At 58.6% G+C, this 140,068-nt stretch overlaps 1 protein-coding gene across 3 annotated transcripts; it reads right to left on the bottom strand.

The window, feature by feature from the left end:
• Positions 1-18,485: 18,485 nt before the first annotated feature.
• LOC114081778 (probable RNA-binding protein 19) lies at positions 18,486-113,534 on the bottom strand. 3 transcript variants are annotated; one of them, XM_071616988.1, is made up of 25 exons: positions 113,400-113,534; positions 102,939-103,121; positions 101,314-101,433; positions 101,155-101,193; positions 100,733-100,925; positions 99,114-99,355; positions 98,049-98,129; positions 95,011-95,089; positions 93,197-93,268; positions 92,208-92,411; positions 90,692-90,822; positions 89,983-90,101; positions 89,540-89,636; positions 88,471-88,581; positions 87,681-87,881; positions 85,745-85,865; positions 79,991-80,157; positions 78,277-78,337; positions 75,803-75,882; positions 74,056-74,111; positions 72,498-72,614; positions 38,334-38,439; positions 29,155-29,275; positions 19,378-19,487; positions 18,486-19,007 (listed from the first exon to the last, which is right to left on the bottom strand). In XM_071616988.1, exons 1-24 carry the CDS (start codon positions 113,433-113,435, stop codon positions 19,390-19,392), a joined length of 2,835 nt encoding a protein of 944 aa, XP_071473089.1. In that variant the 5' UTR covers positions 113,436-113,534; the 3' UTR covers positions 18,486-19,007; positions 19,378-19,389. The 3 variants fall into 3 exon arrangements, with proteins under 3 accessions (XP_071473089.1, XP_071473091.1, XP_071473092.1); XM_071616990.1 differs by having other exon boundaries at positions 99,114-99,352; XM_071616991.1 differs by having other exon boundaries at positions 113,316-113,401.
• Between the last annotated feature and the right edge of the window lie 26,534 nt (positions 113,535-140,068).

Here is a 140,068-nt window from a genome sequence, read left to right as displayed (position 1 = left end):
CGGCCCTCAGCCCACCCGGCACCTCGTGCTCCCTCCCCACTTCTCCTGCCCACCGATGACAAGTGAGAATGTCGCGACCCGGGGAGAAATCACCTCCCGTCTCTTCACGGCACAGCCCCTCCCGTCCGGACAAGCTGGTGACTCTCAGCTACAAAAAAAGGGGGTGGAATTGTCATTCAGGGAAAAAGTAGAAGGTGACTCCCAGCCACAGCCACCAGAGACAGGCTGTCTCCCAGGTGAAAATGAGAATCTTCATCTTGTGAACTCGGGGGACGGGGGGGGGGCGGGGGCTTGCACCACTGCAGGGTGGAGAGTGCCAGGGGGGGGGGCCGCACCTGGCCTAGCCGGCTCGGGGGCTGGAGGCTCCCGCCAGAGATTTTTTTTCCATGGGGGGAGATCCCTAAGGTCCCCACCTGTGGGTGCCGACCTAGAGGATCCTGGGACAGAGGCAGGTACCCAGCACCCCCTGGCTCTGCAGCTGGCTGTGCCGGGGGAGCTCTTGGCGCCCAGTCTGTGGCTTTCTGGAAGTTTCCGTCCCCTCCCCCTTCACATAGGCATGTCCAGGGCCTTCCACAGGTTGGCAAAGCAGAGGTCAGTTTTGATCTACTTTCTCTTTCTGATTTAAAATTTCAAACGTTACAAGAAGCGGTTCACCAAGGACAGACCCAGCTATCTTCCCCGCTCTCTAGGTAACCACTGCTGAGGGGGTTTGGTCTCCAATTTCCCACAATTCTCCATGCAAAACCAAAATTTTAAAAATGCACATGCGCGCGCACACACATACACCCTCAGCTGTTTGATCCTCACCCAGCACATTTATTATATGGCCTTAGGCAAGTTCATTCTCTCTCTCTCTCTCTCTCTCTCTCTCTCTCTCTCTCTCTCTCTCGGAACTGGGGAGTGAACACTCAGGGACACTAGACCACTGAGTCCCATCCCCAGCCCTATTTTGTATTTTATTTACACACAGGGTCTCCCTAAGTTGCTTAGGGCCTCACTAAGTAACTGAGGCTGGCTTTGAATTCTTGATCCTCCTGCCTCAGCCTCCCGAGTTGCTGGGATTTCCTTGTCTGTAGGATGGGCTCAGTTAACCTATTGCAGCCTGCAGTAAAAATCACATAAATTAGCAAACAGTGCAATGTATCCACAGAGAGTCCAGAACATATCAGCTATTAGTTTTTGAGTAACAGACTGTGAAGTGGGGTCTCTGTTCCATTAGGGGACCTCCGGTGGAGGAGGGTGAGGGTCGGCATGCACCCTTCCTACCCCAGCATTTAATCAGACCAGGATCCTGGGCTTCACATCTTGTGAATTGTTTGGGGAAACAATTCTCCTGCTTAAAACAAAAGATACCCACACACCAGTTTTAAGCCACGAGCTCTGGGGTCTGGGCAAGGCTGGTGTTCCCAGCAAGTCCCCAGCCAGAGCGGAATTGCTGCAGTTCATGGCGGAGCCGCTGAGCATGGCCACTAGGGGGCGCCCCTTCGTGCCATCCTCCAAGGGAGCGGATTTCTTTAGTGGATCTTTTTGCACCAAAGAGAGGCACCAAATTACGGGTTTATACTGGGCAGAAAACTGGGCTGATTACAAAGGGAGAAAATGTAGACTCATGTGGGACCAGAAATGAGGCAAATAATGGCTCCTGGGCAGGAAAGAGCCTCATTGTCATCAGAGTGAGCTTGTGACATTGTTAAGACCAGAGGTCCCAAGGGAGAGCAGAGATGCCCCATGAGGAAAAGATGCCGAGAACTGTCCTCAGGGGCCACAGGAAGGCGAATACGAGTCTCCGTGGGAGGCAGTGGCCATGGGAGAGGCGGGTTCCTAGCGCAGATGCAGCCATGGATCCTGGGGCTCCCCCATGCTGGGCCCCAGGGCTGCAGGGCCGTTGGCCACAGAGGGACGAGCAAGCCACGCAGGGCTCCAGCCTCCAGCGGGAAGGGCAGCCATCAGAGGCCTCTGAGGATGGCTCCCAACCCTCAGCCCTTGCTTCCAGAACATTCTAGAACATTCCTGTGGTGCGATCTGGGCACGGTCACCGAATCTCCACCGGGAAGGACTGGTATTGAGGGTTTGATGAAGGGATGAACGTGCGCGTCCAGAGACTCCAGAGAGCAGAGCGCAGCACCTTGGGGGCTGGCGACAGCTGGTGCCATCGCTGCCTCTGCCTGGAAGAGGCCTGGGGGTTCACAGCGGAAAGGGATTAGGAAGAAACAATCCGAAAAATCTCCTTGAGGGACAGAGTTAAGAAGAAGTCTGAGAAACTTCGCTGCAGTGCAAACAGGTGGTGGGGAGCCCTGGCCCCAGCGAGGGAACCAGGGTGCAGGGCGCACTACCGTGCGTCACCGGCAGGGGCCGCACCAGCTTCTTCCGCCCGCCAGCGCCTCCTGCTGGTCACACAGGCTGAAGTTGGAAGGGTAGAGAGCAGGTCCACAGGCAGGAAAGCAGAGCCCCAGGGGCCTCCCTCCACCCAAGTGAGGTTTGAAAGTGATGTCAATCGTGATATTTGGGGAGCTCATGGTTGAACCAGAAGGCAGACATGCAGAGTGGCAGTTGATAGTTGGGGGACATAAAAAGATTGTGTGACGTCAGGAAGAGGTAGTAGATGGTCCAGGGAGGGGTCCCCCGGGGGCTGGGCTAGTCCCAGAGAGATGGCTAGCGCCCTTCGCGCCACTGAGCCCACTTGCCTCTGTGCCTCGGTTCATGCCATTCCATGCCAGATTGCTTATCCTTCCCCTCTCCACTTGATTAAGCTGGATGTCCACCTCCTCCAAAACATGCCTTTCCTTCCCTGAATGAGGTCTACACCGACTCTTTTCTTGACATTTCCTAGCTCTAGAGATGCTGTCAAGTGGGACGGTGACATTACTAGCTTCTGTGGCTGGGCCACTGCATGGAGGGGACCACGCTGTGCTTTACACAAAACACACATGGGTTTGCCACAGAGCACCCTGGGCCACCCCCTTCCCCCCGGCAGCTCCTGGCTGCAGGCCTCCCTCTCAGGACACCTCCCTGAGGAGGTCATTTCCACCAGTCTTTCCTCTTTGCCAGCTCGGGACGTCTCTCTCCCAGACCCCTGCAAACCCTCCTTTACTCCATTTTTGCCTCTGGAATATTCTGGGCTTGGAGCGCGTCAGTTACACAGGAAGGAAGAACTGAGGGGGTGGGAGTGTGTGGAGCGGTAAGCTGGGGCCAGTCTCTGCAAAGGTGCTGTGAGAATCCCCTCCAGGGCCTCTGGGCAAAGCCCACGCAGTTCTCCACCCCATATCCTCCTGGGCCACCCCAAGCAGCAGGCTGGTGTCCTTCCTGTCTATGCACAAGGACAGACCAGCCTTCTCCTCTTGGTGATGCAAGATCGGTGGACCCAGGCATTTAACCCAGGGCACTCGACCCCTGAGCCGCATGCCCAGCCCTGTTTTGGATTTTATTTGGAGACAGGGTCTCACTGAGTTGCTTAGGGCCTCGCTTTGCTGAGGCTGGCTTTGAACTCGCGTTCCTTCTGCCTCAGCCTCCCCAGCCGCTGGGATCACAGGTGTGCGCCAACACGCCCAGCTCACGCTTGCTCCTCAGAAGCTGTCCTCATCCAGGTTCTTCTCCAGCCCCACCTCTGAGCATCCAGGAGGTCATGGCCACCTCCAGCCCTCGGGGGTGGGGAGTTTCTGGGTGCAGAGGGCAGCTGTCAGGCACTGCAGAAGCAGCTTGCTCTGCACAAGGGCAGGACCCGCCTCTGCAGCAGGTCTGGTGGCCCCAGGGGACGCCCGTGGGTGATGGGTGATGCCTGGGCGCACCAGCTCCGGGGATCCATCCCGGCCTTGGCCAGAGCCTGGGAAGCCAGAGCCTTTTCTCTGCAGAGGTGCAACCTCAAAACCAAAGGAAGAATCGGAAGAAGAGGAGCGAGGACCAGCGCCTCCCCCGCCGTCGACAGGAGAGGTGTCCGTGGTGGTCGCTGTGGTACAACCTGTTCCTGTAAGAGAAGGTCCTTGGGGAGAGGGGCCAGCGGTTTATCAGCTGCCTACACGTGTAAGCAAGTGAACTGAAAGGCAGGGCCCACTCCAGGGAAGGGCGGGGCGGTGGGCGGGACCTCGTCTCCCAGGGTCACCTCGGGAAGCACAGGGACAGGGACCTCAGACCCATCAGCAGGAAAGGCTTCGTGGGGGCGGTCTGGGTACAGAGCTTAGAAGGCATTTTTTCTTTTTTTGCATTTAGAAATAGGAATTGGATCTACACACAATAGCTTAGAAATGAACAGGGAAGAGTTCAAGCCATGCAGGAATGGGTGACTCCAGAGAGGGGACCCACGTTTCTCACCCAGGGGCCACGTCCCACTTGGGGCTTGGATATCATTCTGCTTCTGCAGGATCCCAGCAGGTCTGGCTTCCTCTGGGCTGAAGACCCCATTGTCCTCCTTGAGGTGGGAGGGGCCGGCGGCTGTGTCAGTGTTCAATGTGCAAACACGCCTTGGCTCTGGGCAGCCTTCTTCAGGGACCTAAAGTATGGAGGGGCCAAACATTCGCTGTCCCCAAGAGTGGAGTGATGTCCCTGGCCTTGCAGATAGTCACCAGCCCGCCCGCCCAGGGACAGTAAAAACCACCAGCCAGGTGGGTCCTGCAGGAGGGGCCTGACTGGTGTACCTTGCTTGTGACACTGGCTGGGGACAATGTGCAGGGGGCGGGGGGACACCAGCCATACACGGGGTGCAGGAGAGAGGCCTTCTGCAGGCTCCTGGTCTGAGAGTACATGGCCAAAGGCGGCGGCCTGGTGGTCAGACGGACAGAGGGGACTTTGCAACAGCTCTGCCCAACTCCTGGGTCCTGTAAGCTCACTCAGAAGTTTGTGAGACCAAAAAAAGAAAAGAGAGAGAGACAGAGAGAGAGAGAGAGAGAGAGAGAGAGAGAGAGAGAGAGAAGGAGGGAGGGAGGGTCGGAGAGAGGAGGAGAGGAGAGAGGTGAGAACGCGGGAGCCCATCTGGGCTGTGCATCACATTGAAATTGCCCCGCATTAAAAATTCACCAGCCAGTGAATTTCCAAGGGATTTGTAGTAATTAGATGACAAAATGCTGGAAATCTCGAGCTTGCCAAAGATGTTACTCAGGGGTCAGAGACTCGACACTTTCGGCTGGGTAATTTGTAAGTGTCAATCACTGGGGCCATCAGAGAGAAGGCAGGATCTCAGCCTGCCTTCCACAAAGCCAGGCCCTGCCGCCAGCACAGCCCAGGCCCCGCGGCCACCAGCCCTTCCTGCTCGGCGTGGGTGGCGGCCAGAGACCCCGCAGCAGCGCAGCGCACCCCGACTTCTGCCCAACTTTCTTCCCTTTAATCTTGTTTTGCAGGCAATGCTTCCTGCCACTCTCCAGCCGTCCCTCCTTCCTGGAGGATGGCCCTGTCACTCCAGGGGCCCTGGGGACTCTGTGCAAGGTGTCCCTGTGGTGGACGATTGGTCCTCCTCCCTGCTGACCGAGGGGTGCTGGGCCCGTCGGGCCTCGGTGTTCTCCTCTGTGAAGTGGGGGCAAGATGACGCCCCTCACAGGGCTCTGGTGGCCCAGGGTGGGGAGTGTGGGCTCTGTCACTCTGAGTCTGGGTCAGCCAGGACCAAGGTAACACACCACCCTCATGGAACCTTCTAGCTGGTGGAGGGATGAAGGGACCATAAACAAATCAACACAGAGGACTCTGGGGGGTGCGTGCTGGGGAGGAGATGGGGCGTCAGGGAGCCGGACTGAGGAGGAAGACGCGGCTTCTGTGGAGTCTCGGTGCCTTTGATCTTCTGAGGCTCCCAGGAGCTGGGCTTGGTCAGACCAAGGAGCCCCAGAGGGAAGGGGAAGCACCCAGAGGGGCCACCCACAGGCTGGGCGGGGCAGGACCTCTCTCCTGGATCCTGGTGCTGATTGACAGCAGTGGGGCTGGAGAGCCCAAGGGAAGCTGATGTCACAACAGCCACAGCTCATCAGAGAGCCTTCTGGAAAGAGCACTGGCTTTGTGATCACACAGATTTAGAGCCTGAAATCTGCCATTTTGGGGCTGTCTGACCCTGGGCAAGTCACCATCCCTCTCCGAGCCTCAGTTTTGATCCTGGAGAACGGGCACAGAGCCACCCACATGTCACGGATGGGCTTTGTCCCGGGGAATTCGGGCAAGGGAGGCTCCGGGTCTCCCACAGCCCCCGGTGGTGGGGGGGCCCTGGTAGCACCCCAGAGGACAAAGGAACTCCAAGGCTGAACCACACCCCACATTTCAGGGAACCACCCGGGGACAGACCTCTGTGGGAACAGGGCGTCTGTGCAGTTTGCTGCCCCGTTTCCCAGACAGGAGTCTCGGGGGGCTGCTGGGGCTGTGTGCCCCCGTGTTTGGTGACACTCCTTCCGGCTCCCAGGCCACAGCCAGGGCCAGCGTGGCAAACCCACCCTCTCTCTGGTGGGGGCAGGGCAGGGAAGGTCCGGGTCCCCTCTGCTCCTGGGCCTGCTCTCATTCTGCGTCCTCGCTGCGGGTTGAAGGGGCCGTGAAACCACTCGAGGGGAAAATGAGAAACTGCCCACTGTCACACAGGCGGCCCCAGCTCAGTGCGCAACCTTCACCGTTTGCGGCCACAGAACACGAGGACACGGAGGGACACTTAGGGGAACAGGATCAGACCAGCAGGCAGGGGGCAGTGCCCGGGGTCCTGGCTGAGCCTCCCCAGGGCACGGGGCCACAGTCCCCTGGAGGTCACGTCCACAGGAGCAGGAGTGGCAGGTGGCTCGAGGGTGTCCAGGGCCTCAGAGCTGCCACCTTGGCCATCTGCCTGGTGCCTCTGGCTGACGCAGCGCCGGCCCAAGCACTGATGGGAGAACAGAGAACAGCGCCAACAGCCCGGCTGCACAGGCTGCGTGTATTAAGCACTTACTGTGTGCACGCACCATGCGGATAGGCCCTTGGCAAGCTTCCTCTTGGCTTGTTCTTACAGAGCACAATGACATCGGTGGCACGACTGTCCCCACACCACCGAGGCTGTCCTCTAGCGTCCAGAGCCTCTCTCAGCCTCTTCACGTAGATCTTACTGGATGTCTGCCTCCTTACTGGATGTTTGTCACACTGGGGTGTGACAGGGACCTGCTCTGTCCCCACTGCCTGGTGGCCCTCAGTAGTCACTAATTCAGCGGATCCCCACTCTCAGAAGCTGGACATGGTCACCAGCTCCCAGGGGCAGGCGGGGCAGGCCGCAGCCAGGTCCTCGGGCTTCCCTGCTGAGCTTGGCCTGTCCCTCCATGTTTACATTTGGTCAGGAAAGAGGACACTGGCCCACGTCCTTCCCCCCAGATGGAGCTGGCCCCTCTGGCCAGCTCATCCTTCCGGAGCGGGAGCCTGCTGTCCCTCAGGCCGCTCTACCTCTGAGCCACACCCTGGCCCTTTCTGTCTTTTGAGACAGGGTCTTGCTGAGGCTGGCCTCAAACTTGCAATCCTCCTGCCTCAGCCTCCCGGGTGGCTGGAATTACACATCTGTGCCATGGCATCCAACTGAATCCTATTACTTGATGGGCTCTAAAACCGAGGGACAGATCAGGGCTCCCTTGGGAGGATGCACAGGCGTGTGATGCCACATCAGTGTCACCATGTGGTGGTCCAGGGCAAGGGCTTGGGAGCGACTTCTCCAGCTCTAATCCCCATCCTGCCCAGGGGAGCTGTGTGGTCTTGGAAGTGGCACAGCACCTCTCTGTGCTATCTCTGTCTAGGACACCACCATCTGCCTCCCACGGTGGTGGTGACAGTAGATGGGTCCATCTCTGTGAAGGGAGCACAGGCCCAGAATGTCCTCACAGGGTGAGGGAGATGCCACTGCATGGTGCAGGAGGGAGAGGCCGGGCCACCTGAACTGACCACAGCATGACCTGGGCCCCAAAACCGGCCTCACCTGAGTCCAAACACCACTGTGGCATTTCCCAGGGGCCACTCGTGGGGTCACACCTGGCCCACTGTGTGACCACCCTCCCACACATGGAAACCCAGCTCAGAGAGGCACAGCGTCTGGCGGGGGCCACACAGCCATGTGGTCATCCCAGTGACTCCCGAGATGGCTGTTCCCCAACTCATTGTACATAAGGGGAAACTGAGGCACGGTAGCTCTTCAGAGGCTGCAGAGCTGGTAAGCAGCAGTGCTGGGGTCCAGCTGTCTAATGGCAGCCCTCAGGTCCCCTGCGGTCCTGGCTGTGGGGAGGATGAGGGGGCCCAGGGTCCTGGCCCAGGCAGCCCACCTCTCCTGGGGTGGCAGGTCGGGCGAGCAGCTGTGGTCAGGAGGAGCTTGGAGAGGTGACCCTGGCCCTTGGCTGGGGTGGGGAGGACCCTGCAGGGATCCCCCATGGCACACGCCAGCCAGACCCCAGGTTGGGCACCAAGCATCCCCCAGAGGCCGCCCCCCCACCTCTGCCTAGATGGCGCTGCCCTTCCCCCCAGGAACCCCGTGCCCTCCGTCCCCCTCGCAGGCAGGACCGAGTTGAAGGCTTCCCTTGGCTCCGCCTGCCTGTGGGACCCTGCTCCCCAAGCTGCCTGGTGGTCCCCAGGCAAGTACAGGCGTGGCCACGGGCCTCCTTGTGGCGGGCAGCTCCCGGGGGGCTTCCCATTCTGGTCACGTCGTGCCCACAACTGGCGGCTGCCCAGTGCTGCTGCTCCCCTTCCCCAGACCCAGTTTGGGGTGAAAGCTTTGCTTATTAGTCAGTCTGGGTCCCCTGGCTGGGCATGGCGGCCTGATTGATATTCAGGAGTGGATTCAGCCAAGCCCCAGTCGTGAGCGTCCCCGCCTCGGGATGCCGGCCGAGGACAGGGGACGGGCAGCCTCACACACGGCCTGGGGCCTCAGGGGGGTCTCAATGGGAGCAGCCCTGGCTGATGGCGCTCCTCTCCTGCAGGTGCCAGCAGGGTTCTGCCGCAGGGTGGGGAGAGAGCAGAGGGGCTGGGGCTCCTGGCTGTGTCCCCTGCAGGAACTGCGTCTCCCCCGCAGCAAGAACATTGCTTCCCGGAGCTTCCTCATCACCTGCTCTGGAGGAGGCCCAGCCCCTCCTCCATGGCACACAGCACTGTCCCTGCCCACACCACACAGTGTCACCACGGGTCTGGGGATGGGTCCACGGGGCCTGGACTTCAGCAAATCCATGGGACAGGGGTTCAGATGCTCCCCACGGAGCTCAGTGCACAGCCCCGGGTCCTTGTAAAGGCCCCAGGAGGGCCGGTGTCATTCCCTCAGGTGCGAAGACTCATGGGAACCCAGGGGCCAGATCCCAGGCAGGGCAGAGTTCCCAGCCTGTGCTTCCGGGTTGAAGGGCAGAGCCTCATCTCTCACCCAGGGACTTAGGTTCCTCAGGGGTGATCTTGTCTGGGGGGCTGCTGGCTTTGGCTCTAGAAGCCGAGATTTTCAGATGAGACGCGACCCAAGCATCTGGGGTCAACTGAAATGTCGGCTCTGGCTGGGCCCCATCTCCTGACCCCTCTGCATTGGAACTCGGCTGGGGCCAGCAGAGGCAGGAGAGAACAAGCGTGTGCAGGCCCCAGAAGGCCCGCCTGAGCCAGGGGAGCGACTGGGAATTGGGGCTGCTTTTCAGACACTGGAGGCTAGTGGCTTCTGGGGGTTGGAATGAGGAGGAGCCGGTGTTCCCAGGTCCCCCCAGGAATGAGGCAGCCAGGCAGCCACCGCTGGGGGTGGGGGCCAGGCAGGGCAGTGGGCCTCCCTGATTTAGCACTCAGAGCGAGGGCAGCTGGCCTGGGGGACTGGAGAGGAACCAGGACGCTGAGAAATGAGGCTAAATCCAAAACTCAGGTTTCTCAATTCAAAGGTTTCCCAGGGAAAATGGGGTTTGAAACGACGGAGTCGAGAGGATTGGGATGAACCAGATCCAGCTGCCGTGGAACCTGGGGCACCTCTTAAGCTGGGGACAGGCACGTATCCAGTCCGCAGAGAATCTGGGCAGGCTGGGGTGGGGAGGCGAGTGGGCAGGAGCACATGGGCTGCCCGGGGTCACCAACTGGCCTGGCAGGGAGGGCTCAGCCTGGGTTGCTGGCCTGGCCACTGCCTGTCAGAGGGACTCTGTGACCTGCAGGTAGTTCCAGGTCCACTCAGAAGCAGTAACCAAGCAGGGTGGCCAGAGAGCACAGGCCCTTCTGCCTTCATGTCACGGTCACTCTGAGGAGCACCATCTGGGTCACCTCGCAGTACGCATGCTCCTGCAGAGGACAGGTCATGGGGGAGGCTGGGCTCTCTCTCACCCAGAATCTTCCTGGTTTTGGGGGTGAAAAGCCTCTGAATACCTTGTTTCTCAAGGGGACAGGTGAGGGGCTACCAAGGGGCCAGCAAAGATAGGCTCCTACCCTCCAGGAGCCAACAGCTGGTGACAGTCCAGGGGCCACAGTGCAGGGAGGAGGTGCCTAGTGGTGCTAGACCCGGCAGAGGCCAGAGGGAGGGCACCTGGGTCTTGGGGGTCCAGTGGAGACCACTCAGAGTGGGGTTGAGACCTGAAGGGCCAACAGGCGGTAACTAGAGGAGAGGGGCAGAGAAGCACCCTCTAGGTGACAGGTGCAGCCAGGTCAGCCATGGAGTAGCCCCGAGATGGGGACAGGCCCAGCCAAGGCGCAAATCTGCCTCATTAGCCCAAGGCTGAAGCATGAGTGGCCAAGCTGGGGACTCCACCCACCTCCACAGTCCTGACTGAACACAGCCTGGAACCACAGGGTGCGATTTTTAAGCAACACTATTGTGGCAACACATAACACACAGAAGATGAACTAGAAGTCTCAGGTAGATATTTAAGGGACTATGAATTTGCCTCTAGGCATAGCTTTGGCTACTCTCCAAAGCGTCGGTGCCGGCCTTAGCCTCCTGAACAGCTGGGATTAGATGTGCATCCCTGCACCTGACTTCAGGGTTTATTTATTGTGTTACCATTTTCCTATTTTTAATTTTTCCACATTTTTAAATTGGCACATTAGAATTATACATCATAGTGGAAACCTGTTGTTAATTTCACTTTTTGACTCAAAATTTTTGAGGAAAATGTTTCTACAATGACTATTTTGAAGTAAGTATATTCAATGCTTACAGCAAACAGTTTGATGACCTAAGGCAGAACATACACGTCTGCTTCATAAAAGTGTACCCAAAACCAGGACACAAAGACCAGGGGTGGGGACAGGAACGGGACGCTTGGTTCCATGCAGAATTTTGTCTTGACTCCATCAAAACGAATCCAGTTGGCACATGTGGCCTGGTGTCTGTACCTGGGCAAGGTCACCACCTCTCTGAGCCTGTTTCCTCCTCTGTCACATGGGGATATCAGCCCATGGCTTCCAGCTGTTGTGAGGGCCACCTGGTTTCTGGTACCTGGTTCAAGCACGTCTCCTAACAGTGACGGCCACTGCCGGGACGGATTTCCTGTTTCCTCTAGTGCAGATAAATGCTGGAACCAGTCCCCTGCTTGAGAAGCAGACACCTAACTTTCTGTCTCTCACTACATAACTAGAAGTGACAGCGCAAGTGAGCGCCACGCCCCCTCAGTCCTGGGTCAAGGCCTCCCGGGTTTGCACACTGATCACTTAGGCTCAAACATTAGGCAAGGATTCTGCAGCACAGACTGGCCAGGGCTGTGCTCTGCCAGGCGGGGTCCCTGCTGAGGGCTGCCCACGGTGGGTGGGAGGAGCGCCCCTGGATGTCAGGGTGTGGAGCAGTAGGCAGATTCCCCGGCAGCTGGGCACTGCTGCTCTCCTGCCTGTGGACCTTAGGGGGCTCCCGCTGCCCTGGGGTAAAGCCTTCCCTCAGTGTGGCCACTACTGACCTACTGGGACTTGGTGTAGAAGTCACCTGAGAAGCCCTCCCTGACCTTCCTCTTGGATCTACAGCCACTGGCACGTCCCTTTCTTCTCGGCACCCTCATCACCTGGTCCTTGACCCTGGGTGGGCTGTGCACCATGAGGGCAGGGGCCACTCTGCTGTGCCCATCACAAGTTTTCCAGCCACCGGCTCAGGGCTGGCGGACAGGAGGCCCATGCAGGAAGCTCAGCAAGCCCAGGGTGACTACAGTGGCTCGAATGATGACCCCTCCAGAGATATGGACCTTTACCAAAATCATCTTATTTGGAGAATAAAAGGGTCTCCTTTGATGAGATTAAGTCAAGGCCCTGGGTCACGGTGCCTCCTGGGGTGAGGCACATCCTTATGAGGGGAGGGTGAGGGAGGTGGAGGGACGCCGTGGGGGCCACAGAAGACAGAGACAGGGGCGGGAGCAGTGTGCACACAGGCCAAGGGACACCTGGAGTGGAGGAGGCAGCTCACCTCTGACTGTCACCTGGGGGAGGACCCCTACCCTGTGAACGCCCCCTGATGTTGGGGTCTGCACAGGCGGGAAGAGGCAGGGCGGGTCCTCCCTGGAGCCTGCTGATGACCTGACTCCACACTTCTGGCCTCCTGACTGGGAGAGAATTTCTGTTGTTTGAAGCCACTGGGGTGGAGTCATTTGTTCCTGTGGTCATAGAAGATGGACACACTCACCTAGTGCAGGCCCTTCTGATCATCCAAGGACAGCAAAGGCTGTGCAGGGGACACCCCGAGGTGCACTGGCCGCTGCGATGGAGCCGGCAGTGCAGGTGAACTTGGGCCTTGCTCCTCAGCTCTCGGGGGACCCCTGGCTCCCTGTGTTCGCAGGATCCACACACAACCCTGGGGTTCACCATGGACCAGCTCTGGCTCTGGGGGATCAGACGGTTGGGAACTGCTGACTGCATTGGACTTCTAGAACCTGCTTCTGCGGCTAAATCCTGAAGTCAGCTCAAGAGGTGGAAATCAAGGTCAGGTTGACCTTGAAAGCGCCCAGAAGAGCCCAGGCAGTGGAGGGGGCCCGCCCCAATGCTGCTCTCCTGCTCACTCTGCAGCCCCAGGAGCTCCCGACAGCGGACCCACGTCCTCCGGGTGTCGTCTCTACTTCCCACCATCTCCTGCAGCTCTGCTTGGCCATGTGACCACGTCCTGGCCATAGGGCAGTGGGCAAGAGCCACGTGAGGATGTCCCTGCTGTGTCCCGAAAGGTACGGCTCATGTGTCCCTCCCCCTGGTGCTGGCTGGCAGGCAGCCTCTGGGTCGTGTAGGGAGACCAACTTTTGTGTCCCATGACACAGCCCTGTCAGACCAGGCATGCTCCCCTCCTGAGTGTCCCCTGGGGGAGAACCCCCTACCCTGTGCACACCCCCTGGGTCTGCACAGCAGCTGAGTGCACCCTGACCTACCTGCTGTCTCCCTGGGGGCCACCACCCAGGGTCCCCGGCTCAGAGCAACCCGCTGTTGTCAGAGACCCGCCTTCTGGTTGCATTTCCTGGGACCTTGGTCCGGGGGACCGCTCATTTCCTGGAGCCTCAGTTTCCTCACCTGTGCAAAGGGAGAGTCAGCCCTGTCTCACGACCTTGCCAAGACTTAATCGAGGGAGAGACTGCCGTGGGGCTGCTTTGTGTGGCGGGGGTGGGAGACCACGTGGGACCCTGAGGCCCGACAGTTCCCAGGATGCAGGAGCAGCTGCTGCCTGAAAATCTGCGCAGGAGGAGGAAGATCTGCTGCTGGCGCGAGCCCAGGGCTGGGGCGCAGTGGCCCCAGCGGATCGTTTTCATGAAAGCTGCAATTAGGGGAAGTGGGGTTCATTAAGGGAGCGGGAGGGACGAGGCCCTGGCTGCTGGCGAGGCCATAATGAGACGGTCTCTTCTGTTGGGCTGCAGATTCAGAAGACCCTGGCCTGGGTCTCGAGCTGGAATGTTCCAGCCTCCCAGGGGCCAGGGGAGGTGGGGGGAGATGAGGAGAGTCTGCCTGGAGGTGGGGCACAGCCTTGGTGCGGGGGTGTGGGTGACAGCAGCCCAGTAGAGCTCCCACGTGGCAGGCACCTCCCCAGGTCCTCGGTGTCCCACCCACTCAATGCCCCAACCCCAGTGCACCACAGAGAGGACCTAGGCACAGAGAGGTCGTGGAGCAGGTCAAGGTCAGGCTGCAGAGTGGCCCTGCTGGTGGGTGAGCAGCGAGGAGGCCCGAGGTGAGCTGGCAGCCAGGAGGCAAGAGCCAGAGAGAAGCTCAGCTGCAGCGACCTCGGACAGGCACCTGACATTTCGGGGTCTGGCTTTCCAATCTGTCAAACTTGAGGCTGAGACAGGGCCCAACCTTGGATGCAAAGGGCCGGGGGGATGTCTGGCAGGCTGTGCGTCCTGCCTCTGCTGGACCATTCGATCCGCCATGCGGCAACCTGCCTCAGACAGTGCGTCACCAATAAGCACGGCTGCATCCTAACAAGTCACAAAGACTGCAGCTCATCTGGCCGGTGGGTAGTGCTTGCTGCCCCAGGACTTCAGTCAGGCTCCTTTGTTCCTTTGTCTGGTTATAGTCACATTCCTAATGCTCCCCCCAGTTCACTGGCACTCCCTGGAGCGGGGGACGGCCACGGACCGGATGAGCCAGCCATGGATCTGCACTTGGGGCAATCGGGAAAACGAGCTCCTAAATGACTTTCTGTTTTGAAAAAGGGCTCGCAGTCCCTCTGAGGGCTTGGAGGCTGGGTTGCAGCTCAGAGGCAGGGTGCTTGGCATGCACGAGGCCCCGGCCTCCATCCCCAGCGCGGCAAAGAATACTAGCGAATAAACCACGAAGACCTTGAAACCCAGCTGGGTGGCCTATGAGGGCCGAGTCCCCCACTCCGCCTCTTAGTTCTTAAAGCAGAAGGACAGCTTCCCCTTGTGCCCTCCTTCCAGGCTCCGCACCTGACTCTCACCTGCCCAAGGCTCCCCACCTGATGGCCCTGGTCGCCTCCAACCCACAGTAGTTAAAGCCCAGAGCTAGCCTCCAGCGTTGCCTGCTGCTGCTCCCCAGTGCTCTCCGGGTGGGGGTGCTGGCCTCAGCCCTGCTCCCCTGGCCCAGCCTTCAGCCCACGCCCTGGGCTCCTCTTCGTCTGTCCAGGTCTGGCCACCCCTCGCCCACAGGCACCTCCCCGAGAGCCACTGCCGTCTGGTTCTCTCCTGGTTCCTGCAGGTGGAAGCTATCTCCTGCCACAGGCCACAGGCCCAGCACCCATGGCGGAGCCTGCACAGGGGACCCCCTGCCAGCACCAGGTCTGCCCTCTGCGGCGTTGGGTGGGAAGACCACCACTTCTCAAAGCTGCTCTACCTGTCCAACCGACTTGCCCCCCATAGCTCCTGGGAGACGGGACCTGCACAGTCACGGGCACTGCCATGCCAGGGCCTATCTACATCAGGGGGATGGGACAGATGATATAACAGGATCTGGAGGTAGCAAGGGGGTACCAGGTGTCACCAGAGCATCTAAGGGGCCAGGCATGTCCCATGCGGAGCTTGGGAAGATCACCTGCAGCGAGGTGCCCACTTCAACATCCAGGGCAGTGTGGGGGACAGGCCACCAGGAAGCAAGGCTGTGCCAGGCTTTCATCACAGATGTGGCTGGAAGACGACCAGATGCTCTAAGTGGATCCCAGCAGGCAGACGGACGGTGTGCCCACGGGAAGGAGGGGCGCGCCTTTCCCACAAGGTGCACCAAAGGGTTAAAGTCGTTTTCATTAAAATTTAAATTTCAGCAGGCGCCCTCTCCCTTCCCTGCTTTGAAGGTCTGACTGGCAGCCATTTCCTATTCCACTCTCGGCAGAACAAATTGAATTAGGTGCTGAAACCGAGCTCAGCTCTGCTCACCAAGGCCTGAGCACCCAGCCAGGGTAATCCCGTCCTGTCCTGACGATGCCGAGCGAGGGCCGCTGAGGACAGCTCCCGCCTGACTCACGGGGGACCTGCAGCCAAGACGGACCTGTGTCCACCCAGCAAGGAGACTCACCGAGGCGGGCGGGGTGACCTCAAGTCCCTGCACACAGGGGCCATCTGGCCAGGGTGGAATGATGGAGCCCAGGGTGAGGATGGCTCCGCCCACCTGTGCCAGCCTCCCACCTGCAGGTGGCTGGGGCTGTCCTCCCCCTGCTGCATCCCGTGGGCCTGTGCTCATGACCTCTGCCCGGGGCACGGCCGGCCTGTGCGCGTGCTGGGGAGAAGGCAGGAGACTCCCTCCTGGGCTCGCCCAGTGCCTGCCCGCCCCCTTTACATGTGCCCCTGCAGGCTGGCCCACAGCGCTGACCCAGTGTGCCCGAGTTAGGCAACCAAGACAACGCTGCCCCCGTCCCCTGTGACACTCGGCCTTAAGACTGGGACACAGCAACGCGAGGGCACCTGCTCCCAGGGGCTGGGCCCACCTGGGGCTGGGAGCGGGCTCTGTGCAAGAAGCAAGCGGGTGCCGAGAGCTGGTCTGCTGCCCTGGGCTGGGGCACCTCCTCCAGGCACTGCAGACACTGGCTCCTCCAGGGCACATGGCCCTGCCCCGCCTCTGCACCAGCACAGCCCGTCACTCACAAGCCAGAAGGGACAGTCTCCGGGACTTGCTCAACAGTAACTTAACATCAACAACAGTAACTAATAACCACCCCCCACCAGGTAGCACTCCCGAGGCCTGTCGTCCACCACGGTCTCCTCTTTATCCTTCAGCAAGTGCCCTCGGCCTGGGATTTTTATGCCTATTTGAGCCCCTGGACATTGTGACTGGCGTCTTCTAAATCAGGGCTCGTCTGCTCTGCCCCCCCGCCCCCAGCGGGGCTGCCACTGTCCCAACCCTGCCCTTCCCCAAGCCCCTGCCCAACCACCTGTCTCCCTCCCGCAGATGGGCTGAGGGTCTTGAACGGAAAGCCGGGGCCACGCCACTGCCTGGCCCTGCCCCCCAGACTTCCAGCCGCTCCCCTCTGGGGCCCTCTCTGGTGCCCATGTGCCCAGGCGACCACTGGCTACCCTCCAGCTCCACCTCCGTCACCGCCACAGCAGGGGAGTTGCTGTGAAGCAGGTGGATGGGCTGAGAGCCGGTGGCTCACGGGTGACAACGGCAGGAAGGAGCTGGGAGCGGTGGTGGCACTAGAGACCAGGGCTGCCCCTCAGGACAGGGTGGCCAGTCCCCCACTGGGCAGACCTGAGGCTCACATGGGGGAGGGAGGGACACAGCTGTCCCAGCCCCCAGCTCTCTCCTGCTCTCCAAGGCCGCTGGCCCTCACCTCCCAGGGACAGTAGGGTTGTCTTCCCTGCTCCCCGCTGACCTCTGGAGGTCACAGGCCCCTGACGGAGGAACGACCCTCTCCTGTCCTGCACTGGTCACCTCGGGCTCAGGAGGCCCCGCAGCTGCTCCAGCCCAGCCCTGCCCAGCTGCCACCCTGGGCTTCCCCTCAGGGCTTTCTCCCTCCACTGTCCCGCTGTCCCTCCAACTCCACCCAGCCCCCCCGGGAGACTCCCTGACCTGCTCCCAGGGACAGCAGTACTGACCCCTCCTGCCACATGGCCGAGCCTCCCCACCCAACAGCACCCACTGGACGAGGCAGGCTCCTGGCCCTGGCCCCTCGGGAGGGTGAGGAAGCCCCTCCTCTTGGCAGGGGGACCCTGGCCCGGCTCCCCCTCACACTGGCTCTGCGACTCCATTCCAGTGACCCCGGCAATGGGGACCAAAGCCACAACCATCCGGGACTTCCTAATTGCCGGAGCACGTGTTTCAGGGCCCCGGCCCAGGGTCACTCAGGCCCCTGTTCAGAATCAAGGCTGTCCCCGGCACAGAGAGCTGTGGCTTGGGAACCAGGCCCGGGGACAGAGGTGGGGCTGAGGCTGGGCTGGAGGGGCTATCCATGCTGGTGCCATCTAGATGGGCTCTGGGGAACAGGAACAACGTGGGTGGATGGGGACCCCAGGCAGGGCCTGGGCCTGGGCAGGAGGTGACCTCACTCGTGGGGGGAGGCCAGGGGGGTCAGACTGGGTCGGCCTGGTCCAGAGCGCGGTGCCAGCAGGTCACGCTGGCCGCCTGCAGAGGGGGGTCTGCGTGGGTTATGGAGTCCGGGGGCCCGGCAGCCTGGGGCCTCCGTGGGGAGTGAATTCCTGTTTGTCTAGGGGTCTGTCCCCACTGGCAGAGTGAGGCCGGGAGGCAGGGCCTGGGCCAGGCCGAGGACAGTGTCCAGCATGGCCACTGCCCCCGCGGCTCTGAGCAGGCCTGGTCAGGGCCGCGCTCTCCTTGCTCTGCTCCTGTCTCGGGGTCACTCAGGCCTGGCCTGCGTCCTGCCAGCAGCCCTCACTCGCACTGGGACCCTGGACAGGCGCCCGGCACTCTCTGGCCTCCACGACGGGGCTGCCGTCCCCATTGTCCTCCTTCAGCAGCAAGAAGGGGACGAGGGGGCGGTGGCGCTGGGCAGGAGCTGCCCTGGGTTCAGTGTCCAACCTGCGCCCAGGGCCGAGCCAGACCGCTGAGCGGAGCCCACGCCCGGGAAGGGAGCTGAGTGCTGGGGAGCCCTCCTCGGGACCCAGGCCACCTTAGACACTGGACAAGGACAGGAACCTCGTCCCCACAAATGTACAGAGCAAGCTGATGAGAGCCCGAGGGGCCCTGGGCTCATCGGGGTCCCCACCCAGCGGCCCTGATTAGGAAGCAGACAGAAGCGCGGGAACGTCCTGAGCTTTACTCCTCGGCTCGCTGACCGTGGTCAACCCCAATGACAGAGCAACGACCGCGGCTCCAGGGTGCCCGGGCCTGTGGTCGCGGGCCGGGGTGGCTGCTGGGACTCAGGTGCAGGCTGCGGCCTGGCCGTCTCTGCTGGGCAGCGTCTCGCCCGCTGGCCGATGCTGGTGCTGCCCTGCCACGGGAGCTCCCCTCAGGCTGCAGCAGGAGTGGACGTGCTACACGCAGGTGCCCGGCTCTGGGCAAAGCCTGGGGTCGCTTCTGGCCAGGAGTGAGGTTTGTGATGTGTCCACAGCCCTGCTTGGGAGTGGACGCTGCTGGCGCTGGTGACAGGCTCGGCTTGGAGCCCGAGGCCTCAGTAGCTGCTCGGGGGTGTCCCTGGAAGAATCTGGGGTTCCTGGTTCCACTGATGCGGACATCTCTGGGCTGCCTGCTCTGTTAGTCCTTCTGCTATTCTAACTGCTCACTGGACAGACACAGGTGGGGATTCTCGCACGGCAGCCCTGGCGGGAGGAAGGACAGAGGTTCCTACCTGTTCAGCCCGTGGCTGACCCTTTCATGGGCCGCCACCAGGGAACGAGGTGGCATCGGGGTCAGGGGGGCGAGGGAACTAGGAGGGGTCCTCCCAACTGAGCTGGGGATGCAGGGTCCTGGCTTTGTGTGGCTGTGACCCCTGCATGGCTGCTCCCGCCTCTGCTCCCGGGGCACAGTGTAGCTGTGGGCTCAGTGTCACCCGCGAGGCACCTGCCACCAGGATGCCCAGGTGTGGGCATCAGGCCCTGGCCCGAGGCTTTATCCCCCTCCACCCTGGACCTGTGAGGTGGGGCACACAGGGGTGGGGGCGCTGTCCCAGCCCGGCCCCTGACCACCTACCTCTGTGCCAGCTCACAGCTGAAGTGTCTGCTCCTCGCTGTCACGGTCACTGTCCTCCAGCTGCTCCAGGATCCCGTCCAACACCACAGACCGCTTCTTCTTCGGGGGCTCTGTGGGAGCCCAGATGGCGCGAGAGGAGGACGCGGGGGCGGGGAGACGCAGGTCCAGGAGGACAGAGACAGAGGGGACATGTGCAGGGAGGAGCAGGGGAGGCGAGGGAGGGGACATGGGGAAGGAAGGAGGGGAGAGGGAAGGCGGCATGAGGAGAGGGAAGGGCAGGCGGTCTCTGGCCCCGGCCTCCTCAGCCTCCACTGCCTCCCCACTCCCCACCCCGTGGGCCTCCTCCTCTCCCAGCAGGTCCCAGGCCAGCCAAGCACGCGCCAGGGCTGAGGAGACGAGCAGAAGCCACTCCTCTGACTGGAGGCCAGATGCCAATGGCGTAGGAAGTGGCTGGCACACAGTAGGAGCTCAATAAAGCTGGGTGCACAGCTGTAGAACCCAGGGACCCCAAGGGCAGTGCAGAGTGACAATGAGGAGCGGCTCTGGAGAAGGGGGACACCTGGCTTGGGCTTTGATGCAGGCTCCCCCTGACAGAGCACCTACTGCGTGCCACGGCCCTGCTCCTCTCAACGTCCCACAGTAGGTGTGCTGGGGGGGGAGTGAACCAGACGGGATATCTAAGTCTGTCCAACTAGGAAGTGGCAGAGCATGGACCTGACCTCGAGTCACACTTAAGTCACGTCCTCTCTGCTTCTCACGACTCTGGTTCTGGCCAGAGAAGAGCCAGGAGACCACAGCAGTCGGAGCAGGGGTGCTGGTTCCCTGGCCCTCCAGTTAGGAAACGGGGCAGGGAAGCTGGGCTCTGGGCTGCCTGCTCTGTTAGTCCTTCTGCTAGTCTAACCACTCATTAGTGGGCAGCCTCACTCAATTTAAGGCTTTCTTTGTACAGAGGCAGCCTGAAGAACCTCATGTGCTCCCACTCCTCCTCCTCCTCCTCCTCCTCCTGAGTCTGCAGGTGCCTCGTCCCCCCAGAGCCCTGGCCTCCTTCCATACTGGCCTGGGGACTCCCCAAGGGTGGTGTCACAGTGCTTGGCCCAGGGTGGAACGTCTCGGTGCCCTTCTGGGGGCCCAGGGGGACTGACTGAGCCACCTCCCCCGTCTTACTGTCCGTCACTAAAGGGGACATGGCCCTTCCTGTCCTCTCCACACTTAAGCCCCTGTCACCTTCTCTCTGGGAACCCCAACCTCCTGGGACCCCTCTGAACATGTGCCCCAGACATCTGTGACCTAAGAGACCCCACGTCCTCTGGGCATCGCCTGAGCTGGTGCAGGCTGCGGCAGGTGCCCACCTGGAGCCCTCGTCCAGCTCCCTGCCCACCCTGCCCAGCCCGCCCACCAATGCGACAGCCTCCTTTGTCCTGTGCACCTCTGTGTCCCCAGCCAGCGCCTGGCACTGGGTGGGCTCCCGAGTTCCCTGGGGTGAGCAAGTGGGCTCAGGGTGGGGACACGCTGAGCTGCCCACGGGGAGGCGGAGGAGGGCCCAGCGGCTGCACCGTCACTGTTGGCCAAGAGGGACAGGGGACAGGATGCGGGGCTGGCGGCCTCCTCCCCCTACCTGCCGCTGCTCAAGGCCAGGGCCCCGCTGATCGCCAGCCTCCGAGGTGCACAATGGCCTCTGAGATTGGATCCGTGGGCAGGTAACGGGCACCAGGAAATGGAAGGTGATGACACAGGCTGCGGCTGCTGCCCACGCTCGTGGCTGCTGGGGGCCGAGGGTGCCTGGGCCTGCTCTCCTGGCCAGGCCGGGCCAGGGGTCCCAGAGCTGCAGCAGTGGGCACCGACTTCGCCTCCCCAGTGTCTTCTGTTCTCTCGGCCTGAGCCCGGCAGTAGTGGCAGGGACAGTCCCCCTCTGTGCGTCAGCTCCTTTCCCCCGCAGCCCTGGTCCAGCAGGGTTCCTCTGCTATACCAGCCCCAAGGGGTGAGGTAGGGGAGGTGGCGGGGCCAGACTTCAGGCTGGGACATGCACCCCAGTCCTCAGACTCAGGGGCCTGCCATCCTGACTATGGGGGCCATCGGCAGCCTGCAATCCCCGCCCCTGGGGAAACTGGGCACGGGGACACGAGGTGTGGTGCTGTGGGCCAGGCACCCATGCTGTCTGGTCAGGAGGCTGGCTGGCCACCCCTCAGTGCGGTGCTCTGCCGGGTCCCTCTCTGGTTCAACCCTGCAGCCCCCCTAGGTGGGTCCTCCAGGGGCCTGGAGCAGGAGCAAGTTCCTGTCTGTTCAGGGGACAGCACCTGCTCTGCTGGTCTCCCGGGCCCCCTTTAGTTGGCCACGGCAGGCATTTATTATTGAGCACTTGCTGAGTACCAGGCTCATGCTGGGGACAGGGCAGGGAGCAAGTGGAACCACTGGCCTGGGGCCATGCAGGGTCTCAGGGAGCTGGCGCAGGGCAGCTGAGCTCTGCCCCCTAGTGGTCCCTATCTTTTCTGCCCCACCTGGATGACTCCTGCAGTGATGGACCCGTAACAATACTTCCTACAAAGGACTCAATGACAGATGGAAAGGCCCTGAGGCCAGGGCAGCTCCAGGAGGTGCTGAGGAAATGTTAAATGTAAAACCAAGGGGACCCGCAAGGCCACTTAGGGGTTATGCAGCACCCAGCAAGGGACCCAGCTGCCCAAATTAAGGCTGCAGGGTGCAGAACAGGACCAAGCCCCCCAGGTACCCGCGGTCTCTGTGTGACTTTCCCGTAGAAATCCCATGAGCTGGTGACCACTTTTCAGATAAGGAGGCAGTGCTCTAGGCTCTGGGGAAGTCATGTGACTGCAGGCCCTTCTCCCCCACCAAGCCCAAGGATGTGCCCTGTGGCAGTCTGCACCCCCACGGGGTGGAGTCAGTGGGGAGCCAGGCTGCCTGCGTCCTGATCCTGGGGGTGGGCAACGGGGGTCACGAGGCCACAAGCACGGCCATTGCTACCTGGGTGTGAGGGGCTCTGGCTCCTCGGCCCAGCATGGCCTGGTGAGCTTGCTTGGGACATCCTGGGAAGCAGGGGTTTGGGACGCTGGACTGGCCACCAAGAGACCGGTGCTCAAAGGTGGGTGGAGGCGCCCAGCCTGGATCACCAAGAGCTTATCCCGAGGCAGGGCAGGGGGCGCGGGCCAAGCCTGGGGCCTTTGGGCTTGGTCCCCTGGGCATTCGCAACAGCGACAGGGCTGGGAGCTTCCCCGTGACGGGCGCTTGTGCAGGGGGCAAGGAAGGTGGGCCAGGAGAGGCTGGAGGGCACCCGCCACCTGCTCAGGCCTTGGGGTCCTTCAGGGCTCAGGGCTCATCAGCCTGGGTCAACGTCCGCTGCCCCTGCAGGCCCTGGGTGGGAGCAGGAGATGGCAGATCTCCCTGGGGGCCAGGTGGTGGGGCGGTGGAGTCAGACAGCCCGGGGCGGCTACAGGGAGTACTGAGGACTGAGGCCAAGGGGAGGCTCACACTTTCCACCAATGGGGGGCCCCTCTGCAGGCCGAGTGCCCTATGGGGGACCAGGTGGCCAGACTCAATTTTCCAATACAGGCCAGAATCTTGGTTTTCAGGCCAAATCTCTCAAGAGTAAAATACTGGTCATTAATTCAAAGTCTTTCTGGCTTTTCTACCTGTAGGTGAGATTCAGATTTGTGGGGGCCCTCGGCTGGGACCATCCGGCAGCTCCTGACCCGGAAGGTCACTACGTAGTCATAAAACCCGTTTTCCGTGGTTTTGTCCCTCTTGGCCTGGCCAGCTTGCAGTCCAGATCCCTGTCCCCCACCCCCCAGTGGCCAAACCTCCTTCCCACCCCGTTTCCAGCGTTCTGGTCCCCAGGCTCCCAAACCCCCGTCCAATCCCGGCTGGTCCCCTGCCCCTCCCGGCCGCCCGCAGTCCTCCTGTCAGTTTAATTCTGTGATCGATGAGGAGGAGCAGAAGAGATGGCCCGGCACAGCTGGCTTCCCCGTTAGCCCTAGCAGGGACCCTGGCCTCGCCGGCGACGGCTGAGTGAAATGTTTGCGGAGCGCAGAGAACACAAGTCAATAACAATTTAGCTGGATTGGGAGCAGGCACCTCGCTGCACGGACAGGAGCTCCCGGGGGAGGGCGGAGCGTGCCCAGGATACTGCAGAAGCGCCTGGAAATATTTCCCAAACACCACCCAGCGAGGCTCAGGGCTGGGGGTGGGTGGCTGTGCGCACCTGCTCCAGCTGGCCTCTGGGCCCCCAGAGTCCCCACGGCCAGCCAGACACCCTGCCTAGGCGCTGCCTCGACCCAAACAATTCCTCTCTGATTTTCCTGATTCTGCCTCCAGCGGCCGCGGTGGCCACAGGAGTGGGGACAGCCCAGGTCTCCTGCTGGTCTCGCCCTCCTTGCCTGGGAGGGTCCCCTCTGCCCTCCTCCTGCGGGGCCGCGCCAAGGCCTGAAAGCGGCGGCTCTCAGGAAGCCTGTCCCCAGGTGGCTGGGTGAGCCACGACACAGGGATCTTTTGAATAATAAATTCTGTGACTTCACATACTTGCTAGAAATTTCCTGACCATGATTTTAAAGCCTGATGATTATGTCTCCATGGTCAAGATCAAGGAGGCTTATCTGCGAGGGCTGGCGTGAGGACACCAGGCTTTCTTGGTCCTAGCCTTCTGAAAGCGTGCTGTCCTGTGGGTGACTGGTTCTGGGAGGGCGTGCGGGAGCTGCTGGGGCTCCACATGTCCCCTCCATGCTGTCGGCTCCACATTCATCCCTCAGCCCCGACTTCCTGTGAGCTCTGACTCGCACGTCTCTGGTGATACCCAAGGTGGCCAAACAGGTGCCTGGAACCCAGCTGGCTCAGAAACCCACCACACACCTGTTCTTCCCAGCTTCCCAGGGGCTCCTCTCGTGGGCCCATGGTGCTGGGGGACTCGGAGCCAAGACCTGGGCATGTCCTTTGCTCTCCCTCTTGCCCTAGGAGCCTGTCGGCGATGCTACCTTCTCCAGAAACGCACAGTCCACCTGCTTCTCCTGACCCCCGGCCCTGCTCTGGTTACTGTCCTCACTCCGACCTGCACCCTGTGCCTCTCTAACACCACCCCACACAGCGAGGAGGAGGTCTGACCGTGTGAGCCTGGCCCTGATACGCGCCTCCCTTCTCAGACTTTCCCACTGCACCCTGAGTGAAAGCCAGGCCGTTCCTACCACTTCCCACGCTGGGCCTGCTCTCCAGCTACTAAGGCCTGCTCTGAACAGGCTCCTGCCTCAGGGCCTTTGCATCTGTGGTTCCCTCTGCCTGGCATGCTTCTTGCCCCCAGATCTCTGCTGCCTGGTCCCTTCCAATCAGAGAAATGGCGCCTCCCTGGAAGGTTTCTGTAAGCCCCCCAGGGAACAGAGTGAATCATGCCAGATCCCTGTCCCCGCACACGACTTGGTCACTATGGTAATCACATCTCTCTGTCCTGCTCCAGGGTCAGCTCTGTGCCCACAAGTACCGGGACAACCAGGTGGGTAGAGTGAGAAGCAGAGCCAGGGGCCTGGGGCTGGGCAGGGCAGGGCAGGCAGGTAGGAAGCTCCAGAATTACATGCGGAGGAAGGACGGTCATTTTAGGAGGAATTGGCCACCAGGGGCCTTTGGATAAAGCAAGGGCAGCCAGCTCACAAAGCCTCGGGGCTGCAAACTTCCAGTGAGGGGCCAGGCAGCGAGGACCCGAGGCTTCGTGGGCAACAGGTCTCTGCCACAACTGCTCACTGCCCCTGCAGTTGAGAGCACTGATGTGCAGGGCTGCCTTCCAATAAAACTTTATTGGAAGGGGAGCCAAACTCTCAACTGCTTCCCTACTGGACTGGGAGCCCGGGTTTGCCAGAGCAGGGCACTTGGAATTTAAGGCATGCTGAGAAGGGTTATCTGCTCCACTGGGTCCAGAGCTGTGTGCCCTCAAGCAAGCCGGGAGACCTCTCTGGGCCTCAGTTTGCACCTATGTAAAACTGGAACAGCACCTCTCTCTAGGGAGTTGTGAGGCTCACATCTGAGATGCAGAATGTAAAACCGCTGTGGGTTCCTCTCTGCACATAGTAGGTCCTTGACAAAGGCCTCTACTAAGAAGTCACACGTACATGCCAGTAATCCCAGTGCCTTGGGAGGCGGAGGCAGGACTGTAAGGTCGAGACCAGCCTGGACAAGAGGCTGAGAGACCCCATCTCCAGAGAGCAATGGGAAGCGCTGGGGACGCAGCCGAGTGGTACAGAGAGCTCCGGGTTCAATCCCCAGGACGAGAGCGAACGGAAACAGAACGTCCGGTGGCCACCTCTGTTCAGGTCGGTGCAGCTTCAAGGCACAGGCAGGAGCACCTGGCTTCAGCCCAAACGGCTCCAGTGCCAGCTGCGAGGCCGAGGGAGCCCGGGCTGGGTGCCCCTGGCACGAGGGGGGCATCACTGGGTGGTGCCAGCACATGCCAGTGCTGGACTTGGTTGCCCCGCGCTGGCCTGGTGCCCATCCACCCCACGCCAGCAGCCCTGCAGCATGGGAGCTGTGCTGGACACAGGGCCCACAGACAGGGCCTCGACCCCAGAGGGAGGGCAGACTGGGACGCTGGGGGACGATGAGGCTGGTGTGGGAGTCCCCTCCCTGGCTCTGTGCTGGAGGCCAAGGCCTGGCCAGGACAGCCTCCCCAGTGCCCCAGGGAAGCGCTGGGTCTCCAGCCTGGCTGGCCCAGCCTGCTCGGGCGGGCGGGGAGGCACTGGCCACTTGCCACGTGGGTCATGTATGCGCTCCTGGCTCCGGAGGGGAAAGGCACAGTGCTGACCGCAGCCCATCGGTCTCCCCAGTTGGAGTAAGACAACTCGGAGGCCCAGCCTCACTCCCGGCCAAATAAAAGCCTGTTTGCCTCCCCAGCTGGGGTGTCCCCCACCATTATGTTATCTTACAGGTACCACGGCCTGCAGAGGGAGGCCCTGGAAGCTTCTCGATGCCGCGACCCTGCTGGCTTGGGACACACTTGGGAAGAAAAGGACACAGCAGCGGCGGGCTCTCCTCTGACTGCCTCCCTGCCCCCACCCCCGCCCCCACCCCTGAGGTCTGAAGAGCCGCACTTCACCCAGTGGGTGAGAGGTCGGGGAGGGAAGAGGGACAGGGACGGTGGTGAGGCGGGGTGTCCCTGGAAGGGCGGGTCGGGTGGAAACTGGCCCCCCTTGTCACCCAAGGCAGCCTGGTCTGAGCTCTGGGTCTCCCCCAAGCTGATGATGAGGCAGGACAGCGGCCACTCCACCTGACCAGTCCTGCTGCGTACGGAGCTCCTACTCTGCACCAGGCTCGGCTGCTGGCTCCACGCAGGTGGCCAGGTGGAGTGCCAGCCTGAGCACCACTCCCTGCTGTCTACCCCGCTGCCCTCCAGGCGAGGACGCAGGACTCCTCCCGCGTCTCGCCCTCTGCCCACAGTCGGCCTGGCTGGGCGGGAGGTGGGGAAAGCGGGAGTGGCCATGAGGGGAGCAGCGCAGCTGAGCGTCCTCACCTTTCCCTCCAAGCCCCTGGCGAGGGCCACCTACGCCCTTACACAGACAGCAAAGATGAGCACGCTGGGTCAGGGGACAGGCATGAGGACCCGCGACCAAGGCTCAGTTAGCAGGTGGCTCAGAGCCAGGCTTGAATCCTGACTGCCATCAGCTGCTGGGGGCCCTGAGAAAGTGACTTGCCCTCTCTGTGCCTTGGCTTCCCCACCTCACACGGGAAACACCAGGGTCGTGAGGGCTGATGCCCGTGGAGGCACACAGCCAGCCCCCGGGCCCATGTCAGGCCCGACAGGCCAGTTGCCCAGCAGTGACCACGAGCATCACACAGCTTGCCAATCAGGTGCCGGCCTTCACCTGGGCTCCTCGGGGACCAGTGAGGCTGGTCAGGGGGGGCTGCATGCTCCGGGCCCTCAGGTTTTCTGTCCCCACAACGCCACCCAGGTCAGCGGCTGGGCTGAGAAACGGAAGCCCAGGGAAGGGCAGACTCGGGTGCCTCAGGCTGGCCGCATGGGCTGCAGTGAGGACCCCACTCGTCTGCTCTGGCCACCCACTATCCCCGAGGACTGCTCGCCGGCCCCAGTGTCAGTGCTGCACCCGCCTTCCGCTCCCTCCACGGGAGTCCTCTGTCTAGCCTCTGCTCGGCAGCCTCCCCCTGAGCTCTGAGTACCTTCCTGGCAGACCTCAGGCCAAAGCCAGGGCCAGGGAGGGAACTGGGCATGGATCCCGCCTGCCCAGAGCCTGCCAGAGCCTGCAGGCTCCGAACAATGTGACTTTAACACAATGAGCTGGGTATTTTTTCCCACAGGAAAGGGCACAGAGGGAACATGGCCCTGCCGGGAGGGCAGAGGCCTGCGGCCCTGTCCAGACAGGCCAGCTGCCGCGGGTGCCTCAGGGGCCCCGAGAGGGGAGGGCTGTCGCCAGGCTCCACACAGCACACACCCTGCCTGGCAGTGGCCTGCGCCTGGGACCCCAGTGCCCGAGTCGGGCGGGGAACTGAAGGTCCCAGGGGTCACAGTCACCTTGCGGGTGGGTGACCCCAGTTTTCCCATCTGCAAAACGGGCTGAGCTCGCCCACTTCAGAGGCCGTGGAGGGCGGGGACCGCATCCCGCAGGGTTCACGGCAGGGCTGTGACCGGCCCCTATGGCTAAGCCACCCCCAGGGCTGATCCCAGGGGCGCTTCCGGCAGAGCCTCCCACTGGGGAGGGGGCTATCCGTGGACCTCAGCTTACTAACCGGGCTTCTCTCCCACCAGGGCAGTAGTGGGGGCAGGGGAGGGACAGTCCCTTACACAAACATTTGCCGAGGGTGCATTCGGGCCTGTCAATGCCTGTCGATAGGGACGCGTTCCTTTTCTGCACGTCAGGACTTGGGGACTTACTGAGATCGAGGTTATCTGCTGGCCTCTGTGTCTCTGGTTTCACATTCGCCCTGGCTCAAATGTCCCCAGCGGGGAACCCGAGACCCACAAAGATGGGCACAACAGCCCCACGTGGCCGGCGTGGGTTCCGTGAGGACAATGAACCACAGAGGCCAACACAACAGGGCGAGAGACAAGAGGGACGGGGAGGGCAGGCGTCCAGGATAAAGAGGGACCAAGGGGCAAGACATCATGGTACAGAGGACAGAGCGGCACAGTCAGGCCCTGCCCGGGTCTGGGAAACAGAGTGGGGGAGCAGCGGAGCAGGGCAGCCAGGGTGGGCAGGGCGGCCTCTGTAGGCCTGGCAGGTGGGCCACACCCGAGGCCTCCGGCTGCCGCTGGGTTCCGAGGACGTTCTGGGGTCCAGCGGGCTGTCAGAGGCCCTGCTCTCCAGCCCCAGCTTCCCTGGCCAGCAGCAAACAACTGCTCCTGGCTCCAGGTCCCCTTGGCCCTCAGATGCCCCCCAGGATGGGCCTGAACGACAGGCAGAGACACAGGAAGGCACGTGCCCCAGGACAAGGAGGAAGATTGCAGGCACCTCAGCACCATGGTCGGCCACAGGAGGGACTGTCCTGGCCCCATCCTGGAGCCTGGCTCCCCAGGCAGATGGGAGAGGGTCTGCACTCCCTGCCAGATGACCCGTCCAACAGACCAGGAGGGGAAAGAGAGCTGGCACCTGTCCTCTGTCACCTGGCCCCAAAGCAAAGGCACCCGAGAGGGAAAGGAGGCCTCCAGGGGCCAGCCTCCTGCCACGGGGACAGGAGGGTGCTGCCCGGCACTGGGTGCGGGGGGCCTTGGTGGTGCTCTTGGGGCCCAGCCCCTCCTGCCTTCCAGGAAGCCCCGGTTGAGGCCCAGTCCCCACGCCCTCTTACCGTGGAAGTGCTCGGCCGTCTTCCGCCGCAGGGCCTGCAGGGTCACCTCGGAGTCTGCCCACTCCAGGACTAGCCTTCGGCCGTACAAGTGGGTGCTGTGACACAGGGCATTGAAGGCTCTCTGAAAGGGGACAAGAGACAAGGCAGTGCTTGAGACTGAGGCCTGATGATGCGGGGCTTGGGGCCGGTCTGTCCATGAGTCGTTGTTTACAGGTACGCCGCGAGGGTCCGAGCACCATCACAGCCTGCGTGGGCCGGCCGCCTGGCTAGGGCCTCACTCCTGTGTTACGCCCACTACGCACAAGGTGCTCCATTAGCAGGCCCCCCGCCCCCCACCCATCAGCCACAGGAAGCCCAGCTCCATCTTTCCCCCGCATGACAACTGTGCAGCCCTGTGTCACTTGGTGCCACTCTCCTTTGCTGGCCCCAGTGGCCCTGTCTTCCACATTGTTCTTCAGTAAGTCCCCTGTGGTTTCTGCTGACTCCTTGTGAGTCCCCTGCCCTTCCGCTGCCCGTGTCCAGCCCTGGCCCTGCAGCTGGGGGCCTGGCACACGCTCCTCCTCTCCCTCCTTGCTGTTCGGACCTCCACACTCGGCCCAGTTCCCTGTCTTTACGTGCGGGATTGCGTCAGGAAGGCTTCCTGTAGGGTTTCTGCTTTTTGGGTCCTGGGAACTGAACCTAGGGGTGCTTCACCACTGAGCCTGTTGACTTTTTATTGTGAGACAGGGTCTCATTAAGTTGCTCAGGGCCTCGCTAAATTGTGAGGCTGGCTGTGAACTTGTGATTCTCCTGCCTCAGCCTCCAGAGCTGCTGGGACTGCAGGCGTGAGCCACAGCTTCATGATCCGGGCGATCGAATCCCTGTCTCTGGATGGGAACGTCAGTGTGAGCCAGTGCGGAGCTCGGGGGAGACAGAAGAGGTGATGTGAACAGTCCCAGGACAGGGTGGGGCTCACAGGGGTGGTCCCAGGGCCAGTTCTCTGTGCCCCTGATGTCACCTCACCCTTTTCTCGGCAGAGATAAGGGAGGTGCTGGGTTTGAAGAGGCCCAGGCCCAGGTGTCCCCGACAGGGTTGGAGAGCGAGAGGGGCCTGTGCTCTGCACTGGGTCCTGGACAGCAGCCCTGGGACTGGACGAGGAGCGGGTTCTGTCCCTCCTGCTCCCCTGAGCCGAGATGCCTGGAAGCCGGGAAGGCCTTGGCTCTCACCCACGAGGAGTCTGGACAGTTGACCTGTGTCGGGGCCACCCCAGGGCTCAGATGACTGAACTAGGAGGAGGCAGCCCGGGTGAGGGGACAGTGGAGGAGGGTGGGCGCTCATCTGGCAGGAGCCGTGCCACCAGGGGTCCGCTGCATGGAGACAGGCTGAGTGACGAGGCCACAAGCCGAGGATGCCAGGCACTGTGGCTGTCTTGGAGGTCCTCCAAGGACCGGCCCTGCTGACCTCCACTGTGGACGCACAGCCTCTGGGGCCCACAGAGGGTGCCCTGAGGTTGCTGGAGCTGCCTGGGGCAGGCACCTCGTCCCACAGTCCCAGGAAGCAAGTGGTGACACCACCGGACCTCGCCCCGCCCTGGTCACCTGGTCACCTCTGTGAAGGGGCTGAGGGCAGAACTCACCCAGGACACCCAGTGCCCACCCGGGAGAGGGAGGGACGGGAGGGGTGGAACATAGCCCTGAGCACAAGTGGCCAACGGAGGGATGGTACGGTTCTGAAGAGGGCCAGGTGCGGGGAACCGCGTCTTCCCTTTTTTTTTAACTTTAATTTTAAAAACCCTCCTGGCAGCCAGCAGAGCCTCTGCGCTTTTTCCAGGCGGATATAAAAATGCATCTGGACTCGGAGCCGAAATGGCCCATTCCGAGCTCTAAACACACGCGCTCTCAGCTGGCGAGGAAGAGAAACGGCCTGGTGGGGGAGCGGGGCTTGGAGGGGGGAGAGGAGCTGGTGGGGAGCCTGGCATGGCGGCAGTGCCATCCTGGTGCCAGCGTCGCTGAGGAGCGTGTCCGGGATATGGGGGTGGGGGCGGCCGAGAGCAGCATCTGCTGGATTCTCGGCCTCAACCTGGAAGAAGGCGAGGAAGCCGGGGAGGCGGCCCCCACCGGCCCAGCCTCTGCCTCCTGTGGCCTCCCGTGTGCGCGCCTTACCCTGGGAAACAGTTCTCACTCCTGGGCCTGGAGAATTGGTGTGGGTCCCTAAACCATCTCCTGGCTCCCCGATGTTGCCCCTGATCCTTTCCATCTCCTCTGTGCTCCTCCGACACTTAATAACGGCCTCTCTTTGAAAGGCTTTCAGGCTCACGGAGGGGTGACGGTCAGCCTGGGATGGGCTCTGTGGCTGGCTAGCTGGGTTCAAATCCCTGTTCACTGTGTGATGTTGGGCAAACTGCTTAACGTCTCTGAGCCTCAGCTTCTGCCCGTGGAAAGGAAAGGCAGCAGCAGTGAATGGGGAGGGTCCTGCTGCAGGCCGCTGTTGTTGTGCGTTGGACTTTTCACTCCCACCACAGAACAGGGGCAATGGTAGGTTGACACACAGCTCTGTGTGACAGTTACCACACAGCATGTGGCTCTCCAAAAATAGCAGAACCACCCTCCAGTTCCATCTCCGCAGGTTAATGGGAAGTCAGGCTGCGTTCCCGGGTGCCCACGGCCTTGGTGGCTGGAATCTGGTGGCCTCAAAATGTCGCAGGCAGCAGGGAGGACACTGATTCCAGGCTAAATCTGGCCTTGGATAATCCAGAGTGACTGGGCTTCATTGAAGAAGCGTAATGAGAACGTGTTGGGTGGCAGCTTGTGGGGGCGAGGGGGGGTGCGGAGGAAGAAGACGGCCCAGGCTCCAGGGGACACCGAGGCACAGGAAGGTGCCAGGCAGGGCGGGGGAGTGCAGGTCCCCTGTGACAGGCCAGGTCTGCCAGCTGCTTCCTCCTAGGCTGAGCCCACTGGGCCACAGCCACGTCCCCACCTTCCTAGGGTCAGCTCAGGGTGGCCTGTGCCTAGCAGCCTTGGTCCCTTGCAGGGCTCGGGGCTCCTGCGGCTCAGCTCCACTGAGGACCCCACTGAGGACCCCTTGGGCCACCTCCCGCCCTGGGCTGACGCTCTCCTAGTGTCACGATCTCTTGGCTTCGAGGAACTGCGAGCATTCGGCCCCCAGCTCAGAGAGGACTCTGTCCTTCTGTCGCAGCGAAGGGAGGGATGAAGGGGCCGGGCCCACGCAGGGTCCACACAGGCCGGCTTCCTCCTTCCTTGGGTTTCGGTGGCTCCACGTCCCACCCCTGGCTCAAGCCCTGGAAGGCCCTGCCCTTCTCCCACGGGCTGCAGCAGACGCCCGCCCAGCGCCCAGCACACCTGGCCTCCTCCCGGCAGCTGCTCCCGGGCCTGGCCTTGACCCCTGCAGGGAAGGCGCTGTGTCCCTGCCACCTCAGTGGTGCACTGTGCGCAGAAAATAAATACCCAGAGAGACCGTGGCTTCTCCTCACTGAGGGTCTCTTGCCGGCTCCCTTGCAGCCTCGCCCCTCAGCCCGCCAAGACGGGACAGGCCAGGAGCACGTCAGGACTGGGGAGCGAGTCTGGGACCCTGACTGGACACATAGCCCTGGTCTGGCACTGCACCCAACATGCGCGACTGTGGTCGGGGACTGTGACCCATGCTGCAGGATCGAGAGACCGAGCCCCCGCTGGCTTGCTGGGCAAGACTAAGGTCCAGGATGGAGCTCTGAGTCTGTAGTCATCGGCAAAGAGAAGGCCACGGGGGGGCCACCCTGTCCCTGGGAGCCCCTTCCTGTGGTTTTCTGACAGCGGATGCTGGCCATTCCCAACTACCCCCCCCACCCCCGTAGGAGGTGACTCCTGGGCACCATGGCAGGGCTCATACACGCGGGTTTCTGCTCAGGTGAAGTGATGGGGGCCCAGCTCAGAGGTGGGACGAGGTGGGCACTCCTTCCCTCTCAGCCCTCACCTTTCCTCCAAGCGTCCTTTGCCTAAGTGAGGTGACAGTTCTCTACTGTCACTGGTCCCTGGTGAGTCCCTCAGCCCTATTGGGCCCACACACCTGTCTGCCTTTGAACTGCAGCCATGTGCGTGCTTGCGTGCTCTGACCTTGACCCTGGACCTTGACTCCCTGGGCGCCTGAGCTCCTGGAGGGCAGGTGGGGCTCCTCTCCAGACAGCAACTTGAGCCCTGGGAAAACGGCAGCCCCTGGGCACACTGACCACAGCTGCCCAGAAATCCTGGCCTTGGCTCTCCTCTGAGTGGGGCACGGCCCACAGGTCTGGGGAACCAAGTCTCCCACCACCTTGTCTGAACCCCACGACGTCAGTGGTGTGGGGTGACGGTGCAGGTGGACTACGGCCATCTTGAAGAGCAGGAGGCCCTGGAAGCTGCCAGCGCCGCGGGTCTGACCTTTCCACAGCCTCCCTGGGGACACTCTCCTCCTCCCAGCAACAAAAGCCCACTGCACGCCCTTGGCAGGACTTCAGTCCCACGTGGCTGCGAGGGCTGCCTGGCTCCTGGGCAGAGCCGGGCATGGATCCTGTCCTGATGCCCAGGGTGCCCTCCAGGCCCCTCCAGCTCCCTGGGGAGCTGTCCTGGAAGAGCCCGAGGGAACACAGACCACGCCAACATGCCCCCAGCCAGCAGTGACCTGCCCCTGAGCTGGCTAAGGATCAGCCCAGGGCCACCGACTTCTGGGGGACATTGTGATGTCGCCCCCCACAGTGGGTACGGTGGGTGCTCCGGGACAGACCCATTCCCTGTGTCCCACACGCCAGGTCCTGAGAGCCACCTCTCAGCAACCCTGCAACCCCTGCCAACCGCTCCTGGTCTGCGTGGAGGGAGAAATATCTCCCGGTTTGTGGGGTCTGTGCACAACAAAGAGTGACTATGGGCCCTTCTGAGAAATGACACCATGTGGCGGAGTGCCCGTGGAAAGGAATACCCACAGGCCTGTCCCCAGCCTGTGGCTCCCAAACCATCTCCCTCCCACAGTGGACTCTAAGGTGACCAGGGCTGGGAGAAGCCTGCTCCAAGCTCCCTCGGACGGAGGCAGGCGTGGGGCCTGCGCCCTGTGGCTCCCTAGGTGCCCACCCCTGGCTGGGGGGGGGGGGGCGGCTTGTGAGAGCGCGGGAGCCGCCAGCTGGAGGACCCCACAGTCGGCCGCACCGTCTTCCACAGCGAGAGGAGGCGGCTGCCAGCGCCCGCCGCCATGGCGCTCGGCTCCCCCGCGTGTTTATTTAAGCCGACACATTGCTCTGCTAATTGGATAACATTCCATGTGAAAATAGACCTTTTAAAACAACAGCAGCGGCGGCAAATAAAAACAGCTGCAGCCGCAGAAGTACAAAGGCACGGCCGGGGAGGAGGAGGAACCTCGAGCAGCTCTTCCCCAGGCCTCCCTCCCCGTGGCCCTTTCTTCCTTCCTCCATGACCGCTTGGGGGATGGGGGCTTCTAAGAGGAATCCCAGTGGCCATTGGTGGCCACTCAGCCAATGGGGACCTGGCTGGGAGCCCTAGTACATGTGTGTTGGTTCCTGGGCTGGCCTCAGGCTTGGCCAGGGGGAGGCAGGGAGGTTGAGCCTCTGCAGGGAGGCATGAGGAATGCCACCCCTTCTCTGGGGACTGGAGAGGCTGTTCTTAGAGATGCTCCCAGGGACAGCCTCTGGCCTCTGTCAAGGTGTCCCTAAGAGGTGGCACAGAGATGGCACTGGGTTAGGGGACCCCACAGATGAGGCGGGAGGGACCACTGTGCCCAGCTGGCGAGCCCTGGCTGTGGGCCTGTGAGCAGGACGCAGGCCTCGGGGCCTCCGTGTCTCTAGGCGCAGAGGCCTCCTGCCCCGTCCTGAGTCCTGCCAGGATCAAAACAGGATGCTTATGGTATCCAGTGCTGTCCTGCTGAATGCAGGACTCTGGAAGCCCGCCAGTGTTTTCCATCAGAGACCTCCCCGTGCCTGGGGGCAGCAGTGGCCCAGGACCTGGGGAGGCCCCTGCATTCAGGTCCGGGTGGGTCCTGGGCATCCTGCGATGCCCCCTCGGCCCCTGTGTCCTGCTCCCTGGCATGACGTGGGGAGGATCTTTAAAAATGCTGGGTCTTCACACCTGGAGGTCTAGCTGACACCAGCGTTGTCGGGGGACTGGCATTCACTGCTGGGGACATCAGGGCTCCTAAGATGTCCTGGGCTGGGAGGATCTGCCAGCTCGCCATCCGCTTCCTGCGGGAAGGGCTCCGGTCACCAAGCCTGTGACAGGGGCGGATGGCCCGGGCCTGCCCGTGGCAGGGCATTAAGCAGCGGGCTGGGGCTGGGCTGCCCATCGGCCCCCAGGCTCCACGGGGCGGCTGAGCTTGGCTCGCACTCCCAGGAGTCGGGGCAGGACCCGGGGGAGGAGGAAGCTGCTGAGAGACGCCCCTGGGGTCCCAGGCGCCCTGCGTGAGGGGCCACGTCTCGTGCCGAGGTGGCACCCACAGGTGCCTGTCTGTCCCTGTCTTTCCCAGCTGCCTGGGTGCTCTGAGCTCAGCCCCTGCAGCCTTCAGGGGGCCCCTCCCCAGGGTTCTGTCCAGTCTGGGGCGTGCCTGATGGGGGAGGGGCCAACAGATCTGTCCCCTCGTGTGTGAAGTGGGACTGGGTCTCTGGAGAAGGGACAGAGGACTCAGAGTCCTTTCCTTGTTTAAGGATGACAAAGGTAGCACCTGCTCAGGGCCACTGTGGAGACTGATGTGGAGGGGAAGGGACGCCGTGGGACTTGCCTGAGGCAGGTGAGTGGACAGGCAGCTGCTGGGGGAGCGCTGACCTGGAGTTGACCCCTGGTCCCCGACAAGCCTGAGAGCTCCATGGCCTCGGCTCCAGCCCACGTGCCCACTTGTACTGGGGCTCCCATCCAGGTCCCCATTGGCTGAATGGTCACTAACGGCCACTGGGATTCCTCTTAGAAGCCCTTGTCCCCCCAGCCTGTCATGGAGGAAGAAAGAAAGGCCTGGCTTGCCCTTCCCTTCCCTCTTCTCTGATCCTCTCCCCCTGTCCGAGGATCACTTGGGACCAGCCTCTTGACATAAGAAGTGGCAGATGCCCAGTGACCACCTGCTGCCCCTCACGAAGGGCACCCGAGCCGCGCCAGCTGCAGAGGGCATGCAGTCAGGGCCTGCACACTGGCGGGGATTCTGCAGCAGGACTGGCCCCAGGGCTTCTGCTGGGAGGGCAGCTCAGGCAGTGTGGCCGGGGCGGGGCCAGGAGGCTGCTCTCGGGAGGTGACAGGGTACCTGGCTCCGAGGGCTCAGAGCCACTCCCCTTCCTCAGGCCCATGCCTGTGAGCTGGCCTGGTGTTCGGAGCATCCAGAGCACGAGGACGGAGGAGCGAGGCGGCTGTCCCCGCGAGGCAGACAGAGCGGCTGTCTCTTAAGAGCTATGGCTGGAACTTTCTGGAAGTGGTTCACTAGGTGTGGGGACGGTGAGGGCCTGTGCCGGCGCAGGGAGGGAAGGGCTACAGGTCCATGGGGGTCAGAAGCAGCTGCCTGGCGGAGGAGAGGGTGGGACGAGCCACCCCCGAGGGCCGGGGGGCCTCCCTCCTTCTTCCAGGAGCCAGAAATGGAGGCAGGGAAGGGATAATGGGGAGCAGCCGCCACCTCCAGACCCGAGTGCCGTGTCACGGTGACCCAAGCTCAGGCTAGAAGGGGGCGTCTTGCTCCCTGCCCTTTCCCTGGGTCACTCCATTGTGGCCACCCCTGCGTCACCCTCACGGCCAACAGGAGGCCGGGCTGGCCTGTTCCCGGAACACCCGGCACCCAGGCCCCAGGCCACTCTGCAAGGAACTGCCACCACGCCACAGGGGAAGGAGGCGCAAAGCGGGCCGCTGGCCCACGTTCACATGGCGGGCGATGCAGCACTGGGATGCTGACTGGCAGTCTGGCCTCGTGGTTTGTGTGCCAACCTCCCGTGCTGGCCACAGCCTGCTGGGGTGTTTCCCAGGCCCACTTGCCCGGTACGAGCAGCCGGTGGAGCCACACCTATGCCCAGCGCTGGGCTCCACAGAGGAAACCCACCCACGGCCCCCAGGCAGGGTTGGCGCGGCCATCCGTGAGCCCGCCGGGCCGTATAACTGCCCTCTGCCGCCTCCCGTGCTGCCCTGGGCCTGCTGCCCCGGGCCTGCTGCCCAAAGGGCTGTACCTCAGACCCTGACGGGAGGCACGGAAAGGCTGCCAGCCCAGGAGGGAGGAGCAGGCGTCCAGACGAGCGTGGCCACAGCCCAGGCACCTGGTGCAAGGCGTGGGGACAAAGGCTGGCAGGACCCTCCGGGGTATTCCCAGGGCCTACAGGGGCTGTGCGGTGATCCGGAGCTGCACCTTGGGCTCCGTGCCAGCTGACCCCTCACTGGGACCCTCGTGACACCGTGGTGCATTCAAGAAGCTCCTGCTTTCCTGAAGGACTCCCCGCCAGGGCAGAGGGCACAGGGCCACCAGCATGGCCTCCCTGTGGCTTCCCTTCACCTCGAGGGGGCTGAGGCCAGAGCTCCCAGAGGGAAGTCCACGGCCATGGCCCTGCAGGAACCTTTCTTCTGGAGCTCGGGGCTGAGGGTGCAGTGACCAAGGACACAGCGGGGACGCCTGCTGGTGGCAGGTGAGAACCCGGCACCCACAGCAGGGCCAACTTGTTGTACCCAAATTCGGAGCAGAGACCCCACTTCAAAAGGCCAGGGCTGGGCTCAGTGGCAGAGCCCTGCTGGCCCTTGCGAGGCCCTGGGTCGAGTCCTCAGCACCACAAACCTCTGACCAGCCAACCAAGCCTGGCGGGACGGCCACAGGGACGCGCACAGTGTGCATGTGGGGCCACCGGGGCTGCCTCCCACGTACAACCAGCACCAGCCACAGCCTGGCTGGGGTGCGAAGGTGACGGGGAGAGGTGTCCCCACGGGCCGCCCCTGGAACCTTCTGCTCTCCTCTGAGCGCCTTTCCACACAGCACATTGCCCGCCTTGGGGAGAGCTGGACGGCAGAGCCCTCTCTGGTGTGCAGAGGCCTGGGAAACCCGCAGCCTAGGCTCCTGTATGGGTGCAAGGGAGCAGCCCTGTCCCATGTCACGGACGTAAACCCAGAGCGTTCCCTCCCGAAGTGCAGCATGAATTAGCACGGTCAGGAAAAGGGACACAAGCTCGGGAGTGGCATGCGCTGCACTGAAGAGGCCTCGAGCCTTCCCCAGGTTCTCACCTTGGCATCCTGCTTTGTAAGGAAGTCCACAAAGCCGAAGCCCCTGTGCGTGCCTGTCCCGGTCATCTTCTTGGGCAAGCGGACCGTCTTCAGCTCTCCGAAGGTGCTGTGGACAGAAGCAGATGGGGTCTGAGCTCAGGGGCCTGCAGAGGGTGGGGCAGCCGGAGGACGGTCACACGTGCACCCAGGCAAACGCGGCACACCCATCAGGCCCAGGGTGGCTCACAAGGGGAGGTCATTTTCAGCTCCACTCCAAGAAGCTGCCGGCTGGGGCGCCGTGTCCTCCCCTTCCTGACGGGGAAGCCAGTCCCGGGGGGGACCCAGGCTTGTGCCCGGGTAGCCAGGCCAGAGAGGCCCCGGGTTCTGGGCGTGGGGCCTGGTCCACGTCCAGGTCCAGCTGGCTGCACGGGAGCCCCAGGCTGAGCAGGTGAGCAGGAGCGGTAGCTGCCAGGACTGGCACCTAGGAGGTGCCTTCAGAGCTTGCGCTGGATCGACACAAAGCTCCTTCCTCCACACCACGTCCCCTCCCCTGAGCTGTCCTTTGATATCTGTGAGCCAAAGCCAGGCAGCGCTCTGCCGAGAACACGGCCCTCCTGTCGCAGGGATCACACAGGTGACACGCCAACCCTGTGGCCTGCTCCCCCCAGAGACGCAGGACAAAAGGCCCAAGCTTCCTCGGGGCCTCCCTGGCCCTCTCCTCGCCTGCCCACCCCCAGCCCCCTCCTAGTGTCCGTTTATCAACTGCAGACGCACAAATTGCTGCCGATAAATATTTAACGTGCGGCTCTGCAGAGAGGGCTGGCGCATTTGAAAATCTACACACACCCGCAGCCCCCGGCTCCCACATGCCCCCGACGGTCCAGGATGCTTCAGGGCCAAAGACCGACCAGGGACAAACACAGGGAAGGCCGTCAGCCCTCCTCAAACGACATAAGCTGAATCCGAGGTGTTAACCCGCGGCCGCCGGCATGACCAGGCATCTGCCAGCCCGATTTCTGCCGGCAGGACAGCGTGCAGAAGCCGCCTTATGAGGCCTCAAAATGAATCCGCACGTCTCCTCGCAGCTCCCCGGAGCCCGGCCCCTCCTGGCACCTCCTCTGTGCAGACGAGGAATGGCACTGGCCACGAGGCCAGCTTCGCGGGGACAGGAGGAGCCAGAATGAAGTCTGTCCATCTTCCCGCTGTGAGGAGGTTCCTGTCCCTCTGCGGGGGGGGGGGGGGGGCGCGGGCTGGGGACACAGGCCAGGCAGGTGGGACAAGAAGGTGAGTCTGGAGAACAAGCAGTGCAGTCCCCAAAACCTGCTTTATCCTGCCACCTAAAGGCCAACGTGTCCCATGACAGCCAGGCGGCCTCTCAGGTCCCCGCCTCGCATGGGGCTGGTGAGGAGCTCTCTGCTGGGCCCCTTCAGATACCTGACCTTCTGGCTCCAGTTCTTCAGAGAGGCACAGGGACCCCAGGGATGATGTGTGTGGTGGCCACAAGGACTGGGGTCTGTGGGCAAGCCTGCGGGTCCAGCACTGGAGGGCCCGGTCCCTCGACCCAGCCATAGTCCCCATTAGCTCACAGCAGCCCTTTCTGATGTCCCCATGAATGGAAGCCACCTGCAAGGCCAGGGCTCGCTGTGGGGTGGACGCCTGTCTGTCTTCGGCCTCCCCGGGGCTGGAGGTCAGCCCTGCGCAGTGGGAACCACAGCATCTGCAGCAAGCTCCGCAGGGACACCTGGAGACAACCTGAGCCAGCCAACAGGAGACAGCAGCCTCCCCTCCCAGGCAGGGGACGAGGGGCACATGCAGACATGCTCATCAGCAGCCTGTCCCCAGGGTGGCAGAGCTGGAGAACGAGCGTCCAGGCCTGGACTCTGGGCCAAACAGTGTGGCCACCCTGCCAGCCACTGTCAGGAGCCAACCTGGCCAGGTTGACATGAGCAGGAGGCCCACGAGGGGGCCAGGAAAGCCCCCCACAGTTCAGTGATTGCCCAACACCAGGGGGCAAGAGGGGGGACAGCCTGAGCCTTCTGCCCTCCGGTGCCAACCCCGACTTGTGCCCGCGGGGCCCATAGCCTTCTGCCCTGTGCGGCCTCAACCTCTGCCCAGGTCTCTCAGCCCTCGTTTCTGATGAGCCAGCCTGTGAGTGTGCGAGAGAGAGAGAGAGAGAGAGAGAGAGAGAGAGAGAGAGGGAGGGAGGGAGGAAGGAAGGAGGGAGAGAGACAGGGGAAGGGAGGGGGACAGAGAGAGGGGGGACAGAGAGAGGGAGGGGGAGAGGGGAGAAAGAAAGAGGGAGCAATGGGGGAAGGGAGAGGGAAAGAGAGAGGGAGAGGTGGGAGAGAGAGAGATGGAGGGAGAGACGAAGGGAGAGGGAGAGAAGGAGAAGGGAGGGCGGAGGAGGGAGCCTGCGGCGCTCACCACCCGCCTGCAGCCCAGTGGCAGCTGGACGCCTCCTGCATGGCAAGCAGCCAGGGGTCTGGAGAGGGTGAGAGCTGGTGAGAACAGGCTGGCTAGGCTTCTGTGGCCAGTGGAAGAGGTGCTGCAGAGCTCGGCAGGGGGAACTGTGACAGAGGGATAGTCTGGGTCCACCACAGAACTCAGCTGGGGGCCTCAGGGAGCCCTGGCCTGGGGCTTCCAGACGGACCTCTGCAGGCCAATGGAAGCTGTGTCTGAAAACCCTGACAGCTTCAGGGAAGTGGCTCTGGTGAGCAGGTTCTTTCTTCTACTAACAGGACGAGAGGGAGCGGGCTAAGGTAGAGCTGGAGGATTGGAGTTAGATCTTAGAAGGAACTTTTTGAAATCTGCAGACAATTCCGGAAATGTCTGGCTTCAGCACCAAATGTACTGAGGCTTCAGCATGCCATCATTGCTGCCACGGTGCCAGCCATCAAGGAGTGCCTGCCAGGGCTGGTCTTTGAAATATACCATCTTCAGGGGTAAGGGCAACTGGGGACAACAGTGACATCACCTATTGGTTTACAAAAAAAACCAAGGGCCAGAGAGAAGGCTGTTGGCCAAGTCCTCAGGACCTGGGACCTGAGGCCCAGGACCACTCCTGTCCTGGAACAACGCAGGGACAGCAAATGGCCCTGGGCACTCGTGTGACCATGTGGGATATCCTAACACCAATGCTAATGATCACAGAGACATCGAAAGAGAATTAAAAAGAGAGAAGAAAGGTCAGGGAGAAAAATCGATGAGGCACCTTTAGCTCTGGGGAGAGAAGTGGGACGCGAACACAGGCCATTCTGAGGCTCTGGCCTGACGCCAGGTCCCAAGCCCTCGGAAGGAGCTTTAGAAGGAAGGAACCTGCCTCCCAGGGCCAAGGCCACCACTGGGGACAGGCTGGGCAGGGCCAGGTCCCAGGGGGAGGGACCTGGCAGGGCCCCCGGCCTCCTCCCCAGCCAGCCTGCTCCCCACTGTGAAGATAATAGAAACCACAAAATAGCAATTACTGTATCCGAAGCTGTGAATGAAGAGGACAGGCCGGGCCTTTAAACACGGCCTCCCTCCCCCAGCCCTCCTCCGCGCTCGCACTTCGGTAACAAACTCACACCTCACTTTTCCAATTATTTCATTCACCTCAGGTTCACCAATTACTCCCCCACGCGCACACCACCCCCTCCGCCATGCCGGGGACGCGTGATTGGTGGCGGTTCGTGGGTCTGCGACAACTGGAGTTTGTTGCCATGTTCCTAATTTCTTGTGGGGTGTGTGGGGTGGGAGGGGCCCAGGCCTGGTAAAAAGCTGGTGTGCACAACGTTTGCACACTGGCCCTGAGGCCCACACAGGTGCGTGCGCCCTGCCACAGTGGTGTGGGTTCCCCTCTGCAAGCTGCAGCCCTGACCTGCCCTGCAGCCCAGGTGCCAGTGAAGAGGGCCCTCAGAGCCGCTGTATCATCTTTCCCTGCTCTGCTGCTGCTGAAGGCCGAGCAGGCAGGCGCCAGGCAGGCCCAACCGCCTCTCCCTGTGTGCATGTGGCACTGAGCAGGGGCGCATCCCAAGGAGCCTGGGCCCTGACTCAGGACAGGCGTCCTGATCTCCCGCTGGATCTGCTGGCAGAACTGGAGCCAACTGAGTGCGAGCCACATGGGTTGCGGGTGCCCGCTCCCCACCTGCGCCAAGGCACTGCTGCGGAACAAGTCTGGGCCACCCGAGGCAGGGCAGGGAGGTGGGGTAAGGAACAGGCCGCAGGGGAGAAACCCCGGCCAGACCTCCAGGCATTAAAAGCCCTTCAAATATGCCACAGCCGCCATCTCCCAGCACACCAGAGGCACACACAACCACGCAGGCTGCCTGGCTTGTACCTTGAGGCCTGTGTGGGCCAGCGCCCGGTGGCTATGCACTGGACCCTCCTGAGTGTGGCACCATGCCCATTTCCAGGTGGAGAGAACTAAGGCAGAAGGAAGCCACATCACTGGGGAGCTGCCACTGGTCTCAGGGGTGCAGACTCGCCCGAGGACCATGTATAGCAGTGAGCAGAGCTGGGCCCAAGGTGAGTGGCTGTTCCCGGGCCCATGCACCTGCTCCCTGGGTTTACAGAGGCTGCCCAAGCGCGCCAGGTGCCAGGACAAAGTCAACGGAGGGTCAGTGCCTAGACTGGTCCCCAGGGACCCTGCGTCTGGGGGAGAGCTGCCGGCCAGACACGCTTAAGGACCCGGGTGCCCCCAATCCCACCGCCAGAGTCTAGAGTGGAAGGTTCCTGACCCTTGCTGGCCACTCCCTGTCCCCGAGAACTCGTGGGTCAATAGAAAGCTCCCCTGGGTAATGGAAGCAGTAAGCTGGCCCTTGGCAGCGTCCTGTCTCGGGGCCCCCTTTCCTTGTGGAGCCCCTATGCGGCTTGGGGCCTGGTTGGGGCAGGCAGGGAGACAGGCCAACGGGACACCTGAAGGCAAACCCACCCCTTCACCTCAGCAGGTAGCTTCTGCCGCCCTCACCCCCACCGTGGGCTCCAAGGGCTGTGCTACCTGGGCCTCCTACACTTGGGCCAGTCACCACCCAGGCTGCCTGGCTCCCAGGCCTCCTGCGCCCTTGGTGATCTCGAACTTGTCTCTTGGGACGCGGTGGTACCTGAGGTGCCCTGCCTTCTTCTCTGCCACCTCGCTCCCTCCCCTCTCACTGCGAGGACCCCGGTGATCCTCCTCCTCGGGGCCCTTCACCTGCTCTGCCCGTGACCGGGGCCTCCTTGCAGGGGCACCCCAGGGACAGCTCCTTGCCACTCCACGCTGCCTCCGTCCCGCCAGCCACCTTGTCATGTGTGATGGCTGCCTGAGCGAATTTCCCCCTCCTTCTGCCACAGAGAGGACCTTGCTGACGGCAGGGCTCCTCTACTGCTGTGGCCGCGGCACCCAGCTCTCAGACACTCTCGGACTTCCCTTGTCATGGAGCCGGGCCTGGGGTTCTCCCAAAGCATCGGGTCCCCGTCCTCTGTGCATCGCCTCATCAGGCCATGCACTGTGGAGCAGGCAGGGTCACACTAGGGGGCAGGCTGTCCAGACCTGTGCCGAGGAGGATGCTCTCTCACGGATGTGACCGACAAGCTGCTACGAGGACCTCCCCAAGTGCCTGCCTTTACTCCTCCAGTCAGAGCAAATCTCAGCAAGAATAAAGGGGCCCCCTCAACTTTCACCAGGAGCTGAGGACCGTGCCCATCTGGTGGCAGAGGACGTGGCCCATGCACACAGCCCTGGCCAGGTGTGCACGGGGCCGCTGACAGCCCCGTTAAAGAGGCGGCCCCTGCCCTGGTCCTGCTTGCCCCCTCCCGGGAAGAGCCCCTCTGAGGCTCAGTCCTCCTTCACCCACTGCTCGTGCCAGGCAGAGCCCTGCGCAGGGCCACCTGGCCACCTTCAGCCATGTTCCCTCTCATCTTTGCCTCTTGGAGGCTGAAAACGGCCTGGTTTCTGGGAAAGTGATAGAGAGGCGCAGAGGACAGTGTTCAGCTTCCCTCAACAGCCTTTCCCGGGGTCCTTGCCAGGCAAGCGTGACCCTCTCGTTTTCTAGATGAGAAGTCTCAGGGGTGAGAGTGAAACAGCATCTCTGAATCGGAGCCGGGGCTGTGTTTCAGACAGACTGAGGCTCTGGTGGAGGGGACCTGGCACTGGAAGGCGAGGCTCCTTGCCTGGCTCTGTCCAGCACCAGCTGGGTGACCCTGGGGAAGTTCTGGGTCAAGAGAAAGACAGATGTGCACAGTGGTGCAGGCCTGTGATCCCAGTGACTCGGAGGCTGAGGCAGGAGGATCACAAGTTTGAGGCCAGCCACAGCAACTTAGTGAGGCCCCAAACAACTTGGAGAGAGACTCTAAAATACAAAGGGCTGGGGATGTAGCTCAGCTCCCTAGTACAGAGCCCCTGGGTTCAGACCCCAGCCCCAGGGACAGCAGAGAAAGAACAGAGTGTGGAAGGACACTGGGCTGTTCCAGAGCAGCGAGAGGCTGGCCTTGTCCAAGGTCGAGGCTCCAAGGCCTGAGGGAAGATGAGGTGAGCCGAGGGGGACAGGGCAGGGACATGCAGGGGACAAGCAAACAGCACGAACAGCACCCGGAGCTCATCTGAGACAGCAGCTCTGGGGTGGCAACAGGCCCCAGCTGAGGGCCAGCCTCAAGGGCCACTGCTTCTCCAGGATGGGCAGGGGCCACAGGGGCTCTGGAGCAGCCCCTTTTCAGAAGTCGCCTGCAACCCAGCCTCCTTCTGGCGAGATCTCAGATGGCCGCTAAGAACCACGCCATCAAAACACGAGAAGCCACCTGCCATCTCCATGACCAAGCTCCATTCTCATGTGGCTTCTCAGGGGCTCTAAGCTCCATGAGGACACGCAGGGCTCTGCCACAGAGACCTTCTGCATGGCGCTCACACCTCTGTGGCCGGGCCTGGCTCGCACAGCAGGGACAGTGTGGTCTAGGGACTGTGGACCCTGCATGCGCCTGGCTAATACCCCAGAGCAAACCCCGTGAGCCGGCACTAAGCTCTGTGCTGGCAAGGACAGTGGGGGGCCCTGCGGGGTTGGCTGAGAGCCAGTGGCCTCCGTTTCCCGCCCGACTGGGTGCCCTCCTGGTGAGGCCGCTCAGGGCGCGCGGCTCCCCAAGGCAGACGCTTTCACAAACGTCCTGTGTGCGTGCAGCTGGCTCCCTGTCTACGCATGTCTTTAAATGTTTAGAATTAGCAGATTTAAAGGATGAGATAAAAACCTGAACAGAAACGGAAACCCTAATATCCTCCCCTGCTGCTGACTGGCTCTGCTGAGGACCTTCTCTGGGGCTGCCCTTTGGCTCCCTGAGGGCACATGTTAGGCAGGCACCGTGCCAGGTGTACCCAAGCACACTCTCAAGCCGTCCCCAGCCATCGGGAGGGAGGCCGGGGCCCATTTGGTACATAGAAAAGCCACGGCTTAGGCTGCTTAATAGGTCTGCCAGGTGCAGGCTGCTGGGTGGTGACCCTGGCGCGCCACAGCCTGTACTCCAGGGAAGAGCCCAGCCCGGGCAGAGGGTCCAGCAGCAGTGAAGGCTGAGCAAAGCCCTTGTGTGAAGACGAGCGTAAACAGTGGGTTTTGAAAATCAAAGATGATTCTTTTAAACCAGTGCTTCTCAGGCCCTCCCTGAAGGGAGTTGGCTGACCACCTGGGAAGCGGTCAGCATGGCTGACATCAGGCTCTGCGCGCGTCCCTGCCGCCCTCATCAGTCCTTCTGGCTGTGAGCAGCTGGGGTCCCCCTGGAGCAGCGAGAGGAGACGCAGCGCTCCTCAAGCTCGGCTGGCCGCAGAGCCCCACTGCCCAGAACCCCCAGCACCTCTCAGGGTACCACAGGCCCCGGGACCCAGCTTGGGGCAAGTGGGAGGTAGGAAGAAGACAGATGGCCATTCTGGCAGGCACGCACAACAAGTAAAGGGGACAGGTCTTGGTGTGGGTGGCTTTTGCAGGAGTCTGGTTCTGACCCTGAGGGGCGAGTCCCGGCAGCACTAAAAGCCCCAGAGTCTGCAGGTAACCCAGCTGCTGCCACCCCTCGGAGGCTCAGTTTCAATCACCTGTGAAAGGGGAATTGTCACCTCACTGCGCCCGGCCTCTGTCCCCTGTCAGGAGTTATGTTAGTGGGCACTGTTGTGACTGATGCCCTTAACCCTGGAAAGGTCCTGGTGCCGAGCAAGTGACACCTCCCAGGTCCTTCTGCTGGGCACAGGTGACCCCTCCTGGTGACCTCCAGGGGAGGAGCGGAGATAGAAGAGGGACACAGGCTCAAGAGGGCCAATGCGGCGACGTGACTTCTGGCCTGCTGCAGAGGGGACAGCTCTCCATCTCACGCACATGTCCTATGATTAGCAGGAACTGTCCCCAGGAGGCACGCCATGGCCCAACTCAGGGCTGAGCCAGGTCTGGGAACAGCTCCGGCTCCCTTGCTTTCCCTGGGGCAGACGGAGACCCCTGGGGCGCCCTCTCTTGTTGGTTCACCTCCGTGGCTTGAGTCAGTTTGAGACCCACACTGTGCCCCGCACCACCCTTCTTCGGGTGCCTCCAGCAGGGCTGATCCCATCACCAGAAATTAAAGCGGATGGTTCAGGCTAATGGGGCCGTTGCAAGAACGTGGCCAGCAGAGGTGGCCGTTCAGAACCGTCCCAGCGCCCTTTGGTGTTGTTACCCACCACAAGTGTCTGGGAGGAGGAAGGACAGAGATGACAAGGAAAGGTGAGAAAACTCGGCCCCTTTCTTGTTAGCTTAACCAGCTCGGGGCCTCATCGCGGCAGACGGGCCACTTCCTGTCGTCTCCACTATGCGTGGCACCTCCAGGACAATCCCAGGGACCGCGAAAGACCGGGATGTCACCAGCTGTGGCTACAACTGTCTCCACTATGCTTCCCGCTGCTCCGCCCGTCCCCTGTCTCTGCTGCCCCTGGGAGAACCTCCGAGGGCTGAGCCCCTTCGCCCAAGGCTGCTCCACACCCCCCATACCCGAAGGCCCTGACACTCGTTAGGCTGTCCCGGGGGTTGCTGCCACGAAGCGGGTCCCAGGAACGTGGAACCATGTGGTGGGTGGCAGGAGAAATGGGGTGAGCTCCCCCCAGAACAGCAGGTGGCTGCACGGAGACCGTCCGGTTTGGCCCAAACAGCGGGGCGCCTGCCCCCGGCCCCCACATCTCAGCCTGAGCCAGGCTCCCCGGGAAGGCTGGATTAGGACGGCCACACTGTCTCCGGGAATCGGCAAGCTCTGCTGGGCTCCCACTCTCTGCCTGGCACAAAGACAAAGGGCTCCTCCATTTCTCCTCTTTGGGATCCATTTCAATGCACAAAACTTGAACGTGGACCTCACGTCACTGTGGTACCATGCTGCTCCCCGTGGGCCTTACCCCTGAATTAGGCACGGCCTGTCCTGACTCCAGCTAAGGACATGGGTCTTCCCATGACCTAGATCTTCCCAACCAGGGAGTCTAGCTGGCCCGTGGATGAGTGAGGAGGATGGGAAGGGAAGCAGCCAGAGCTACAGAGGCCGAGAGCACTCTGGGAAGCATACAGAGTGTTGTAGAGTTTCTTTTTTTGGTACCAGGGTTGAACCCTGGGGCCCTCCACCACTGAGCCAAGCCCCAGCCCTTTGGAGTTTTATTTAGATACAGGGTCTCACTGAGCTGCTAGGGCCTCGCTAAGTGCTGAGGCTGGCTTTGAACTTGTGATCCTCCTGCCCCAGCCTCCCGAGGCACTGGGATCACAGGTGTGCATCGTAGGGATCTTGAAGGACACGTGTGGGCAGGCAGAGTCCCTGTCACTGACACCACCTTGCACTTCCTCTTCAGGAGGAAGGCACCTGGGAGCCCAGGGAGCCCTGACAGCAGCACGCACCTGCTGAGGTGCTGTCCTCTCTGCGGCACAGCAAGCGACACCCCAGCATCCAGACCAGTCTGCAAGGCTTCCCAGAACCCAGGGGGCAGGCCGTGGAGCAAGGCAGTCACACTGTCATCTCATGAGCTCCCACTGCCTGCCCATATGTGGCCATTGCCACCCCTGGAAGCAAAGTAACCCGGAAGGACAGAAAGGGTGACCCCGCACCAAGTCCCACACCAACTTCTGCCTGTCTCTTGCAGGGAAGCCCTGACCCTGCCCACCCCAGGCGGAAGCCCAGTTCCTGGTCCCTGTAGCGGGTCAACGTGGCAGGCGGTGGAAAGCTTCAAGAAAGGGTGACCGGCAGCCACCAGGAGACCCAGGCACACGCTTTTCCATAAAGAGTGGGACTGCAGTGAGTTTTGGCTTTGCAACTGCTCAGCGCTGCCACCGCAGCAGGACAGTGGCCAGAGGCACTATGTACATGAATGGACATGGCTATGTGCCAATAAAACTCCATTTATAAAAACAGGTGATCGGCACATAAGCTAGAGACTGCTGACCACTAAATTAGACCAAAAAAAGAAAAGAAAAGAAAACAACCCCAAAACACGATATGAAGGTACCTGGGAAAGCCCGGCAGCCCAGGGACACTGGTCCAGGGACAGGCAGGGGCCACCTCAACATTCTGACAACGCGCCTGTCCTGCAGCCTGGCCGGGTGTCCCTGCACAGGCAGGAAGGGCACTGAGCACTCTAGGGGGATTTCCACTGAACGGTTGTCATTGTCAGTGGGGACTGAGGCCTAGCAGCAAAAGTGACAAGTCACTCATGGGGGAATGTGTCCTTCAGTGGTGGGAGACGAGACACGGTGGGGACAGTAGGGCTGCCTGTGCCAGAGCCAGGGCCACACCCCTGCCCCAGGCTGGGAGACTCCTACTGAGGAGCGCAGGTGGAGGTCGCCCCCTCAGGCAGCCACCTGCAGAGGACATGCTCTATGTCGTCCTCTCTGCTTCTCCCTCGATGCCCTCGACCTGTGCTCTACTGCGTGTTGTCCTATCACCCACCGTATATCTCCCCTGGGCTACTGCAGGGCCAGTGCCCAAAACAGAGCCCATGGCGCCTGGCACGCGGCAGGTGCGGTGAGAACACCTGTCAGCATGAATGGACAGAGTGACTGAAGGCTGCTGGTCTTTCCTGGTCCCTCAGGCCCAGGTCCTCAAGGCCAGAGACAGGCGTGGGGTGCAGGGAGGGGGCGCTGTGCCTGGCACGCTGCGCTGGGTGTGCTGTCTCCTGCCTCTGTGGGGCCCAGAGCCTCCTGGGGAGGCACCAAGGGGTCTCCTCCAAGGTAGGGGCTGGAGAAGTCCCTGGCTCCCTACTTTGTGCCAGTGAGCAAGTCACTGCTTTCTGACCTTGAACTCGTGCCTTGGTCTGGTGGGAGCTGCCAGGCAAGCGGCGGGGGAGGTGGGAGAGGAGAGGAGGACACATGGATGCAGCCTCTGAGGAGCTGGCTCCTGCCAACGGCTGCCGTTAGGAGAGCACACAGCCCCCCAGGCCCTGGATGTCCCCACCTTCACCATGCGGGTCCCAGGCGGCCACCTGGCTCTGCTCACGGCTGGGAAAGGCTCACAGCCTCCAGATCTTGGTGGGAAGTCCCAGGACAGGGGTGGCCGCTTTTCCAGTCCCGTGGGGTGCAGCCTGGGGGCTGTCTCTCAGGTGCCTGGGAGGCCGCGACCCTTGAGCTTCCAGAGAGCCGGCCTGCTGCTGAGCAGGCGGTCAGGGAAGGCCTGGAGGCCCTCCTGGGGGCTTTCTGGGCGGCGCACAGCGTGATTCATGCTGCTGAGCCTGCCAAGGCGGCGGGCGGAGGGCAGCCCTCCGGTGGGGACAAACGTTATTTTTGAAAGTCTGAGAAGGAAAACAACAATAAAACAAGCAGGGCTGGGGATGGCTGGCCAGGCCTAAGGTGTGTGGAGAGGTGGAGATGGATTTGTGGGGTGGGCCATTTGTTTGGGGCCAAACCAACCGACGCAGGACTGGATTCAATGACCCCAGGGGAAAGCGGGGTCTGGGGCTGCACGGTCGGCAGAGCAGAGAGCAAAGGGCTCTTCCACCCGGCCTGTGGCAGTCTGGGTCGTGGGACAGAGGAGTGGGGCCCTGGGACCCCAGGGGCTGGAGGAGGAGGTGAGGGCACCCCATGGACGGCCAGGGTGGCCATGGCTGCAAAGGTGGGGCCTCATTTTTGACAAAAAACCCACTTGGGGCCAGGTAGGGCTTGGGGTATGGAGACCAAGGTACCGAGGTGGAGTGCAGGGAAGGTCAGCAGCGAGCGGGGTCCCTCATGGCCCTGGTGGGGCTCGAGCACCCTGGACAGAAGCTCTGGCCCAGATGTGGTGCCTGGGACCTCCATGGGAGGCACTGCTCTGACAGTGGGGCCCAGCCTGACACCTACTGGCTGGGCACACACTGGGCCAGTGGCCTACAGGAGGGACAGCCAGCCACCCTGCCTCGCTTGGCCTCGGCCTGCCCGTCTGGGAGGAGGACCGTGATGTCCACGCTCTGGATGTGCTCAGCACAACTGGCCCAGAGGGAGCACGGGCAGGCGCCTGGGCCACTGAAGGGGGTGGGGCGGGGACCCACGTGGCAAGGGGCGGCATCTCCTGGGTTCTGCCTGGCCCAGCTCCTCTGCCCACACGGTCAGCACCGCGGTGGTGACTACCATCTCACACAAGGAGGAGTGAGAAGGAGCGAGCTGCTCTCAGACCAGAGCTGGCAAACCGAGGCCAAGTCGACCCACTCAGCATGCCAGGCACATAAAATTTTACAGAGGCCTCTTTCTGTCTGTGGCTGCTCTGGGCGGCGGTGGCAGAGTATCTGGGGCAGAGGCCATGTGGCCACGAAGCGGAGCATTCTCTCCTGGCCTTGCAGAAACCATGTCCACCCCGTCCTAGCTCATCTTCTTGCTGCCCGCTCCCACTGGACTCCGGGGGCAATGCACCGACCCCGCCCGCCTGCCCAACACCCTGTGTCCTGATCCTGCTCGTGGAACCCTGGAACCCAGGTGGCCTTGGCTCCTCACTCCTGAGCGGTCACCTTCCCCTAATCGGGTACTTAGGGGGCACTGGGGAGAGGTGGGCACTTAGGGAGGCCCACAGAGAGCCTCGCCAGGCCCCTCGGCCTCGCCCTCCCAGGGTGTCATGTACCTGGGGGTCTTGAGAGGACGGGTCGGCGCTGAGCCTGGCATCGCCCACAGTGCGCCCCCACCGGCCGGCTTTTCTCCAGTGATGGGGAGCAGGGACTTCGACCTCACCCTGCCCTGTGAGTGACCAGACAGCCCAGGGCTTGGAAGGAGGGGCCCCTTGTCCCTGCCACACATGCACACCCCATGGGGGGAGAAGACACTTCCAAGAAACTGCTCCCCAGAGAGAGTGTGACACAGGGTAAAAAGAAAAAGAAAGCCAGGTGCCAGAAAGTCACCAAGGGTGTTCGGGGGCAGGGATGAACTTGGGGTGTGGGCTATCCTGTGAGGAGCTGAGGGAAGGACCCACGTGCCCCCCTTGGGCTGGACCTTGGTGCAGTGTCGCAAGGTCAGCCTCCTTGTCCCCACCTGCTCTGCCCTCCTGCCCAGAGCTCGCTCAGTCCAGGGCAGGGCAGGGCAGGGCAGGCCTCAGGGACGCTTCCCGGCTGAGCCGCCAGGGCACGGGCTTGGGACAATACTGGGTGGCATTTCTCAAATGTGCTGGCTTCCACACACACCTGAGTGGGACCTCCTTCCCAGTCCTGCTCTCCCCGCACCCTGGGGTCTCCTGCCAGGAAGCCATCTGTCCCTAAGTGAACCCCTCATGCTCCAGGTCCTGGAGACCCGGGAAGACGAACACTGAGCGCTCACTCCACAGCCCCCTTGTTCTGCACTAGGTCCCGACTTGGGTAGAATTACCACCTATATTGTGGCATTTTAGGAGAGAAAAAGACGCACTGAAGCCCCAAACACCGGGTCCCCTTCAACCCTGTTCGCGGGCTAGTCTGTCCTTTGTCCTAGAGAGCACTGCCAAGAACCACGTTCTGCCTGAACCCAGAATCCACGGCGCCCAGAACCACTTGCTTCCCTATTCCTTGGGATGCCAGGGAGCTCAGCCACACCCAGAGGAGCCATTGCTGGTCAGTTTTCTGGCACAAATCCTGATCCTTCACGCCCCACCCCCACTCACCCCAACTGCATTTGCCCTGCACCCCGACCCCCAGGTGGTGCCACACCGAGACCATGTGGGCAGGCTGCAGGGGAGCAGAGGGGAGCTGGGGGACTTCTTCCCAGGACCTCTTGCTTTGGGGCTCCCAGTAGCCCCTCCCCTGTGATAATGGTGGTTCTGACCCATCACCCCATTGTGCCCCCCACCCCTCAGGTCCCAAGGGTGGTGGCAAGGGCCACCCGATAGCATCCGAGAGGCCCAGCTGAGGCTGAGCCTTGGATGAAGGATGAGGAGCAAAGCTCCCACTCTGCAGGGAACGCTGCCCTACAGCTGGCTGTCCCCTGCTCTTCCTGGCTCTCAGGGACCCTGAGGCTGCTGGCCTCTGGGGTCCGGGGCTCGTCCTGCCCGCACCTGCAGGGTGAGCGTCCTGCTGCCTGAGGCTCCAGACTTGGGGGCGGGCAGGAGGTTGTGGCTGCTGCAAGTGGCTCCACGGTGCCACACTCACCCAGGGCTGGCCACCAAGGTCCCCTGTGTGGCTCTGCAGATGTCAGATCAAAGGCCCCTCACCACCCGCCGAGCTACACGCCCAACGTCAGGATCCGGTGATGAGCCTGTGCACTGTGACGGTCCCTGTCCCCAAATGGATGCCAGTTTTGTGACAGGAGGGTCACCAACACATCCCCTAGGGCCCTACCCTGCGGTCAGTAGTCCAAGAAATGAATGGAAGAGGGTACAAATCAGGAGGGCAGAAAGATAGGAGTCCTTTAGGCTTCGTCCCTTTCCGAAACCTCCACCCTCAACAAGTGTCCCTGACTCTGTGGACGCCAGCAGGCTGTGGGCCACACATACGCGCACCCCCATCATGCACCTACCGCCTGACCCCCCGTCTGCCTGTCACCCAGGCTCCTGCCTAGGGCACTGCCTGATGGGCCTGGGGGGCAGGAGGGGCTCAGGAGTGCTCCCGTCCAGATCCGCCTGCCCCATAATGACTTCTCTGGAGCAAGTTCCTGCAGGCCGCGGTGGCACGGGAGAGTGACAGGAGCCAGGACAGGTATGGTTGCCATGATACGGCCATCGTGGTAATTTAGCTTCAGAACTCTGCGTGCCCAGAAAAACTGAACGATCTGTCATGGGAAGGGAGGAAGGAGACAGAGCGTCCTGTGGCCTGATGTCCCCACCTCCAAAAACCCAGGTCTAAGTTCCCGTGGCTGAGGAGGCCCAGCTGGGGCGGTGGAAGGCAGACCCGCATGGAAAGCCACATCTGCTCCGTGGAAGGGAAACGGTGAGTCAGAGAAGCTGTGGGACAGCCACGGGGAACCAGCCTTCCTCCGGCCACCAGGCCCTTTCTGTAAGGGACAGCCTGCCAGAGCCTGTGGCTGGCTCCCCTTCCCTCCCAGCCCTGCGTGGACAAAACGCAGCCTCCACTGCTGAAAATGGCCAGAGGGTGGGGGGGACGGGAGGGAGCGCTGGCCAGGACCACGGAGCCCGTGTCCCGGGCGTCAGGAGGCTGCTCCTCCAGGCTGGGCCCTGCTCCCCACCACCCGCGTGGCTTCCCTGCCCCACCGACTCTTGGGAACAACTGGAGACGGGAGGCCCCTTTGGGAGGCCCTGCTGTCTCGTGGGGCAGAGGCGCCACTTTGGGCACCGGATGTGGCCCCATTGCTTCTGCTGGGAGGCAGGCACATGGTGTGTCCCTGGCGATACAGCTTGGCTCTGAGCAGCTGGGCCCTCCCACCTCAGCGTCCACATCAGAACCCCCAGGCCTCCAGGGTCCTGGCACAGACTGCTGCTGGCCTCTGTCCTCTGGGAGCCACACCTCGGATCCCCTGGGCAACTTGCTCTCCCATCTCAGGGGGACAAGTGCAGGCAGTTGGGAGGAGCAGCCAGTACATGTCCCCCCACCCCCCACCCCGCAATGCCCGGGGACTGGGTCACCCAAGGTGGTCCTGGCTCTCCACGCCCACCTGAGGCTCAGAGCTACCTCTGAAACCTGCAATGGGGCTCTGGCCTTGCGCAAGTCGCTGACCCACAGGGCCTAGCCACTCCACAGGGTGCAGGACGGGCAGACAGTAAAACACTGCACTCTTGCTAATTCTTTGCTCCAGCAACACCCGCCCCCCCATCAGAGGTGAAGAACAGAACATTTCAAAGGCGCTCTGGGCGGCTCTAGGAGGAGTCTCAAGACGGAGGTCTGCAGCAGCCTGGGGAGGCCTAGGGCTGGGGAGTGGCAGAGGCTATGGGAGGGGGAGGCCTGCGACTAGGGGGGCTCCAGGAGCAAGCCTGGGGTACCCGGGCCCCCGAAAACCTCCGAGGAAGCACATGCTTACTCACAAACGCAGCTCCCAGGAGGAACCTCAGACACCCCGCCTCCCAGTGATACCCGGGGCCACACTAGGGGGCCTTACACGGGGGCCAAGACCTGCCTGGCTCCCGCCCGAGACCCCTGGGTGGCCACACACCTTTCCTATGCAGCTCTCCTTCACTGGACAGGGAGTTAGGTGGAGCATGAAGGCCCTGGAGGACAGTGAGCCCAAAAGACGTTGGAAAAGGAGAAAGGAGGGACGGAGAGGGTGGGGGACGGAGGAGGTGGGGGGACGGAGGGGAGGAAGAGTGAGCGAGGACTTCGAGGACCAGAAAACAAAAGACAAGGGACCTTGCCCCCGCCAAAGAACACTGTGCCCAGACACCCAGAGACGTCAAGGAGGCTCCTGAGGCTGTAAAAGCCACCAATGGTGACCGTGTTGCTGTTCTGGACGGAGCCAGCCTAGGAGGGGGTGCTGTCCAGCTCAGGCAGCGCCCAGGAGAGAGGGCCACCAGGAGGGGCACCTGCAGGGCCGGCCAGCTGCGCTGCTGCAGGAGGGCGGGCAGAATGTCCCTTTCCTGTTCAGTGAAGCTACTCTCAATTTAGCAAACACATAATAAAACTGACTTAAAAAAAATGGGAAGGAACAACCCCTCTGGTCCCCGTGCGGTGCGGTGGGGTCCAGGGTCACCATGTCACTGGGCTGAGACTCACCTCGGCTCTCACGACAGATGCGCGAGGCAGGCACAAGTGTGCCTGAGGTCAGGACTGGAGATGGCAGAGCCAGCGTCCCAACAGCCTGTCTGATCCTGACCTCAGTCCTCCACCACCAGGAGGGTCGAGGTGCCCCCACGTCACCTAGGAGGAGACAAAGCACCCCAGGCCGGCAGCCAACAGGGCCGTGCGCCCGGCAGGGCTGAGCGGGGATCTGGACTGAGATCTGTCTGGTTTGAGCCTCTGCCCTCCCAGGATGCCCCTGCTGTCTGCAAGTCACCAGCTCTGGTCCAGCTGGGTCCTGGGCACGCCTGGCCAGCGCTCACAGAAACAGCTTTTCCAGAACCCTCTGCTTGTCCTTCCACGGAGGAGATTACAAGTCCGCTTCTCAAACTGGCCTTTATGAAGCGGAAGGAGGGGCAGGCTCACGGGAGGCTGGGAGGTTCCCCTGGAGGCCTGGGCGTCTCAGACAAGACCTGGAGGAGGGAAGGGTCCGGGCCGTGGTGAATCCTGAACAGGACGCGGGCTTGGGGGGACTCAGGAGAGCCACCGAGGAGCATGGCCAGGTCAAGCAGGGGTGCCCCTGGGAGCGACCAGTGCAGAGGGAGTGGTTCATTTTGGCTCCCAGGTTGGGAGGCTTCAGTCGGAGGCTTCTGGGTGACACAGAAGGCAAATGAGAGGCCAGGGTACCATGGCGCCCTTGGAGGGCACACACCCTGGTGGCTTCCACCGCCCGAGGCGCTACTCCTCAGGGTTTCCACCACCTCCTCACCTGGGGCCATGGCCTGGGGACCTCGCCTGTAACACAGGGGCCCTTGGGGCCACTTCAAATCCATATCACGGCACTCATTTTCACTGCCCACCTTCTATGTGCCAGGCATGGTGCTGGGGATGTGACGGTATAAAGGACAGACAGGTCACCACTCTCAACGGAACCCGCAGCCTTGTGTCTTTGTTGGGAACTGAGGTTTTTACAAGAGGCATGTGTACAAAGGGACAAGAAACCCAGCTTCCCAAGTTCACTGCCGACAGGCGACCAGTTCTGAGAACATCTGCACACCAGGGCGGAGCAGGGCAACGCACAGAGGATGCGCCACGGAGACGGGACTCTCCCTGACAGGGATGGGCAGGTGTGGGGAGAACCTCTGGCAACCCTGGGATGAACTGGAGGAGCCAGCGGGGCTCTTGGCTTTAATACAGAGCCACCAACACACAGCGCGTCCACACACCCCGCACACGCGTGCACACACATGAACCCCCCCGCATGCTCTGCACACGTGTGCACACACATGAACCCTCCGCACACCCCGCACACACGTTTACACACATGAACCCTCCCCCAGGATTGTCCGCTAACAGTGTCTGGTTCTCAACAAAGGGCAGCTCTGTCCCGTCCCCAGCTCCATCCCCCAGGACACCTGGCAATGTCTGCAGATGTTTCTGGTCATCACGACTGGGTAAGAGATGCAGGTGGCATTCAGGGGACACAGGAAAACACACTTGTCTGGGGCCGCAACACAGCTTCTTTCAGTATTCTCTGCAATTTTTGTTTTTTTAGGTTTTTCAGAAACATTCACCACCTGATGCCCCTGACCCAGCTCTGCCAACTGAACTAGTGACAGACCTGGACAGGTTCAGACAAGCACAGAGTCCTTACAGGACTTAAAATAACAAGTGCCCATCAAGTGCTGCACAGGGGCTTTTCTGCCCCAGCACCGACAGCCCCGCCCACCTTGGGCCTGGCCACATCGGCTCACGGCGCCTCACGGGGTCGGCACATTCGTCACTGCTGCTCCAGACCCTCCTTTGTCTTGTGTCAAGCACAGGTGCCGCCTTCCTCTGGTGGAGGCCTCATCAGGTTGGGCTAGGACGCCAGCTCTCAAGGCGAGGAACCCCAGGGGGTCCCTCTGTCTCTGCACTCAGCGTCACCCCTTGAGCCCACAGCATGTTCCTACCACATGCCGAGCACTGTCTGGGGAGGAGGGATGGCAGAGGAGCCCTGCAGGCCCACATGGGACGCTGGGCCTCAGACTCTTCATCAGCCTCGGGGGTAAGAGCAGGAGGACACTTCCCCACAGGGGAGGCTCACGGTGCTGTTTCAGTGTTGGCCTCACTGAGGGGGGGACATCTGAAGAGACCAAAAAGCCTGGGGAGGAGGACACAAGTGTATCTACATGGAAGAGATGGTTCTAGGCACAGGGAGGTGACAACTCAGGGGCACTTGGCTAGGAGGCCAGGTGGCTGGGGTGTCCTCTGATATGGGTAGATAGGGACGAGCATCAGCCAGGGCCACAAAGCCCAAGGCTGGAGGTGACTGGCATGTAAACATGCAGGGCTCGGGGCAGGACGCCTGCTTTCCTCCGAGAACCCCGTTCTGTGCTGGACGGGACAGGACGGGGCGCATGTGCGGATCACACGCAGCTGACACTGCCCAGCCCGTCTTGGCACAGCCTGCGGGGAGAGGGTGTTCACGTTTTAATGGCTGCAGAATCCCAAGAACAGTACTTTGTGACACAAGAAGATGACATCGCTGAAGGCAGAGAGGGCTGGAGCTGCCTGGCCGCTTGCTCGCCCACCGTCTTGGGTTCTGAGTGCAGAGCACGGAGCTGAGCAGCCTGGCACTGCCACCCACCACCTGGAGTCTCGCCACCTACCCTCCGTGGAGGAGCGTCCCACCCTGGGCTGCGACGTGCCTGCGTGGGTCAGCGGGGCACTGAGCGCCTAAGAAATGCCAACACCCAGGGGTTCTGATTGGGCTGGTCTGGTGGCACTGGAGCCCAAGTTTTTACAAGTCCCTGAGGCCACCTTGATGCCCAGCCAGGCTCCGAGAGACGGGGGCTGGAGGGGCGCACAGGAGGAACTGTGCTGAGACTCGGGGCTTCACTGTCAGGCTGGAGGCCTTCTGTAAGACCCGACTGTGACAGAAGACTGGGTTTGCAACCATGTTATGTCCCCAGCGTGTTCAGTGACACGACAAGCAGCGCCCACCCCGTCAGTCCAAGGACATCTGCCTCCGCTCTGTAACCCCAGATGTCAGCCCACACCCAGCCTCGATCTACCAAGTCCCCGACCCCATGGCAGCTAAGCCCACGGAAGGTGACCACAGCTTTTTACTACGCGCGCGGGTTTGACTTCTTCCAGGTACGACACCATCACAACTTCCTCGTGCCGACACCTCCCCTGGTCAGACCTCCTTCACTTGCACATGAAACACGTGTGGAACAGCAGGACTGGCATCGGGGCCCCATGACAGATAAGGAAATCCGGGCTCCCGGGGGATTAGCCACCAACAGGGATGTCACCTCTGTAAGCTTCTCTTCTCCATCTCTTAAGTGGAGGTAAGGTTCCACCTGGGGGGGCTGTCACTTACACATAAAAAGGGATGCGTGGGAACTTGGCCTGGCATTTAGCAGAGTCTCCCTGGAATAAAAAATAAATAAAGGTGGCAGGTCTTACAGGGTGGCACTGCCCGGGGGGGACCTGTGGGGCCAGTTTTGGTTGTTGCAATGACCAGGAGTACTCCTGGGTTTACCGGGCAGCAGCCGTTCCCCCCAGATGCCCTAGATGGCCCATGCCATCCGCACCCCACTCGGAACCTTGGAGCCTCAAAGCTCGCTGCTGTCCCCTCCGCTGACAAAGCCCCTTCCCACAGACTTGAGCGCCAACTTCAGCTGTCCTGCATGTCTAAGGACATTCAGCAGCACCCCTGGCTCTTGCCTAGAGGCCAGTATCCACCCCTCAAACCATGACAACCCCAATCGTCACCACATGTCCCCTGACAAGTGGCCTGGTTGACCGTGTCCCCCTTCGGCTCTCTGGTACTGACAGGCAGGAAGACCCAGGCCCAGCCCTCCCAGGCAGAGGGGCTTCAGATGGCTAGCGGACGGAGCTGCTACCAGGGACCTTCTGGGTGGAGACAAGAGCGACACATGGTCTCCTCGTGCCGTGCCGACATTCGGCTGCGTGTGCGCGGCAAAGCACCCCCACGGGCCCTCGGTCGAGGCAGAGTGTGCCCCCATCATCAGGCAGCTGCCTTCTGGTGTCGCTGACAGTTTTTTTCATACTTAAAAACAGAACGAAACCAACCAAACAAACAATGAATTTTAAGCCTCTTAGGTGAAAGGCAGCGATTCCCAGCGCCCCACAGGCCCCTGCCTGGGCGCACAGTGGCACCGTGTCTGGCAAAACGCATGGGGACGATTTATGTTATGGATAGAGAAGAATCTTCAGGGAAGGAGGGAGCAAGTGTGTCCCTCAGCACTTCAGTTAAGAAGTGGGGGAGAGGGAGAAAGGGGATGAGAGAGAGAGGGAGAGAGAGAGGGAGGGAGAGAGGGAGAGAGAGGGGCATCACTGATCGGAGCGCCCTGCTCCTGCATCCTGCTTCCCTGGCCTGAGCACCTGCTCCAGCATCCGAGCTCCTTCACCAGCGCCCAGCTCCCGCCCTGGGGGCTGCAGCCAGGCAGCTGGGAGCCGTGAGCGGTCACCTCGCTAATTCAATAAATGAACTCTGACAAGCCTAAATGGTTGTTTGGATGGATCCTCTCTCCTCCCACCTCCCCGGCTGCCTGAAACCTCAAATAAAATAAATTAAATAAAACACAAGACACAATCCCAGTCTTTTCTGGCTGCCTTCTCTAGCGGGAGTCAGAAAAATGCTAATGACACAGGGCTGGGCGGCCTGAGCTGTTTTCTTTCCCTCCTGCCTCCTCCCCCTGGCGGCAGGCTGGCCTGGCCATTATTCCTCTGGCTGCCATAGGTGTCTTCAGCCAATCGGAGGCGATGGCAGCCGCTTGCACCTTGCTGACAGCTGCTGTCAAAACACTCTCACAAGCGGCAGCTCGATAATAACTCGAAAATGAGATACAAATGAGTGGCTCCTCCTGAGTGGCCGCGCCGTCCTGCAGCCCTCTGGCTCTGGGTGCGGCGGGGACCTCAGGGATGCGCAGAGAGGCTGCAGCAACCCTGGGGACGCGAGTTGAAAACCCACAGACCAACTGGCCAGACGTGGACTACTCTGCCAGGAAGATGCCTTGTCCCTTGGAGGGGACACCGGGACTTGGGGGCTGGTCTGAGGTCATCCCCCAAGGGATGTGGCCACCCTAGGATGCAGCTGCTGAGATGAAACCTTTGCCAGGAAACAGCCGTGGGGGCCCCTGAGGGCCAGCGTGGGAGGCCCTGCCCAGGACACCCTGGCCCCGCCTGCCCCTCCCACTGCCCATGGCTGGCTGTTGGCTGTTTCCTGTCAAGCCAACTCTTTTCCAGAGTCTTGGGCTGTTTCTCCCCCAGGGAGGTCCACACTGGCACACTGTGTTCCCAAAGGCACAAAGCAGCCCCGGGAGCACGGAGCCAGCATGTCAGCATTCCTCTGCGGTTCTGGGATGGAGAGGGCTGGGCTGGAGGCAGCAGGGACTCAGGCTCAACATCATGGCTGGGCCAGGAGTGTCCGCTGGAGAGGGACGGAAGGCACAGTCCCCTGCAAACAGCAGTGGGCACTGCACACGTGCACACAGCGCCCCTCCAGGTTAAGGGACGCTAAAAAAAGTCCACTGGTGCTTTTCTCCTCTGATACGCAGATGGCTCAGGGCTGGAGGTGCTGCTGAGCCAAGGTGGTGGCTCAGGCCGGGGTGGAAAGCCACGAAGGGATGTCATGCACATTTCAGGCCACAGAGTGCAACCGTCCCAGGCTCCTGGGGCTACATCTCTTCAAAGGCCTCCCTCTTGCTCCCCCCTGGCCTCCCTGCAGGGAGCCTTGGCCCCTCCATCTCTAGGTTGGGTCAACATTCAGCTTACCTGGTTTGCGTGTGACAATGTGCATGCTGACTGACTGGGCCTACGTCACTGAGTCTACTTTACACAGTGAGCTCCCCTAAAGGACGCTGCGGGCCAGAGCCCCTTGCAGCCTGCGGCCATGGGAGCGGTCAGCTGCATGGAGAACCCCGCTCCTGAGCCAGGGCAGGAATGCAGAGTGCAGCCTGGCATAGGCTGGGCTCTCACCTCACCAGCTAGGAAACCCCGGAGACCTCCAGCGAGTCACCTCCCTCTCCCAGCGCTGTCTCCCATCTGTGAGGTGGTGACACTATCCCTGCTCCCCATGGGAAGCAGGTGGGCGGGAAGCAGGTGCTGCGCCTGCTGGGGCTGGGAGCGGTGTGGGTCCTTGTTCAACTTCCCAAACTCTCCAGCATGAGACTAGTTCCAGGAGCAGCAGAAAGGGTTCTAAAGAGCAAAACTGACTTGCTAACAGGGAAAGACTTGGGGCACTGCCGTGAGCCAGAGAGCCCTGGAATGACAGAAAGTGCCGGACCAAGTCCCGCCAGCAGGGTCCTGTCCATCCTGGATGCCTATAAAGGGCCGGCTTGGAGCTGGAGGCTGGGCTGCAAGCCTGGGGAGAGGACGCCAGGCATGGAGCAGGGCTGAGAGCCAGCCGCTGGGTCTGAGTCTGCACCACAGAGTTCAGGACACACGCCGGCCCTGGCCACCATGCTCAGGTGACACACAGCTACCCTGCCGGGAAGAAATGCTCTCCTTCTGGTGCGCATGAGTGTACTTGCTGGGGGACAGCTGCTAGAGGAGCAGTACAGGGCAGGCGAAGGGGCCCACGTGGGCTGCCTCTGGGGAGCGCTTCCCACTGGCCTCATTCCCCCAGGTGTATGCAGGTGTGCTCACCTGGTGGGCACCTCCACCACCCCGGTTCCTGTCCTGTCCCCTCTGCTGGATCGAAGCCTTTCCCCTCCTGTCACCCCACCTGAGTTACTCAGCCCCTCCGCTTCCGCGGTCGAGCACTTATGGCAACCCCTTCCCTGTCACAAAGAGCCCTTCAGGCAAGATCCCTGCGTGTGAAAAAGGCGGCCACGTCTTACTCAAGGACAAAACTCTAGAAGCAGGTGCCAGATCAGAGCATATGGGCGGCTCAAAGGGGCTTGCTGTGCTGAGGTCAGCCCCTGCCTTGCGGCCTTGGCTATGGGAATGGGGTAGCTTGTCCACTAAGGTTCAGGTGCTGGGTGCTTGGTCATAAGGTCACAGTACTGAAAGGTTGGGACTGTGAGGAGGGACTGAGTGCAGGTGACCAGATCACTGTCCTGGAGAGCAGGTTGACGCGAGAGGGAGCCTGGCTCCTCCCCATGCTCTTGCGTCCTCTCACATTTGTGTGCCTCCTGACAGCGCCCTCTCTACCCTCTGCCACGCTGGGACGTAGCCAGATGGCTCTCACCAGCATGCTGGCTGGCGCCATGCTATTTGGGCCTTATAGCCACCAGAATCATGAGCCACATAAACCTCTTTACTTTATCAAGTTATCCAGCCTTGGGTATTTTGTTATAGCAATACACAGAGCAGTAGAGAGACTCTTTAAACCCAAACTAAATTAAAACTCAGTTCCTCAGGCATAGTTGCCACATTTCAAATGCTCACGAGGCATAAGGGGCCAGTGGCCCACTGTACTGGACAGTGCAGACAGGGCCTCTCTCTAGTCACAGAGTTCTCAAGGGGCTGCTTGGTACACATGGAGAACCAGAGCACAGGGGAGGTCAGCTCAGCCTTGATGACTGGCACTGGGAATCCCACCTGCACCCAACCTGGAGCCCCCACCCTTCTCATGCCCCCTCTTCTACCACCAGACAGACAGACAGACGTACACATGCAGATACGTGTGTCTTCAGCTTCCTACGTGACCCTGTCCACGGCTCTCCATGTTCACGCCTGAATGTCCACGGGGGTATGTGGAGAGAGGGAGAAAGCAGAGTGCGAGAACCTGTGTGGGCCAGGAGCATGGCAGGGCTTCAGTACAGGGTGCAGTCACGATCGGGTTGAGCCAAAGTGCTGTTTCTGCAGCTCGGCCGCACAAGGCGGGTTCCAGAGCCCGCACCTGCAGCACCTGCTGGATGGAGCATTCCCACCCCCAAGGCGGCCCAGGCCGCAGAAGGAGATGGGGAATCCAAACAGCTAGACTGTGGGCTTGGGCCACTGCCTCCGCGGAACGGGCTTCGCAGCTCACCCGGTGCAAGGAAGGCCAGGGGCCTCCAGGAGACGGGCCAACCACGCACAGCTCTAAGGGGCCGGGGGTGTCATGGCGGGAATTGTCTGCCTCACAGGCTTAGGCCACTCAGGCTGTGGCCCCTGCAGGGGAGGAGCTGCGTCTCGCCCTGGCCCTCAGGCACGTGTGAGCATTGCAGCAAGTCACAGAACAGCCTGCGGCCTCCTGTCAGGGAGGTCCCCGACACCCCAGAAACACCTGCAAGAAGCTTGCGGGGAAATCTGCCTTCTGACATGTTGGAGATGCTTTTACAAGAGAAGGGAGGTGAAAGGCGGGTGGGAGGAACAGGAGGAACCTGGCCACCGACGGGGACGCAGCAGCAGCATGGACGTCCTCCCCTATTCATGGAGCACTGATGTGCGTCCAGCGCTAGGCCGAGGCCCCACTCCTGCTCCGTGCGTGGAGGTACTCTCGGCATCAGGGCAGCCTCCCATGGCGTCCCTCAGCCAGAGGAATACCAGCGGTGTGTGGCAGTCACAGCATCTGGAGAGATGTGGCTGTTTCCAGCATCTGAAGCGCCTGCTGCGTGGCCGTCTGGTTCTCTGCACCCAAGGTGCCGGGACACTGAGTTGGAGAACCACAGCAACAGCTAATGGCGAACCACTTAATTTTTACTCTCTTTTTTTTTTCATTTTTTTATGACCTTATTGCATCCTGCAAGCACTTACTGGGGGCACCGCTTTACAGATGCAGACACTAACAGTCAGTGTTTCAAGACTTGTCTGCCCGTGACAGCTGCAGGAGGCAAGATTCAAAACCACTGATCTGACGAACTCCCAGGGCCGCTGTGTTTGGTCATGTGGGTTGATCACTGCACAATTCCGGAGGCTGCCACTCCCACAGATGACAGCACGGAATCACCAGCTAACAGCTGGTGTTTGATTTAGCACAAAGCCTGCAGCTTTAACAGCTCCTCTCTCCAGTGAGCAACCTCTTCCTTCGACTCCTGTGATTGCACTACCAGAGCCCCTGGCCACATCCCATTGCAGGCAAACAGACTTGACAGGACATGCTAAAGAGCGCCAGAAGCTTCGTTTAACCTTCGTGGCCAACGAGCAATTTGACCAATTCCAATAGGTGAACTGCATCAGGACCGTTAGCGTTTCAACCACAAGTGCGCTTGGTGGCAAAAAAGATCTACAGGTCTAAGTGGACTTAACAAGCATCTTGGACCCAGAATCTGGACTAAGGTAGAGCCAGCCTAATAGCACAGCTTCTCTAATTAGCGCCTGCTGCCTCTCAGACACATTGGCGCACTTTGATGACATGGGTGTGAAGGTCATGGTGGGTGGGGCTGGGGATTTGCTATTTATGGTAGGTCAATTTAAAGTTCTCCATGTTTCTTTACACAGTCCAGTTTTTAACATGCATACACGTGCGTGTGTTATGACCATACTGTGAGATTTCAGTGTCTCTGCTGGGCTTGGGGAGGAGGGGGACGTCCCAGCTCAGGGCCCCTGCCAATGTGAAGACAGAGCAGCGCTGGGAACGTGCAAGCCTGGCCGAGTCACAGGCACGCTGACCTGGAGAGCATGGTGGGCCACCAAAGCACGTCTCATGGCCGGGGTGGTCTCCATAGCACGTGGAGCCCATCTTAGGGGGACAGGCTCACAACAAGATCAACCAGACGGTGGACAACGGAGCATGTCTCCCCCAACCCCAAGGGTAGCCGCTGCCCACTCACAGGTGATCCTGAGCCACCAAGCGCTGACTTGTATTTTAAGGGATCAAGATGGTTGTGTGGAGCCAGCGATGGGGCAAGACTGAGAAGAGAGGGGCCCGGTCATGCTGCCCTGGCCAGAAAGCCTCCAGCCAGTGGCACTGCCTCCCCCAGGGCTCGCTTCCCCACGCACAGGCCCCCCATTGGTGTCACCCATGAAAATCCCCCACCAGAGGATGGACCTGGACCTGAGGCCACCACGTTCCTGATACCACAGCCCACACCCGGAGTTGAGCATCTGCAGAACAACATCGTTTGTCACGCTGAAATAATGCCGTTAATTTGAATTTTATTGATTTTAAATTCTGTTTGTATTTAACTTGAAAATGTCTTTTGTGTTTATAGTCCTCAAAGAACCAAGAGGTCGGGCTGCCAGTGGACTCCGAGTTCCACATTTGTCCATGGGTGAGTAACACAATGACAAGAATAGTGACACTGTCACCGTGGGGCGGACCCCGACGGTCCTTTCCTTTAAAGGGCTCTTTCCACACTGCTCGCTGAGCTGGCCGTGGCCACAGGAGGTGCCCCAGCTCGAGTGGAGCTCCCTCCCGGAGGGACAGGGAAGCAAGGTGACTCCTGGGGGCACCCGGCCTCACTGAGGGGTGGCAAGGCTCGGCCCTGGACCTTCTAGAAGCGGGAACAGCGAGCTGTGCTCTGCCACCTCGGACCTACGGTAGCCAGACTCGGCCGCTCACCACACCACAGTCCCCAGGGAGGACTAAGTGGCGCTGACCACCTGCCCGGGCCTTGGAATCTTGTTGAAGTGAGCTGCACCCGGTGCCTACCAAGACGGCCCCTTCGCTCCCTGGAGTCTCTCCTGCTCCTGTGACCCTGAGCTGGCCCAGCCACCGTGTTAGAGATGCTCAGTGAGCCCGGCTCAGTGAGGAGTTCCTCTGTGGGTAAGAGGCCGAGGGTGGAGATCGCCTTGCCCTGGGAACCTCGAAGATGTGAGGGAGACCATGCTACTGCCACAGAGACCTCTGGCCACTGTCCTGAGCGCCGCTGCCTTCCAGCACCCAGGAGGTGGGGACAGGCCACAATGATCCGCTCCAGCAACGAGCTGCCAGCAGCCCGACAAAGCAGAGGCCTTGTACTGGAATGGGGAGGGGACAGGTGTGAAGGCCGCAGGAGCTGGAGCTGGAAAGAGGGGCAGGTGCACACGACACCCCAGCCCGGGGGACTGTGCATCTCCCAGGGTGTCCCTTCCGCTGTCTGAGCGTCTGCCGCCCACCTGGAATCAGTCTAGGTGTGGAGTCTAGGGAACGTCGGCTGCAGGGAGAGAGGCTGCCAGTTCTCCAAGGGAGAAGGGGACCAATGGCTACCGTCCTTCTCCACTCCTGGAGTCCGTTACCTGTTTTTCCAGCAGGGGAGCCAGGTTCTGCACCGACCCTGTTGGACTTGCTCCCAGTAAGCAGCGCGTGGTCAGCATCGTGGCCTGGCCTGGGTGAGCTCTGTGTCCAGCTGAGCCTCAGGGGACGGCTGAAGACAGGCACGTTCAGGGGGCTGGACAGGTGCCACCTGGCATGTGGAGTAGTGAGGACCGAGCCTTTCTCAGGGCTGAGTTGCGGGGAGGCCACCTGACCCATGGGCCCTGGGTCCCCAGGCTCCGTGGGAGAGCACACACCCCAGGGGCCTTGGCAGGAGCAAGGCAGGGGCTGTGCACACAGGCAGGATGTGCCAGTGAGGACGAGGAGCATCAGCAGTGCTCCAGGGGACACGGCGGGCCTGGCCGAGGCGCCCAGCAGCCCAGACACAGGCACATGGTGCAGAGTGCAGCCCTGGCACCGTAACCATGGCTGGTGCTGTCTGGGGTCTTACGATAGGGAGAGGGCGGATGTGGGGACAGGGACTGAGCAGCTCATGTCCTCCACGCTGACGCTTCCCTGGGGCTAGCCCATCCACTCGTGGCACATCACCCCGCTGGCTGCACAGGACACAGCATCACCCTGGTTCCTCTCCCCACCACAGCCTGGCTGAAGCCATCTGCAAATGTGCCCCCAAAGAGCCTGGCACCCCTGTACACAGCTGCGACCGGCCAAGGCCACCGTCAGCTCGGCCAGCGACTGAGGCTCTCAGGGACTGTCCTCCAGCGCTCTCGCTGACCGGAGGGGTGAGGCTGAAGGATGGCGGGAGGTGCAAAGGGTCACCGATGCCGTGACCAACGTGAGGACGATGCCAGGCGCCAGCCACCACAGAGCCAGAACAGAGGCAGGACGCAGGCCCGCACCCGCAGCCATGTGACCCCCACCTGCAGCCACATGACCCCCACCACCGTCAGTGCTGCAGGGTAGGGGAAGGTGACTTGGGAAAAAATGACGTTGAGCCGAGTGACTGCCACATGGAAAAGAATTGCCTCTGACCTCAGCTCTGCCACTCATCAGGATCCACTCAGGATGGACAGTGCAGCCACGTGGGAAGGGCCTCGGGTCTGCGGCTGGGAGGAGGCCAGGGCCTCCCAACCAGGAGACGAAATGACAGTGATGAAGTTAAAATGAAGAGTCTCCTCATCAAAGGACGCCTGGTGGCAGAAGCTGCCCACGGGACGGGACCCACGGCCTACATCCCCGGGACTGGGACCGAGGACACGTAAATCACCTTGGTAATGAGAAGATCCGAAGGAAAATGAACCAGAAAAGAGAACTCTAAAAACCGGGTGAAGGGCCTGCAAGCGTTCCACAGACCCGACGCAGGGTCCATGTGGCTCACGGCGTCTGGAAACCTCGTGAGTCACTGGCCCTCACAGAGGCATGAGCAGAGAACCACGAGTGATAAAGCCGTGCCCCCCACTCCTGGGCCAGCCTGACCCTGCTCCCCTAGGACTGCTCCCCTTCCCACACCTGCCTGGCGACGCCCGAGCCGAAGATGTGACTGAGACCTGCACATGGGCCAGGCACACTTGCCCCCGTCATCTGTTCTTGCTCCGAAATAGCCAGAAATGTGAGAGGCCAAAATGCTAGCAATGGAGACCAGAGAGGAGCCCCTGGGGCAGGGCCGAGGGCCCCTCAGACGAGCGGTGACCCACTTATGAACCACACAGACGCAGGCAAGAAGCTGGAGATCAGCCACAGTGAAGCTGTTCCTGGGGATGGGGTGGGGCGGGCACAGGTGACACCCAGCGTCGGGGTAGACACTGGCTACACCCATGCAGAATGCACACTGACTGGCGCCCGCACCTGCACCCCCTGCAGCTGTGTCAGGTGTCAACACGGAGGGCCCAGCCACGCCCGCCTCGGGACAGTGCTTCCCAAGAGACCACAGGTCTTGGGGACTCAATGCCCGGCCTCTGTGGGGCGCTGCATGACCCAAGAGCCCCGTGTTCTGTGGCTCCTCACAGGAGGATGGGCAGGGAGAGGGGAGAAATTGAGGCTAAAGGACTTAGACATGGCGGACCAGACAGGGATGTCTGGACCAAACCTACTTTCTTATTTAGCCTTGTTCTGGGCCTACAGGGGTACAGAAAAGCCCAGGTACCTGGGCTCCTGCTGTGGTCCTACAGTGACCAGCTAGTAACTGGGGATCCCAGAGTGCCCAGGCCTCAGCCTCCACATCTGTAAAATGACAGGGAAGAACACGGGGAGGACAGCAGCTGTCACCTGGCCCTTCCAATGCGGAACACTCTATAGCACCCACAACCCCACCGAGAACGCTGCCCCCTCCCAGATGCCCACAGCAAGCTGCTCCTCAGGGGCGGCCACCTGCAGCCAGGGGGACAGCCCTGTGCGGGGGCTCTGGGGCTGGCGTGCAGGCAGCAGCTCTTGGCTGGGTCTCTGCCTCCTGCTCTAGGAACGCTCCCCCTCCCTCTTCAGACAGGAGACCAAGGCCCGAGAGCTGGAAACACAGCCCAGGGCAGAGGGAATGGCTGGGGCTGGGAGCTGCGATCCTTCCAGGGCCACAGGCAGAGGTGACCAAGGGACTTACGGAGCCTGGTGCTCGGCCAGGCCCTGGTTCAAAAACGGAGGATTCCACGACGGCCGGAGCAGAACCCTAACCACAGCCTATGTGGCCATGTGGTCACCTGCCCAGGGGACAGCTGTGTCACAGAACCTCCTTCCTAGAAGAGGGAGACCACTGCCTTCCAGAAACCAGGGCTCAAAGCAAGGCCACCCTTAGGAAGGCCACTAGGGATTGAGGGCCACTAGGAACCTTTGCTGGCGCCAGGGCCTCGGCCAGAACTAGTGTCCAACAGCACTCCTAGCACGCTGGGCTGCAGGGACAATGAACGAGAGCATGGGGACATGCCCAGCCCAGCCCCGAGGCCTCCCAAGTGCCCTCAGTCTTAGCCACCTCCGTCCCAGCACCATCCCCACAAGTGCCCTGGTATGGAAGGCCACCATGTGAAACATGGGCAGAAGCGAGACCTGTCCAGTGAGCCCTTCAGCTCTGTGCACAGGGGCTGGTGCCCAAGGGCAGAGGCCCCAGAGCCTGCCCTGCACGCCCCCAGCCCACAGCCTCTCCGCTTGGGGGACTTTCAGGTGGAGACTAGGGAAGGGCACATGGCGGTCCAGACAGGGACGTCAGGACCAAACCTCCTTTCTTATTTAGGAATCTGAAGCAACGTAGGTCTCTGGGCACCTGCTGGGGGCCGAAGCCCCTTCTGCCCTGCTCTGGCTGTGGGGTGGAGTCTGCTCAAGCCACTGTGTGCTGGGGCCCTGCAGAGTCTGGGGCCCCCAGCTGTGACTAAAGTGCCTTTGAGCGGGTGGCAGGGGCAGCAGAACTGGGGGCAGGTTCCCTAGAGCCTGACCCAAGGCAGCTCAGGAGGCTACGAGGGTGGGACGTGACTAGAGAGGGAGGCAAGTGGGAAGGACTCGGTCCTGCCACCGACGGCTCTGCCTTGGATGACACTGTTGGCAGGTCCTCCCGCCTGCTGCTCCTGCCAGGTGCCTGATCTCATCTCAGCCTCTGAACAGCTCCCGGGAGGGCGGCCACGCAGTGAGGGAAGGAGCAGGGTGACAGTCTGAGGTGCCTGAGGACTGAGGGGGCAGGGCTTGGGCTCAGGAGCTGGTTTCCCTACTGGGAAATGGGGCTGAGGACAAACCACAGGCTCTGATGACCACGGGACCCGAGGACGGAAACAGCCCAGTCCCCTAGCCTGGCCCAGCACGCAGGACCACCAGGTCGCCCCTGCACCATCGGGAACCACGGCGCTTGCGTCATGAGCTCTGCACGGTCTGAAGCCAGGAGAAACCGAGGCCCAGGAAGCCAGTGACCGGGCAGGGGGTGGGGCCGCTCTGCCCAGCCTGCTCCATGGTGTGTGGACTCTGAGCTTCCCACAGCGGTCCCTGAGTCGCCCACAATGACCCCAAGGAAGTGAGGGTCCGCAGGGCCTCTGGCGCCCGTCTGGGCATCACCAAGGATGGACTACTCATGGGTGGGAGCACAGCGTGGTCAAGTGCAGAGGGCAGAGCCCTGGGGGGCCCAGCCGAGGACTTTGGGGCCGGGGAGCCTGCTGCATGGGCTCCCTCCCGAGTCTCTATAGGCTCTGGGCCGTGGAGGGCCTGGGGCTGCCTGAAACAGTGGCACGTGGTGCCCCACACGGCACCTGGTAAAAACGACGCGATGGTGGAGGCACAGCGTCCCCACTCAGACCAACCCTTCCAGATCCGGGAGGAAGACAAAGGGTGGCAGAGAGGAACCTTCCCAGCCTGGCTCTGGGTCAGACCAGCTGAAACCCTCAGCCGTCATGGTGGTGGGGTCCCAGGCAGGACTGCCCTCCTCGTCTCCAGTCTCTCTGAGGGTGTAGGGGACGGTGGCCGCTCCTCCCTCACAGGGCTGCGTGTGGCACAGGGGGACAGGTGCACAGAAGGCGCTGGGCATAGACACAATATCGAGAGCGTGCCACACGGGGGCTGGTGGTTCTTCCTACACCTGGGAGGGCAGCCTGCGGAACCAGCCTGATGCAGAGCACCAGACTGTCCCATGGTCCTGAGGTCCTCCCCTGGCAGGTGACCTTTGCTGGCCGGTGGCTTTGTCTGAGACCTGGGGCTTCCCTGGAGGAGCCTCAGTCCTTGAACAGGCTCACAGCGACCCCTGCTGTCCGCCACTCAGAACTGTCTCAAACCACCAGCCAGTGCCACCCAGGAGGCCAGGAGAGGGAGCAGGGAGAGGGAAGGGCCTGGATCCCAGGTCTGGGAAACTCCACCAGGACAATGCAGGGAGGGGACCCTGTAATTATGTTCAGGGGACACTAAGTCCTGGTCTCCTACAATAGGTGCGGAGCTTGAGATCAAAGAAGTCCTTCCCTCGCCACCCGCCTTTGTTCCCCTGGATAAGTGTCACCTACATGCACCACGGAGCCAAGAGGACATGTTCCCAGAGACATTATTTTCTGATCAACACATGCTGTTCTCAGTAGCCTGTGCTGATCCGGCGGGTCTTAAATTGGACTCTTCAAGAAGCAGAAGCAGTGGAGACACGCAGACGCACGCGCCACGGCCCTCACCATACCCACGAACTCGAGCTCCTTCCACATGCAGGGAAATAACCCCCCGAGTCGTGACCCCATCCTGCCAGGCAGGGCACCAGGACCATGGGAGACCAGCTGCCCAGACCAGCTCCAGCCAGCAGAGCCTGGAGATGAGGGAGGGTGGGCGGGAGCAGGAGTGGATTCCCACCCACAGCGGGCCCTGAGGGCACAGTCACACAGGTCACTCCTTGTCTCCTCTTGAAGGTGGTCTGCCTTGCCAGACGCTAAAGGGTGATTCTAGGAACTTTGCTCTCCTATCTTCATACAGAATGTGACCAACAGAGGCTGAAAGACGGAGGCCTGGGAAGAACACCCTACATGGTCACCCTCATGGTGCAGACCCCAAGCGCTCTTAGACCCCAGCCAAGTCTAGACGCAGGGTACACAGTGGTCACTCTCGCAGATGGCTCTGCTCTGTGCAGCATGCTAGATCCCCACAAGACTGGACGGCCGGGTCCTCCTTCCAAATGCGACAGGACCTGGTCTGAAATCCAGACTCCTGTGTGGCATCAGTGTGGGCCACCAGCGTCCCCTCAGCCCCCACCCACTTGGCCGCTATCTCCTCCCCGCCTGGCTCTGTGCTAGCAGGAGGCAGGTGGTCTGCTGCCTTTTGGGTGGGCATCCTGTGAGGACCCACTCAGCCCAGGGGTCCACTCCCGGCTAGACAGGAGGACGCCTTGAGAGCTCTGGTCAAGAGGCCAGTGTCTGGTGACCCAGCTCCGGGCAAAGCCTCAGCAGAGGTGCCTGGGGTCACCAGTGATGCTGACCTGCACCCTGCAGCTGCGGGATGGCCAGGGGGCCACTGGCTTGCCCCCCCATCCAAGAGAGATGTTTTGACTTTTCCAAGGTCACAGGACATGAATCAAGGCAATCCAGAAGATGACCTCTGAACCTCACAGTGCTGGCTCGCGGGGACAGCCCAGCTGGCGGCCGCCCTGCTCAGCCGGCCCCGACCCTCCTGTGGCGCCGCTCACCTGAAGAGCTCGCGGATCTCCCTGCGGTCAGCCTGGAAGGGGATGTTCCGCACCAGGATCTTGGATGAGGTCTGCTTCCGGGGAACCTGCTTCTTCCGGGCAGAGCTCAGGGCTGGCCTGAAGGGGAAGGGAGGGTACAGGTCACCTGGGGCCAACATTCCAGCTCTCTCCTGGACCTTGCCCTGGGGAAGACGGCCACCACGTTGGAGGGACACTCGAGCTGTCCAGGGCAGAAGCCCCAGGTGAGGGCCTAAGCCCCGTCCATGGCCCTGTGTGGACCACCTCAAAGGCCGAGTCCTGAGTGCTAGTGGGCCTTCCAGGGGCTGTGACCCAGGTGGCACCTACTGCAGCCCCAGCAGAGACCTGAGCCAGAATCCAGCAGGGCTGCCGAGCCCTGACTACAGAACCTGCTACTGCAGAAGCTGCGGGTCCCAGGGTGTCCGTCACGCAGCAAGGGATGACCAGTGCACTTCGCCATCCGCCACGCGTGGCAAACGACTCCAGGCCAGATACAGGACTCGGGGCACCTCCAAGGCAGGAGGTTCTAGCAGCAGTGTCCCTAGGATGCAAATCCCACAAGCAAACGCCACCCAGGGCCAAAAGCGTCTGGGGAACAGGGCTCGACACAGCTTTGAATAAAAATGACTGTGAACATCAGCCAGGCTGCAGCAGCTGGCGAGGCTGCATCGGGCTGGCCCTGGGGACGAGGCACTGGCCACCCGGCTGGGTGCTCACAGGCAAGGCGCGTGCTGGAGGCGCCACCTGGGGGTATCACGTTGTACTCTACAGGCCAAGTCCCCTACCCATGTAGCGGGTCCCTGGATAAGAACCTGAGGCTCTGGGCTCCAGATCTGGGCTCCCACGTCCCCCTCAGGAACCCTGCGAGCCTCCTGGGCCCCGACCCAACCCTCCTCTGGCTAAAGAGGCCCAGCACAGGCGTCCACAATAAACAACCAACTTGCTGGAAATCACCAAATAAATGCCTTCCCCCAGCTCCAGACTGCTGGCAGCAGTAGGTTTTACACTGGAGGCAGGTGGGTGACACTGATGATAATGGCTCGCAGGGGCACATGACACGTGCCACCTCCGTCAGGAGCCACAGAGCGCGCTGGCTCACTGGGACGTGTGCCCCGGACGCCCAGGAGCAGACCTCGCCCTCCGGATACCTGGGTCACTGGGCCAACCCGTCTGTCTCCACCTGCCACCTGCTGAACTGCTGAGGCCTCTGGCACCGCTGTGCAGCCCGAGGAAGGCCACCCCAGAGCACAGAAGGGCGAGGGCCACGGCCTCCAGAGAGGTTTGGCCAACCTCCAGTGGCGCGTAATCCCCGGGGTTCAAAGAAGGTGCATAAGACATCCCCCAAGTCACCAGCACTGCCCCAGCTCAGCAGGGAGCAGGTGTGGCGAAGACCCCCAACCCCAATCAGGAAGAACCCTAGAGGGCGGGGGGGCAGGTGGAAGGGACGTGGGACGTGGAGGGCTGAGACACCCTCGGGGGCCAGCTCCAGGGACAGAAAGAACAGGGGCGTCATAGGAAAGGGGAGGCACTGAAGACTCACTTGGTGGCTCGTTCTGAGATCCGCACTTCCACCTTGTGGCCGTCCACGATGTGACCCTGGGGAGAGGAGACAGCACGGCTCATCCCCTGTTCTCACTGTTCACCGTGTCCCTGCCTGTCCCCAAAGCAGGGCCGTGGCTAGAGGGTGGGAGACCGCCTGCTCCCTGGCAGAGGGGTGGTGATGGCAGGCACAGAGGGCCTCCCCAAAATGGCTCAGCAGCTGGCGGCCACAGAGACCCAGGCTCATGATGTCTCCTGCGCCGAGTGGCAGCCCTGACCTTTACAGCACTCAAGGGCACAGGGCCTATCCGCTTGCTGTGTCCACAGCCCTGAAAACCCAGCCCCAGCACCTGCACCTGAAGCAGTGCGGCTTTCATCCCTGAAGGCGGAGCTGGCGCCTGAGCAAGACCACCCTGCAAGTCCTCAAGTCTCCCAGGAAACAGCCCACACAGCTCTGTGGACATGATCCCCGGTGGCCAGGTGCACACGTGTGCTCACGGCTGGGGCCGAGCAGTGTGCGTCTGTGGGCCACAGAGCCGAGCAGAACCTCAGGAACTGCGAGAGGAAGGAGGATCTGGGTCTGAGGCGCCGAGTCCAAGGTAAGACAAGGTGGGCGCTCCCTGTCCCAAACAAGGAGCAGGACAAGGGCCAGGAAGTGCTGTTCCGGGTCCCGGCCCTGGCACGTGGGCCTCAGCGAAGGAGCTGTGGTCACTGCCAGCGACAGCGGCTCCCCAGGGGGTGGCAAAGATCCCAGGCCATGTGCTCCCTGCGGCCACAGCTCCTTCCTCCTGCCAAGGGTTCCATTTACCCCAGGACTTGGGCCCAGGCGGTGGCACAGGATGTGGATCTGTCCAAACTCTCTCAGCCCCTTCCACCACCTTTGCTGCCCCCACCCTGGTCCAGGCTACAGAGCTCTGGTGACCTCAGGGTTGCCTGCTCCCCTTCTTCTCATCCCATCTGCACACAGTAGCTGGAGACCGTCCTAGAGGACAAACGAGACCCTTCTCCGTGTGCTCCAAACCCTCCAGAGTCTTGCTCAGCCTTCAGGTTGGATTCCAGTACTTTAAGAGGGCCTGTGAACCTAGTCCTGGACACCTCTCACCTCACCTGACCCCACCACACACTCTGCCTACTCTAACCTCAGAGTCCATGCCACAGGCCCTTTGCACTTGCTGTTCTCGGCTCCTACACAGCCTTCCCTCCAGGTCTCTGTGCAGTTGACTTCATGTCAGTAGGTCAGCTCAACCATCTGCTCCTCAGAGAGGCCCCCTTCGCCCACACGACTTTAGGTAGCCCCACTTCTCAAGTTATTTTTATCCAAGCCTTTTGTGTGTGGTGCTGGGAATTGAACCCAGGGCCTTGTGCATGTGAGGCAAGCACTCTATCAACTGAGCATGTCCCCAGCCTCCCTATCCAAGCTTTTGTCACAATCTGGTCTTTTGTTTTTGTTCATGGCCCCACTGCCTGTCTCCCCCCAGAAAGGTCTCCCGAGCCTAGCCAGTGCCTGGCAGAAACCAGGCCCGCAGGGAAGGAGTGTGAGTGGAACAGATGAAGGACAGTGACTGTGGAGGGTGAGAGGCTCTTCATTCTCTTGGGCGTGGTCCCTGGAGAACCCTGAAGGACGGGCCAGCAGGACGTGAGGGCCAGCAGGACGTGAGGGCCAGCAGGACGTGAGCGCCCGCGATACCCCAGCGGCAGAGGCCAATAGCCCGAGCCGCCTGCCAAGGCCCCCATGGAGGGCCACTTACCTGCAGCTGTTTGAGGGCTCTCTGGGCTTGCTCCGGCTTCCGGTACTCCACAAATCCAAACCCCATGGAAAGCAGCACCCCTGAAAGAGGGGGAGCCCCCAGCCAGTGGGGCTCAGAGTGAGACAAGTACCTCCACTCCCCCACCCCACGGCTCCGCTCCCAGCCCGCCATCCGATTAGCTGTCCCACTGAGCCCGCCACCTGAGGCTTAGGACTATTAATTAACCGATGATTGACGTGAAGATTAACTTCATCATAGAATCCCGCCTTCGGGAGGGAGTGGGACTGACAGGGATGACCACCGTGGTGACCAGGGGGCCCTCCACCAGGACAGCCCCGCTCCACCTAGTACACGGTATGAGCCCACACGCTGTTGGGCACCCAGGGCTGCCTCCTGGCGGGGATTCTGGACCCTCCCATCTGGCTCCAGGTCTCAGATAGAAAGTTCCCCTGGGGAGGGCCAAGAGCCATGGCTCCACCTGGCTCCCCACTCCGAGGTAGGAGGGCAGGAGCACCAGCAGCCCATCCTAGCGGCATCTGCTCTGACTGTGTGTGTATGTGTGTGTGTGTGTGTGTGTGTGCGCGCGTATGTGACACACATGCGGGGTTCCAAGGGCACTGATGTACAAGGTATCCCACTGCCCCTTGACTTTCTGACACACTCCCTGCGTCTTTTCCCCCCTCCTCCCTGCACTTCACAGGGTGCTTTGTTCCTTGCACACTGCACTCTGTGGGCTGGGGCACTCTGGTGGGTCCCAAAAGGCTGGGACTCCCTGAGCCTGGCTGGCAGTTCCCACCTCGATCTCTACTGCACTGAGACCTGTGCCTGCGCTGGCATCCAGAGGGCCAGGAACCGAGGGCAGGACGTGCTAGGGGACGCCAAGAACCGCCCCAACGTGGCTCAGCACCTCGGGGACAGGCAGTATCCCTGCAGCCTGCACAGAGTGGACGGTGCGTCCAGTCTGATCTACCTGCTGCACTTCAGGGACGACTCCTCTCCTGGAATCCCCAGGCCTCAACCCTCCTACCACTAATGTGGCACTTAGCTGCCCTTCCTCGTGTCCCAACCTGGTCTCAAATGCTCAAGAACAGGGATGACAGGGGCGGAGCTGTGGGCCCCTTGGTCTTGCACTGGAGGCCTGACCCCAGGTGTCAGAATCTCACTTGAGACCAGCTCTTTGCATCAATAATCAAGTCAATCGAGGTCACTGGGGTGGGCCCTAAGCCAGAGCGACCGGTGCCCTTTAAAAGGTGTGTGGGGATCGAACCCAGGACAGGCCTATACAGGAAAGCCCCCTGTGGGCACAGGGACGCCATCACAGCCAGGGAGGGCTGGACAGGCCGCCCCTCCCCGCCCAGCCCTTGAAAGGAGCCACTGCTGCCAATGCCTGGCCTTGGGCTTCTGGCCTCCAGAACCCTAAGGCAGGCCGTCTTTGCCGATGAAGGCCCCAGGCGTGGCCCTCTGCTCCAGCAGCCTGAGCAGACGGAGGCAAGGGACTCTAACTTCTATGACACAGAAGTGTCTGCTAAAACGCTTGGTGGCTGCCCAGCAGGCCACAGTCCAAACCTCTGCCGGGCACAGAAGCCACTACTCAACGGGAGTCTGCCTCCCTTTCCAGGGCACCTCCCGCCTCAGCCTCCCACCAGGCTGCTTGGCCTCCCTGCCTCCAGTCCCCAGTCTGACTTGGAGACCACAGTCCTACCATGGCCCTCCTGCTACAGCCTCCTGCACTGAAGCCACCAGCTCACATGTCCCCCGGCTACTGCGGGTGCCTCGGGACAGGGACCGCATCTTCTCTGGTCTACTGTCCTGGGTGCCCACTGCCTGGTGGCCCAGGGCCTATTGGGAATGAAGGAGCAGCAGTCACTGTGGCCACACGCACAGGCACCCAGGACGGTATGGGGCTGACTCACACTGCACCCCACCAATTCTGCAAGGCCAAGGGCTGCTGGATGGGACTGCATGGGTGTGAAAAGGACAAAGGACTGTCCCTGCTCATGCTTTGAAGACTCAGGGCTGGACAACACGTGGGCAGAGGACAATAGCGTCAGGACAAGGTCCAGGGCTGACAGAGGGGCTAGGTGGCCTGTTCCTGCCCATTACCTACTGGTCAGAGAGATGCAGGATTACCGACATGGTGGATTGTTCTAGAAGTTCCACATCGGGGTTATTTCCCTTAGAACTAAGGGGAAAGCCCACAATCCATCCTTTTTGCTATGCCTGAGGACTTCCTGGGTGCCAAGGCATGGGAACAAGGAAGGCCTTGGGTGCTGATGGGTGCTGCTGCTGCCCTCCACGCACTCAGCTCTGGACCACCTGAGGGCCTGCGAAGGCTCTGACTCAGAGCCCGGGTCAGGGACCTCGCCAACAGCACAGCAGGGGTCTCCAGCAGAGGAAGGGCTGTTCTGCACAAGCCTGCCCCCACCCCCAGGTGTGGTCTCCCAGAACCGCATCCTTCCATGAGAACAGGGTACCTGCTTTGTTCTTCTTCCTGGAGACGGAGCAGCTCCTCACGGCCCCCACTTTGGAGAACACCTGGAAAGAGGAACACGCAGCCCCTGCACTCCCAGGCCCTCCCGCCACCCGCATAGGCGCAGCTCCTTATGGGCTGCGCGCCCATCGCAGGAACTGGGAGCAGGGGGCATGCAGACTGCCACCAGGTGCCGCTCCCGGTGCGCTGGCCTGTTCCTGGCCCCCAGCCCACCCACCCATCCAGTTACCCCAAAGGCACATTCAGCTGGGTGGCTGAAGGCCTGGGGACCTCGGCTGCCAGCCAGGCTCTGAGCCACCATGCAGCCCTGCCCAACACTGTCTTCCCAAGTTTGCCTTGTGGAGACCTGGGTCACTCTGAGGGGGTGAGTGATGGCCAGTCCCCCAGGCATCCTGAGGTGGCAGCTAGGCTGGTTCTTGCTCCACTTATAGAAGGAAGAACTGGGGCACGGAGCCGTTGAGGGGTTTGCTGCAGAAGCCGGGTGTCAGTCTGGACACGTGGAGCCTACTGACCCCAGGCCTGACCTCACTGCCCTCTGCTTAAAGCCAAAATAATTAAAAAAACCCTCTAAGTCACATCCCACCCTGTATTTCCCTTTCCCTTCTGTCTCCCTGGGGCCTGGCTGGGGCCAGTCCCACGTGGCTCTGCCTGCATCTTGAGGACCAAAGACAGGAGGCCCTCAGTACCGTCCACCAGGCGAGCGACTGGGAGCAGAAGGAGTGGGGACCCCAATGCACACACTCGCAGCAGACAGGTGCGTCAAGCATGGGGCCCTGTACTGCAGGGTCTCACTGTCCCAGTCAGACCTTCAAACCACCCAAAGGGAACCTTCTACTCATGTCTCATGACCTAGGCACAGACAGACTGCAGGAGTCGCCCACTGGCAGGAGTGAGGCCAGGATCCAGGCCCGAGAGGACTGACCCCAATCACGGCTCTACACTCAGGTGCTGGGACAGGAGTCCTGTGCGCTGGGTGTGCTTCTAATGAGCTGTGTGACCTCAGGACAGTGAAGCAGCCTCTCTGAAGCTCAGTCTCCAATCTGAACTAGATGGTCCTGGCTGGGCCTTCAGCTCCAGGGCCTTTAATTCTGAGGATGCTGGAGCTGCTGTTTGCACATCTCTGAGAAATGCTGATCCCTGATGTCTCACACCACGCCGGGAGTGACTGTGACATCACAAGGACCACAGCTGGCCCGAGAGATTCAAGACCACCTGCCTGAGACGCTGCTAGCTGCACCTCTAGAGGCGAAGCCAGGCGTGGATATTGGTGGCTGAGAGGCGGACTGCGGCCCCTCTGACGCTGCCTGCTTAGGCCTGGCCTCTCTGCCGCCATGGCTGACCTCCTAACTGGCCCAGGGACAGTCACGGCAGGAGGCTGACCTGGTGGACACTGCTTAAACCTCCACAGATTTCACAGCTCAAAGGACCTTTTGAAAGGAACAGAACCAATTATCTCCGTCCTCTGGCCGACATCCTTTCCAGGACAAGTTCCCGGCTATGAGCCAGCTGCCAGCCGTTCCTTAAAGGGAATCTGGGGAGCATCTGCCCTGTGCCAGGTGCGGTTTGCCAGGGTGGCATGCAGAAGGGCTGGCGTCCCGCCCCCAGCGCTGTGCCTACAGCAGGACGGACCTAGCGCCTGCATCTGCAGATGGGAGCTGCCCACCACCCGCTTCCGCCCTCGTCTGGCAGACACTCACTTGCTGCAGTGTCTCCTCCGTGGTGCTGAAGTTGAGGTTTTTAATGAACAGAGTGCACCCGGGAAGGCTCTCCTCGTCCTCCTCTTCCTCTTCTTCTGTCTTGGCTGTGGGGGCCTCTGCTCCTTCCTCCGCTGGCTTCTCACCGTCTGGGGCCTCACCATCAGTCACTGACCCCAACAACAAACAAACAGCCCAGTGAGCCACGTCTGCCCAGCAGAGCCAGGGCCAAAGCACAGGACCTGCTGGACCAAGGGGTCGTGCTCCGTGGGCGCTGCAGGAGGGACTGTGCCAGTTTCAGCAACGAGAGCGCGAGGGGAAACAATGTCCTGTGTCTGCCCCGTTTCATTTTATTACTTTGTGGATACTGGGGATTGAACTCAGGGGTACTCGACCACTGAGCCACATCCCCAACACGTGTTTTTGTATTTCATTTAGAGACAGAGTCTCACGGAATTGCTCAGGGCCTCACTAAGTTGCTGAGGCTGGCTTTGAACTTGAGATCCTCCTGCCTCAGCCTTTTAAGCCACTGGGGTCACAAGCGTGCACCACCGCACTTGGTTCCTGCCCGTTTTAAAGAGAATATGAAACGCAAATCCAAAACTATGAGCCCTAGATAGGACTAGGCCACCCTAACTTGAACTTCAAAATATACTGTTATGGAAACTATGTTCTTGAACCATGAACCTAATCAAGATGCTATTTTTACTTTAAAAAACAGCACCTAGTGAACTTTCAAACTAAACTGCATCTTGAAGCTTTTCAAGAATTACAGAATGGGAAACTCAGAGGATTCTAAAACCCCTTGAAAGTGGGTTTAAAATACCCCTTGATCATACATGCACATAAGAGGGGTTTCATCCATATGCGAGGAATTCAGAGTACTTTGTGATTGTGAAAAACAGGAGGGCCCACTACACAGTCACAAACAGGACACTACTAAGGCCACCGGAGGCTGAGATAATATGTCATCATTTAAAACCATGTTGCTGAGGATGCTGAAGGACACAGAAGATGCCTGTGACCTAAAAATCAAGACAATCGAGAAGGCACAGCGTGATACCAGTCAGATCTGTCCAGCGCTGACGAGAACACCCGTGAGCTCGCGCAGACGCACGCGCAGAAGCAGGGTCAGACTCCAGAACGGCTGCTGGTCACCACAGCACCAGATTCTGGGTGGCTGTCGCCTGGGCCTGGCACCACTGCCCTTCTTGGCAATTGCCAGCTTGTGCCACCTGGGGAGGTCAACTCAGTACGGCTGAGGCTCAGACTTTCCAAGACAAGTGGAAAGTTCAGAATAACATGGGAAACCCTGTGTGCGATCTTGGCCACCCAATGGCACATGGCTCCTGTACCAGGCAGGAGCTGGTGCCTTCTCTGTTCAGAGACCTCGGCAAAGACTCACGACCCTTCCCCCTCTGTCCCAGGGGCCTGCCTGGTTCCAGGCACTGGGAGCCTCACAGGGACAACCTGAGGAGCCCAGGGCCCTCGGCACGGCTGAGTAGACTCCTCCTGAGGCCTGGCCCAGGAGCAGCAGCTGGTTGGCTTCTAAGGGCTCAGCAAGATGGTCACAGGCACCGCCCGGGGCATGATGCTAGGGTTTAGTGACAGAGCTGAGATGCAGGCTGGGGTCAGTCAGCACCTCAGGAAGGGACACTCAGGAATGGTCCCTCCCCTGGCAGGTCAGCTGCCCTCAGCCCCAGCCCAGGAGGGGACTCTGAGGCTGGCTATTGTCTGCCCCCTGGGCCAGTGCGGCTCGCCTGGCCTGGGCCTCCACCACCTTCTAAAAAGTGGACAAACACTCCTGCCTGACCCTGGGAAGAGCAGCTGGTGGGAGATGAAGGCCAGCCTCCACATGCCCGGCCTTTCCCAACACACAGGCCCAGCCAGTTCCAGGGACGTCCACTCCCTCCCTGAACCTTCATGCCCACAATGACATCCCTGCCCATGGAACTGCCCCAGAGTCTGGAAGAGCTACAAGAGCGCCTCACAGTCTTTAGAGATCTGCTGAAAAACAGGGCCTAGAAAAGAGGAGGCGGGGCCTAGAGACAGCAGGGGCGGGGCCTAGAGAGGAGGTGGGGCGACACGGGCTGGCAAGGCAAGCAGGGAAGAAAGCACAGTGAGCTGCACTGGCCACACCCTGCTGTCACTACCTACACAGCCTGGGCTGGTGGTGGAGCTGCGCTGCCTTCGCACCCTTTCCTACAACTTGGAGTAGAAGCACACACTCACACACATGCACATGCACACACACACACACACTCATTAACACACCCCTGCACTATGCTGAGCTGTTAAATACAAGTGTCCACTACTTCACTCTCATGCCTGGCTACAATCACCTGCCACTGGACAACAGAGTGGCTTCCTTGACAGTGGCCCCTCAGTCCTGCTCCTTGAACCTCATCCCTGACCCATCTCCTCTGCCCCACTCTATATCGACCTCAATGGCCTCTACCGATTGCCAAGCCTGCCAGACCCATGCTGACCACAGGGCCTTTGCACTCGCTCCCTCTGTCCTTCCAGGCCTAGTTCCTGCTTGCCAGGTACCAGCCCAAACATCCTGCCCTCAGACAGCTCTTCCTGGGCACACTAGTTCAAGTAGCCACCATGGCCCCCTGGAGTCCTCTTTCCAGAGCCCCTAGCCTATCCCGAAACCACTTTCCTTACTGGTTGCATCTGGGTCTCCAACTATAAGGGGAGCTCACTGAAGGTAGGACCCAGTCTGACCCAGTCACCCATGCCACCCCAGGACTGGCTCAGAGTGGACACTCCTCACGCCGCAGGGCTCAGAGCCTTGGGGCACATCCCAGCTCTCTCCATGGGCTTGGCTTTGGGAGGTCACTAACCTCTGGGTTTCCTTTCTCCACATATGAATGAGGCCAGCCCCAAGTGCCTGCTCGCAGGATGACCATCAGCACTAATACGGAGGCCACCGCGACAGCACCTGGACCTGAGTGACACCTGAGAAGCGATGCTCCATTGTGAACATCAACCCTTCCGCCCATGCTGCGAGCCAGGGGAAACTGCAGTCCCCGACTCTGAGCGGGAAGTCGGCGGGGAGCCCTGCCCCCCTCCCCTGCAGGCCAGCAACCTTGCCCTCTGTATGCTGTGAATAGTGGCCCTGTTGGCCACCTGTGGTTCCCGAGCCACCAGGCCAAACCCCACTGCAGGCCACACTGGGGGCCAGGGAGGTGCAGAGATGGCCCAGGGCCGAGCACAAAGCCGAAGGTCTTTGAACAAAGCACTTCTGCTCCTGGCCTCGAGCAGGAGACGGAAGAAAAGGAAAAAATAAGTGGCTTTGAGCTCAAGCAGATGTCTGCTGTCGCTGTCACCAGGAGCCTGTGCAGGAAGGGAGCTGAGGGGCGGGGACACGGTGCAGGGCAGGGGCAGGATGGGAGCTCCACCAGCAGGAGCCTCCAGCAGAGGCGCACAGGCAGATCCAGGGCTCAGGCTTCATTACAATCAGGCGAGAATGTGCGTGCTGCCCCCTCCGGGCTTCCGCGGCTGCCTGTGGGGCTGTTATCAGTCACCAGCAGCTTTCCAGGACCCCCCCTCCCCCGACCCGAACCCGGAGCCCTTTATCTGGAGGTGCGGGTCTTGGTGGTGGGAAGATAACACTGCCGCCTCCCTGGAGACCAGAACAGAGAGCTGAGCAGAGCTGAGACAGCTGCCCTCCTGTCCCGCCCAGCCCAAGACATGGCACCTGGTCCCCCTCCTGTCATCCTGGGGAAGATGACATCTGGAACAACAGGCAGAGAGCGGGGTGGGGAGTGGCAGGGGAGAAGGCACAGCTCAGGGGACCAGGACGGGGGGGGGTCGTGTAGGCAACATGGTCAGAAGAGAAAGACGGGCTCAGGGCGCTGACCCAGGAGGTGACGTGAGCCCAGTGGGTGGATGTCGCACCACGTCCTGGAGCAGATCCAGGCTGAGGCCTCCTCTGTAAGCCAGTGAGCAGAAGCCAGCCCCTCCAATGGTTGGACACTGTCAGGACACTCAACACTGACCTGGGGACAGGGGACAGGACCTCAAAACCAACTGGGGGACCGGGGACAGAGGAGCATTCTGAGAGGGTCTGCACATGGGTGCCAAGAAGCCACTGTTCATGCTCTAGAGCCCGTCTGCCCCCAGGGCCCACCTCTGACACCACCTGTGACCAGCCGAGAGATGCTGGGGACAGTCGTGCCACGCCTGTCTTGGTCACCCTGGGCAGCAGCCATCGGTTACAGACGGGTGTTCCCACCATGTGGGGGTGTTGGTGGCCAGCAGGCTGCATCTCCCGCATCCTCAGGAGGGTGCATGGGCAACACTCTCTCTGTCAGGATCAGAAACAACCTGAGAGGACGCAGCCGGCCCAGTCCCAGAGCGGGGGCCGAGGACGGCACTGCCCACGTCACCAGCATGGCGGCCAGTTCCCCAGCAGTGGCACCTGAGTGGAAGGACGTGGAGGGCAGGCCAGCAGGCAGGGAGCAGGTGCCACTCTGCTCTCTGTCACTCCCGGGATCTGACACTCCGCAGGGTGCTGTGGTCAGCAAGGCAGATGCTGCTGTGGAGTGGACCCTCTGGTGGGAACAAACTCAGGCAGCAGCCAGCCGCGAGGGGCGGTCACCTCACGCGGCACAGACGGCCAGTCCTAAAGACCCACAGGGAGTGGACATGAGCCACGGGCATGCGGAAGGCCTGTGCTCAGAGAAGGCCGCGGAATCCAACCGACACTGGCTGACCAGAGACGACTCCTCCTCTACTTTTTTTTTTTTTAAGCCGTAAAACACTTTAATTTTTTGTAAATATACGAGAACAACGAGGGTGGTAAACAAGAGACGGTCTATCTTTAAGAGGAAAATCCTTATCCTAGTAAACTGAGCAACTGGAAGCCCTGTGTGGGGGGTGGGCCGAAGGTAAAATCTGAACATCTGGGTCAAACAACCCAGTCCTCAGAACCTCCCTCCAGGTGTCTATTCTAAGACGTGGTCGTGGTCTCCAGACTACGTGGTTCCATGGGAAGCTGCCTGTCTCCTAGGGGCAGCTGGGGGACGGGGAGGGACTCAGGTTTTGGCATCCTGAGGGGCGAGGGCCAGGGCCAAGCCATGACCTGCAGTGTGCACCACAGTCCTGAAGGAAAACCTCATCCTGCCTCAAATGCCCCACTGTGAGGGGGAACCCAGGGGGCTGGCACCCCTGTGGCTGGGGACACACATTGGTCTTTCCTTTCCTGCCTGGGCAGTCGCTGGACACAGGGGGCACTAAGTCACTCCAAGAATACTCCCCCCACCCAGCCCCTCAGCCACCTATGGAGCTAGGAGCTTTCATGGGCTCTTCTGGGTATGAAGAGATCTAGGTTTTCTTCCCTTAACCGTTAGCTGACAAACTAAAAATATGCTACATTACGTTGCACTCGTAATTCTGATCTCTTTTTTTTTTTTTTTTTGGTACCAGGAACTGCAATCAGGGGTGCTTCACCACTGAGCCCCAGCCCAGCCCTATTCTGTATTGTATTTAGAGACAGGGTCTCACTGAGGCTGCCTTTGAACTCAGGATCCTCCTGCCTCAGCCTCCTGAGCTGCTGGGGTGACAGGCGTGGGCCTCATCACCCGGCTCTGATGCTGTTTTTCAGGGATGTTTTAACACTTGCATAATCAGAGACCGAGACCCGCTGGTCTGTGGATGAACAAAGCCGTAAAGCAGCGGTCTGCTGAACAGCTCCTGGGTCTCCGCCCATCCCTCACCTGCCCGCCCAGGACATTGACCTGTTCTTACCGGTTTCTGGCTCCACCATGTTCTTTTCCGCAGATGCTTTTTGAGGTTCTTTCCCCTGAGGGGCTGTGCTGGAGAAGACGCCAACTGGAGCCCACTCGAGATACAGGGGGACATGGTGGAACTGTAGAGGCAAAGGTGCCAACACTGTGGGTCCCTGTCACGGGACACAGCTGAGAGGGACTCAGTCCCATGTGCAGATGACACGCCCCAGGGTTGAGAAGATGGGTGCTCGGCAGGGCAGAGGAGCCAGGAGACGCGCAGCCCAGAACCCCAAGTGCTCTGGGTGCCTGAGGAAAACACTCGGGCCCAGGCTGAGAGGCAAAGGCCACGTCTCTGTCGCCTTGACCTGCTGTGGGTTCCTGGTGCCCTGGGCGCTTTCTCTAGTCAGAGGATGAAATGGGGACTGTGACAAGGGGAGGAACTGCTGGCACAGAGCAGCTCCAGGGCAAGTCAATGTGTCGCAAAGTCAAGAGCGTTCCTGTTGCTGTTCAGAGGTGACCTGTGTGCCAGGGGTTTCCTAAAAAAGGTTGAGACAGCCACTGCTAATAGCCACCTCAGTAGAAGGCCCCTGGGTAGCTACAGGGCAGGGTGGGAGGGAGACTTGTCATCTTACACCCTTTGGGACTCTTCAAATTTCATACTGCATTCAAGCCTCAAAGATTAATTATGTCCAGGAAAAAAAGAAACAAGCAGCCAGGCGCGGTGGCGCACACCTGTAATCCCAGCAGCTTGGGAGGCTGAGGCAGGAGGATAGCAAGTTTGAGGTTAGCAAGTTCGAGGCCAGCCTCTGCAACTTGGTGAGACCTTAAGCAACTTAGTGAGACCCTGTCTCAAAATAAAATATAAAAAAGGGCTGGGGACGTAGCTCAGTGGGTAAACACTCCCGGGTTCAATCCTTGGTTTAAAAAAGAAAAAAGAAAAAGAAAAAAATGTGCTCGGGAGGGAGAGGGAGCAGCCTGAGGGTTGGACAGTTGGCGGTGCCACTTAGAAGCTAGGGGTCACTGGGCCTCAGTCGAGGCTGCTGACAGGAGCAGTCAGTGAAAAAAACACTTGTCAGAGTCAAAGGGGAGCCTGCGCCTGGACAGTGCCTTCGCCATCATCCACTCTAGTGATGGGGACTCCTTCCCGAAGCAGCGGGGAAGGAAGGGGCAGCTGCAGTCCAGGCACAGCTCCTGGCCGGGCCACCAGAGACACCACGGTCTCGCGGGCCAGGTTCTCACCAAGCCCTGATGGTGCAGTGGGCAGGGCCCCAGCTGGGAACCCCCAGGACTGGAGTGGGCCAGGAAGGCCTGCCTGCTAGTGACTGGGGACCACGGCCTGCAAAGCACTAAGGGGCCTGGCAGACAAATGACCTGTGGTGGGTGAAAGGTGGCTCCCCAAGAGATGACCATCTAGACCCCCAAGACCTATCAGTGCATCCCCTGCAAGTACCATCAAGACCCCGAGATGGTCCGGGGTTATCTGGGTGGGCTATAAACCCGGGAGAAGGATCTGGGACCAAGAAGAAGGCCACGTAAAGACGGGGCAGGGACGGGAGTGGCGCAGGGAGCTGACGGATGCTGGGAGCCCAGCAGTGGGCAAAGGCAGGATAGGTCCTCCCCAGAGCCCTTGGAAGCCCTGGCCACACCTTGCTCTTGGACGCCTGCCTGCCTGTCAGCTCTGTGACAGGTGCACTGTGTGGTCTTAGGCCACCTGTTATGGCGCTGCAGAGGCCCCCCCCCCCCCCCACCGCCGGTGCCGCAGATGCATGTGTATGCACACATGGACGGCCCTGCAGCAGGATGGGCCGCAGCTCACCACAGGCAAGGACGGCGCCACAGCTAAGTCCAGGCAGGAAGGTGGGCTAGCACCAAGGTGGAGCCAGGCCGAGCCCGTGCTGGGCAGTGGGCACACCAGCTCCTGGGCTCTCTCCTCGCAGCAGCTCCCAGCGGCCTACCTTGGAATAGGCCAGGTGTCGGAAGGCCTTGCGGGCCTCCAGGGGCTCCAGGAACTCCACGATGGCAGTGATGCCACCCTCGGGCAGCAGCACGCGGCCCAGGCTCCCGAAACGGCCGAAGGTCTCCTGCAGCTCAGCCGCCAGGGTGCCTGCCGGGAGGTTCTTGGCAAGAATCACAGTCTTGCTTCGTTCTGCTGCCGCCTGCAGGGAGGAGAGGCCACGTGAGGGACGGCAGCAGGGCTCTTCATCTGGACACTGGCACTGACCTGGTGGCCTCTAGTCAAGGTGAGCACCTGGGGGCTCAGTGGCCAGGCCCCTGGGAGGACCCAGGAGGCACCACCGGCTGGCTCCACAGCCAACAGGCAGCTCTGCTGAGGGTGAAGGCCAAGGGTGCCCGGTGAGACCCCCGGGGTCGAATCCCAGCCCCAGCTGAGTCACCAGATCCCGATAGTGACTGACCACAGCCCTGTTGGACCTCCCAGGCGCCCTGCACTGGGCAGTAATTGAGATCGGCACCTCAGTGTAGAGGGCTCTTCCTGGCACTGCGGACCATCTGCAGACACAGGCGTGGGAAGCAGAAGCGGCGAGGAGCCTGTGCCCCCAGGAGCAGCCCACGGCCCCCAGGAGCTGGCTGTCCCTGTCCTTTGGAGGGGCAACTCTGAGGTTGAGCCCTAGGTTTGGTTCCAGTCGACCCACCCACACCCCCAGCCTCCCCTGAGGCCGTCCCCAGCTTTGGAGCAGCAGCAGTCGACTCCCCAGAGGTGGGGGCAGTGGGGCAGCAGGCACCCACCTGGCTGAAACTGTCCAGGCTGACACCGTTGTCGATGAGGAAGCGCCGCACTTCTTGGACCAGCTGAGTCTCCCCGAGGGCCACGCGCACGGCTACACTGCCCTTGGTCTCCTATGAGGAGAGGAGAGGAGAGGAGAGGAGAGGAGGCCGGGCCTGTCAAGTGGGGCATAGCCAGTTGGGCAGGCCCAGTGGGGAAGGGATTCGGGGTGCTGTCGCCCACCCACACTGAGATGGGGACCATGGTCTGGCACTACACCAGCTCTCTACCCTCCATAGCCACGCATCGCCGCCCACCCTGGGGCTCTTCCCTTCCTGCAGTGGGCAGGTCTCTGTGAGGCTCCACTTGCACCCTGGGGCTTCTGCATACGCTGACCTTGACCCCGTTACAGGCAGTCCTTGCTTCTGTCACCTCCCCACCCGCCCACTTTCCTGCCACAGCTCCCCAAACCCTCCTCTCTTCCCCTGCCTCCTCTAGGTGGCACTACATGGTGGGACCTCTGTCCAGGTGATGCTGAGCCCCAGTGCTCAGAGGGCATGGGCGGGGCCTGAGAGGCTGTGGCTGTCCCTCCAACTCAGGCCAGGCTGCCCTCCCCAGCCACAAGCCACAAGCCACCACATGACCAGGCACCTGAAGTGTGGCATGTTCAGATCCAGGTCGTGCTACCCACAAAATACAATGGATTGGTAGAAAGAAGGAAGGAACCACAGTGTGGCTTTTTACGTTGCTCACGTCAAAGTGATGAGGCTCTAGACATCAAGTTGAAGACGGTGTCTTGTTAAGACTAGTTTTGCCTGTTTCTTTATACACACATGGCCACTGGGGCGCTCACAATTATATGCGGGGCCGGCCTTCTACCTCCAGTGGACAGCACTGACCCGCGTGCCGTGAGGGAGGGTAAAAGACAATGGAGAAAGCAGCTAATGGGCAGAACCAAGGGACCTCCTTTGCCAAGTGGCTGAAAAACACGCTGGGGTTTGCTTCAATCGACCCCAGCAGAGGGCGACCGTGGACAGCATTTGGAAGGAAGTCTGTGGACTCAACGCGCACAAGACACTTGGGCTCACTCACGTGGTCGAACACTTGGCTCTTGGTGGCACTGTACTTCTGCGCGATGGCATCGGCCACGGCATTGGGCCCCATGAACAGTGTGTTCCAGTTGTGGGAGCTAAGGGCAGGGGCAGGCAGAACAGGTCAGGCTGGGACCAACACGGGCCTCTTTCGCAGACACCAAAACTGCCATGAGCCTCGCCGGCCTTCCCCGCCCTCCGCTCCCCTGCCAACTCTCCTGTCCTGGGTGAGCATCCGGCCTGCAGTGAACCGCAAACTCAAGCCCTGACAAGTGTCACACCTGCCCTGTGCCAGGGACCTAGCCCTTGGTGACACCTCAGAACCTATGCTGGCACAGTCCCACTCTTCCGATGTGCAGTGGGGACACTGAGGCCCTGAAGGCCCCACCCTACAGAGGGAAAGGGCCTGGACGGGTGCAGAGGCCACGCAGGGTGGACGAGGACCTGGAGCTGCGGGCTTTGTCCTCAGATGCCTTCTTCTTCTTGTAGGACGAGCCGGGGATGTCCGCGTCCTCACTGGCTTCCTTCCTGATGGTGGAGGGCAGCACGTGCAGCATCCTGCCCTGAGGGGACAGAGCAGGAGGTGAGTGGAGCCCCGCCCTCCATCATGTCCCCTTGTCATAAGCCAGCTGGACTCAGCACTGAGCCCTGATGGGAGACGGGGACGGCGGTCAGAAAGCCACGTGGTCACTCTCCGTCCAGCTGAGGCTGGGGGTACCCGACACAGCCACGCCAAGGGGACTGTACCCCTCTGTGAGCACCCCACGGCCCCTGATTCCCCCAGCGGACCCTGCACAGGTGTCACTGTGAGCTGCACACGGCAGGGGCCAGTCTGGCCCGGTGCCCGCGAGACCAATATGCCATGAGCAGATGGATGGAGGAGCACTGGAGGTGGCCTGGCCTGGGCCTGGGCACACCGCACGGGGACACTGGGAGAGCAGCAGCTCCCTGGTTCCTCAGGGCCACCCACACACCCCAGCAAGCTCCCCTCTCACAGCATCTTCCCTTCAAGTAGCTCACTGGAGGCGACCACATGGCTGGCCACCGTGGGTCCTGGGACCCAGAATGTGGACGTGCGCCTGCTAATACAGCCACCTGGCGTGGCCTTCTCCGTCGCCAGGCTCAGTGACCCGGTGCCCATAAACCACCTCACCTGGAACACCTGTCCGTCCACAGCCGCGTAGGCCTTCACCGCGTGCTCAGGGAACATGAAGGTGACAAAGGCGAAGCCCTTGGGCTTCTTGGTCAGGCTGTCGATGGGGTAGTGGAGCTCCGACAGGGGACCTGAGGACAGGGGAGGCGTCAGCCTGCTGGAGCTGGAGCTGGGCCTGAGCTCAGGGTGAGAAAGGGCCGGGCACTAAGGGGTCGGCCACAGGAACACAGAACAGCTGCGCTGTGCCAGCCACCAGGCCCAAGGTCAAGGGCGTCATTTCATAGTCCCTTGTGCCTGCTAAGAGAAGTCGGGTAGGAGGGGCACCTGGCTCCATCCCCCTCACGTGCAGTCTGGCCTGGCCTGGTCACCTCACCCACTCTGGCCTCCTCCTCTCGCCTGTGAATGGCACAACAGTCCCCAAGCAAAGGGTGGCCTCGAAGGTCCAAGAGTCAGTGTGTGGTTACTACCCAGCACCGGCTACACTTAGTGTTGCGGAAGTGTTTGTGACTCTATCCTACTCAGAGGACACTGTCTGCAGTGGACACTCTGAACACCAGGGTGTGACTGCGTCCCCTCTGTAGGTCTTCCTCTTTCCAAATGGGCACTTGGAGCCTATGGACGCTCTCAATTTAGGGGCCTGCATTTCGATGTTTTTTTTTTTTAAATTTGGTTCCTATGGACAATCCCCTTCCTGTCCTGTTTAGCACTGCTGTGTAGCCAGGGCACCAGCCTGTGTGGGAGGACCTGGGGAGCAGGACAGCATGGCCAGACCTTCAGGTCCCGTGTGGGACCTCTGTGGACGTCACGCTGTCTCTGATGCTCCACGTCCAGGCCAGCCTCCCAAGAGACAGGGGCTCGGACAGCACCTCCAGCCCCAGCCCCATGTGGCCGAGCACAACTACAGGCCTGCAAGTTCCCAGTCCAAGAAGTAACGACTGAGGCAAGAACAAAGGGCCCTGGCTGTGGCCTCCTCTCTGAAGTTCGGTTTGGATTGAAGACGAGAAAGCACAGCCTTCCCAGGCAGAGGAGTACTGCGGGTACTGGGGGCTGTGCGGCCGCTGGATCCCAACACTGAGCAGCCAAGGAAGCCCAGGAAAATGCCTTCATCTCTCCAGCTCGGTGCTTGGAGAGAGAGTGAGAATCCCAGCTCTGCGGGCATCGTGGCTGTGCCTGTAATCCCAGCGGCTTGGGAGGCTGAGGCAGGAGGATCAAGGCCAGCCTCATTGACTTACCAAGACCCCGTTTCAAAATAAAAAATGAAAAGGATTGGGATGCAGCTCAGTGGTACAACGCCCCTTGGTCCAATCCCCAGAACCATTAAAAAGAAAATAAAGGAGAAAAAATCCAAGTTCAAGTTCAGAGAGCAAAAGATGCTACTGCATCTGCAGCAGGGAGGGACAGCAAGCACTGTTCTAAGATGAGGAGACCCCAGCTGGGGCCACTGCCCAAGGCTAAGAGCTAGAGGGAAGTGGAGGGGGCTGCCCAGGGCCGGGGGCTACCCAGGAGCAGGTCCTACCGTAGGTGGAGAAGAGCTTCTCCAGGTCCTCCTCGGTGCTCGTGTAGGGCAGGTTACGCACAAAAAGTCTTCCAGAGTCGGCCAGGTCCTCCTCCTCTTCATTCTCCCCTAGTGTCCGGCCTTGCCAGGGCTGTGTGCTCTTCTGTAGGGGCCCCTTGGTTGTGGGGACTTGCTTCTCCCTGAACACCTCGATGTAGCGTCCACCTGCACAGGCGGAGGGTTCAGGGCTCCAGGGAGGCCCAGACCTTGCCAGAGGACTGGCTGGTGACCCAGGCCTCTCACTGCTGCCTGCCAGACGCTCTGGCTGAGGAGGGCCATGGCCAACAGCATACTCTGGGGCCCTGTGTGGCCTGCTACGTGGCTTTGGCTCTCGGGAGCCACAGGGACACATGCTCTGGGCTCTGGCCTACTCTCAGGCACTACTGGCTGCTCTGTCTTGAGAAAGGCTGCTGTGACAGTCACCCTGGACGATTACCTGTTCGCATGCCTTCCAAGGGCTCAGGGGTCGCCTGCCTCTGCCTGCACCCCAGCACTCAGTCAATACCTTCTGCCTGACTCGCTGGCAGGACTCCTGGGGACCCCTGCCTTCCCCACACACTTGCCCCGGTAGGCATCCATGCCACAGATGGGTTGAGGACCATGTCCCAGCTCAGGAACGGCGCACCTGCTGCACCTCCACCAACCCTGCGCCCTAGGCAGGCCTGCTGCTCACCCCAGGCTGCACGTGCCCCTGAGGCCCGGCGGCCACCCTGGGGAAGACCTGCCTCCTCCTCCCTGGCCCTCACCTTGTACCTGCCTGCCCAACGCTGTCCCAGGGCCATGTGCCCATCACCTGCTCTAGCACCGCCTGCCTCTCTGCAGCCTGTCTGTTTGCTGCTGGACCCTCGGTGCCCAGAGCGTGTGGCAGGAGGGGACGCTCAGCACAAGTACCTAAGCCAGGGCCCACGCAGGAGCCAGGGAGCCCAGGATGCAGCGCCGCACCTCCTTACCCATGTACTCCCGGTTGCACTTCAGGGCTCTCTTCACCTCCTCTTCGCTGCTGAAATCCACGAAGACGTACCCTGAGAGAGGACCACGACAAGGTTACTGGCAGCCCTGACAATGCTCGGAGTCAGAGAACGTGGGCACCTGGCTAGGTGCAGAAAGTGGGAGCCGCCACGGCACAGGCTGACCCCCCACCTGGCCACCCTTTGGAGGAGCACTCAGCACCCGCCTGGCATTGTGGGTGAAGGTGCAAAAACCAGGCCCCTTCTGCCTCCCTCCCAGCCTCACCCCTTCCCTGACCATGTTCTGCAGAGCAGAGAAGAAATGCTCACGATGGCCGCTGTGACCCAGCCCAGCACTGGAGGGTCACCTCCATAGCACCCTGCCTGCAGCTCCAGAGGCCGTGACTACACAGAAACAAGCAGGTGCAGAGGCCTCCACATCCTCAACCTCACTGGGCCTCGACCCGTGAAGCCGCCAAACAGCACCCCGTCTACACCACCACAATCTCCCCCAGCCTCCCCCACCAGCCCACACAAGCAAAAGCCTCCACTGCCTCCAGCTGCCTGCGGCCCTCCCTGCACTGGCCAGCGGGCCTTTCTAAACCTGAGGCTATCCTAAGCCCCGAGCCTCCACTGGGCCCAGGCTCCCCAACTTACTGCAGCCCCAGGGCCCGGCCCAGCTTCCGCCCCCACACGTTTGCTGCCCTCAACAGCGTCATACTCAGGTACTGGCTCTCTCCAGCGCCAGGGCCTCCAAGATGCTGTCCCCGAGCCCCATCAAGGCAGGTACCTTCCTCCTGGCTCCCTGCCTGGTCTCTGAGGCGCCATGAACCAGTGGCCCCGCCACCAGGACCAACACCAACAGCTGCACTCCGAGCATGCCCAGTGCTCACACCGTCCGGGGCTGACCCTGACCCCTCCAAACTGCAGGACAGGTCTGACCCCTTATGCAGACGAGGAAAGGAGGCTGAGTTCCTGTCCCAGGTCACAGGGCTCCTAAGTGGCTGGCTGGGCTGTGAACCTGGGCAGGGGCTCTGTCCCCCCCTTCACACTGCCCTCTGCTTATCTCCAGGAGTAACAGCTGCCTGAACCATCATCCTGGTGAGCTGGGCGGGAGAGCAGGGGAGGGACAAGACCCGACACAGCAAGGGCACTGGACCACCCCGACGCAGGAGCACCTTTCTCCTTGGGTGCCAGCTCGGCCAGACCTGACCACTCTGCCCAGGTGGCCTCTTCCTGCCAAGACACTCCCAACCCCAGGGTCCAGACACCCAGTGGCCACAGAGCCTTAGTATGGTTCTCTGAGATGTGGCTATTCTGCCACTGGTCTCCTACGGCTTTCTGGCCTAGCTGGCCACTGGGTTGGGCAGGTGCCCAGCTCTCCCAGATCCACCTTCCTTCCAGCCATGCTCACTGCCTCCAGGCAGCCAGACCCAGGTCTCCAAGGCCAAGGGAGGAGGCTCACAGCCCGGAGCAGACACCTGGGGAGATGTGGTCTGGGGCAACACCACGCATGTGCAGAGAGGTAGAGCACTGCCCGCCCGCAGAGCCGCCCATGGACTTAGCCCAGCAAACCCAGACCTGCGGGCATCTACCTGAACAGAACAGGGGAACCTACTAGAACAGTGGAGGAGAGAATTCTGACAGTATAAGTCAGGCTGCCAGAGGCAAGGATGACACAGATCCGCGTCTTGACCAGTTAGCCACATCCACAGAACTGAGGACCCCAACGCGGAGAAGGGACAAGGCTGCCTTGGGACATCCCCAACTATGTGGCCAGCCCTCCCCCGCACATCCTCCCAGCTCCCAGGCCTTACCTGTCTTGTTCCCGTGCGCATTTCTCACTATTCGAATGGCCACTGGTTTCAGGGGCGCCAGGAATTCCAGGACATTTTTCTGCAAGGACAAGTTTTGCCTCTTATCAGTCCCCCAAGAAACCATGCAACCCGATAAAGAGATAAGGAGCAAACTGTTGGACCAGAAAAGATAACGAAGTGATCATGGTTTTTCTCCTTCCTTTAAGTCACACTCATCTCTCCTCCACCATAAGTAAGAAAAACTGGGAAATAAAAACTAAAGAAGAACAAATAATGTAATTATAAAATAGTAATATTGGCAGCAGCGTTTTAAGGCATTACATCTGGTCTTTGTTCCTAAGGAGTTGTTTTTTGGTTTTTGTTTTTTTAAATACTTGGGGTTAAATTTGGCTTTTCTTACTTCTCTTTAAAGCCTGGATATTTGTCTAGGTTAATCACAGTGACAAACCTAAAGTTCCATTGCAGGGAGGCCCCCAATTCTTAACTACTCCCTTCTCTGGACATGTGTGAGATTTAAACAGATTTTTAAAAATATGTGAACATTCAGGGTGTGAAATTCTAACAAATACTAAAAAGTACAAATCAGGAAACCAAACTGGTTCCTAATTCCAAGGCCAGCTCACTATTCCTGGCTCCTTCTGCAAAACAAAAGCCGCAGATCCATTTCCCAACTGGGTACTGGGGTAAGCCCTTGAGGCCCCGCCCTGATGTAGCTTGCTCTACAAGGTGACAGAAAGACATAAGGACACATCCGGGTGCTCCAGGGCAGTGGAAGAAGCCCAGCCAAGTTCTGAGCTTTCACGTTACTGCATCCAAGTTTGCAATTACCAGATTCTTTCCAAACTTTCCCCTGCCCAGACGAAAGCCAGCATGGTGGGTCACACACAGCTAGGTTCCTCTGGGGATGAAGCCATGTCCTGCTCCACACCTGGGCTTTTCTACTGGCCGCGACACCTTGGGGGTCTCCCCTGTCATCATGTTCTTTTCTGTGATAAGTCATCTTACACCATTTTCACGTGTCCCCGTGAGTTAACCCAAGTTTAACCTGGCACTGGTGTCATTTGGGCTAGTGACTCTTTGTTGTGGGGGATGTCCTGTGTCTGGCAGGGCTTACACAGCACACCTCACCTGGTCTCTGTTCACTAGAGGCCAGCAGCCCCCCACAGATGTTCCCATCAAGAGCACCTCTGACCAAGGCCAGATGTTGTGCAGGGGTAGACCACTCCCCTCCAAAACCACAGACACATCACTTCCCCAGAAATGGAGCTTCAGGGTTGATTTGGGTTTTTGTTCTTATCAGTGACTGCAAATCAACACACTGAGTTATAAATAATAACAGGAAGGCTGCAAGAACGTTCCTGCATCCAGGCTCTGGTGTGCCGGGATTCATCTGGGGGCAAAGCCCTGGCCAGGCACCAGCTCCGCAAAGGCCTGGATGTCCGTAATGTTGCCGGGCAGCTCCACGTGGCCCTCTAAAAGGCAAGAAAATGTTTACTGCCAAACATGAACGATGCGTACCATTTTGGCAAGTGAAAAATGTGAACTCCAGTTTTGATTTTGTTTTTTGATAATCATGACAGAATCCAAACATGTGCACTGGCCACCTGAGTTCTTGTTCTTGAAAACCTTCTGTTCTTTGTGTTATTTTTCTGTTGGGTCATAAATCCTTCATAAAAATCTCTCTGTAAATTAGAGACACCAGACTCCTGCCTCTGTTAGGCTATGAACCACTGTGACTTCACGACAGCTGCTGCCTTCCAGAGCTCTGGGCTGGTGGGTAGGTAATCAACCCATTTTTTTTTCTTTTTTCCCACGAAACTTTACAAATTGCTTAGAAAGAAACTTTTTCAGCTCAAATCCTTGATGTATCTGAACCTGATTTTATCAGGAGGAGTAGGGCAAGGGTTCATTTTTTCTTCAAAAAAAGTTAACTAGGCCAGGCACAGTGGGCAGGCCAGTAATCCCAGTGCCTCTGGAGACTGAGGTAGGAGGATCACAAGTTCAAAGCCAGCCTGAGTGACTTAGTGAGACTCTGTCTCAAAAGTTAAAAAGGGATGAGAATGTGGCTCAGTGGTTACGCGCCTTGGGGTTCAATCTTGGTACCCCCCAAACCCCCCCCAAACTGACCCTAATCACAAGTAATTGCTTCAGTATTTCTAACAGCACAAAATTGTAAGTAGCTCCCATGTCCACTTTAGGAGATCAGGGAAGTGTATCAAAACATCTCCTGAGTAAGGAAGACTACACAAAAAGTGGTGGGCAGCAAGCGTGGTCCTGCTTCAGGGACGCTGCAAACCAAAATGGGAATGAGAAACCAGACCAGTGTCAGTGCACAGGAAAAAACATCTAAGAAGGCTTGTCCCCAAAGTACCAGTGGTTGCCACTGAGTGGGACACAGGAATGCTGAGCAGGGTTGCCCACTGTGCCAAGGACAGTTGGCACCTCCAGCTCTAGTCCTTAGACCTGCAGTAACCTTACCTGCACCCTGGCACCCCACCTGGCTACACCCCAGCTCACAGGTCAGTGTGGACGGTAACCCACGTGGTCATCCCAGTTGTAGGTGACTTTCAGGTTCTAGTCACGTAGCTGTGTCCTTTAGAATTTCCTTTAGTGAGCTTCTCTGACCGTCACAGGAGGGAAATGAAGACAGGCGCCTCTGCTGGCGCAGACCTAGAGCCGGCTAGCTACAGCCCATGCTGTGTCTGGCCTGCGGCCTGTTTCTGGAAATAGTGTTGAGCAGGGCTGCAGCAATAACTATGCCCTCACCTGTGTCTGAGACGGCTGCCCCTACAGGAGCAGGGTGAGCGCTCCCAACAGAGACCACACTGACCACTTGGCCTTCCCCTGGCCCAAGCTCCCCTAGCGGTTTTTTTTTTTTTTTTTTAAGCTCTAGGCAGCCATCTTGTTTCCTTCCTGGAGGATGCCCAAGACGGGCCCAATTCCTTCTCGCTCTCGACCTAATGGCCTCAGGCAACAGAAGCTCCCCACCCACCCTAGTCTGCACCCACAGGTTATCTTCCTGTCCTCAGAGCACCTACCTCTGTGACACTGAACGGGGCTCCCCGTAGCTTCACGGTGTGGGCCGTGGTGGGTTCCTTCTGGTTTGCTGGTTTCTCTGTCTGAACAAAGAGAAACAGCCACAGTGGATTCCCTGGGGCAGCGGTGGCAGGGGACAGACTGGGACATGGCAGCTCTAGGAGTGGAGGCTACGGGGTAGCACGAGAGTGCCGCATCTGTGCCTGCCACGGGCTCAGGGTCCGGGCAGAGGTGCAGGTGGCGGCTGTGGGGTCTCCATTTGCCTCTGAGGGCTGCAGCCAAGGCTCAGGGCACCGTGGCCGGGGAGATGGGAGGAGCCCAGGGGCAGAGACCTTGCTACCACTCATGTCCACTTGCCCGGTGATGGACACGGGCGCTGAGAGGAGGTCCCTTCCAGATGAGGATCAGAGAGGCCTGTGGAGCTGCAACACCCTTGGGCCCAGCAGTCACACAGGGTCAGAGCTGAGAGCTGAACCCCTCACCCTCTGACCTCCCTGGACAGGGACAGGGTGGGCATTAGAAAGGAGGGCGGAGAAGAGCAAGGGGAAGAGGAGGCGACAGTCGGAGCCCCTTCCTCTTGATGGAGCTTCCACTGAAGGGACTGGGACGCACGCACGTCTAAACTCTGTGTCTGGAGGAGTGGACTCTGGGTGGGAGACAAGGTGGCCGTCCTCAAGGGTCTCGTCCACCTTTATAAACTCAACCTCAGAGCCTGGCAGACCCAGGCCTGGGGCCTGACCTGCCACTTCCCTTCTCTGGGCCTCAGTTTTCTTATCTATAAAATGAAGGCAGGAGACTGCCGGAGAGCGACTGTGATGGCATCCAGTGACAGCAGGTTTGTCCATCAACGAGGAGCCCACCCACACCTGCCCACCTTGTGACTGAACACCAAGTAACCCAGCCGTCACCACCTCACTTGGGCCCAGAGCCCCAGCAGGCCACCCCTCCCGTGTAGCAGGCAATGAGCCCAGAGGATGGGGGAATGCGTGGCGGGCTGCTGGGCTCTCCTCCGCATCACACTCCCAGCCAGGCACACAACCCCCACTGTCCCTCCTGCAGGCACGTACCTGGGCTCCGGGCTCCTGCGGCCTCCCCCTCCCAGGCAGGGCCCCTGGGCTCCCTCGCTCCGGCTGGTCGGGGGCAGCAGGGGACTCCTCTTCCTCGCTGCCTCCATCACAGTTTACGGCTTCGTCCTCGCTTTCCTCCTCCTCTGAGGAAGAGGACTCGGCTGCCACCACCTTGGACTTCAGATACTCCATGTCTGACAGTCCCTGCTGGGCAGCCACCTTAGCTTCCAGGCCTTGTTCTGCTGAGAGGGCAGGGGGTGGGGAGGAGGTCACCTTCCTGAGCAGCCAGAGAGACTTGGGCAGCACAGGGCTGGAAACCTGGGGGATGGCCTGACCACAATCAGGGCCCTGGTGCCCACTGCCCCAATAAACCCTCTGATGGGCACCATGAGAGGACGAAGCTCCCGCACCACACACACAGCTTCATGCCTCCCTGCCACCACCAAACTCTCCCCTGGATGGCCCCTCCTGGTCATCAGTCACCTTCCTGATTGTGTCAAGTACACTAAGGAGCTTCACGTGTCACAGAAAGCACTTACACAGCAGAACCATTTCTACAGTGAACCCTTTAGGGCACACACCCATCATCTCATAGGGCCACCCACATAACCCCAGTGGGAGCCACGCTCCATCATCTACTTAGGCAGCAAACACCCCAAACATTAGGACCTCACCCCGGCTCAGCTCCAGTGCTGGGCCCCTGGCTTCTTCACCTGCTATCTGCTACCCTGTGGGAAGCACACAGGTGTGAACGGCTTACAGGGGACACCTGGTGAGATGCTAGCTCTTGAGAGGTGCTACAGAGACAGCCGGGAAGGAGGAGTGTGCCTGCTCGGCGGACACAACTGTCCTTCTAGCCTCACACCCCCACCCGTGAGTTCTGGACGCTGAGGATGGAGCCCCACCCTCCCTGCTCCAGTGCTCAGAGCCACTCTGCCCTGCAGCTGCGCGCTCCCCTGTCCTGAGCCCCTGTGATGCTGTGCCCTGGTCTGCGACCCCCTCTCTGCCCCTGGCTACATGTCCCACCACGTCCCACAAGTCCTCCAGATCCCAGCTTAGCACAGAAACCCTGCCAGGCACACAGGTGACGCTACGTACATATCCTCTGCCCTCAGCCAGCCCGACTGACCCCCAACCAGAGCTGCCACCCCGTGCTGCAGCCGGTCACTAGCCACCAACTGCCCCAGCACTCCTGAGAGGACAAAGACTCACCCACCCCGCAAGGCCTTCCCTGGCAATTTCCTCCCAAGCTCTCCTGCTTCCTCTCCATAGCGGCTATGACCCCATAATGTGTCCCCGGGTGATCATCTGTTTACTGCTCTCCTCTCACCACAATGACAGCTGACAGTTCCTGTCTGCGGCTCAGTGCCATGTCCCCAGAGCCCAGCACGCAGCATGCACTTGGTGAACACTACTGATAAGCCAGTTACCAGGACCAGTCACGGCAGACCTGCCTGCAAGTGACCTCATCCCCCCACTAGAAAGCTCCTGAGTTGTGTCTGGACGCCCCAGGCCTGGTGTCTGAGGGAGGGGCACCCAGTGCTTGCCAGCAGGTGTCGGTGGCCCACAGGGCTGCAGCTGAGGGACACAGGTGCACAGGCGCAGTGCCCAAGCCTCACCTCCCGGCTCCTCCTTGGCAGCCTCCTCCTCACTCTCCTGCCCAGAATCGGAGTCAAAGTTCAGGTAGTCACTGCTCGGCTTTCTCTTCCCTTTTGGGAGCTCAGTGTCCAGGGCATCATTTGCCCAAGTGGCCACCAGTGTCCGCTTCTGGTGAACCGACAGGAACTCCTGGAACTCGGTGTCTTCCTTCAGCTGGGGGCACAGGAGGCGGGCAACAGGGACACAAGAGAAGAGGCAGAGAGGACTCAGGGGGGCTTGGTCCTGTGAACTCCCGGCAGAGCGAGCATCCTCCTCATCTCTAGTGGACCCCGAGTCCACAGGAACCCGGCAGGACACTCAAGGTGTGGGCTCTGCTTTCTGGACCAGCCTGCACCCCTCCGACCGGCTGCCCCTGCCCTTTCGGTCAACAGGACAGACTCACCTGCTCCAGTTCACGTGGGGCCTTTTTCCTCTTGTCATCCTAAAAACAGAGGCAGAGGATGAGGGCCACACGGGAGGGGGAGGGCAAATGGAACTGCAGACCCCTCCAGAGCCACTGCCTGCCCACACAGGCCTGGTACTGGCGCGGTCACCTGCATACCTTCTTAATTTCCGGGGGGACGGAGCCTTGTGAGGGCTGCTCGGGCTGCCTTGGTCTCTGGGCATGTTTGCTCCAGGCTCGGGGCTTTGTTGGGTCCCCAAAGGACTTGCAGAACTCTACCTGCATGAGAAAGGGCGATTGTCACACTGCTGTGACAGCCACAGTCCTGAGTGTTCTGCTCTTCAGCACCTGGGAACCTGGGCTTTACAGACAGGCAGCTGCCACTAGTAGAGCGGAAGCAGAGGACTACCACCCCGCCTTGGCTTTGTCCTCCGCAAAGGCACCACACTAGCTACCGTCTACTGGGGAGTTCCATGCAGCACCCGATTGCCCCACAAGGACCGTGGACACGCTGAGCCTCCGGACAGTGGACAATGAAGCCACAACTCTCCCTAATTCAAGACCAGAAAACTGGAGCACAGAGATGTGAAGCAACTTGCCCCAGGTGACCCAGGCCCTCAGGGACAGAGACTGGGGACTCGGGACCATCCATGCAAAGTGGTGGCTCTGAGGATGGAATGAGATGATGTAGGCCAGTGATCAGCAAGGGCGGGTGCAGGGGACGCCTGTGCTCCTAGGATCACTGGTGCCCAAGAGGCAAGCTCCGCTGGTCTGGGAGAACCTCCCAGGTAACGGGAGACGGGGGGGCCCCGGGGCCAGGAGCGTGCTGAGGATGAAGCCTGAGCCAGACCTCTCCAGACCAAAGCCTCCAACGCACTCTCAGAGGTGACCCTGGTGAGGGCCGGTCCTGCTGGGAGCCTGGAGTGACAACTCCAGCCTTGTGAGGGAGCCTTGTGAGGGCTGCTCGGGCTGCCTTGGTCTCTGGGCATGTTTGCTCCAGGCTCGGGACAGTTAAGGACGCTCTGGTCACCCACCACCCTCCCCAAAGAAAGAGCCTGCCATTTGGTCACATCCTGGCTGTGAGGACTTCCACAGCAGTCCCTTAAGTCTATGTTGAAGGTCAAAAGGCTGTGACTCCAACTCCTGTCACCAAAGATGAACCACCAGTGCCTGGTGACCCGCAGGCCACCACGCCCACACCACACAGAGCGAGAGGTGAGGCCGTGCATCGCCTGGGGCTCTATGCTGCTCCATCGTGGCTTCTTCCTTCTCAGCAAAGGGCTGGGGACGTTTTATCATGTCAATGAACACCTGTGGGTGACCCTTGTGGGACCTCCTCCTCCAGGAAACTTTCCTGACCCCTCCCTCGCCAGAGTGAGTGCTGCTCAGTTCTCCCAGGGTCCCTGACCCACTGACCGCCTGAACTCAGCATGTGCATCTGCCAGCGCTCCTGAGGACAGGGACTGGTGGCTCCTGAGCGCCTGCTGTCGGGCAGTGAAGAACGCACACCTGTGGCTCAAGTGCCCTCCTGGCTGGCAGCACAGGTGCCACCAAGGCTCCAGAAGGCCTGTTCTTCCCCGTGACTCCCGCACCGAGCCAGATCCTGGGGCGGGCCCAGCAGCAGTCTGACTGGCTCCCGGGAGAGTCTTACACACAGAAGAGCGGGAACCACTGAGGTAGACCAAGGGCCTCAGGGCCTAAAAAGGACAGCCTTGGGACCCAAGTGTTGCTGACAGGTGGAGCGGTGGGTGACACTCTGGACAGGCAGGCAGGGGCTCACTCACTGTGATCCGGGACGTGTCGATAAAACTCTTGTTGAAGTGGTTCAGCGCGGTCTGCGCCTCCTCCTCGGACCTGAAACCGATGAAGCCAAACTTGCGGAACTTGCCATCTTTGGTGAATTTGAGGCTGCAGTCGGTCAGCGTGCCGAAGGCGGTGAAGAGCTGCCTGAACCGCTCCTCCTTCATCTGGAACAGAAGGTGGGAGGAGCTGGTGAGTCCTTCAGCAAAGGGACAAATGGCTAGAAACCCGGGGCTCCAGGACTCTAGGGGCAACCAGAGATGAGGAGGTGGCAGTGTGCTGTGCCAGTCAGGCCAGGTCCCTGAAAGAACGAACAAGGCTTGTCGTCGATGAAAATGCCCGTTTATTGAGGAACAGCTCTGCATATTTATAGAGCCGGGGGTGGTTTGACAGATATGAGTTTAAAGGTTGAAGGGTTTTACAGTTGGCATGGGGTACTTTCTAATTGATGGGTAAGGATCATGTGAGCCAGCAGGGCTCACCATTGGACAACTCTTCTAGGGTTGGGGAAGTTCTTTGGAGCCAGGGCAACTCCCAACATTCCCCCCTGTCTTTGTTATTAAATGAGAGTGGACATTGACTCATTCTGGCTGTTTCCTGCTGAGATGGGGTGGTGTGAGAGAATCAGAGAGCAGGGAAGTAAGGAGACTCCTCAGGAGGGCAGAGAGGACTGGTATAACTTCAGGAACCAGATCAAGGAAGGTTCCTTGCCACCACAGATCCATGATGATGTCAATCCATTAGGCATAGGTCTGGACTGGAGGTACCATCAGTAGCCAGGAGTTGGTAGTTCCTGAGGAGAAGCTGGTTAAAAGCTGGATTAGAAATTTTTTACCCACCTGAGTCTGAATGAACTTTATGATAAAGGGAAGGAACAGGCACAGGGAGTTTTTATAGCCCAGATCTAATGGGGTCTCTGGGTCTGCAAGCTGCCTTGTTGGCACAAGGGGGATTAAGTGTTCAGCCTTGAGCGGGGGATTGGGCATTTGGGCTTGAAGCAAACAGGTGATAAAGAACCAGTCACAGAGTTTGAGAAGCCAGGTCATCCTGCAGGTAACTTTGTTTGGCATGCCCTGCAGACCAGCCTGACCTGCACCTAACACCCTCAATTCCACTCTTCATTCCTAGTCCAATCTAGCTCCCTCCCCTCTCTATTAAGGCTGCTCTTCAAACTCTCTCCTACCTGGGTGTCTCTGAAACCAGCTTGCTTCTCTCTTTACCTTTCTCGAAATATCTCAGCTTGCCAAACCAGCTTGTTTCTCTCACTTATCACTGTTCCCAGCTTTCCCCAGTCACACCAAGAAAGCACGGGCTTTGTAATAAAGAAGGCAGCTTCTCCCAAGCTCTGAACGAAGGTGGCCAAGGGAGGACGGTGGCCCACTGTTACCACATTTCCCTTTGACAGCAGTCAGATCTCTCCAGGTTGTATGTGAAACACCTCAACTTTAAATACTGATACTTGAAATTCTTATAAAACTGGGACGGTAAACAAAACATACATGTTCCTCCTTAGGCCCAGAAGGCAATTGGTAAAGTGCTCTCTTATGATAAAGGTAGTTCACACTTATCCAGGGGTCACCATGCTCCGGACACCTAAGTGGTTTGTCAGAAGGACAACACACAACGGTCCCACTACCGGCCAGATCCAAGCAAGTGGTGGTGGTGGTGGTGGTGCGGTCTGTAGTAAGGAGGAGAAGGGGGTCTGGCTGGAGGGTCACTTGCTTTGAATCTCCAGACATAGGGAGAAGAGAGGACCCAAGAGGGGCCAGAAATGAGGGGAACATTAGGTATTGGGCTAAGAACGGAGACACAGGAGAGGTGGAGCTTGAGGGAATCTATGGGGCGGGATGACAAGAGTACTTAATAACAGATGACGATCATTGGCTCTTCTGAAGAAGGTGTAGGAACGCTGGGCTTAAGCCTGGAAATGTGAATCCACGGGGTAAGCTGGTTATTAGACAGCTTGAGTTTGGCCGCCAAGGGAGTGCACATAATCACCTGAGCAGGGCCCTTCCATTTTGGTTTTAAAGGGGGCTTTTCCCCTGGTGGGCAATAGTAAACAAGTTGACCAGGTGTTAAGGAGGTAGGGTTTTGAGAGATACTAGGGTCGGGAAGGAGCCAGTCTTGATAGCGCCAGAGTTCAGAGCACAGATGGAAGAGGAGGGGCAGGGCATAAGTTTCGGAGATGGATAGGGGTTCTGTAGGCAATCCGGGAGGAATGAGGGGACGGACATACATGACTTCGAAAGGTGAGAGATTAGAAGGCTTCTTTGGTAAGGCCCTAATGCGCAATAAAGCCAAGGGGAGCATTTTTGCCAAGTCCAGGCTTAATTCCATGGTGAGCTTGGTGAGGGTCTCTTTAAGGGACCCATTGGTCCTTTCAACCTTTCCAGAAGCCTGGGGGCGGTAAGGGCAATGGAAATGCCAAGGGAGTGATGGTGCATGAGCCAGTCCCTGAGTTATCTGCGAGGTGAATTCTGGGCCATTGTCTGATTGGATAGAAGTGGGCATCCCGAAACGGGGCATTATGTGAGTAAGCAACAGATCAACTACCGTAGAGGCCCGCTTGTTAGAAGTGGGAAAGGCTTCAACTCATCCCGAAAAAGTATATGACCGTGGGCCTGATGAGAAGGGAAAGGTTTGGGTTTTAATGGAATATTGGTATTGGTTTTCTGGCAGATCTGATAAGTGGAAGCGATCTGTTGTAGGAGGGTCTTATCGCGTGGGGAAAGGGTGAAAAAGGAGTGAAAGAAAGTAGTGAGACTCTGTGGACTAGAATGGAATAGAGAGTGAAGAAACTGGAAGAGTTGGTGGGGATCTTTGGGCCGATCCCCGGTGGTAACGAAGAGTAGCGGAGAGGAGGTGAAGCTCTGTAGGGCGGCTGATGGAGCCGCTTGATTGGCCTTGGAATTCCCCATAGTAGTAAGGGAGGAGTCAGTTTGGTGGGCCTTGCAATGGATTATTCCCAGGTGGGAAGGCAGCTTGGAGGCTCGTAGTAGGCCAGAAATAAGTGTGGAATTAATGACTGCCGTCCCTCTTGGTCAATAGCCCCCTTTCTTCCAAATGGCTGCATGGGAGATCTGTATATAGGGAGAGGGTTTTTCCCTCTGCTAGCTCGCATGCCCTTGTGGCACCTATGAGTTCAGCTTGTTGGCTGGTGGTATTGGGTGGGAGAGGTTTTGCCTCTGTGATGGATGACAGGGAAACGACAGCATACCCTGCCACTTTAACCCCTTCATGTGAGGGAGAAGATGGGAGGAGGGAGGCAGGGTTTAATGGAGAGCAGGACTGAAAACAGATGGAATGATTTTCAAGGAGAGACAAGGAGGGATAGAACCCTGGAAGGAGGAAGTGACTGTCATCTTTGGTCTTTGGTGTAGGTATAGATACAATAAGCTGTTTTCTGTCTACTATAATGGCCTTTTTCCCTTGAGAGATATGTGACCTCTTTACATGCTATTTGGGCCTTTTGTGGAGAGGCCCGATATCCCTTTAAGGCCAAGAAAGTAGGAGAACTGTGTCATCTATTGAGCGCCCTTTGGAAGGGCTAGAAGAATCTTGAATGCTCACAGTAATTATAGAGATCCCTTAGAATGGAGGGATCCAGGGACCCAAAAAGGGGCCATCTACTTTGGTTGTCTAAGCGATGAGTGGGCCAGGCCTGGGTGCTATATTTGATCCAAGACACATTGTAGGGGACAGTCGACCAGCAGAGAGGACACATTACCCATGTAAGGAGAAGGGAAGAGGATGCAGAGAAGGAGGAAACTGATTTATTGGCAAAAGCGGCGTCCCCGCTAGAGCCAAAAAAATCAGGAGTGCCTAAGTGTCAGGTTCGAGCTGCACAGATTGGTTGTCATCGAATCCTGACAGTGGAAGCTCTCATCCTGGATGGAGCCAGAGCCATGGGAGACCTTGGCCAAGGCTTTTCAGGACCCTTCCTGGAGAGGCTGAATACTCCCAGGGCTGGAAAGAGGGGAGAGGCAGGGCAAGAGAGAGGAAGGGGAGGGTAAGCATCTCTCTAGCGGCCAAGTCTTAAAGGTGAGAGGACTAGGACTTTAGGAATCTGCCCAAAGAAGGACTCCCTGAGGGCCACCGTAGCCTTAAAGGCTGTGGTGAGGTGTTTTCCTCCTCGCAGGTGGGCAAAGAGATTTGCTGGACGATATTGCAAGAAGGTGGATTCAGGGCACTGGGGGTGAAAAGATTGGAGGTCGGAGGCCAAGGTTTGTCCAAAGAGGTGTGGACTATCTCAAAATCCCTGAGGAAGGACAGTCCAGGTTAGTTGTCGAGAATGTCTGGTGGTGGGATCTGTCCAGGTAAAGGCAAAAAGATCTTGTGATTCGGGGGCAAGGGGAATGGAGAAGAAAGCATCCTTTAAATCTATGACCAAGTGGGTGGCAGTATGGGGGATCTGAGACAGCAGGGTGTATGGGTTGGGAACCAAAGGATGTATGGGCCTAACAGAGGTGTTGATGAGTTGTAGGTCCTGAACTAAGTGATAGGACCCGTTGGGCTTTTTTACCACTAGTATGGGAGTATTGTAAGGGGAATGAGCAGGACGGAGGTACCCCTTGCTAAGAAGTTCCTGAATAATAGGTAGTAGTCCCAGAAGAGCTTTTGTGGACAGGGGGTATTGAGCCTGATTGGGGAAGGTGTTAGGATCTTTGAGATGAACGTTAACTGGTGGGCAGGAAATGGTGGAGGGGGTGTGGGTATCCCATACAATCGGGTCAACCAGGTTAGTATGGTATTTCATGTCAGCCTTACAAGTGGAGAGAGAATGGCCAGTCTTCTGCCAAAAGGGCCAGAAAAAATGAACAGGCCAATTCTGGGGCCTGACTGATGCCAGGAGCCCGGATGTTGATTGTTGTTGATGTTGTTGTTCAAGTGTGGCAAGGAGAGACATTGGGCCAGGGCATTTAGAGAGAATATCTCGGCCGAGCAAAGGAAATGGACATTGGGGCATAACTAGAAACGTCTGAAAGAATGGGAAGTTGTCTATGGAACAGAGTAATAGGGGAGTCTTTCTTGGATAGATGGTCTTTCCTCCTACCCTGACAATAGGAGAGGTGGACGGCACTGTTTGCCCCCAGAATTCTGTCAGGACTGAGAAGGTAGCCCTGGTGTCAAAGAGAAAGTCAACCTTGCACCTATCCACCTGAATCTGCACCTTGGGTTCCTGTCTATTGATCGTTACGGCCGGGGACAAGGACCCAAGGCTCCATCAATCTTCGATTGCCATGGCCAGAAGGTCGGAGGGTTCCCTGGCCATAGGCTTCCTACAGGATCTAGGACAGTCAGAGCCCCAATGACCTTGTTGTTGACATTTAGGGCATGGGATACGTGGAGTGCATGGTGCGGGGCATGCCCTGGCCCAATGTCTCTCCTTGCCACACTTGAAGCAGGCTCGGGGGGTGGGGGATTCCAGTGATGGGCAGTGACCCAAGGAAGCACCCTGCAGGGCCTGGGCAAGCATCTGAAATTTCTCAGTCTGGGGGGGTGGCAGGGCCTTGTTCGAGCTTAGAATCGGTCCCTACTCTGTATGCCAGCTTGTGTATAATCCCAGTTGGGAGTTTGATCTGGGGCAGCAAGTGGCTCCAGAGGGTGATTGGGATTAACTCAGTGAGTTTCATCAGCATGGGCTCTGGCAAGTTCCCAGACTCTGGTACATTTCTCAAGAAGGAGAGTATTAACCAATAACATATAAGTGAGGCTATAAGCCTGGAGGACCCAGTGAAACTCTCTTCTGTGGTGAATGAGCCCAACCTTTGCTTGAGTAGCGTGAGGTCATTCATAGAGAATGGGACATGTACCCAGATAATGCCCTCAGGTCCAGCAACCTCTCTTAAGGGGGCCATGGTTTGTGGGACTAGTTTGGGGGGACTAAAGGTGTCAGCCAAGTCAGGGGAAGCACCTGAGGGGCTGGACGGAGCCGATGGGGGCGGTCGGTAGGGAGGGGGTTCATCTGCCAGACAGGTCAGGGTGAGAACGAAGAAGAGAAAAAGCCTCAACATAGGGGAACTCCTTCCACTTTTTCGAGCGCTCGCAGAAGTTAAACAGATCTCTGAGAATTGCGGGATCCAGGGATCCTCCTGGGGGCCATTGACTTTGATTGTCTAATTGACAGTAAGGCCAATCTTGTGTGCAGAATTTAATAAGGGGGAGTCTGCAGAGAGGGAAGAAGAGGCCCTCATACAAGGGTGGTTATTGAGGGAGAGAGAAGAGAGAGGTGGGGGAGAGGGAGGGAGGGGAGTGCCTGTTCTACCACCCCTCAGGACCTCCCGCTCATGAACCGGGTTCCAGAGTGTGGAACAGTTCCACTGTGACCATGAAGGTCGTGGTGAGGTGCTTTCTCTCCTCCAGACTGGGTGTCAGAGGTTTGCCAGACGATCACGGTCAAAGCCCCTGCATAGCCCGTCTGAAGTTGGATCCCGATAGGGGAACTCACCTACTGAAGAGCCGGTGTTGTGTGAGTAGCAGCAGCGCTCGAAAGAGAGGACAAGGATGGCAAGCCTTGAGAGAGGGGGCCCTCGAGCAGGGAGGAATTCCCCCCCCTGGGTTTCCACAACAATAAAAGAACGAACAAGGCTCGTCGTCAGAGAAAATGCCCGTTTACTGAGGAACAGCTCTGCATATTTATAGAAACGGGGGTGGTTTGACAGTTATGACAGTTTAACGGTTGAAGGGTTTGACAGTTGGCATGGGGTGCTTTCTGATTGGTGGGTAAGGATCATGTGAGCCAGCAGGGCTAGTCTGATTGGTGGGTAAGGATCATGTGAGCCTGCAGGGCTAGTCTGATTGGTGGGTAAGGATCATGTGAGCCAGCAGGACTCACCATTGGACGGCTCTTCTGGGAGGGGGATGGGGAAGTTCTTTGGAGCCTGGGCGACTCCCAATAGTCCCTGCTCTGACACTTGAGCTATGCCCTCAGGCAAGCCCTCCTCACTTCACTGGTAAAGAAATGAGACTCAAGAGGGCCACAGGATGTCTCGGTGCTGAGTGTCTGCTACAAGGTTAGGACCAAGGACAGAATCATGGTCATGCCGCTGCCCAGTAGCCACTTCAAAAGGCTGGGCAGAAGGAGCTCCAGATGGAGTATGCACGCTCTGTTGTTTATAGCCTCCCCAAGGATGCCCGCACCCTAGTCCCCCAGACACTGGTTACACACCAGCCATGGCACACAGGATTTTCCATGTGATTCGATTAGGAACCCTGAGATGGGGAGAGGACCCTGCATTACCCAGGTCCTAAGTAATCAGGAAGATCAGAATCAGAGAAGGAGATGTAATGAAAAACAGAGGGAGAGAAACCGGAAGATGCTCTGCAGCACTCTGCAGACTGAAGTTGAAGGGTGTGGCCTGGAGCCACGCGGGGCAGGCAGCCTCCAGAAGCTGAAAAAGTGAAGGAACAGATTCTCCCCTGCAGCCTCCGAAGGATGGCAGCCCTGCTGACACCTTAAGATCTCTGACCTCCAAAACTGTGGGAATCAATACGCACTGGATCACCTCAGGAAGTGTGGCCACCTGTTATGGCAGCCATGGAAATGTGACAGAACTTGGTCCCACAATCCCCATGGCCCCAGGACCACCCTCACAGCTCAGCAACTTTTCCCAGCAGAGGAGATTCGTGTGGCTGGTAGCGGGACCAAGGGAAACCGGGGCAGCCACAAACAACCAAACAAGCTTTGAAATAAGAGGAACCCATAGGTGTTGGCTGCCCAGCAGGAAGAAATCTCCAGAGGAGCTGGATAATAACTCCGAGCTCATCCAAATCTCACAATCACCAAGTTAGGGACTTTTATGCACATTTTAGAGAGGAGAAAATGGGATCCTCAGAGGATAAATGACCTGCCCAAGGTCTACAGAATCGAGAGCTCTGTCAGCTCAGATTACAAAAGTGAACTCGCTCCCCCACTGCACGGGGACACATCGCTGAGGTCTGACCCATCATTCTGCTGCGGTGGGACCGCGGAGCGCCCCGTCACTCTCAGGGCGCTCCTCTGCCACCTCCCACAGGAAGCCTCTCTGAGACCCTGCAGCCTCTGCAAGGATAGCAGCCCTGCTGACCCTGCGGGTCAGTAACCAAAGCCCCCTGTGCTCCCGCAGCACCGGCTCACACTTCAATCCCTGCATCTTGATCTGTTTCCCCTGCAAACTCCATGAAAGCAGGGACCAAGTCTTGTCCACTTCGGTCTACACTGGCAGCAACCCCAGAAGTACTCAGGACCCAATGTTTATCTGTTGGAAGATAATTAAGACAAGGGCACGCAATCATGCTAAGCGAGACGGGAGGTGCAGTGTTCAGAACTCTCATTCCAGACAGAAGCCTCAATTCTGTCACTGTTGTATAAGTTATCACACGTAAGTGACTTCAGGCCGATAACTTTACCTTGATGTGCCCTGATTTCTTCACTTTTAAAATGGGTATAGAAGCCGACTTGCAGGGTTGTGTGAGGAGTAAATGAATTACTTCACCTAACACATCTGAACAGCGCCTGGCACACAGTAAACTCTCCGAGGGCTCACTACTATTGTTAATGCTTGTTAATTCTTTCATTCATTGGGCAAGATGAACGATGAAAACATCTCTAGCAATTAGAGAAATGCAAATCAAAACTACTCTAAGACTTCATTTCGCTCCAGTCAGAATGGCTGCTATTAAGAATACAAACAACAATAAGTGTTGGTGAGGATGTGGGGGAAAAGGCATTCTCATACATTGCTGGTGGAACTGCAAATTGGTGCAGCCAATATGGAAAGCAGTGTGGACATTCCGGAAAACTTGGAATGGAACCACTATTTGACCCAGCTATCCCACTCCTTGGTCTACACCCAAAGAACTTAAAAACATCATACTACAGGGACACAGCCACATCAATGTTTATAGCAGCACAATTCACAATAGCTAAACTGTGGACCCAACCTAGATGCCCTTCAACAGATGAACAGATAGAGAAAATGTGTTACATATACGCAATGGAATATTACCCAGCAATAAAAGAGAATAAAATCATGGCATTTACAGGAATATGGATGGAGTTGGAGAATATCATGCTAAGTGAAGTTAGCCAATACCAAAAAAAAAAAAAAAAGCCAAATATTTTCTCTGATATAAGGCGGCTGATTCATAGTGGAGTAGGCAGGAGGAGCATGGGAGGATTAGATGAACTCCAGATAGGGCAAAGGGGTGGGAGGGGGCATGGGCTTAGAAATGATGGTGGAATGCGATGGACATCATTATATAAAATACAGGTACGAAGACATCAATGATGTGAATATACTTTGTATACAACCAGAGATGTAAAAAATTGTGCTCTATATGTGTAATATGAATTGTAATGCATTCTGCTGTCACATGTAACAAATTAGAATAAAAAGATGAACAATATGAGAGGAAGCCACACTGAGATGCAAAATGAAACTAGGAGGGAAAAGAAGGGTGGCCAAGCTGAAACTCTCATCCAACTAAGTGAAGCATCAGGAGATACTGTTTAGAGCTGATGGATGGCTGGGAGCCAGCACACACCTGTAATCCCAGCGGCATGGAAGGCTGAGGCAGGAGGATCCAGAGTTCAAAGCTAGCCTCAGCAATTCAGTGAGGCGCTAGGCAACTCAGTGGGACCCTGTCTCTAAACGAAATACAAAATAGGGCTGGGGATGGGTTCAGTGGTCGAGTGCCCATGAGTTCAATCCCTGGTACCATCAAAAAGCTGATAGATGGATCAGTAATACATATCTTAAAAGTATACCACTTCAGGTAAAGAGCAGGATAGTTAAAAACAAGAATATTTAGAAGAATCGATTATGTAAAGTCCTCATCTTTCATAGTAGAGGGAATCAGCAGATAGTTCCTGGGATAAACTATAGGGTTGAGCAAAGTAGCTGGGTATGTGAGAAGCCTTTGGGGAATCCTTCTAAAAACAAACCACTTGAAGATGGGTACTCTCAGAGAGACGGAGAATAGGATGTAGCAAAAAGATTTTGCTTCTCATTTTACATACCACAGTCCAGTTTTGATTTTTTAAATTGTGTGGCATGACAAAGAGAAAAAAACAAAACTTAAAAAAAAGAAAAACCACACAATAAAAACAAAATGGTTCCTAACATTCTCTGCCTAGAGAAAGAGACACCCGAGGATGGAGGCAGGAGTTCAGAAGACACTCTCACACCATCCAAAAGGCTGGCTTGGTATTTGGGGCATGCTTTTCTGGCCACACCGGTGGTGTGGGTGCTCTCTATCCAAGAAAAGACAACGAAACAGGAACGACGACCCACTTGGGTACACCGCCGCCAGAAACATCACCACAACCATCCACCCGCTTCTTCACTCGCTAATCAGGCACGATTTCCCTAGGAGCCTACCAAGGGCTGGGTTCTGTGCTAGGCGGGGATAAAGGGCTTAAAGGGTCCCATTTTCAGATTCCCAACACCAGGCTCTCTCCTCACCCCATTTGGGAGGTTCTTCACGATCAGTCGCGACATGGCACAAGGTTCCTCTGTTCTGATTCCAGCACCTCTGGATAGCGACTGCCCACAACAACTTTCACGCTGCTGCTGTGGGCGCTGCCATCTTGAGCAAGCCGGAACAAAGTCACATGGCCCGGCTCTCGGCCCGCCCACCCGGAAGTGGGCGTGGCCAAAGCCGGACCTGCCGGAGGAGGTCACACCCCTAAGCGGCGGGCCTGAGTGCTTGCATTCTGCGCAGGCGCAGGTTCTGAAGCAGCTCCGGGATAGCGCAATACCTCGGTGAAGTCGGCAGGGGGCGCGGATTCCAACCTCTGCGGGGCGGGGGCGGGGGGGGTGTGTTGCGCGGGATCTGTTCTACTTGGAGTGCTAAGCAGGGGATGTGGTTTTGTGTCCCTTTCTTATTGTACTTTACCATGGATTTCTAAGACAGCCCTGAGAATAAGGGCTAGACTAGGGATCCCTTTGGGAGGTGGAGAAACAGCCTTACTAAGCACTGCAGGGTCAGTGGTAGAATGTGCATATTGGGAACAGATCCATTTTGCAGGCAGGACACGGGGGACACAGAAAATTGGAGATTTGGTTCTGATTGTAGTTGACAGCTTTATCGAGGTACAATCCACACTCCCTGCAATTCACCCACTCAACATGTACAACTCAATGGTCTTCAGTATATTTGCCAAGTTTTGTAGCCACCACCATCACTGTCAATATTAAAATGTCTGTATCCCCTCCCCCCAGAGGAAACCTGCACCCTTAGTTGTCACGGGCCAATTCCTCCTCCCTCCGGGCCCTGGCAACCACGGATAGACTTTCTGTCTCCCCGGAGTTGCCCCCTCTGGACATTTCATGCAAATGGAATTGGGCAACACTGGACACAAAACCACACCCCCTGCTTAGAGCTCCAAGTAGAGCAGATCCTGCCCAACCCCCCGCATAGGTTTGTGACCAGCTTCCTTCATTTAGCATCCTGCTTTCGAGGTTCATCCTGAGCAAGGTGAGTTGGTGTTTCCCTCTGAGGCCTGCTGGATAATATCTCATGGGCGGATAAAGAGTATTTCATCACTCAATCCTCCGCTGATGGACATCTGGGCTGTTTCCACCTGTGGCTATTGTGGATAACACTGCCATGAGCTTTCAAGTGTTTGTGTGCAAGTATGTCTTTTTTTCTCAGGGGTGTATTCCTGGGAGGGGCATCGCCGAGCCACACAGCAGCTGCACCGTGTGACCTCCCTATCAGTGGCATTTGAAGGTTCCCGTTTCCCCATCTCTTCTGGCTTCTTACTAGGTCTCCTCCCATTCTGGCCACCTTAGTGGGGGTAAAGCCATGTCTTGCTGTGGTTTGGGTTTGCAGGTCTCTGTTGACTCCTGTCCTTGAGCATCTATTTGTGAACTTTGGGCCATTTGTGTATCTTTCTGAAGCAACCCCTGTCCCCATTCTCCAAGACCAGCTCAGAGGTAGTGTCCTTGAACCCATCTCTTCCTCCCTGAGTCCCAGATGCACGGAGCTCATGTGTCTGCCCTAGCACCAGCACACAGACGTCACTACCAGGAACATACTTAGCTGATTCCAGGGTACAGATGGGACCACGTGATCTTCCCACCTCAAGGTGCCCAAGGGGCCCGAGCAGATCTGTCTTTGCAAAATGCTGCAGCAGGCACCAGGAGAAGGTGTCCCTTCCAAAGATACCTCCTCATCCTGGCCCCTGGCACCTGTGACTGTCACCTTGTTTGGAAGAAGAGTCTTTGTCCATGTGATGAAGGATCTCAAAATGAGAGGGTCCTGTGTCATCGGAGTGGACGTTGATTTAGTGACAAATGTCCCTATGAGAGACACAAGAAGTCAGTCGTGCAAAGACAGAAGCAGAGTTATGGGAGTCCCAGAAGGATATGGGAGTCCCCTGCCCCGTCCTGTTTTCCTCCTACTTCTTGTTTCCTGTTGCGGCCTCCCATAGGCTGAGCCAGCCAGAGACCAGAGACATGGTCAGAGCGCCAGGCACACACAGGTAGCTCGTGGGTGCAGAGCAGGGTGGAGGAGAGGGTCAGTTCTCGGGAGACTGACCACTAGAGAGTGATCAGCACCCAGGATGGTCTTGAAGCCAAGTGCTAACTAGTGTGTGACAAGTGCTGTCACTCAGGTGGACAGAGGAGCACGGGGTGCAGTCCCCGCCCTGTTTTCCCCGTTCCTGTGAGCTAGGGCCCCCGTGCACTTAGGAACAGTCCTCCGTGGGTCGAGGTTGGGAGGTTGGATCCTCCTGCGTCTCGCGAGGGCACATATGCCCCTCCCCTCCCCTCCTTTCTGGGTGACCTTTGGTGTGGCCTGGGTGGTGGGCTCATTGCCTCATCTCAGCCTCAACTCGTGCTCACAGAAGCCCCATCAGGATGGTGGCCACGTCACCATGGTGGCTAGAGCAGTCCTAATGAGCACATTTTAACCTGACCATTCCAGTCTCCAAATTGAGTCATCATGAGGGGTTCTAGAAGGTGGGACTCTGCCCTGTGAATTTGGGAGGGGACCAGGAAGCAGGTGTGTGGCTGGAGGGACACACCCTTCATACTAAGAAACCTTTTGTAATTTTAATTTTTTTTCACTCCAAGCCCCCAAAGACAGCACGCACAGCCATGTGGCAGCCATACCGTCTCTGTGTCTTTAAGTGAAAGGACGGTGGGGCCCACTGGTTCCCTGGAGCTACTATAACAAATTACCTGAAACCAGGCAGCTTAAAATAACAGAAATTGTTCTCTGGCAGTTCTGGAGGCCAGGAATCCCAAAATGACGCCGTGGGCACAGCCACGCTGTCTGAAGGCTCTAGGGGAAGGCCCTCCCTCACCTCTTCCAGCCTCTGGGACCCCAGGGCTCCTTGGCTTGTGACTGCATGGCTCCAGGCCCCGTGTCTGTCTTCTTGTGGTCCCTCCTCTCTGAAGTCTGAGTCCACCCTATGTCCCTCCTCACCTCTGATGACACACCTGCCACTGGGCTGAGGATGCTTTAAATCCAGGACGATCTCATCTCAAGACCCTCAATTAGTCTGGATGCAGTGGCTCATGCCTGCCATCCCAGTGGCTTGGGAGGCTGAGGCAGGAGGATTGTGAGTTCAAAGCCAGCCTCAACCAAAGCGAGGCCCTGAGCAACTCAGTGAGACCCTGTCTCTAAATAAAATACAGAATAGGTCTGGGGATGGGGCTCAGTGGTCAAGTGCCCCTGAGTTCAATTCCTGGTACCAAAAAACAAAAACAAAAACAAAAAAACCCCTCAACTACATCTGCAAAGCCCTTTTTCCAAGTAGGGTGACATCATCAGTCTGGGGATTAGGGTTGGGGAAGGCCAGACCTCACCCTGCCTCTGACCTCCGTGGATGCCTGTTCAGTTAAAACTCACATGCATAGCAATGCACCCTCCACAACCCATGCTAGACAACAAGTATCTACTTCAAAACAGCCAGAGAGAGGATTTTACATGTTCCCAACACCAAGAAATGATAAATGTCTGAGGTGGTACCTAAGCCAGTTATCTGATGGTGACCCCCTCAAAAAACAAAATTGTCATGAGTTAATTAAATTTTTGTTTAAATTTAAAAACATACCCTCCACCCTGGAAATGACGTGGGGGGTCCTTGTTTCGAGATCGTTCATTATTCAACAGCTATTTCTATTTATTGATGTCTTTAATTAAATGACCATGGGGGTGGGGGGGTTCTGTGCCCGTGGCCCTGTCAGGATGCCTTTTGGGGGTGGCTCCGAGGCATGAGCCTTGGATGAGAGGTCAGAGGGGTCTGCCCACCGGCCCTGGCTGGCTTCATGAGTTTTTTTTATGATCCTCATGAATGGCCTTTATTAAAACCTACGACTAAATATAGCCTTCCCCAAAGACATTCGCAAATCAGAAGGTGTTTTAAAGGTATTAAAAGAAAATGGAATGCTCTTACGGATCTCCATGTCCCCAGGCCTGCCCGGGAAACGTGTCCACCACATGTGGGGAGGAGAGGGACATTCAGAGGCTCCGTGTTCCCGGGCCCTTCATAAGCGTGCGCATTATTGGACGTTATTATTAGCCCTCCTGGTCTCCTGACTCCTGTTCCATCCCTGCAAATACAATCCGGGGGTCCCTGGACCCCACCAGGGACTGTGCCTGGGGACTGAGTCAACCAGGGAGGTCTAGCCAGCTCCTGCCACGGCGGGGTGACCTCTAGGCTGTGAGAAGTCGGGGCTGGTCCCCAAGGGAACTACGTCCACCCAGGGAAAGGCCCATGGGGGAGAGGTGCTCCCGGGCCTGGACTCTTGGCGTCCTGCACAGGTTGGGGGGTCTCAGGCCAAATGAACGGGATCAACATCCCCCGGAAACCTGGGACTGTCCCGAGACCCCTCCCGCGTCCTCAGCCTGTCTACTCTGCTGGCCAGTTCCATCACCCCCATCCCTTCTCCCCCTGTCCCCACCGTCCTATCCTGGTCCTGGCACCCTGTGGGTGACCCCGGGGTGCTGCAGGTTTAGTGACTGAGAACCGCACTCGTCACAGTCTTCAGTTCTCCTAGGAAGGGGGTCCAAGTCAGGGGGTGGGCAGGCTGCCTCCCTCTGGGGACCCCAGGACGGGTCTGCTCCCACCTTTCAGACCAAGTGGTCAAGGTCAATGTCAACCGTGATCAGGCACAGTGAGCGCATGTGGCGCTGGTTTGACATCACATCAATGACATCTGAGCCTCTGTGACATCTTGCCCAAGATCATCATCAGGTCCACCCATGAGAACACCAACGGCACCGTGAGGGACACTCCGTAAAACCTACCAGCACTCCTCAGAGCTGTCAAGGTCGTGAACAACGAGGGACAACTGCGAACCCATCCTAGCCAGGAGGAGCCCACGGAGACCCGGGGACTCGGCGTAACGTGGGATCCTGGGACAGAGAAAGGACGCGGGGTAAAAGCTAAGGAAATCTGAATGACGCCAGACCTTAGTGACCGACGATGCGTCCACGCTGGTTGACTGTGACTAAGAACCAGAGCAGAGCTAAGGACACTGCACGGGGGTGGCATGCCGGAACTGTCCGTACCGTTCCCACGACTTTCCTTGTCAATCTAAAATCTACTCAAAAGTAGAGTTTGCGCGACGTTTTTAGAAGATATTTTAAATGCAGGGAAGGAGGGGCACAGGCGGTCTGTGGGCCTAGACGTGGACGGACCCCCAGGAGCGCTCTGCGTGGCCATGGGGACAGGCTCTGCACCTCGCCTTAGCTTGTTTACTTACTGGTTGGCTGATGAGTCTTTGGCTGTGATGTCAACTTGTCCCCAACGACAAACTGCATGACTTTAGGGGGTGTCTGCCGAGGCTCTCTTACGTCAACAACTTCCCAGGTGGCCAGGGGAACTTACACAGGAGACCAGGTGTGACCCGTCTCGGCCACACTTGTGTGATCAGGAGGCAGCTGAGCCTTGACCTCCCCATAGGCGCAGCCGGCGCTGAACCGTCGAGATGTGGGGGCCCCTCCTGATCGTGGCAGGAAACCATAAATGTCCACCAGGAACTGCAGAAACCACAGACCGTCCATCACACAGGGTGGGGCTGGGGAAAGGCCCAACTCATTCTCTCTCTCTCTCTCTCTCTCTCTTTGTGGTACCAGGGACTGAACCCAGGGGTGCTCCACCACTGAACCACATCCCCAGCCCTTTTTATTTATTTTTTAAATTTTGAGAAACAGGTTCTTATCAGGATGCTTAAAGCCCCGCTAAACTGCTGAGGCTGGCTTTGAACCTGCGATCCTCCTGCCTCAGCCTCCCGAGCTGCAGGGATTGCAGGTGTGCACCGCTGCGTCTGGCTAAGCCAAACTCATTTGAAGAAGATGAGCTGGTTGCATCTTGTCCTGGGCTCTGGAGGCTGCAAATCCCCTGCGTCTGTGACCCTGGCCGCCTGTGATAAGTCCATTTCTTGACTGTAGCCTCGAGGAGCAGCCACTGACCGCTGCCCTCCACCTACTCCACAGATCCTGCCCACGGGCAGCAGCTTCCTCTCAAGTTATTTGAGCCCCAGGTCCTCAGACCACAGAGCGGCTGTTGGTGGAACACGTCCCCTTAAGACCATCACCACCTTCACACGTGAGCGAATCTGCTCATTCATTCGGGTGTCTATGGAGAACTTGTCCTGTGCCAGCCACGGCCAGCCACTGAGCACGAGGTGGCGATCGGACAGACAAGTCCCTGCCTCCGTGGGGTCCTATCTAGTGGATGAGACTGAAGTTAAGACACACCCTTAAGGTTCTCACTGAACACATTCCCTGTGGGGCAAGTGCTTTGCCATCGTGGGCACCATGTTAGAAGAGAAGGCGGCTGTGATGTCAAGGTCACATCTAAGGTCTGTTCCTAGATGTGCCCTCCTGCCCCCTGGCTTTTCTTTAAGAAATAAATAGTGCCACCATCTACCCGCCTGTCCTCTCCCCTTGTGCTGGCTGAGGTGAACCCTGGAACACCTTGACGTGAACTAGCTAATCCTGAGATCCTCAGGGATAGGGAGCCCTGGAAAGGATGTGGGTAGACACAGGAAGTGGGGAGATCTGGGTTCAAATTCCAATGCTGACATTTCATGCTGTGGGACCTTGGGTAAGTCAGTCACCTTCTCTGAACCTCTTGCCTCATTTATAAAGCAGGATCACTGACACCCACTTTCAGGGTGGTGGCGAGGATTAGAGATGATATATTCATACCGTCCAGTACAGTACCCATAACAGCAACCACGAAATCATATTTTGTTGTGTCACAAGAAAACCTCAAAACAACCCAGTGATATAGGGACAATTATTACAGACGAAGACACTCAGCAGAGAGATGAAATGACTTCCCTGAGCTCATGGAGCTGGGAGTAGGAGGCGAGGGTTTGGAGCCTGCATCCTAGCTGCCATGGACCGGGCCAGCTCGATGCCTCTTTGCTTGCTTTAGGTTTTGGTTTCCACTGTCCCCAACTCATTTTCCCTGCTGCTTAGTGACCAGGAGGCATCTGGGCTCAGATCGCCTTTGCGCATGCTAGAAAATTTCCCGCAGTTCTACACATTGGCCAGCAGGGGGCGCGAGAGGACCACGGATAAGCCGGGGCGCAGAACAGGGAGGCTCCCTGAGGCTGAGCCTCCTTCCCAACCTGGCCAGGTGCACAGAGGTGAGGTTTATTCCCGATTTTGCCGCTGCAGGGAGACAGATCCCTGCTTTCTCTACAGAAGGAGCCAGCTCAACGCAGCGCCAGGCTATAGAGTTGGTCAACATTTGCGTCCACACATAGATTTGAACCTGTAACTTGGAGAAGCCAAAGGCAGCTAAGTGCAGGTGGCTCCAGAGGGAGGTCCTGCTGGGGAGGGGGACAGGGGAGGTGATGGGCAGGGTCCCAGACAGGGAAGCAGCCCCTGGGGCTCTTCAGGGACTTGGCTGGAGAGATGGCCCCCAGAGGTGTAGGCAGCCTAAGGGAAAGCCAAGGCCCTGCAAGGGGGAGCCCCAGAAGTGGCCCCCATAGGCTGTCCACACCCTAAAAATTGTGGTGTCAAGAAGCCAAGGGTCCTGAGTTGGGATCGTCTTGGATCTCCCAGGTTGGCCCTGGGATTGGCCCACACAGAGGAGTGGGGGATGGGGTGATGGGGCCACAGCCCCAGGGATGGCGGGAGCCCCCCGAAATGGGAAGATGCAAAGGATGGTCCCTCCTGAGGCCTTCAGAGGAAGCATAGCCCTGTGACCTGTAAAACTGAGAGCGCCCAGGGCCCAGGGACGGTCCCAGGGAAGTGCAGTGACCATCTCTAGTGCTGAGGTGGGGAGGGGAGGGCCTGGCTCCTGAGCCCAGAGGGGGCGTGTACAGGGCATTATCTGGGGCAGCTGGGACCCTCAGGGATGCCACCAGCCTGAGGTGGCCCTGTAGGGGAGACATGCAACCAACATCCCAACCCAAGGGGCTTCCCGTCCTGTGACCCCATGTGGGGGTCTCCTTTTGGTTGTGCCCACCTGGACGCCAGAGGACGGAGCCACTCTGGCATCTACTGGGTGCCATGCCGGATGGAGAAGATGTCAGGAGGGAGGGCGGGACACGGAAGGGGAAGGGGTGCTGCTCTCCCCCACCCCCCTCTCTGGTGTCACTCCACCTCTCTGAGCCTTGGTTTGATCACCCACAAAATGTACTACCTACCTTGACTATTTGTGTAGGGGGGTTGAACTGTGTTCTCCCCAGAGAGACCTGGCAGTCCTGACTCACAGTATCTGTGGATTTGTCCTGATGGAGAAATAGGGTCTTTGCAGATGTAGTCAAATTCAGATAGGTTGGTATTGGATGAAGGGGGTTCTAGTCCAATATGGCTGCTGTTTTTATAAGAGACGCTCAGGGGGACACCTTGTGGCAGCAGAGGCATGGAGTGGAGCCATGCATTCATGCCCTTGGCGAGGAGGGTCAAGGACCACCAGCAACCGAGGAAATGGAGAAAGACACAGAACAGATTCTCCCCAGAGCCTTCAGAGGGAGCACGGCTCTGCTGACTCCTTGGTTTGGGAGTTCAGGCCCCCAGAACCGTGGGAGAATACATTTCCATTGTTAAGTCCCCTAGATTTTGGTACTTTCTTTTTAGCAGCTCTAAAGAGAGACCCGGACAGTTCTAGTTACAAAGGCTGTGTGAGGAATTATCCCCAAAGCCATGGCGTCAGTCAGCTTTCTGATGCTGTGACAAGATACCTGAGAAAAGCCACTTAGAGGAGGAAAGGTGGATTTTGTCTCATGGGTTCAAAGGTTTCAGTTCCACATTCGGCCCTGGCTCCATTGCTTCCCAACTGCAGAGAAGCAAAGCATCATGGAGGAAGGGCGAGGGGGAGGAAGGCTGCTTACCCCTAGGCAGCCGAGAGCAGAGAGTGAAAGAAAGGGGCGAGGGACAAGATTCAGCCCCAAGGCCATGTCCCCAGGGACCCACCCCTCCTAGGTAGGTTCACTGGGGAGGACAGCCCTCCTGATCCAGTCACACCCACAGCCCCACCTCTGAAAACTGCCGCATTGGTAACCACAGGAGCCTCAGGGGACAGTCTGGATCCTGATGGTGACCCTGGCTCAAGCATCCATTTGTATGCTCATGGACGCACTTGGGCAGAGGTGGTCCCAGGTCTCAAGAGCAGACGCCCTTGGTCAGGTGTCCTGATGTCCTGATGACTTCTCCATGTGGTTTCTTTGGGCTCCCCTGGCAGGAGCTGGCCTCCAGGGAGTAGCTGTGTAGGCAAGGAGCGCAGCAAGGGGGTGTGGGCAGCCTGACCCCAGGAGCGCCAGCGTCCCGCCCCCTCGGGATTCAGCAGATTCCCTTCCCGCTCAATGTTCCTATGTGCTGTTCGGGGGGGGGGGGGGGGGGGGGTCATTCATAAGCATCATTTCTTTTTTTCTTGGTTAAGCTGCGGGATTTGAGTTTCTGTGAACTTGAGGCACGTTCCATTCCATTCAGAGGGGGAGGGGACGCAGACAACCCATCTCCCTCCCCCTCCAGCCAGGCCCTGCTTGTGGGGGAGGGAGGCCAGCCTCTGTCCACAGCCTCCCTGGTTTCTCTCTGGCCACAGGAGCGTGCCACCAACATGCCAGCCATGCTGTGGAGGTACGCGTCCAATGTCTGCCTGAGAGGGGACAGCAGGGACTGAACTGTGTCCCCACTGCATTCCTAGTGGCCCCCAGTGTGGCTGTATTAGGGACTTTATGGAGGTAATTAAGGTGAAATGAGGACATAAGTCCTGATCCAGTAGGACTGGAGTCCTCATAAGAGGGGGGAGAGACACAGGGTGGTTCAAGATGGAGGACACTCTGTGCTGCTCCAGCCAACTTCTCCACATTGCAGATGGGAAGGAGGAGGCAAGGAGGAGGAGCAGGTGCTCTTGCTGCCCTTCAGACACCCACAGAGGCATCTTTAGGGTCCCAGCAAGGTATACCTGCTTACCATTGGCCAGGACTCAGCCACATGACCCTCTAGCTGCAAGGCATGCTGGGAAATGTAGTTCCCCAGGCAGACAGAGAGGGCTCCCCCCCCACCCTGACCCCAGGACCTGAAGGAGGAGGTGGTGCAGGTCTTTGTGGTTATGGAGGAGGCTGCCACAGGCTACTCCACAAAACGGGGACACAGTCAAGGAGGCCGGGAGGAAAAGGGGACTTTGTCCACCCACAGCCTTCGGGGCCACACCCAATGCTGTGTCGGAATCACTAGGTGAGAAAAAGCATCTGCGGTGCCAGGTGGGAAACTGAGGCAAAGGTGACACCATCTGTCCTTGGATGACCCTAATGTGTGGCTGTCATTCCCCCCACCCCCCCACCCCCCGTGATCTCACTTCACGACCTCCTCAACTCTACCCACCAACCCACCAGGAAAGCTTACCCTTTTTCTTCTTTGTTATTTTTATGACTACCCTCTTCTGATAAGAAGCTGCTCAGAGAGGTAGGGGCAATACCTGTGGTCACACAGCAGCAGCTGCTGCTGTTGATCACACTCGCAAGGGAGGTGGTATGTCCACAGAGGGCGCCATGTGCTGAGGTATGTTCTAAGCACTTTAAAGTATTGCCTCAGCTCATTTAGGGAGAGATTTATCATTTCCCTTTTATGGATGAGGAGACTGAGACTCAGAGAGGGGAGTAACTCAGAGGCGGTCATGGGGCTAGCCCGTAGGGCTGCGGTCTGTAACATTTCAGTTACAGGGTTACTCTGCCTTTCCAGTAAGCACAGCCAAAGGTCTTGTTCATTCAAAGATTTGTTAGGTTCCTGCCTTACCCCAGGCTCTTCAAGTGCATGATCCCATTTACTGCCGTGCAAGCTACTGACTTCAAGAACTATGATCGTGTCTATTTTACAGATGAAGAAAGTGATGCCCAGAGAGGTTGAGTGACTTGCCCAAGGTCACGCAGCTGGAAAGTGGCAGAGCCGGGACTTGAACCTAGGACCCTCTGACATTGGAGCTTGGGCTATTGCTTTCACTTTGGTCTCCAAGCATGGCATGCTGGAGTGAGGCCTGGGGTGAAGTGCCAAGGCCAGAGGGCATGAGAGAGACCGGCCCAGCCCGCCTCCTTCCCAGGTCCTCTCTGCCCTGGGACTCGGCCTCACTCACATGTACACAGCTGCCAGGGATCAAAGTCCTCTCCAAGATGTATTTGCTGTGAGTTCTAAACAAACGGGTGTTACCATGTAGCTAAGAGAAACACTGGAGGACACCGTGTCCAAACGCCAGCAGTCCTTTAAAGTCCTGTGATTGATCAGCCCCTCCCTGGTCTCCTGCTCTCAGGGGCCGTGGTGGAGGGAGGCAGGGGGGAGGCCGCAGCTCGGGAGCAGGGAGGCAGGGCCGTGGGCCACTCAGGGGGCGCCTCCAGACGCCCCGCCACCTCTCCCGCGTCTGTCCCTGCTGAGAGAACAGCCCTGCTGACCAGGAGCCATAACCCCCGACACCCACACAAGTGACAAGCAAGTGCTGTCTGGAATGGTCACACGGGAGCTCACGGGCACTGCCCTTTAAGCCAAGCCACCCGTTTGAGGGCACAGAGATGGCAACCAGGGAGCTGGGTCTGTTCAGCACTCAGCAAATGCGGATAGATCAGGGCGGTGGGCGGTTACTGTGTGAGGAAGGCACGGGCAGGCAGAGGGGAGACCAGATCTTTATGGGGAGGGTCCCTCTGATTGTGTTAAAGTTGGTCTTGGGGGGTATTGCTCCGGCCTGCTGGCCGACAGACTGCTGACTGCCAGGATTGGTGTTTACATGACGGTTTCAAGACAGAGAGTGACAGAGAGAAACCAGGATATCTATGAATTGGGCTTTCTTTTTTCTTTGCTCTTCTATTCCAAAGGCTTGGAATGGTTTGTGTAATGTTTGACTGGGGGAAATAGAAACATAAAGTGGGTTTTCTTCAGCATATTTCAATGTCCAAGCATCTATGGTGGGAAGAGATGAGATAATTACCTTGAAGCACTTGCCCAAGTATGTACAAGTATGCACCCCGGTATGCACAAGTGCTCAGTAAGTACTGTCACGATTCTCAGCCACCAAGTGTGGCTCTCAGCTGTGGGCCCCAGGAAGCCGGTGTGCACACCCCATTCAGGGCTAAAGTCAGGGTTGGGACCTTTGTCTGTACTTCTGGATGTGGTGGTGCACTCCTGTAATCCCAGTGGCCCAGGAGGCTGAGGCAGGAGCATTAGCAAGTTTGAGGCCAGCCTCGGCAACTTAGCACGACCCTGTCTCAAAATAAAATATAAAAAAGGCTGGGGGTGCAGCTCCGTGGTAGGGCACCCCTGGGTTCAACACCCCGTTGCTGGGGAGAGGGAGCTTGTAGGTGTCCATAAGATTGTGCTTGTCATTCTGTGCTGTCTAGTATGTCAACTCATGTCCCACATCTTCAAGACCTTCAATTTTTATTTGACAATTTTAAAGGAAGCTCAGCATGAAGGAGGAGTGAAATGTATTTTGAATTCTGTCCTCACCATTCTATCCCCAATTTTTTTTTTTTTTTTGGTACCAGGGATTGAACTCAGGGGCACTCAGCCGCTGAGCCACGTCCCCAGCCCTATTTTGTATTTTATTTAGGGACAGGGCCTCCCTGAGTTGCTTAGTGCCTTGCCCTTGCTGAGGCTGGCTTTGAACTCGTGATCCTCCTGTCTCAGCTGGTAAATGTTTAACAATGGTTTTCCATGGGACAGAGTATGTTGTGGGGAGAGGGAATTCCTGCTGTATTAGTTTTTTTTTTTTGCTTCTGTGACCAAAAGACCCTACAAGAACAACTTAGAGGAGGAAAAGTTTATTTGGGGCTCATGGTTTTCAGAGGACTCAGTCAACAGATGGCGGACTCCATTGCTCTGTGCCTGGGGAAGAGTTTGGCGGAGGAGAACAGCTCAGGACATGACAGTCGGGGGGCAGAGAGAGCTCTGCTCAACAAGGACACTATCCACCCCACAGGCAGCCCCGGGGATCTGTCTCCTCCAGCCACACCCACCCTGCCTAGGGTGACCCCAGATAATCCATGCCACTGGATTCACAGGCTGACTAGGTTAAGGCTCTCGAAACCCCATCATTTCACCTCTGAACCTTCTTGCCTTGTCAAACACACGAACTTCTGGGGGGACACTTCACGTCTGAACCACGACACCTGCTGTATAGCGATTGCCAGGTGCCCAACCACAAAGCTGCAATCTTATGCCTTAATGGATAATTTTTATAATCGTGGCCACATTCAACCATTGACTCTGGAAATTTCTGAGCAATGATCTGCAGGGAGAAGCTGGTGTGTGCGGGTTCCAACACCCACAGTTCCTGGTTCATCTTGTCTCCATTTCTGTACCCGGCAAACCCAGGACAATCCCACTTTCCACAACTCTTGTTGCAAATAACACTGCAAAGAGCTGGGCAGAGAGCACGCACCCCAGCAAGGCGGCTGCATGATCCCAGGGCTGGTGGGGTGGGGGAAGACCAGCCCTTCAGCACACCATAAATCCCCCTTTTGCCCATGGGGAGGAGAGACGAGGTGGGGTTTCCACCCTCCAGTCAGGTTGCAGGTGCAGGGCTCCTGGCACATACCACCTTTGTATCTGGCCATCCGTCACCTCCGGGAGTGTTTACCTGGTTACATCACATCTGTTGAAAAGTGGGTATCCAAGTAGGCACGCTTTTACATTTTTCTCAAATTAAAAAATATATTAATAAAAATCACATACGTTAATTGTCCAAAATTGAGAGAAACATGTGTCTGGAAACCAGGAAACATTGAATACATCTTAGGTGTTGTGATTTGAGAGTCTGCTTATAAATTGAACAACAGATGGACCACTGTATACATTCCCACATTATCTGTTTTTCTCTGCCATCTGTTCTTCTGTATTTTAAAAATAAATGCTCACTAGGTTATCTTGTGTATGTTGTTGCATGCTCTGCTTTTTTTTTTTTTTAATTTAATTTGGTTGTAGCAGGAAATTTATTTCTGGAGCACCTGTGAGATGCTAGGGTCACGTCAATGGTGGGTGTTGGGAGCCACAGCCGACTGGGCCCCAGCAAACTTCCAGCTGCCAGCAAACTTCCAGCTGCCAGCTGATGATTGGCTCACAGCGGCCCCAGCAAACTTCTAGATGCCAACTGATTGGCTCCTCTGCGGTGATGCTCATTGGGCTGTTTCCCCGCCCTTTCAGACCAGGGAGCTGCTAATTGGGGGACATTTTTGGCTCCACCCATGTGACCCAGCCAATCCGCCTCAAGAGCAGGAGGAGTGGGGGAGGTTGAGAGGCTTGTGGGAAGCCGGTGGTGGCATTTGGGCTCTGAAGGTTTTCCTGAAGAGCTGTGTGGTGTGGTGTGTGTGTTCTAAAAATAAAGTTTTTTCTTTTGACAAGTGGCTCCTGAATTGTGCCCAGCTAGACTGCAGCAGGTGGGAATCATCCCCAGGAGCCAGGCTGCCGCCCGCCTCCTCGTTCACCTCTGACATGGTGCTGCGTGACCTGACGTGAGGCCAGGGCCCCTGGATCTAGCTGCAGCATGTCCTGGGCTGAGCACCCGTTTCTCTGCCATGACCCGGTCCTTCTGAGACCTGCAGTGTCCTGGAAGGGCCCAGAGCCCAACTAGCTCCCTGGAACCACCCAGCGGAGCCCCGCCCAGCAAGGCTCCTTGTCACATTCTGCATCTGTCCCACCAGGCTCTGCCCTCTCCAAGAGCATCCATAATGGTACACTCTGGGGAGGGTCCAGGCAGCAGCTGCCTTTGATCAGCCCAACATCTGGGCTGCCTGGTGATCAAAGATGGGAACGCTGTGACAGCCCAGACTTGGCAAGGACCCAGCCTGGCTAAAAGCACTGGCGGGGGAGGGGAGAGAGGGCCGGGTGAGGGAGGGGAGGAGAGGGATGGAGGGCTGGGGCCTGCTGGGAAGGACAGCCATCAGGAGCAGGGGCTGTGTTTGGGTGACCTTGACTCTATGGGCCTTGTTGTCCCTTTCTGTAAAATGGGGGTAACTGGGAGCGGTCCCCAGCATGTGACCTGGGCTTTGCTCAGGGGTGTCGAGTGACCAGGGCCCCAGGCAAGGCTCCTGGGGTCCTGGCATCAGCCAAGAGTACCTCCAGCTTCTCCTACAGCTTGGAATGAATTACATCACTAACAGCAGCAGCAGCAGCAGGTAATATTTTATTTTGCATTTAAAAGTTCTTATTAAAGAACCACAGACGTCATCAGTGGTCACCCACCAGTCCCACCCAGAGAGCAGCACCGTTGATGCAGAAGCAGAACACTCGCAGCCTCCTGCCACTCCCCGGGGCTCCCCTGAGGTCACTGCCCTCCATGTTGTTAGGACGCCCATTGCACAGAGCAGAATACCAAGGTGCGGACAGCAGAAGCCACTCGCCCAAGGCTCCTCGCGGGAAGGTGAGGCTTCAAAGCTTCAAGCCCTGGCCACAGCCCAGAGCGCCTGCTGAGACCTGCTCTCAGGGCTGACACAGCCCCAGGGGTGCCATGCTTACTGGGTGGGGCTCCTGGGAGGGGGATGGGGATGGGGGATGGGGCTCCTGAGAGGGTGGCTTTATTTATTTATTTATTTTTTTGGAGGACCAGCCCACTTCCAAATACTAGCTGCAGAAAGCCTCAGGGCTCTTGGGAAATAGAGCTACTCAGTGGCCCAGGGGATTCCGCTCAAGCCCCTAGCCCATCTGAGCTCACAGGAATGAGAAGGTGTCCCAGCCCCTGCCCACCCCCTCTCCTCACCCGCCCAATTCTGTCCCCTGAAAGCTTTCTTTGTCCCCATGGGTTGGGGTTGGAGGAGGTGGGATGTGCTGTTGGCACCAGGCAGAAGCCCACTCCCTTTCCCCTCTGGAAGTGCCCAGAAGGTCTTGGCCTGAGTCTGAGAAAGAGCCGGAGGCAAGGTTCATGCACAGAGAGCAAACGTAGGAACTGACCCCATGGAGAAGGACAAAGATCAGGGCAGGAGCCGGAGGACCTGGCCACACCATAGGCGTCTGGTGCCTCTTCTGCTGGACCCAAGGAGTCCTATGAAACACATCTCAGAAGTGTCTGCCAGGGGCCCCAGGACGGGAGCACTTATCAGTTGGCTCCACCTCTGTTGGTCAAGGTGGCCCTGTGGCCTAGGAGGAGTGATGTTAAGGGCCTTGCCTTGCCCAGGGTATCCACAAACCTTGGGACAGAGTCTTCAGAGAGAGTGTCCACGACACGGTCAGGGTGTTACCTGCAGCAAGCTGGTGGCAGCCGATCTGGAACTGGGGCCAATCTGTGTGTGTGTGTGTGTGTGTGTGTGTGTGTGTGTATGTGTGTGTGTGTCCCAGGTGGGGGGAGGGAACACGTGGGGGTGAAAGGCAGTTGTGGGCAGATAGGAAGAGGTGCACAGAGGGTGTGGAGACACTGGTGCCACCGGGAGGCTCGGCAGAGGCTGTGGGCCAAGGCTGGCTCATTCTCACCATAGTTGACCTGTCACCCCGGCCATCTTCCCTTCCTCTGTCCTGTGAACACTCCCCTCCACCCTTCACTCCAACATCATCCCAACAACACGGGATGGCAGTCCGTCCTGCTGTGAGACGCCTATTGGAGATGGAGTTGCATTTCCCAAATACTCACCTGTTGAAGCCCTAAACTCCAGGGCCTCACAACAGGGTCCTTGAAGGCATCGTACCACATTAGAGGAGGGGGTCCTGAATTCAATATGGTGGGTGTCTCTTCAAAAGGAGAAATTTGGGCACAGACACGTGCACACAAGGAGACCCCCACATCAAGGTGAAGGCAGAGGTGGGGCACATGGTCTGTAGCCCAAGTCTGCCAACCAACAGCAGGGGCGAGGCATGGAACGGACGTGCCTCGTGGCTCTCAGGAGGAGCCGGCCTTGCCCATGCTGTGATCCCACACGTCCATCTTCCAGAATGGCGAGGCAATACTTTCAGTGGCATGAGCCGTCCACTGTGGTACACTATCGAAGCATCCCTTGCCAAGGAGGAGACCTAAGGATACGGCAATTCCATGGCACCAAGGAGAGGCGCTCGGTCTTGGCACTTGCCTGGGGCCCGGGTCCTCCTGGGTAATCCCATGGAATGGGAAATTCGCCCTGCTGAGAATGAAGGACCGCAGCCAATTTTGGAAAGAAAATTCCGAGGCTCTCAAGCATCCTCCAGCTCACGCGTGGCTTCAAGAACATTCTGAAGATGGTTCTTTGGAGGTAGGGCTTTCTGCCAGGGAGTGGAGAGGGCTCAGCTGATGAAACCAGGCTGATTTGATGCGCAGATGTGCTTCCTTTAATGAACAACCTTGGAGACAAACAAATCACGAGCAAGGAGAGACGTCTGCAGCCTCTTAGGAGGCGAGGGGAGGGCATGGCAGACACCGATGGCGAGGGCTGGGTGTGAAGAAATAAGTGCCCACCAAGGTCACACCACGCTTCCCACTCATCTGGTGGGTGCTCAACCCACTATGGCTGTCTGCTGGCTCCTGGGGAGGAGGGACACATGTGCAGAATCGGGCACTTTGCAGATCAGAAGTGGGTGATTGGTTTTAACCAGGTCACCTGGGTTTTCAGCAGATTGGCACTGTTGGAGCTCCACCCGGTGTCCTGTCTCTTACCCCTCCTGGGATAACGTCCTCAGCTCTATGACCTCGTGCGTCCTGTGGCTGCAGCTGTGACTGTCTTTGGAGGTCTGCTCAGAGGATACAGGATGCTTTGCCTGCAAGTCCAGGAGCTGATGGCCCCTCGATGGGGGACAGCATTGAGCTTCTGAGCACAGCACTGCTTTTGTAGGGAAGCTCAGCCATGGCGGGTCAGTGCCGGAGCCCCCGCTACTTTGCCTTGAATGTTGGGCCCCGCTCTGAGCTATAATTTACACAGCAAGGCTCCCCTGCAGGATCAGGCTAAGCCGAGGCTTTGCTGAGATCTCACCCTGGCTGGGCGTCTGTCAATCAATCAGGGGACAGAGAAGTTGATGCCATATTGCACCGGGGTTTCTCCACCTTGGAACTAGTGACACTTGGGGGATAACCTGGGCACCGTAGGAGACTGAGCAGAATCCCTGACCTCTGCCCACCTGAGTTCAGTAGCACGCCCCCAGTCATGACAACCGAAATTGTCTCTAGACGTGCCCTGTGTCACCTGGCTGAGAACCACTGCATTCAACCGAGGCCTGGGACCCTGCAGGCCCCCGTCTCCAGCTGGTTAGCTTGATGCAGCCCGGGTCAGTTCTCCAGGAAGGTCCATGTCAGTTTCCTGCATGAGGCACGGGCAGCAGCTAAGGGGTGGGTGCACTGGGGAGGCGGGGCAGGACATCAGCATCGAGGACACGCGTGAACCACGTTGATGGGCTCAGCATGGTGCTAGGCAGGCCACAGTGGGAGTGGGACTTATTTTGGCAACGGAGTCACCAATGTGCTTGAAAAGACCCAGGGCGAGCTCTGTGTGTAGTCAGCATGATTTACCAACCAAAATGTTTTTCCAAGGATGGACAGATTTTTTCCCAGGATGCAGGACATCAGGGGCTGAAAGCCAGCAGAGTTCCAGGCAAGCTGGGGCTGTTGGTCCCCTCTGAGAGGAATCTGGCTCACACCAGCTGATATGCAAGCATCCTGATGCCAAGCGTCACCTCCAGGTGGTGGGTGGCATGCTTCGCCAGGTCACGTTCTGGTATTTCCGTGGTGGTGATCGGGCCTGCTGAATGAGCATGCGCCTAGGTTCCTCCTAAGGGTATTGGAAAATGTCGGTCAGTGACAGTTGACCTAAGCCTGGGATGGCTTTCTGTGCCTCGCTCACATGGGGCAAGCACGGAAGCTGCTGCCCTCCTCCCTCTGCTGTCTGATGGCTCAAGAGGTGCAGAAACCTGGCCCCCAGCCCTCCCACTTTCCCATCTCCCTACCCCATAATCTCTCTCTCCATGTTTCCAATCCCCCCAGGCTCCAGCCCTCTCGGAGTCCACGCTGGCTTTCTTCTGCATAAGCACAGGAGATGCAAACACCCTTCTTATAAACGGACTATCTCCCGGACCCTCCTCACAGGCTCTGCCAAGACACACGCTGTCTCCAACCTTTCCTTCCAGCCCGGTGCCCAGCTGTCTGGGAGAGAACAAGTCACTTGTGAGCCCTGCGGAGCAGCCCTGCCCAGGGTGGTCCACTGGCATCTCTGCAAGATGACCTCCTCTGCCCTGGGCTTGGCCAGCACCATCCAGAGCTGGCCAGACTGTCCCTGGCTCCCTATGGCTCGTACCCAGGGAAACAACCCCACCTCCCTCTCTGCTCAGGGTTCTGAGTCTTCTTGGAAGCATTCAATGATGATATTTCAAAAACTTTATTCTACTTCTTTCCCCAAAAAACAGCCTATAAATCGAATCTTAGAACCAGAGGAAATGCATATTGGTTGGGGACCGCCCAGGTATGGGCAAGCTGACATGAAGTGATCTATCTCTCTCTCTCTCTCTCTCTCTCTCTCTCTCTCTCATGCTTGTAGAGACTCGTGGCAACTTGATTTTTTTTTCCCAACTTCTAGGGAAGATTATTATTATTTTTTAACTGTGTTGTGTAGTGACCTCTGGATCCCGGGAATATCCATTTAGCCCCCTCCTCTTGTCCCCATAAGATTCTGTAAAGGCCACTCCCTTTCCAGTGGGATGTGGGGAGGAGGAGTTGGCCATATCCACTCTCTCATGCTAGATGCGAGCTGGGTAGTGCCCAGGCTGGCACAGGGCTCAGACCCAGGCAGCTCTGACCCAGGCCCTGGGATGTCCAGAACCACTGGCTCTTTCTTTGCTTATTTGAGAAGGGACAGGAGCAGGGGGGCTTCTTCAGCTTCACAGGAAGGCTGCAAAGTACAGGATAGCTCAGGAAGCAGCGGGGACTGCCATCTCCGGGCATCAGCAGTGTGACCAGGACAAACCCAGCCAAGCATCACCCCAGGAAAAAGCCCCAGCCCTCTCTGCAGAGGTGGCAGGCACCTTGGACTGGGCTCCTCAGAACCAGGTCTGGAGATGATGGAGGAGGGGAAGTGTTTGCTTGGGAGGTGAGCCCAGGAAGCACTGGGGAGGGAGGCGGCGAGTTCCTGAAGCCCAGTCCTCTGCAGGAAGTCGTTTTTAGGTCTCCTTAGGTTCAGGTGTGACTGGTGCATGGGTGACGTGGCACCGTGGGCTGTGGATGCTGAAGGCTCCCAGTGGCACAACCCCCAGTGACTCCCATTAGCACCACCCAGGTCAAGGTGCAGCCAGCCAAGTGCAACGCATTTTGAGGCTGATCAATTAAAAAAAAATTAAAGGAGAGAGTTTCCCCTGCTACTCTACAGTGGGCCGCGCGTCAGGGAAGGCTCCCCCACTGGGGCCCGAGGGAAACAGGGTGCCATCCAACTCTAGACAGAACAGAGGCTGAGTGAATGAGCACACAGGGCTAGACACCCTTCCTGGCACCCCAGAACCCACCGCCCGGGTCAGGGAACTGAGGGCCACATTGCACATGTGATGTGGAGGATTTTTTTTAAAAGAGGGGTGTCATGGTTTGGATATGAGGTGTCCCCCGAGGTCTCTCATGTGAGACTCTGCAGGGGTGTCATGGTTTGGATATGACGTGTCCCCTGAGGTCTCATGTGTGAGACTCTGTTAGAACATTCAGAGGTGAAATGATTGGACTTTAAGAGCTGATGCCTACCCAGTGGATTAATCCTCTGATATGGATTAACTGGGTGGTGGCTGGAGGCAGGCAGGGGTGGCTGGAGGAGGTGGGTCACTGGAGGAGTGCCTTTGGGGTTTGTAGTTTGTCCCTGGTGAGTGCGTCCTGGTTGCCGGGTCCTGAGCCACTTCCCTCCTCCATGCCTGTCCGCCATGATGATCTGCCTCACCTTGGCCCAGAGCAGTGGAGTTGGCCAACCGTGGACTGGACCTCGGAAATCAGGAGCCAACCTTCTCCGAGTCGTTCTTGTCAGGTCTTTTGGTCACAGCCATAAAAAGCAGACTGAAATGGTCCATTAGGGCTCCCATAGAAAGCCACAAGCTGGGTGGCTTGTGAACCACCCTGTATTGCTCACGGTTCTGGAGCAGGAAGTCCAAAACCAAGGTGCCAGTAGATCCAGGCCGGGTGAGGGCTGCTTCCTGGTTCACAGATGGTGTCTTCTGGCTCTGTCCCCATGTGGGGGAGTGAGGGAGGGATCTCTCTGGAGGGCCTTCCTGACCAATCACCTTCCACAGGCCCCTCCTCACACCATCACTGGGGGGCAGGGTTTCAACCAGAGCAGGGAGCCCTCCCCCTTCCCAGGCCACCAGATTTGCAGCCTTGAATTCCCCAGTGCATTTATATCATTCTAGATCGGATCCCACTAAGGAAACACAGTCCCTAAATTCACACTAAAGGGTTAGTGGCTGATAGACAAATAAGATCCTTCATAGTCTAAGTGAAATTTTGTCCCTTTGCGTTGAGAGATTGAACATCCAGTTTGATGCTAAAATTTCCCATAACTACAGGGGTTGGGGGGAAGCCGGTGTGGGAGTCAGGAAGCAGCCCTGGCTCTCGGCCCAACTCTACCATCAACATTCTGTGGCCTTCTCAATGCCACTGCTTCTCCGGGGCCTCCCTGAATCAAACCCTCATTTCGTTGATGGGAATTTATGGTTGTCCTCCCAGTGAGCATGTGCTCCCCTGCAGGGGCTCTCCTTGGCCGAAGGATAGCTGTCTTCACGTTTATATGGCTTCCTTCTCTGAAGGTCCTCATCTCCTCTTCTTCCAAGGAAGCCAGTCCTACTGGGTTAGGGCCCACCCTGATGACCCCTCTTTAAGTACATCCCAAGGTACTTGGGGTAAGAATGTCAACACATGAATTTTGAGGGGCCTCTTACAAACCAGCCCATAACCCATGATACTGGTCAAAATGCTTACAAAGTAAAAAAAAAAAAGTAAGTCGACTTGAAGGAGGAAAATCTTAAGGAAATGATAATATGGTGGTATGGCAAAATGAGGAAAGTGGTGATCAGTCTGTTTATTCTATGGCTGTGTAAAAAACTACCCTCCAAATGTGGTAGCTTCAAACAGTTATTTTAATTTGCTCATGATTTTCTGGGACAACAGTTTAAGGAGGACTCAGCTGGGTGGTTTCTCTTTGATCCACCAGGGGTCTACTAGGGCAGCAGGATCCACTTCCAAGATGGCTTCTTCACGCACCTACCTGGGGCCTGGGTGCTCCTTGGCCTTCTTTATTCTCTGCATGGCGCCTTCTTCTCAAGGACCTCTCCAAGAAGCTTGGTATTCCTCACAGCCTGGTGCCATCAGATGGGTAGGATTTCTTACAAGGCAGCTGACTTGAAGCAAGTTTCAGGGGACCCAGATGCAAAGGTTCAAGACCTCTTATGATCAAGACTTGGCTGTCCCCACATGTCACTTCTCCATGTTCTACTGGTCAAGTTAATCAAAATTCAAGACAGGGAGCTGTCAATGCTCTGTGAAGTCTCTTCTAGAGGATGTTCTTTGGCATCTCTGTGCTGTGAGTCCCACCACCATTTAAATTCAGTCTTTGTGCTTTGACATCTTTGGGTCATGCCAATGTTTAGGTGGCCTGGCCCTCGTGGGTGGATTCTAAGGGCTCCTGGCCAGGCTCTGAGGAGGGCTGTCCCCCGCTGACAGGCATCTTCTGAGCCCTTGGTGAATGGAGGGGGCCTGGCGTCACCTCCAGGTAAACCCCCCGCTTCTTATCCTCGCCGTGACTCCCGAGGGATTCTCACAAGTAAAAGCTTTCCTGCACCCCACTCAGCGCACATTTAGATTTCTGGGCTGTTCAGGCAGAAAAATGGCCCTGGTGTCTGGCAAGCAGAAACCATTAGCTGGCAAGAAAGCAGGGTGGAGGTGAGGCCACAGGGGTTCCAGTGTGGGGAGGCCTGGGTGGGAGGCCCGGGTGGGAGGACCAGTCACATCTCTGTGGCGCCTAGGAGACCTCTGGGAAGCTCTTTCCAGCCCCCCCCACCCCAGCCCTAGGCAGCCCACCCTGCACCTGATAGGCACTCCCTTGGAAACAACATTAAGAAAGAAAGCAATAGAGTCAGGAGATCTGTTGAGAGCCACAGCCGAGTCGGGATGACGCATGGTATTTTTGCTAGAAGTAATGGTTGAGAGGTGATACCAGCGAGCCATTAAGATGATGACTTTTGAGTTCTCGCGGAGTTCCTGTTGAGTTCCGGTTGAGCTCTCGCGGGGATTCCTAAAGAGTTCACATTGGTTGGTGAAGTTCCGGTGGTGGGAGTTCCGGTGGTGTGTGGTGTGTTCCTGTTGGAGCCGGGTGGGTGGCCTTCGGGAGAGTTCCCGGGGAGTGTGCTGGTGGAGTTTGGAAATAAAGTTTGTTCCTGCTTGGGTGGCTCGTGATTTGTGCCCAGCCAGACTGCGGCATTTCGTGGCCCGTGTGGGGAATGCCTGAAGCTCGGAGGTAAGTGAAATTGCTCGCCCCTGAGGGATGGCTAGAGAATGGGTGACCATTTCAAAAAACAATGTGTTCTTGTTTTGATTTGTTTTGTTTTTGTTTCAAGCTGCCTATCCCTAGAACTTTCTCAGACAAACTGGGAAAAATGGTTGGCTCAAGGTTTGAAGTTGTTCACCCCTGAGGAAGAGATAGAGATAGACCATGAAAATACATTTCAAGAAAATAGGAAAATTGATACAACGATTTTTTGTTCCGTTTTTGTTTCATTCTGTTTCGGTTTTGTTTTGTGTTATCTTGTTGGGTTGTGTTATCTTTATAGTAGATTAGAAATTAGTAAAAAACAAACTGAAAGAGTGTTAAGTAAATTGTTAGAGTTTCAGATCATGGAGAAAGTCATTTTAGATCAAGTAAAAGAGAAGTTCTTTCGAGCTAGTCAGACAGAGGAAGAAAATTTAAAGGAGGAAGAACTATCAGGGAAAAAGTTACAACAGGAGGCTGCTACTAACACCTTTCTATCACCAGAGAGCATAAGTGTCTAACCAACAGCTCCACCTATAGAGACAACATATCCTATGGGGCCCCCAACCCCCATAGTTGATAGATGGGATCCTGAGATAGGACCTCAAACATTAGCATGCCCTGTACTTGAGCAGGCAGGAGGGCAACGAATTCACCGTGCTTTAAATTTCAAAACAGTGAAGCAGTTAAAGGAGGCTGTAACAACCTATGGTCCCCAAGCACCCTTCACTGTAAGCATGGTCGAATCCATTACCAACTTGGACACGACACCACCAGACTGGGCTAGTATGTGTAAATCTGTGCTAAATGGAGGGCAATATTTGTTATGGAAGGTTGCCAATGAGGAATTTTGCATGGAGACGGCTAGGCAATATACAGCAGACGGTTATCCTCAGAGAAATCTAGATATGTTGTTAGGAAAAGGACCTTATGAGGGTCAGCTGCAACAAATTGCATATGATCCTGCTATATATTCACAAATTGCTGCAGATGCAGTTAGGACATGGAAGACTTTACAAGGACATGGAGATTTACAAGGTCAATTATCTAAGATAATACAAGGAGCTAATGAACCTTACACTGAATTTGTAGATAGGTTTATTCAAACAGCTATCAGAGTTTTTGGGGACACAGAACAAGCAATGCCATTAATTAAACAGCTAGCCTTTGAGCAAGCAAACAGATGGTGCAAGGAGGCCATTAGACCATGGAAACATGGAGATTTAAACACATATATTAAATTATGTAGAGACATTAATGAACAAGGGCAAGTCTTGGCAGCTGCAGTACAACAGGCTTTAGATGCCAGGCCAAAAACATGCTACAATTGTGAACAAACAGGACATTTTAAAAGGAGTTGCCCCATAGGAGGAGGGTTTAACAAAGCTAGGTGTCAAAGGAGTAGGATACCGGGTATTTGACCACGATGCCATAGAGGGAGACATTGGGCTAATGAATGCCATTCTCAAACCACCATAGAGGGTACTCCGTTATCAAAAATGGACAAGAACCAGGTGTTTACTCACGATATCGTGGAGAAAAGGATCGGGCTCCATTGCCAAAAAATGGACAGGGGGGCCCAATGCTCCAGGGCCCACGACCACAAATATACGGGGCACTGGGGGAACCCATCAGGGTAGTGCCCAGGACACATTGTCCATTAGATCTCTCATCAGACAAACCAGACCAAGTGCAGGATTGGACATCTGTGCCTCCACCAGAGCAGTACTAAATCCAGAGATGGGAGTTCAAATCATTCCCACAGGGGTAAAAGGACCTCTTCCCCAAGGAACAGTAGGCTTATTATTGGGACACGGTTCTTCTACATTAAAAGGACTTATGATAAGTCCTGGGGTAATTGATCCCGATTATGAAGGTGAAATAAAAATTATAGCTAGTTCTCCAAAGGATATATCAGTAATTTCACCAGGAGATAGAATAGCACAGTTACTAATAATACCCAGCCTACATGATAAATTTTCCAGCGGTACTATAGAAAGAGATTCCAGGGGATTAGGCTCCACAGGTGTAGATTGGGCTATGCTGTCTTTAAATTTAGATTCTTGCCCAGTGTTAAAACTAAATATTCAAGGACATGAATTTAATGGGCTACTGGATACAGGTGCAGACCTTAGCATCATATCTTGTCAAGAATGGCCAAAACATTGGCCGTTACAACAGGCCACTCAAATGCTTCGAGGCCTAGGAGTGGCAACTAATCCCTATAGAAGTGCAATGAGGATGCTTAAGTGCTTCGCAAATGTGACTTCATCTAGTCCTCATGGGACATCTTGGGGGTGGGCAGGCCAGTCTTAGCTTTGGATTTTAAAATGGAGAAAAGTTTCAGAGGGCTCTGTGTGTGTGTGTGTGTGTGTGTGTGTGTGTGTAGGGGAGGGAGAGAGACGGCATTTGGAAGGAGCCTGCTGCCCTCTGGCCGACTATGGGCTGAAGAGCTCCATCCATTGCTCTTTCTTGGGGGACAGCTGAGTCTGGCACACCAGGGAGGAGGAGCGCCAGGGGACAGGTGTTCTCAGGGGACAGCGCTCCAAGCCAGAAGGATCGACGTGGCAGGGGGTGAGTTTATCCAGCTTCAGGATGACCGCGCGGCCTAGGGTGAGCTGCTAACCCCACTGCACCTTGCCTCTCGTTAGCAGAAGGGTGCCCGTTTTCAGGACCTTGCAGCAGCATCTGTTGGGGAGTCTAGGAATGTGTCGCTTTGGATTTGGGGACAGGGTGTGCACGGAACACAGCACCAGGGCCTACCCTGTGCATGTCCAGGGCTAAAAGCATCTCAAACCTGGGACCAGCTGCAGGGGAGAGCTGAGGGCAGAGCGCCTGGGGAGGGGGCTGTACCAGGACACCCGCCCCCGGAACCTTTCAAAGCACACCAGGTGTCCTCACCCCGCTGCCCGGGCACCTGCTCCTCTCGGTCCTGTGTTCGGGGCAGAGCACGGCAGATGAATCGAGCGGGAAGCAGCCATGGGGTCGAGGTGGACCTGGGGTCAGCCTCCCCTCTGCCACGTGGCAGTGTGAGACCTTAGGTGCGGCACTGTCCCCCTCAGAGCCCCCGTTTCTTCCCCACTACAATGAGGGGCCCCAAGAAGTGTCTATGATCCCGCGAGCTGGGGCGAGAATGCGGCTTCTAACCCCAACATGCGAGCTTCACCCCCAGCTCACACGAGTCCCATGAAAAATTCATTGATGGATTTTAAGAGGATCCTGCACAGAGAGGTGGCAGGCCAGAGCAGTCAAAAGCCAACCCAGTGATCTGGAAAATGATCAGGAAGATGCCCAAGTGTGGG

This window comes from Marmota flaviventris, chromosome 1 (genome assembly GCF_047511675.1).
Source record: "Marmota flaviventris isolate mMarFla1 chromosome 1, mMarFla1.hap1, whole genome shotgun sequence".
Lineage (NCBI taxonomy): Eukaryota > Metazoa > Chordata > Mammalia > Rodentia > Sciuridae > Marmota > Marmota flaviventris.
This window is presented reverse-complemented; position numbering and strand designations above follow the sequence as displayed.

What these genes read in the sequence shown, in the direction of transcription:
- LOC114081778 (XM_071616988.1), bottom strand. Translation starts at nt 113,435, where the DNA reads ATGTCGCGACTGATCGTGAAGAACCTCCCAAATGGG. An exon ending in CGCAGGAGCCCGGAGCCCAG is followed by an intron (nt 98,130 to 99,113) that starts GTACGTGCCTGC and finishes CTCTTTGTTCAG; the next exon opens with ACAGAGAAACCAGCAAACCA. An exon ending in GTGCAACCGGGAGTACATGG is followed by an intron (nt 92,412 to 93,196) that starts GTAAGGAGGTGC and finishes CCGCCTGTGCAG; the next exon opens with GTGGACGCTACATCGAGGTG.